Source organism: Schistocerca nitens, chromosome 2, assembly GCF_023898315.1.
Source record: "Schistocerca nitens isolate TAMUIC-IGC-003100 chromosome 2, iqSchNite1.1, whole genome shotgun sequence".
NCBI lineage: Eukaryota > Metazoa > Arthropoda > Insecta > Orthoptera > Acrididae > Schistocerca > Schistocerca nitens.
Window position 1 is genome coordinate 85,149,650 of NC_064615.1, and position 144,179 is coordinate 85,293,828.

Consider the following 144,179-nt stretch of genomic DNA (forward strand, 5'->3'; position numbering starts at 1 on the left):
TTTTCACAGCACAGGAATTCTATGACAGCACGTTGGTTCTGAGGAACGTAAAGTGTAGCAGCCATCTTGAATACATGCTGCGACGGCGCCACTCACGGGAACAGGTTGAACTAAGTCCGAAAACAAGCGGGAAGGATGTATCTACACACTGTAAAACTTTCACACATGCAGAATGAAAACTGTATTTTTACAAAAATAGTGTGCATTTCTTTTGGAGTGACCCTCGTACAAGCGACAGCTACCCACATTCACAATTTTAGCCTTCCTCTGAAACTTTCTATTTCTACATCTTTAGTTTACACGTTAATTGCTTTAGTTGTAAACTGCTTTTCCAGTATTAAACACTGTGGCTCGTGGAGGGTATCAGAATGTCTTATCATTATGAAATGACGTTCGATCAGACTGATAAAAAAAGAATTTGTAATGTGATGTAACCTGCAGGCGACGCAGATGAATGATGATCTGATCTTCGTCACACTTAGACGCATTCCCAGCTGCGTCGATGGACGACAGCGGCCCCTGACTCTCGGCGGGCAACACCACGGCGCCATCGCTTTCTACAGAGACCAGCTGGACGGCACAGTCCGGACCCCTTCCGTCGTTCCAGAGGAACAAGTCCTGCAGGGGAGCCAGCTGGCAGTCCCCATCCTGCCTCCGTGGTGCAGCTACCGTCAGACACAGCAGGGCCACTGCATTCACTGCTACGAGGAGAGCCTTCAGCGCTTCCCATCCTCGACAAAGCATCCGAATAGGCCTGTGTCTTCTTCCTGATAACACGCTTCTGCGTACCTGTAAGCTGAGAAATGAAGTAGCTTTAAAACTGACGTTTGGGAACCTCCTTGCACCATTCATCCCTAGTGGTAGTGGTAAGATCCTATGGAACCAAACTGCTAAGGTCATCGGTCCCTAGGATTACACACTACTCAATCTAACTTAAACTAACGTACGCTAAGGACAACACAGGACTCTAACCTCCGACGGGGGGAGCCGCGCGGACCGTGAAAAGGCGCCCTGGACCTCGCGGCTAACCCACGCGGCTTTATCCTTAGCAGTTGGGGCAGCACTTACATGCCTATATATAATCCTCCTGTCCACCCTCTCCAGAACACTGATACACCACTTTCCTTAATTCCATACATTCCTGATACCCCAATGATCCCGTTATCTCGAATGCAAACCATTTGTCTCCTCAGACAACCAACGTTTTGTCAACACGAACCAATTCAAAATACAAGTAATAATTACAGGACAAGCTAGACGCAGATTCCACCCCTGTAATATCTGCCTAACGACTTAAATCTTCCTAATATGCCGGCCTTGAGTGGCCGAGAGGTTCTAGGCGCTACAGCCTGGAACCGCGCGACTGCTACGGTCGCAGGTTCTAATCCTGCCTCGGGCATGGATGTGTGTGATGTCCTTACGTTAGTTAGGTTTAAGTAGCTCTAAAGTTCTAGGGGACTGATGACCTCAGAAGTTAAGTCCCATAGTGCTCAGAGCCATTAGAACTATCCTAATATGCAAAAATATTTCCAACTAAGAATCGACTGTAAGCTAATGCGCAAACCTCACTTTATAACCTTACAACAATGTACACAAGAAGCTAAACTACTAACTGGGCGAACATTGCGTCTGCACTCGCAACCATGTTCCGTACTGTAAATCATTGGCTTGATCTCTCCTATGCAATTGTCTCCTGGATTTGCGCTCCACCAAAATTCTGTCAATCACTCGAAACTTTCAAACACCATGCACTCTGCCACACTTTCCGGAGCTATTCACTCTCCCCATAGCAAAGCCTGTATTTATTAACTTCTTTTCTCTCCCACAAAGAACACATTCGGATCTTAAACACTGAAGGGTCTCTCCATGAGCCTCTTCATCATTTTGTTTAACATTTAACTTAATGTATCCACTTCTGGCACCGCAATCCTCGGAGCTAACTGTAAACTACATAGCCGGCCTGTGTGGCCGAGCGGTTCTAGGCGCTTCAGTCTGGAACCGCGCGACCGCTACGGTCGCAGGTTCGAATCCTGCCTCGGGAAGGGATGTGTGTGGTGTCCTTAGGTTAGTTAGGTTTAAGTCGTTCTAAGTTCTAGGGGACTGATGACCTCAGATGGTAAGTCCCATAGTGCTCAGAGCCATTTGAACCATTTTTGTAAACTACATAAAAAAAATGACTGAGCACCTCAGTGTATCTGTAATGACCACAAGGTATATTACCTTAATTTCACCTCACATTTTACGAAGATTTTTAGTAATTATCGGAGCCCCACACGCATATTCGAAACATCTATGTGCAGTATGTCAGTATATAAATCCTTTTCTCCTCTCACCTCATGAATGAAAAGCATGAATGAGAATGTACAAGGTAAATTTCAGTATCTATTTCTCAGGGGGCAAAAGTAGTCTGCTACTGTGACAGAATAGCCAACCCTATAAAGCACTACCAGGTAGCAAAGAGATTTCTGTTCGCCTTGGACGAGGCTCTTGTACAGGTTGGCACCACACAACAGGATGGGCACTTCCGAGGGAAGAAATTCAAATGACTCTGAGCACTATGGGACTTAACTTCTGAGGTCATCAGTCCCCTAGAGTTAGAACTACTTAAACCTAACTAACCTAAGGACATCTCACACATCCATACCCGAGGCAGGATCCGAACCTGCGGCCGTAGCAGCAGCGCGGTTCCGGACTGAAGCGCCTAGAACCGCTCGGTCACCGCGGCCGGCCTCCGAGGGAAGAGTTCGCTCGCAGTGTTCCGGGTGATGCAAGACGGGCGACACCGCCTAAGTGTGAGTGTGCCTATTCGTAGTAAATTCATTATCTTATTTTTGTAGATTTCAGCTTAAGTCAAAATTAACATCTTGCTCTCATCGCTCATTGCTCAGTGATCCGTATACGGAATTTTTCTGGTTAATTTCGGAAAGTTGTAACTACTTGCACTTGGCCACACATGCAAACCATTGTTCTGCTCTATCTCTGTTCACATATGTGGACTTCTGATGTATCTTCTCAGTTTGTCGGATTTAGTTTGTTGGTGATCTCACGAGTGTAGTATAATTGAATAGATTTCTGAAACGTCGCTAATTTCGATTTCAGTTCGCAGTCTAGTTTCCACATGTCTTTGTTGTCTCAGTACGTGTTAAGTACGGATCTGAGAGCCTTAATTTCGCAGATCGTGACTCACGGTAATGTATCCTGTCCAATTTGGTCAGCTATTCTTAATTTTACCACACAATTTATGCAGAATTTTGTTTGTGACGACAACGCGTTCGCGGATTGTGAGAAACGTTACACGTCACAGTTACTGATTCTCGAGGTAAAATTTACAAATTAGTTTCAGAATTTCTTCTATGATGGGACTATTAACAATTTATTGTTATAGATGAATTCTTGTTCACTTGCTTCGCGCACTCAAGTCAGTCTTTGGAAGCGGTAACGTCCGTCAAGTATCTGGGTGACTATTCGAAATGATCTCAAATGGAATGATCAGATTACACAAGTAACGAGTAAGGCGAACTCTAGATTGCGGTTTATTGGTAGAATCCTGAAGCGATGCAGTCCTTCAACAAAGGAAATAGCTTACAATACGTTAGTTCGTCCAGTCTTGGAGTATTGTTCGTCTGTATGGGATCCTTACCAGTTGGGTCTGATTCAAGAGATTGAGAAGCTCCAAAGAAGAGCGGATTCGTGACTGGTACATTTAGCCTCGCTTGATGACTAGCGGAGTATATATGTAGATGTAGAAGCCAAGGGAACGACCGTTTGCCAACCACGTTCATACTGGTGAAGTTGTTCTTTATTCTTATATTTGTCCTGAATCTCTATTATATGTGAACATGTGCGTGAATGTCGCCACTGAAAGATTCCTCTGATCCTTCCATCATTAATAATTTATGATAAATCGTGCTGGGGTTTCCAAGACGCAGTTGTAAATGTAATTTTGTAACTCAGCTAAGAGCGTTATGTAGAACAGCATCCATCATCCATTTATGAGTTGTTTAGTTTATTAGTTTGTTCAACTGTGTCCTCAATAAATGTGATGTTTTTACCGGAGCACGTGCTTACGTATTCCCTCGCAAACTTTCATTGTTACGTCCTACTGCTATCCCTTGTGCACCATATACACTCCTGGAAATGGAAAAAAGAACACATTGACACCGGTGTGTCAGACCCACCATACTTGCTCCGGACACTGCGAGAGGGCTGTACAAGCAATGATCACACGCACGGCACAGCGCACACACCAGGAACCGCGGTGTTGGCCGTCGAATGGCGCTAGCTGCGCAGCATTTGTGCACCGCCGCCGTCAGTGTCAGCCAGTTTGCCGTGGCATACGGAGCTCCATCGCAGTCTTTAACACTGGTAGCATGCCGCGACAGCGTGGACGTGAACCGTATGTGCAGTTGACGGACTTTGAGCGAGGGCGTATAGTGGGCATGCGGGAGGCCGGGTGGACGTACCGCCGAATTGCTCAACACGTGGGGCGTGAGGTCTCCACAGTACATCGATGTTGTCGCCAGTGGTCGGCGGAAGGTGCACGTGCCCGTCGACCTGGGACCGGACCGCAGCGACGCACGGATGCACGCCAAGACCGTAGGATCCTACGCAGTGCCGTCGGGGACCGCACCGCCACTTCCCAGCAAATTAGGGACACTGTTGCTCCTGGGGTATCGGCGAGGACCATTCGCAACCGTCTCCATGAAGCTGGGCTACGGTCCCGCACACCGTTAGGCCGTCTTCCGCTCACGCCCCAACATCGTGCAGCCCGCCTCCAGTGGTGTCGCGACAGGCGTGAATGGAGGGACGAATGGAGACGTGTCGTCTTCAGCCTTGGTGCCAATGATGGTCGGTCGTATGCGTGTTTGGCGCCGTGCAGGTGAGCGCCACAATCAGGACTGCATACGACCGAGGCACACAGGGCCAACACCCGGCATCATGGTGTGGGGAGCGATCTCCTACACTGGCCGTACACCACTGGTGATCGTCGAGGGGACACTGAATAGTGCACGGTACATCCAAACCGTCATCGAACCCATCGTTCTACCATTGCTAGACCGGCAAGGGAACTTGCTGTTCCAACAGGACAATGCACGTCCGCATGTATCCCGTGCCACCCAACGTGCTCTAGAAGGTGTAAGTCAACTACCCTGGCCAGCAAGATCTCCGGATCTGTCCCCCATTGAGCATGTTTGGGACTGGATGAAGCGTCGTCTCACGCGGTCTGCACGTCCAGCACGAACGCTGGTCCAACTGAGGCGCCAGGTGGAAATGGCATGGCAAGCCGTTCCACAGGACTACATCCAGCATCTCTACGATCGTCTCCATGGGAGAATAGCAGCCTGCATTGCTGCGAAAGGTGGAAATACACTGTACTAGTGCCGACATTGTGCATGCTCTGTTGCCTGTGTCTATGTGCCTGTGGTTCTGTCAGTGTGATCATGTGATGTATCTGACCCCAGGAATGTGTCAATAAAGTGTCCCCTTCCTGGGACAATGAATTCACGGTGTTCTTATTTCAATTTCCAGGAGTGTAAATATACCAAAGATATTTATTTTGTATTTATTTAGCTATCATAAATGTTCATATCTCGCAACACACTTCATTCAAACATCAAAGGTTTTCCTTTCATGAAAATCCAAGTAACGACTTCCCAATCCCCAACCATATCTTTCACAGACAGATACCCTTCAACAATTTCCATAAATTTAACACGAACCATGCTCGATTGTCTCGTTCCTGATTTCCAACAATGGTACTCTGCTCCACTTATGTCAGCACATTACGCAACTTCGGCCCTAAACACCCTCCGCAGCCTATCCCAACGAAACTTTAACTAACTTTAAGTATCTCCTCCTACCTGATCATGAAATCCATCAGTACATCTACTCATGCTTCCACAGTTTACGGAATACTTCTTTTGTTCTCCACATCCTACTATGCTTCTCTCGCCAAAAGCTTGATCACTGGTTTTATTCTTCATCATTTCCATCCAACCCACTCAGTATGTACCACTGGTCATTTATTCCTAATCATTAATGATGAAAAGTCTTACACTATCAGCATCACAAACAATCCCATAACATTAGCGTTAAACAGCAGATTATGTGGACACCTGGCTGAAAATTACTTACAAGTTCGTGGCTCCCTCCATCGGTAATGCTGGAATTCAGTATGGTGTTGGCCCATCGTTAGCCTTGATGACAGCTTCCACTCTCGAAGGGATATGTTCAAGCGGGCGCTGGAAGGTTTCTTGGGGAATGACAGTCCATTCTTCACGGAGTGCTGAACTGAGGAGAGGTATCGATGTCAGTCGGTGAGGCCTGGCACGAATTCGGCGTTCCAAAACATCCCAAAGGTGTTGTACAGGATTCAGGTCAGGACTCTGTGCAGGCCAGTCCATTAAAGGGATGCTATCGTCATGTAACAACTCCACCACTGGCCGTGCATTATGAACAGCTGCTCGATCGTGTTGAAAGATGCAGTCGTCAGCCCCGAATTGCTCTTCAACAGTAGGAAGCAAGGAGGTGCTTAAAACATTAATGTAGGCCTGTGCTGTGATAGTGCCACGCTACGGAAAACGCGACCACACCATAACATCAGCGCCTCCGAATTTTACCGTGGGCACTACACACGCTGGCAGATGATATTCACCGGGCATTTGCCATACCCACGTCCTGCCATCGGATCGCCACATTGTGTACCGTGATTCGTCACTGCACACAACGTTTTCCCACTGTTCAGTCGTCCAATGTTTGCGCTCCTTACACTAAGCAAGGCATCGTTTGACATTTACCGGCGTGATGAGTGGCTTATGAGCAGCCGCTCGACCATGAAATCCAAGTTTTCACCTCTCGCCTAACTTTCATAGGACTTGCAGTGTATCTTGATGCAGTTTGGAAGTCCTGTGTGGTGGTCTGGATAGATGTCTGCCTATTACACATTATGATTCTCTTCAACTGTCGGCGGTCTCTGTCGGTCAACAGAGGTCGGCCTGTACGCTTTTGTGCTGTACGTGTCCCTTCACGTTTCCATTTCACTATCACATCGGAAACAGTGGATCTAGGGATGTTTAGGAGTGTGGAAACCTCGTGTACAGACGTATGACACAAGTGACACCCAAACACCTGACCACGTTCGAAGTCCCTGAGTGCCGCGGAGCGCCCCATTCTGCTCTCTCATGATGTATAATAACTACTGAGATCGCTGATAGGGAGTACCTGGCAGTAGGTGGCAACACAATGCACATAATATGAAAAACGTATGTTTTTGGGGGTGTCTGGATACTTTTGATCACACAGTGTATTTAAATATGAAGAAAATAACCATTTTCGCCTTCAGACAACTCAAAGAACGTAACTGTATTTTAACCCTGCAAAGGGCTCCAACATATTTGTATCAGAACTCAATTAGTGTCATGACTGGGAGGAGAGTCGCTAAGTGTAAAACACATTGTAACACTTATATTCAAAATCGACTGTATTTCTTTCACGTAACTTCTATGTAATGAAGTATCTGTGTTTCAATGTTCTTTTACTCATCATATGTGCAAATAATTGTTCTTAATATCTGTAAAGTTATTTAACATGAATTGATCTGTGAAAGTTATTTTCGAAACTCTGTTCTTTTATAGTCATAAGATGTTACAGCGTGTGCATAAAATTGGTTCATGCATAGGGTACGTACAGGGTGACAATCATTGAACTATATGGAAAAACGTAAATTAGTTATAAAGTACGGAGTGCACACATTTTAATCAACATGTAAATGTCACTACAGATATTTGGATTTAGGTTATGACATGTTTGATATGCCTGCCATCATTGGTGATGATGTGGCGCAGACGAATAGCGAAATTCTGCATGACACGTTGAAGTGTCGGAACATCGATGCTGTTGTTGATCTCCTGAAAGGCTGTTTTCATCTCATCAGTGGTTTTGGGGTTATTGCTGTTCACCTTATCTTTAATATAGCCCCACAAAAATTAGTCACATGCGTTCAGATCCGGAAAATATGTTGGCCAATTGAGGCCCATGCCAGTGGCCTCTGGGTACCCCAAAGCCAGAATGCGGTCACCAAAGTGCTCCTCCAGGACATCAAACACTCTCCTGCTTCGATGGCGTCAAACTCCATCTTGCTTGAACCACATCTTGTCGAAATCGGGGTCACTTGGATAATGGTGATGAAATCATCTTCCAAAACCTTCACGCACCATTCGGTAGTCGTCTTGCCATCAAGGAATATCGCATCGATTATTCCGTGATTGGACATTGCACACCACACAGTCACCCGTTGAGGGTGAAGAGACTTCTCGATCGCGAAATTCGGATTCTCAGTCCCCTAAATGCACCAATTTTGCTTACTGACGAACCCATCAAAATGAAAGTGCGTTTCGTTGCTAAACAATGCACGCTTGCGCGTACTAATTCCTGTCATTTCCTGTGGCCAACAGTGCAGTTTGAACGAGCTAAAGCAAACCGTTCAGACGTTATGACGATTTCATTTCATGTATTTCAGTAACTGTCTCCCTGTATGTGTATACAGATATAAACTCTGTAGGTGCGGAGGTAAAATGTGGTTTGGTGCAAAGTACCGCAAGAAGTCTTTGTAGCACGGACTGTCGGTGGCTAACTTCTAAACGGTGAACATCTTGAGTGCTAAAGGAGGCAAGGACAGCGACAAGACTGAAGTAATTACGCTTCGGAAGTGGTGTATGTTGGCTGTTAGGTCAAGGCATTTATTGGTTTCCTTTGAATCATAAAATTCCGGCATCAAGAAGATAATTTACAGAGCTATTTTAGATCAAAAGCCATGATCGTGCTTGACGATTTCATACTAGTGCCACAGAAGATAGCCACAGCCACTACCCGCACTATAAAGTTCATTAAAAGTATTGCGAAAGAATAACTGCTAAGTTATTCTTACTCAGTTTTCATTCGACTCGAAAGCTTTTCACAGTACAGAAGTAATGGAATGGAGTTGTGATTATTTGAACATTTATAGGTCATTACAGTTTAATAGCCAACACAACTATTCTGTGCTTTGCACGTATGCAATAGTGCTTTTATTCTAATATTTCCATTTATATATGCATCTTTACTATGCCTGGTCAGAAGTATGTCTACTAAACTCAATTAACAGACAGTACAGTTTCTGCGCCCACACTTAATGTTGAGCCAGTAGTTCAATAATCCTTACGTTATTCTAAAGGCATTTGTGTCCTTGTAAACATAACGTGCTACAACGTACAAGACCTTCAGGGTTCACATGTTTCACTTGCGTTCTGCATAATACAAATAATTACAGTGGTCAGCCAGAACATTATGACCACATACCCAATAGCCGGTATGTCCAGCTTTGGCACGGATAACAGCGGCGACGCGTCATGGCATGGAAGCAATGAGGCTTTGGTAGATTGTTGGAGGGAGTTGGCACCAAATCTCCTACACAAGTCCTCTAATTCCCTTATTTCCGGGGAGAGGGACGATGAGCTCCGACGCCATGTTCAATCACATTCGAGGTATGTTCGATCGGGTTCAGTTCTGGCGAGCTGGGGGCCGGTACATCACACTCTTGGCCTTGTGAAATGGCGGATTATCTTGTTGAAAGATGACACTACTGTTGGGAAACAGGATCGTCACGAAGGGGTGTATGTGGTTTGCAACCAATGTACGATACTACTAGGGACAGATGACCGTAGCAGTCTGGTCTCTTCAATCCCACAAACCAACCACCTACGATACTCCCTGGCCGTCATGGTGCCTTGCACGAGCTCCACTAGGCCCATTGATGCCCACGTGAATGTTTCCCAGAGTGTAACGGAGCCACTGCCAGCTTGTCTCCGTTCTGTAGTACAGGTGTCAAGGAGCAGTTCACCTGGAAGACGTCGGATTCGCGCCCTTCCATCGGCATGATGAAGAAGGTATCGGTATTCATCAGACCGTACGACGCTCTACCACTGCGCCAACGTCCAACTTCGGTGGTCACTTGCGCATTTCAGTCGTAGCTTCCGATATCGTGGTGTTGACACTGGTACATCCATGGGTCGTCTACTGTAGAGGCCCATCGTTAGGAGCGTTCAGTGCAGTGTGTGTTCAGCCACACTAGTACTCTGTCCAGCATTAACGTCTGATGTTAGTTGGGCCACAGTTTGTCGCCCTCCTCTTTTAACAGTCGGTCCAGCCTACGAAGTCCGACATCTGTAATGAGGGGTGGCCACCCAACCCTACGAAGTCTGGGTGTTGTTTCACCTTGGTTTCGCCACGTGTTGAAGAAACTCGACACAGCACTTCTCGAACAACCGAAAAGTCGCGCAGTTTCCGAAATCCTCGTGCTGAGCCTCTGGGCCATCACAGCAAGCCCTCGGTCAAACTCAGATAGCTCGCGCGTCTTCCCCGTTGTACAAATGGACAGCATGCTCACTGATAGTTCATGCACCTGGCGGTGTCTGACTAGTAGTCGTTCCTCGCCAGGTAACGCTGCTGTCGCCTGAACTAGTTTATATCGATAGTAGGTCGGTGGTAATAATGTTCTGGTTGATCACTGTATATGTTTCACTTGAAAACATTTAGTAAACATACTGGTTAGCTAATAGTTTGATGAACATTGCACTGTCTCTCTCTCTCTCTGTCTCTCTCTTTAGATTAGATTAGATTCAGTTTTCGATCGGTAGACTCAAAAATGAGATGAATCTCGTGGGTGTATAAAATAAAAAAAGTAGAACACTTGAATATACTGCTCAGTTCTCTGATCATTTGTCAATGTATGTTAATACATTACAGTAAACTGGAACTGTTAATATTTACAGATTTAATACAGTGTCAGAATGAAAATTAACTATATACTTTCAATAAATTTATCATACACAAAATGGCTGATCTTGAACGTCGTGACCAAGTGCTGTCAAAACTGATCTCTTAACAGACATTTGTACTTAAGCTTGTCTAACAGTCCCTGTAGAGAGAGTTACCTACCAAAAAGTCTTTCAAACTCTGTTTAAACTGTGCTTTATATGAAACAAAATGTTTAATGATTGCCAGAAACTTATTGAAAATGTGTATTCCTAAAGATTGGATCCCTTTTTGGACCAAGGTATGTCAGTTTAGGTTGGGTTGATTTGGAGGAAGAGACCAAACAGCGAGGTCATCGGTCTAATCGGATTAAGGAAGGATGGGGGAGGAAGTCGGCCGTGCCATGTCAAAGGAACCATCCTGGCATTTTCCTGAAGCGATTTAGGGAAATTACGCAAAACCTAAATCAGGATGGCAGGACACGGGATTGAACCGTCGTCCTCCCGAATGCGAGTCCAGTGTGCTAACCACTGCGCCACCTCGCTCGGTGAGTTTAGGTCTTATGTAGATCGTTCTTATTCCTAGTACTGATACTACATAATGTGCTATTGGTTGGAAACAGAGACATATTATTTGAAACAAATTTAATTAAGGAATATATATACTGAGAAGCATTGCTGAGGATATCCAGGTCGTTGTACAGGTTTCTACAGATGTTCTTGAATTTACGCAACCAAAGAGTCTTATTACATCCTTTTGCACCCTAACAATTTTTGCTCAGTTTAACGCGTTACTCCAGAATATGATCCCATATGAAATAATAGAATGAAAGTAAGCAAAGCATGCAAGTTTTTTTATATCTCCTAGATCTGACATAATTCGCATTGCAAATTCAGACTTGTTTAGGTGCTGCAGCAAACCTGTCGTATGCCCTTCCCAACTGAATTTATTATTGATCTGTAATCCCAGAAATGTAACACTGTCAACCTCCTCTATCCGCATGTCTTTGTATGTTATACTAAAGCCGGAAGGAAATCCCTTACAGGATCTCAACTACATATAGTGGGTCTCTTCCATGTTTAATGGTAATGATTTAGTTTTCAACCATTTATTAACGTCAGTGAAAATTTGATCAACAGTCATTTCTAAACCTGTACCTGACTTCCTATTTGTTAAAATGTTTGTATGTTATGTAAACAAAACAAACTTAGCATTTGACAATGTAACAGATGAGGGGTCATCGATGTACAAAAGTAAAAGCAATGAACTCTAGATGGAACCTTCAGGAACACCACATGTAATTAATTCCCAATCAGATGAAGACTGACTGGTTACTCCACAGTTATTTCGCAATGACACCCTTGGTTTCCTGTTAGTTCGGTAAGATCCGAACCATTTTGCAGCACTGTTAGTGACGCCACAATATTCTAATTTACTTATCATTCATAAAGTCAAAGGTTTTTAACGGGTCACAGGAAATGCCAGTAGTCTCTAATTTGTTATCTAATGAATTAAGTACATTCTCACTGTACATGTAAATAGCGTTCTCTACATCGGAACCCTCAAGGAACCCAAACTGTGACATTGTCCAAGTTTCAAATATATTGAAAAAACTGGCTCAATTGCAATTGGCCGATAGTTTGACAGTATCTCTTCATCCCCCTTCTTATAAAGAAGCTTAAGTTCAGCGTATTTTAGCCAGTCTGGAATTGTTCTGCTGATAAGAGATTGATTACACAAATGACTTAAGATGGAACTCAACTCGCATGAGCACTCTTTGGTTAACTTCGTTGATATGTTATCATACCAGCTAGAATACTTAGATTTTCAGGATTTTACAATAGATGATATCTCTCCGTTAGACGTGAGTGTCATTTCCATTTTACTGGAGTTATTTTTAAAGACTTCAGATACCCCACTGCACTGTTCACCGAACTTAATAACCCCACCTTACAAGTAACATAAATAAAGTAGTTGTTTAAGAGGTTTGCAACACTACATGCACTTGTTACCAATGTCTCAGTTATTTTTAGAGCTCTCTGTTCCTCTTCCTCTTTTGGTCCCACCTGTCTCTCTCTTCCCTGTAACCCATACAGTTATTATTTTTTGTTGATGTAATTATCTTTTTCTCACAATAAAGCTGCTTCTATTTCTGGATTACTTGCTTCAGTATTTTGCAGTATTCCTTTTAATACATTACAGTGCTAACATCAGAGCCGTTCCTAGATAGTAGATACAGTCTCCTTTTTGTCTCACAGAATACCTTTATTCAGTGTGTAAACCATGATCTATTTTTAGATTTCTGTTTGATTTGAGTTACCTTCAGTGGAAAACATTTTTCAATTGAGCAAGTAAGTATTACCGTCTTGCAGTTGTAAAGAATTAGAGCCACCTCATTTCCAATTCAGCTGTGCTCCTCTATTAGTAAGTAGTAATTGTGTAATGAACATTATTTATCTAGCTTTGAAACAGACAAGTATGTTAGTGAGAGATAATTTGTATCCAAGACATCTTACACTTTATCTGCGTTGCTCTTGAATAGTTACTTCAGAAATACTTGCTAGATTGTGTTGTTGTTTCATATGCAATTTACAAAACAGATTCCAGTTTGAAGTTAAGTCGTATACAACAGTCAGTTTCCTCGATTGGCGGTATATTTACTGGGAATCACTGTGATTAACTAGGCTGGGGACCGTATTTTTTAAATGTAATTATAGTTTGACTTTACAACCACAATAATTTTGGTTTGATTCCCTTTAAATTAACTACTGCTTACTGTCAAAACGAAACTTAGTGCGATTCCCTTCCATTACACACTATCACAGTCCACCTAAGTTCCTATCATAGGAATAACATTGTTAGGGATTTACTCATGCGATAGTAACCGGTAGCGTTATAACCTCGATACACACTTCTGAACCAAAAGATTATGAGTACTACCCACTGTTATACGAGTATGCAGAGCTCCCTGGTGGCGTTGCGGGCATGCAATGGGCTCCAGCTCAGATGGTGGAAGAAATTTGGCTGGCAAGAGGAGTAGAAGTTGTGATGTGAAGTTCCAGATCACAAGACTTTGCAGCCATGAGCTGGATTACATTCCCGATTTCTTCACAGTGGCATAAAAAGTGAGGCCGTGTGACACTGTTAATGGTGATCTGTTTGTCAGATGGACATGTTATGAACAGTGATCGGTGCTAGTCGAGAGGAATAAGCTATGTAATGACACCAATTTTCAACGTCTCTCTTCTCTCCCCATTATAAAACAAATATTTTAACCACACTACACGCACGCCCATTACAGTCATCCACACTTAACAGATACATACCAAACAAGGTGACACAGTGGTTAGCATAATGGACTTGCATTCGGGACGATGAGGGTTTAGATCCACATCCAATTATCCAAACTTCGATTTTCCGTGATTTCCCTAAATGCCTCCAAATAAATTCCGGGATAGTACCTCTGAAAGGGCATGGCTGATATTCTTCCCCATCCTTGCAACATCTGGGGCTTGTGTTCCGCCTCTGACCTCAATGTTGATGGCTCTCATACATTGATAGGAGAGCTAATGTGCGTGAAGGAAGAAACCTTACTTCTATTAGGTATCTGAACAACCCCTTTGAGTGTCCACCCAAGTGTTGCACACAACTCGTTCTTTTCTTGCATTCTTGTATTGACTTTTACACTAGGCAAATTTGCTAAATCATAAGGTAGAAAATTGCAATAATCCTACTATATATCAGTAGTGGGGCAAAGCAGGCTTAAGCACACATTGCAGTTTGCTACATCAGGGGCAAGTATACATTCAGGGGCAAACCTATTGTTCTCGTTTGATTGACAGGCCCTTGACCTATTGTTCTTCCAAGCATATTATGACTCCTGGGGATATCTGTCCTTAACCTATGGCTCAGTTAAGTGGTTTTCCATGTCACCTCTATCCCTCCCCCCCTCTCCCTCCCCTCTCAGAAACTTGGCACAACTTATGATATCAAATTAATTGACTAATTAATGAAATTGATCGAAAAAGCAGGTATTCACGAGCTGCTTCAGGTCACTCGAATAGCCTCCCTCCCCTCCAACTGTATCAAATTGATGGGCTAATTAATTACTTAAATTGATGTCCTTCAGTTTTGCTTGCCCTTCCCTTCTGGAAATAACGATTGATCGATCGCAGTGTATGGAATATTGTTTAAACAACTTAGACGAAGTTTGAAATATTGTATATTTAAACAATTTATGGGGCACAAGATAGTGTACGGAATATAGTTTATTCAAAGAATGTGTCAAATTTTTTTTGGAATATTTAAAAAATTGCGGCACTTTCTTCATTCCCACTGCGTAAGGAAACACGTAATTACACTATCACACATCACTTAAACACATCGGAAAAACTTTCTCACGTCTTGCCATCCATGCAGGCTTTCTGGAGTCGGGGCACTTTGGAAGGACTTGGAAATGCCAGCGAGCTCACCACACCACTGACGGCTGTCAGTGGCTCCACAGCCCCATGAAGTACCACCCTAACCCCTGAACAAAGGTGTGAGATGACGGCATCCCTTTGATGTTGAAACACATGCTCTCTCTCTCTCTCTCTCTCTCTCTCTCTCTCTCTCTCTCTCAAATGGCCACACCCTGTCCATGCCACTGCTGGGGATGCATCCTCCATCAGTTACACTCCAACCAAAGCAAAAACAAAGCAGTGTTTACCTGATACACCCCCTGCTGTGGATATCTTGGAAATATTCCCTCACTCTATCAGTTTGACTGGCCAATTAATTACATCAATACACTTTGTGTGGGACAGTTTCTCCTAGCTTCCAATTGATGGCTACTAGGATTGGAGTATTTAGTGAGATAATGATGCTGCAACCACCTAGGTTAAAAACCCATTGGGTTTCGTTTCCTTTGCCTCCTGTCAGTGGATACTGACACTGTTAGGTCATTTAGCAGGAAGTCAATTACGTTTGAGGTAGCTGAAAATTTCAAATTTCAGCTCAGTTACATGCTATGTCCTTAAACAATCTGTGGAGAGGTTGGACTGATGGGTGTGCTCGCAATACGAATAGCAGAAACGAAGTCTCGAATTTGATGTCACGACCTGGCCTGTAAAGCACTATATAACCCTTAAGTTGGTTCTCCCCACTACATTTGGAAGGAGCAGGAAGGGCCTACTGCGTGATGGGATAGAGACAACAACAACTACCTGCGCAAGGCAGAGTCCGCTGTGGTGTATTGATTGACACTAAACGTGTCACACTTAAGCCACGATCCAGTCTGTAGCAACAGCTTTTGTGGATGGATGTCAGAGATCGCTGAAACACTCAAACATCCTATGTGCCCATGCCCTGATGTTCAAATATAGCTCACCAATCCCCTCATATGCCGCCAGCGCCAATGCTCAGAGGTCGGTGAAAACTAGTGCCATGGATGCAGCTGCATTTGTGGGTGTGCACATATGCCAGAGTGCACTATCCCTGGCCATGTAGGGCATCAGGTATGATTGGAGTGGTAAGGAATTTGGAAGCTATCAATATGTCCAGTGCAAACGCCCATCATTTTCAATTTCCTATCTTGCAACAGACACGTCCACTTCTATCCCCACTCGCCCAGCACACTGGTCACTTTGCTAGCCCCTACTACCACAGATAAGAGCAGACAGGCCCGCGCGTTCTTTTCACCTGACAATCCATCACAGGCTAGCTAATCCGTTACTTCCAGTTGTCGACTCCTTATGACCACAAACAGCTACAGCTTGGATGTATATAGTAGTTCTAACTAATTCCACCCCAATATAGCCCTCTCCCACCAGTTTAAGAACTCCACTTTACCCCACCAATTTGATACAGTGGGAGGAGTGGGAAGCTATTCAAATAACCTGAAGCAGCTCGTAAATATCTAAAGTGACACTATTTAGCTATTTCCCGCCAATTTTTTCACTCAATTTAATTAAGCAGCCAATTAATTTGATATCAAAATTGGTGACATGTTTCTGAGGGGGAAGGGGAGAGGGGTAGGGGTGATATGGAAAACCACTTAACCAGACAATAGGTTAAGGACAGATTAGCCCCAGGGGTCATAATCCTCTTAGCAGAACAATAGGTCAAGGACCTGTCATTCAAAAGGGAACAATATGTTTGCCCCTGAATGTATACTTGCCCCTCATGTAGACAATCACGATGTGTGCTTATGGCCATTCTGCCCCATTAATTGTAACTATCCATTCAATCGGTAGTATAAATCATTGAATTGAAGGGAACTATGCGCTCTGTTAAATAAAACTGCGAATAAAACATAAACCGTTTATTTGTTATAATAATCAATTACAAAGTATTTGCATCAGCATTCTACAAAACAAAAAGTTAATTGCTGATGACAAATAAGAAGATAGGCAAGTGGAGGGATGGCTACTGTACCATAGCTGGACGTTAAATCATTAATCCAATACAACGCAATGATTAATTCAAAAACTCTAGTGGTAGATATTAAGGCATGAATCGAGTTTAGCATAACTGTGGCGAAGATATGCTTCCTATACAACATCAAACCCAATCTAGTGAGCAGTACTGCTGTATACTCTCAACGATCTGCTGTGGCGATAAATCAGAGGACCATGGTCGTAGCGTAGAATGAGAATCTCGCTCGTCAGGATTTGGACACGTCCAAGTGCGACGACATCTCGATCCAGGGACCTGTCTCTATCCACCATCAAACCCTTTCTCTTCCGCCAGCTCCCGACGCTGCTGTTTACTCCAATCTTCCCGCAAACCCCAATCAGGAAAAATGTAACTTTTTTCCGCGAATAGCGTGTTAACGCCACATTAAACAAATCCCCGCCCCAAAATGTCGTCAGTTGCGGGACAATCATAGCACACCTACCTCACTAGTTTATTCTAGAAATTTCCATCTGCTGTCAGCCGACGATGGGCAAACCAGAAAGTAGTTTAACACTTCTGAATTTTCCAAGGCCAAACCACATTTTAAGACTTGTCCTTTTCCGCTATAAATAGTGGTGTCCCAGCAAGCTCTTGAATCTGTTTCCCTAGGCCATCTCAAGAGGCGCGTCGTGCCACAGGCCGCTAACCCAGACTTAGTGAAAAGGACCAGTAGGCTCTGTAAGCTTCCGTCGGTGGCCACGCGACACGCCCAAGCCAGCACAAAGCTCTAAGGCCCCAAGACACACCTGCCGCATCCAGAGCATTGAGCGAGCTGTGCATTTCTCACGTATTCACAGACTAGAACTATTAGCCCCTTTACCGACGACCACTGAAATTTTATAAAAGACGAGTACATTTCTCTAATAAATCAACGTAATGAGACTTTAACCAAGTATCCTGCCTATCGCCAGTCATGACAAGGGGCAGAAAATTTAGTATAAATGGAGGGAGGCAAGCCAGACGGGTTGTAACCTTCCAAGCGCAACAGCAGAGAAGTTCATTAGGGAAATGATACTCAAGTAGTACACAGCATGTATTCGAGGTAAACTAACACACAGCATCAAACCAGCAACTAGGATATTAACACTTGCCATTTAGCTTAGTGTAAGCACGTCGATTTGTTCTAACGGAGAGTAGCCTTTTGATAAGCAACTGTGTTTACCGAAAATAACGATAAGATAAAAAGTTTTCCTGCCTTCTGTTCGTGAAAGATTTAAAATCCAAGCCAGTGAGTTTAAGCTTAGTAAGAATTTTGCATCATCAACTCTCATAGCTTTGCAGACAGACAATAGCGTCAAGCATTTACTCAAACACTGGAATTTGAATCATCTACGTCTGAATCGACCTCTAATGTATAAACGAATGTAATCGACTTATAAGTGGACAGGGAGTATGTTCTGTTCCTGGATTATAACTTCAAGTCATTAGTGGAGTCTTCTCTCGTAGCACATGAGTCACCGCACCTGAGAGACTGCATCAAGGGCTTAAGTGACGAGAACATAATTGTACCCTATCTTTTTTGTGTTCACTTGATCAAGTGTTCCACCGTGTTTGTAAGTGGGTTTACTGCTGTTCAAACAGGGCTGGTTGCCAATATCAGCATTCGATGTTCTGCTTTAATTATTTTCGCTTAATTTGTTTAGAGTCTCTGTTTCAACTCTCTGAGAAGTTTCACACAGCGATGTCGATTTAGCAAGTACGTAGAATTGGCGTGAAGCTACCAGAATCCGATAACACGGAAATGAAATCTCTTCAGAAGACGCTACCTCAAGTTAGTTATCACATTATAAATGTAAATTAAAACACATCTATGTTGAAAATGACGAGGTACACTAAGTATGCATTAGAGGAAGAAAGATAGAAAAGAAATACAACGAACGACGAGAGATTCGTGGTAGGTGTGAGAGGGATGTTTCATACAAATTTGTTAAACCACATAAATAGAAAGCGTACAAACAATTTTAACTGTGACAACACCGGATAGCAGAGGAAGCTTGACAGATTTAATGTGGTAACTATAGTTTATGAAAAGGTATAATGCAGAAACTATTTTGGCTGAAAATGTACTGGCACATACGTAGTGGAGAAACAACATACTTTGTAAGTATGTTCTTGTAGAAATTAAGTACTGGTAGGAAGACAACTAAAAATGTCTCAGATGTTTCTAACATCACCTTTATAAAATGGTCGTTGAAAGCCCGTGGCCGCGATAATAGTGGCTCCGTTTGTCAATATTAAACAACGCTATGAACTGATGGTCTCAATAATTATTGATTTTCCTGTATGTAAGGGATTTCGGAAAAAAATATACATCTTAAGTGCGTTTTATTACGATACTAAATTACGGTTCAAATGGTTCAAATGGCTCTGAGCACTATGGGACTCAACTGCTGTGGTCATAAGTCCCCTAGAACTTAGAACTACTTAAACCTAACTAACCTAAGGACAGCACACAACACCCAGCCATCACGAGGCAGAGAGAAAATTTCTGACCCCGCCGGGAATCGAACCCGGGAACCCGGGCGTGGGAAACGAGAACGCTACCGCACGACCACTAAATTACGGCTCCCACCCTAAATACCATTTTCAGTCTAGGGATACTGAGGTTTTCTTATTCACAAACGAATTTTTCTTCTGAAACAGTAAATCAGACGCGTACCAATTTTACTTGAATTTGCAGCAGGGATTAAGATTTATCCTGGAAACTACCCGTCCATACACAGTCAGATCCATCCACACACCTTCCTCCCCATCTAGATACACACACACACACACACACACACACACACACACACACACACACACACACACACACACACACACACACACACACACAGACAGAAGGACCGTATTGTGTGTTACAATTCATTGATAGTGTTTTTCAGTGAGAAACAACGAACTCCAAATGGTAGTAGTTTACTGATCTGCTTGAGAAGAAAAGAATGAATTTGTTTAAAGGACCAAAATTATGTTCTAACATTTGACTTCCTGGTGTTATGGGTTGCCAACACTAGAGAAATGAAACCACTCGAGAATTGCCTGTGCATTCAGTATTGTTAATACAGAAACCTTGTACTATCTTCTGAAGCTTTTACGTAAAATTCTTGAAAAATATAGAATTTCAAGTGCTTCAGTTTTGCAGCCACGAAATCTGTAATTTTTCTATAAATATTGTATTTGGTAGGATAGGAAAATAACAGCCAATCAATTGTAATATTAAAAGATTATTAACCCTTTACCATGGTTTCGACAAATACAGATTTGTACATATATGTGGTGTCTGTTCTTTGTGGACAAGTCTGAAAGGTTCTTTCGGACATGTGCTAAAGAAATGACACTATTTTTATAGTGCAGCGAATCTGAATCAAAACACAAAGGAATTAATGCCATTAGCCGTCCGTTGGCATTGATTTAAATCAACGGGAAAAGTTGAAAATTTGTGCCAGTGGGCATTGATTTAAATCAAAGGGGAAAGCTGAAAATTTTTCGTGGCCGGGACCCAAACCCAGTTCTCCTGTTTACTGGCCACTGTGCCATCCGGACAGTGATCATCGGAACTGCACGGACTACTCTAGCGCGCCTCCCGTCAGACCCAATTCTCAACTAAACGACACACTACTCTTGTAGTGCCACTTGCCCATTATTCTCATAAGTCGCGCCATTTCGCCGATTCCCGTAACAGTTCGAACATGGTCTACATCCTCACTAAAGTGATCATTGGCCGTCCTCACCTTAACCATTATGCTACTGCAATTGAGGACTGGGTGGGAGAGGGTGATGGGTAATTATAACATATGACGTAACTGTGGTGTCACCGCCAGACAGCACACTTGCTAGGTGGTAGCCTTTTAAATCGGCCGCGGTCCGTTAGTATACGCCGGACCCGCGTGTCGCCACTGTCAGTGATAGCAGACCGAGCGCCACCACACGGCAGGTCTAGAGAGACGTCCTGGCACTCGCCCCAGTTGTACAGCCGACTTTGCAAGGAAAGGTTCACTGACAAATACGCTCTCATTTGCCGAGACGATAGTTAGCATAGCCTTCAGCTACATTTGCTACGACCTAGCAAGGCGCCGTATTCAATTGATATTGAGATTCTATTAATGTATCATCAAGAGCGATGTTCTACAAATGTGGATTAAAGTTAAGTATTCCAGAAGCTACGTACTTTTCTTTATAGCATTCATTACGTATCCCGTTTCAGACCTCACGCCAGCCTGCGTGAGTTTAAGCGCGTGCCTTTCGGCTTCCTCTCATTGTGTCTAGGCTGTCTTGTCTAGACACAACAGTAACGACTAGGGAAAGTAGCCGTGAATTATAAAGCATATAATGCACACTATGTAAACAAATTAAAATCGGATGGAAGTAGCATTCTGAGGAAAGAAAAACAAAGACATCGTAAACTATTAGAACAGTGAATGAAGTAATAATTTGTTCAACAGGTCCATTTGCCTTCTGAAGAAGACAAATTTATATTTCTCGAACCATGGTCAGGAGGTAATAAACTTTAATTCTGCAAATGGCTGAATGTTCTTTTTTTTCAATACTATCAAGTTTCTACGCGTACCGTTGCTGAAGCGCAGCCATTTTTAAAATTGTAAAATATTTTATGAAATCTGGTACTGAATATGGAAATAATTAATACTGTTCATGTTGTATATTAATGATATGGCAGGCAGTAGCAACCTTAAACTCCTAGCAGATGCGGCATAAATCCAAAATGAAACACTACCTGAAAAAATAACAACGTAGATTTCCTTGCTGATCGTGATAAGATTTCAAAGTGGTGCAAAGACTGGCAACTTATTCTAATTTTACAGAAACGTAAAGTTATACACTTCATACAACATGCAGAAAAGTAGTATCTTATAAATGCTGTACAATGTCACAATTGTAATCAGCTAATTTATGCCAATATTTGGGTGTGAAAATTGCAGAGATATGCAAGGGAAAGATGACATAGGCTCATTTGTAGGTACAGCAGGTGACAGATTGGTTTATTGGAAGGAAACAGGAAAAAAGCGGTCAGTCCGTTTTTTGTAAAATACTTGTGCATCCCGTTCTAGAGTAAGTCTGAAGTGTGTATGGGACCACACCAAACAGGCTTATCAAGGAATACTGAAGTATACAAAGATGAGCTGTGCGGCACGTCACAGGTTTGTTTACTTTACAAGAGACAGTCACAGAAATACTGCAAAGCCTGAATTGGCAGACGCTGGAAGATATACACCAAATACTCGTGAAAGCATGCTTTGATTTCCAAGCAACTGTTTTAATTTATCTACGACTATAATATAGCCCGCTGTTTACTACTTCCTTGGGGCCGAGAAGACAAGAGTAGATTAATTAGAGCATGCAGAGAAGTATCTTAACACACTTTCCGATCTCCATATGCGAATGACATAGGTAAAAATGCTAACATGTACGACAAAGGTAAGTACCCTCTGCCACGTAGTACTTTACAATGGTATGCAGAGTATACAGTGGATGCAGACGAAGAAATTCCTTTTCCGTCATCATACATGTTTCGTTTTATTGAGGTAAAACAAGATCACCGATGTCGTTTCCTCTTTCGTTCAGCAGACATATCCGAGAGGACATTTCATACGAATCCTCACTTTTGTCGCTGCTTTTCTTGCCTATGTTTATTTTCAAAAATTCACATTTATCGCTTCATGCACACATAAATTGCGTCACTTTCGCACTGCTGTTTCATTTCGTTGACGGCTGTCGCTACCACTAATAAAGTTTCAGACTGTGGTGACAGAAAAAACGTTTTGTGGTTGCACAGACAGCATCAGATTTAATGAAGTGGGTTATTAACCTGAAATTTGATGGCTAAAATAAATAAGTGAATGGGCCTACTAAACTCAAATTAAACTTAGCTTAGTATTGCGTGCATTGTATCGTTTATTTAGTTAGGCAACGGTATTCTATACCAGTGAAAGAAACCTTTAATTCTTGTTAAGATGCAAATTTAACTGAGACACCAATAATTTCATTTAAGATGTATAACTGTAATTGTTTCGGCGGATATTTATCACAACACTGTTGGTAGCGTAGATTTAACGTTCTCATTGTCTCGTACTTCATGGAATGTAAAGCCGTTGATGTATTTCTTAAATGAGGAAAACAAAACGTGAAGGTAATGAACTGGGAAAGACTAGAAATTATGTTTTACCCTTGCGCCAGGCGTGTGACTAATGGAAATAGGAAATTAGTAAAGTTAGCAACTGCATTAACATCGAAAACAGCAGGAAAATAACGAAAATAACTACAATTTTGCAATTTTCCTTTTACCTGTGTACAGTATAGCTCTCAACTGCTCAAATAACTCAAACCAACGTTTTCAAAAAGTTGCCAGACATTAGTGCCATTAAGAAGTATTTGATTACAAGTAACATACCTCTTAGTGAAACCGTGGTTTAAAATCTAAACGTAGTCAACGCACTCAGCTACACTTAGAAACGGCGGCGCCTGCTTAGACAGAATCATTGACCATAGATAGAAATAACTTCAACGAGACGTTGCGAGAAAGTCTGTGGAACAAAGGAGCGTGTCTGTAAATAATGACCTTCACACTGAATTAAAAGTCGCACAATTATTGAGTATAAGGTGTCCTCTAGGAGAGCAGTTTCTTTTTCTTTTTTGCCTGTCACATTTCAGAGAAGTTTGGGTCTGTCATCACGAGATCTAAATCACCACCCTCAGAAATCGATCTAGTGACTATGCAAGGTAAATTTCGTATACGGAGTTAGGCCTGTAGGTGGCAAATTGAAACCACACCCTATTACCACATCAGTATCAAGAATTATGTGAGTAAATTCTCCTTTTTCTTGAAGTGTTATGCTACTACATCCCTAGAGACAGACGGTCTATAAAATCAATCTGTTACTATGTTCGACACAAATTTGATGGTCGCGGAATCACATTCCACAGTATGATAACCCCCCTAGATTTTATGCACGGAGTGACGCTCGGTTTTCAGCCCACGGCTGTCTAGATGGGACCACAAAACACGTGAACAGTGACCATCTACAACGTCTGGTTATTACCGTAGCTGGCGAATTAACTCTTACATTGATGTGACAAAAATTATGAGTCCCCTGCAAACATACCGAGCCATGCTGCTTCTATAGCCGATCATAATTGCGAAAGTGTTACCGATGCAGGATGCTATGCACGAACCAACCTCTCGAACATGTCCCATAAATGTTCCATGGGATTGATGTTGGGCTATCTGGATGGACAAAGCATTTGTACAATTTATCCAGAACATTCTTCAAACTAATCTTTAACATTGGGGCCCGTTGAGATGACATTTATGTTTAGGAACATGTAGCCGATTAATGGCTGCAGTTGATTTCTAAGTAGCCGAACATAATCAGTTCCAGTCAATGATAGTTTCAGATGGACTGGAGGGCCCAGTCCATTCTGTGTAAACACAGCCCAAACCATTATGGAGCCACCACCAACTTGCACAGTGCATTATTGACAATTTGGGTACATGACTTCCTGGAGTCAGCGTCACACTCGAACCCTACGATCAGCTCTTACCAAGTGAAATCGGGACTCACCGGAGCAGGCTACGGTTTCCCCTACAGTCTAGGTTCCAGCCGAAATGACCACGAGCCCAGGAAAGATGTCGCAGGTGATTTCGTGATGTTCGCAAAGGCACTCGTGTCGGTCTCCTGTCGCCATATCCCATTACACCCAAATTTCGCCGCACTGTCCTAAAGGATACGTAGGCTGTACGCGTCACATTGATTTCTGCGTTATTTCACGCAGTGTTGCCTGTCTGTTAGCACTGGAAACTCTACGCAAACGCCGCTGCTGTCGATCGTTAAGTGAAGGCCATCGACCACTGCGTTGTCCGTGGTGAGAGGGAATGCCTGAAATCTGGTGTTCTTGGTACGCTCTTGACACTGCGGATGTCGGAATATTGAATTTCCTAACGATGTGGTCACGAGTCCAGAGGCACAGCAGGCGATGTCAAGCTGTTAGTGAAGGCACTCGTGTCGGTCGCCTGCTTCAATAGCCTATTAACCCCAAATTTCGCCGCACTGTCCTGACGGATACGTTCGCCGTACACGCCACATTAATTTCTGCATTATTTCACGCAGTGATGTTTGTTTGTTAGCACTGACAATTCCACGCGAACGTCGATGCTCTCAATGCGTTGTGCGGCTGAGAAGGTTTGCCTGAAATTTGGTATTCTCTTGACACTGTATAAAAAGCACTCCGTCTACAGGCCACGAGTGGCCTACCGGGACCATCCGACCGCCGTGTCATCCTCAGTGGAGGATGCGGATAGGAGGGCGTGGGGTCAGCACACCGCTCTCCCGGTCGTTATGATGGTATTCTTGACCGAAGCCGCTACTCTTCGGTCGAGTAGTTCCTCAGTTGGCATCACGAGGCTGATTGCACCCCGAAAAATGGCAACAGCGCATGGCGGCCTGGATGGTCACCCATCCAAGTGCCGGCCGCGCCCGACAGCGCTTAACATCGGTGATCTCACGGGAACCGGTGTAGCCATTGCAGCAAGGCCGTTGCCCTCTTGACGCTGTGGATCCCGGAATATTCAATTCCCTCAAGGTTTTCGAAATGGTATGTCTAGCTTCAGCTACAATTCCGAGTTCAAAGTGTGTTAATTTCCGTCGTGTGAACATAATTACGCCGGAAACCTTTACACAAGAATCATTTGAATACAGTAACCCAATGTTCTGCCCTTCCATACCTTGTGTACGCGATACTACAGCCATCTGCATAAGTAATTATCGCTACAGCATGACTTTCATCTCCTCAGTGTAAGTCTCTGATTCGTTTTCCAGTGGCCATCCCAGATGTCTGTTCAGTGGAAGTGACTGAAACGGATCTACTCAGGAAAGTGCGATTAAATAAGAATGTAAATTGATCAGCAAACACACCCAGGTGACGACAAAACGTCAGCATGACCAGGAAGGATTCAGGATTCACAATCATAGCAGTGGAAGTTCAAAAAAATAACAAAATAATTTATTTTTTTACATGTGAAAGTTCACCATTTTTTCACTTCTATTGGCTGCGTTTATTGCTATAGGTACACGTTTCTTCATAAGTAAGAGAGATTCTTCGATGAATTTTGCACAGCATACAAACCATACTTACAGGTGTATGAAACTCTAGAAATTATTTAATTTATGAAAAAATGAATGTGCTGTTACATTTTAAACTTCGTGTTCAGAGAAAACTCAAATTTTATAGTTAATTATCTCAATTTTTACCACAGTTTTTAATAGATTTGGAAAATTCTAGAGTTTCATACACCTGTAAGTATGGTTTGTATGCTGTGCAAAATTCATCGAAGAATCTCCTTTACTTATGAAGAAAAGTGTACCTATAGCAACAAATGCAGCCAATGGTAAGTGAAAAAAAGGGTGAAATTCAAATGTAAAAAAATAAATTATTTTCTTATATTTTAGAACTTCCTTGAATCCTTTCTGGTCATTCTGACAAATTTTTATGAATTTATTTTTAAAAGTATAGACAGTGGAAATTAAAAATTCCTGTGGTGTCTCACCTGCTCCAAGTCGTCCCGTTTGACGTCCTACCCCCCTTAAGCTTCGGTTACACGATAAATCAGTATAATCTAAAAGCCGTAAATTCAGCTAAATACCTAGGTATTACGATTACGAACAACTTAAATTGGAAAGAACACATAGAAAATGTTGTGGGGAAGGCTAACCAAAGGCTGCGTTTTATTGGCAGGACACTTAGAAAATGTAACAGATCTACTAAGGAGACTGCCTATACTACGCTTGTCCGTCCTCTTTTAGAATACTGCTACGCGGTGTGGGATTCTTACCAGATAGGACTGACGGAGTACATCGAAAAAGTTCAAAGAAAGGCAGCACGTTTTGTATTATCGCGAAATATGGGAGAGAGTGTCACAGAAATGATACAGGATTTGGGCTGGAAATCATTAAAAGAAAGGCGTTTTTCGTTGCGACGGAATCTTCTCACGAAATTCCAATCAGCAACTTTCTCCTCAGAATGCGAAAATATTTTGTTGACACCGACCTACATAGAGCGGAAGGATCACCACGATAATATAAGGGAAATCAGAGCTCGTACGGAAAGATATAGGTGTTCATTCTTTCCGCGCGCTATACGTGATTGGAATAACAGAGAATTGTGAAGGTGGTTCGATGAACCTTCTGCCAGGCACTTAAATGTGATTTGCAGAGTATCCATGTAGATGTAGAAGTAGATGTAGATGGAGACGACATGTACTCATGAGATAAAACGTTATGAGCAGTGTCCACCGCCCCGTAGAATAGCGCTTTGTGGCCTTGCGCGCACTTGACGCGGCAATGAAAGTTTGTGAACGGAGCAGAGACAAATGGAGAAAAATTTTAACGAAGATACAGACTGCAAATGCGGAAATACACTGAAATAAGCGTCTTTGACACAGGGCAGTTGTTATGGCTCGGCGTCTGGGAACGAGCATCTCGAAAACGGCGAAGGTGGATGGCTGTTCGGTGCTGCTGTTGAATCTATGGAAAGTGACTGAAGGACGATAAAACCGCTAGTAGGCGTCAGGATGGTGGACATCCATGCCTCATCACACAGGATGGAGGTCGGAAGCTGCCCCGCTCTGTAATGCAGGATATGATGATGATGTTTGGTTTGTGGGGCGCTCAACTACGAGGTTATCAGCGCCCGTACAAATTCCCAACCTTTGCTCAGTCCAATCTCTCCACTTTCATGAATGATGATGAAATGATGAGGACGACACAAACACCCAGTCATCCCGAGGCAGGTGAAAATCCCTGACCCCGCCGGGAATCGAACCCGGGACCCCGTGATCGGTAAGCGAGAACGCGACCGCGAGACCACGAGCTGCGAACTAATGCAGGATAGGCGGCTATCTGTGGCAGATCTTAGCTGATGACAGCGTAAAATGATTCTGCGGGCACTCGTGTTCAGCGCATGCTGTTGAACATAGGGCTCCGCAGCGGACGATGCCTACGTGTTCCCATGGAAACTCAACGACATGATCTATCGCGATTGTAGTTGGCAAGAGACAATCGATAACTGATCAATGTGAACGTGTTGGCTAGTCGGATGAATCACGTTCCTTGTTGTTGTTTAGGTCGATGAGGTCTTGTCGTTTCAGGATACGCCGTCATCCACGCGAACGAGTGTTCGGTAATTTCTAAGAGCATTTGGAAATTTGTGTCTCGGAAAGAACCATTCATTTATACGCAGAATATCGAGCGCTTGTGGAAATCTCTTAAACAGTCTATTAAAAGAGAAGGCCGACCGGGAGACATAGATGAACTGTACATGTTTCAGTACCTGTATTTGCGCATTTTGTGGTTGAGTGGCAAAAAGCATCCTTGCGAGACTCTCCCAATATGTCCTGACAGGTATAGCTAGAATGTACCACGGCTACAGTGAAAAAGTTTTTCAATAGAAATATTTAGAGAAACAAAACAATCCGATACCCTTCCATTACGCACTGTCAGGGTCAGATAAGTATGCTTTCACAGGAGTAACATTATCGGTGTTTTGGTAATTTAGTTGTAGCCGGTAGTGTTATGCCATGTGCAGATTTTGTCTCACTCTGTTCCGCGTGCAACTGCCTGATTGGCTTACTTCAATGCTAATTAACTCGGAAACGGCGCAACGCATCGAATTTTTTTCTTAAAAACTGTTCCACTCCCCAACCTATCGAGCAACACTTTTACTAGCTTTTCAGACTGTTTACGATCACCCTGCATATACACAATTTCTAACTGTAAAACTTGCTTTATTGTGTTAACCGTTTAACATAACATCATACCTCTTAATGAGTAGATATAACAACATTTAAATTTTCTAAATTAGTTCAATAATTATATAAAATACCGAAAATCAGATTTTTATTTGTACCGGAACTCGTTAGATGGGCAACTTGCAGCTCCGAACTGGTGAGAGTGCCCTGGGTTAGGCGTTTGGTCGGGAGGCTGCATTTGTGAGGGGTGACTGGAAAGTCCAATCATGGTAGATACTTTCCTTTCTGCCATAACTCCACGTCAGCCAATCTAAAGGTATGTTTAGATCGGCTATACTTTACGGAAATATTTGGCTGCAATGTGACTGCGATAGATGAAAATTTTGCTGTGTGGATGGGCAATATTGCTGATGTTGTAAGTAGTTGCCGACTTACTGCGAGGAGGTGCCGGGTTGCCCACCAAGGGTAGATAATATTACGCATTGCAGAACAATGTCTCCTCTGTTCTTGTCTGTAAATGCTTCTCTCTCTTCCTCATATTTGGTTCCTACGTCTCTCACCGACAGCGCTGTAGCAACGTGTTTGAGCGAAAACAATATAATTTGGCTTTTGTTCGGATTGCGCGTACATACAGTGTTTTGTTTCGTAGTTTCTTGCCATGAGTGGCGTGAGCTCATTAGTATAAAGTAGGTGATTTTGTTGTTTGTGAGCCGGCCGCTGTGGCCGAGCGGTTCTAGGCGCTTCAGTCTGGAACCGCGCGACTGCTACCGTCGCAGGTTCGATTCCTACCTGGGGCATGGATGTGTGTGATGTCATTAGGTTAGTTAGGTTTAAGTAGTTCTGAGTCTAGGGGATTGATGACCTCAGATGTTAAGTCCCATAGCGCTTAGAGCCATTTGTTGTTTGTGTATAGCAATGAAGAAATGGGCAAATGGGAAAACTACAATGTTTATAAATGATATCCATCTACGAACGCAACTATCGGACGTCGAAAGTAATTTTTACAAAGATCGCAGTGTGAAAAATGATAGCTGGTATTTTGGACTCTGTTGCCGATGAGTTCGGAATCACTGTTGACCATACTTTAAAAAAAAATCAAGGTCTTCGAACCTATGGCAGATGCGAAGTAAAAATGTTGCACAAGAAGTGTGGAAGTAAGATTTAATCTAGATATGTATGATTCAAAAGTATTTTATTTCAGATAGAGCTTAACTTATTGCATTTTGTTTTACATGTGGAAATTACTAAATATTTATTGTCTTTTTGAATAGAGTAATTTTGGGTATGCTGTTTTCAGGCTTAGTTGGAGACTAAAGCAGAGCTGATTTCGTATGATGAATGTATTGGGTCATTGGATACGCAGACAGAAGGAGCATCTTCGAGAAGAAACAACAGGAGAGATATCAACGATGCTCGTGTGGAAGAACAGCAGCAAGCAGTTAAGAAAGCAGTGGAAATCGTAGACAACATCGTTCAAAATCAAAGCAGCGTATTTTTAGCTTTCGGCGAAGACGTTTCCAATAAACTGCTTCGGTACAATGACTACATTAGAGCAGAATTGGAGTTTAAAATTAGTAATGACCTTTGTAAAGCGGATCCTGCAATGTACGCAGTGAAAGGGGTACTTCGTCTGGCTCTAGCGTGACTACGAAAGAATTAGTGTATTTTGAAATTTCTCATGTCAGTGATGTACAGGCATATTCAGAGATTACTAATGCTACCGTCGTAATTGTAGTGGACTGGCCAGACAGCCAATCCACTATGACCGGTAGCCGAAAGGCACGCGTTTAAGCTCACGCAGGCTGGCGTGTGAGGTCTGGAACAGGTCAGAGAAATAAGACTAGCAAAACAGGAGGTAACTGGTAGAATACTTAACGTTAATCCATAATTGGTGTACATCGCTCTTGTGTATACATAATCTCAATATAAACTGGTAATGGCGCCCTGCTAGGTCGTAGCAAATGACGTAGCTGAAGGCTGTGCTAACTATCGTCTCGGCAAATGAGAGCGTATTTGTCAGTGTAGCATCGCTAGCAAAGTAGGCTGTACAACTGGGGCGAGTGCTAGGACGTCTCTCTAGACCTGCCATGTGGTGGCGCTCGGTCTGCAATCACTGACAGTGGCGACACGCGGGTCCGACGTATACTAACGGACCGCGGCCGATTTAAAGGCTACCACCTAGCAAGTGTGGTGTCTGGCGGTGACACCACAGTAATTGCAGATGATCTGCAGCAATGATAAAAATTTTAGTTTTGTTGTAATCTTCAAGTGTATGCAGTGTGTTCGCGTGTACAGTGCTTTCTTGAAAACAAAAATACTGATACTATTATGTGGCCACACTGCAGCGTCATAGCCGGGCTTTACAAATTTTCCCCATGAGTTTTATTTACTTGGAAACAGACACTATAAGGTATGCAAACGGGAAGTATAAAACTTTAGGGAAATATTAACTGTGCCAGAGATACCAGAGCTGTAACCGTAAATGTAATCTCTAAATGGACAAAGATCATCGACATAAGTGGGTATACAAACTATGGACTAGGGTCCTCGACCTCACTTTTTGATCTCATTGTCTGCTTATTTTGTTCACTGAATTCTGGATTAAGCTAGCTTTGGTCTGATGTTAATGTAGCTGGGTGTTCACCTTTAATTCTTATCTGGAGACTCGGCTAAATGTTTAATTAGATTCGAGGAATAATTAAATGTAGATGTGTAAAAGTATAGTGTTCACAGACAACATGTTTTGTTTTTCGGCCATAATTATCGATTAATCTCCTTGAAGACCAAATGTCAGTGTGTTAGAAAGTTACTTTGAATATATTGTTAATCCAGTTTTTTTTTATTTCATTTAAAATACCACTGACTCTTTTTCATAGAAGATTAGTAATTGTTGAATGATTAAATACGGAAGCTTTTCTTTTGGACCGCATAATTTACATCATTTCATGAACAGCTATCCTTTGTCTTTAAATTCAGAAAGAAGACCTGCGCTAATTTTGACATTACGAAGGCCGACTATAAATTGATATTTTATTTTGTGAAACGAAACAGCATTAAGTTTCATGGTCAGTTTATAGATTACCAAAAGAACTGTCTTCCAAGCTACATGTGGACTGTAGCTATTTTAAAGTTGCTACTGGAATTGTTAATATTTCATGTAAAACATTAACAACAGAGTGAAAGTTTTCTTTAACATTGCCATCACTGCTAATTATTTCAAACCAGAATTTACAGAAAGTTCATATTTTCATTTTTCAGTTATTTTAAGTAACTGCAATTCATTTAAAGAGTGGCGGTGACATTAAACTGGTGATCTTAGACGAGGACAGACAATGAAGAGAAGGAATATAACTTTGTGTTTTATATCTAGTTTGTAAAATTTCAAGTTTTGTAATTGTATTACGTATTCGCTGTTTCATGTATCCAAATCTATTTGAGACAATAACATGTATAAAGCTTAAAAAGCAAAGGAAGAGAGAAACATCAGCATAAAGAACTCAAGAAATAACGGAATAACAGATCGCAAGTTCAAGGTAAGGAAAATTACGTTAACAGTTCAAAATCTTTGTGCTCCGAAACTAGCATTGCCAAAGAAGGTGTGTTTGATAGAAAAGCGTGAGAAGAGTTATTTAATAGAAGTCTTAATTGAAGGTGACGCGCCAAAAGATGATGAAGTTTTGCTAAAGCGAAAACATAATGTCGAGGCGTTTCTAGGTTCTTTTTTTTTGTTTATTTGGTTTTTTTTTGTTTAGAGGTTTAGTGAATCAGAAAATTATTTTCTGTTTAATAGAGTTTGTTGCAGGAAAAGTGAATATTTTAATTTTAATAATTTATTCGAAAAACCAATGGCGATGGGTAAGATTGGTAAAGTTCTGATAACTGTTGAAGAGGATGAATGCAAGATCGGGAATCAAATGTCGGAGATTGGCAGGTTCCTGATCAAGAAATCGAAGGAACAAGTTCCATTGTGAGTAATGTAGATTCACCGGCGGAAACCGTAGAAGACACTGAGTTACCATGTCCTGTATCAGATCCATTTGCTGAGCTATTCAAAGGACTAACCACAATGGTACAGAAAATCTTTATCCATCTTGCTAAGGAAGAAACGGTACAAATTAGTACGTGTATTCGAAATCAGCATTTTAAACACTTTGCTAATAAACAAAACGTACAAATAAGTACAAAAATTCAACAGCAAATAAACGAAAATTTCGAGCACTTTGCTAATGAACAAACTGTGCTAATGGATACACATATCGAGCAGAAAATGAGTGAAGATTTTAAGCTTTTGGCAGAAGAGCAATCCGCTCAACTTATTAGAGCGAATATTAATCTAGATACAGTCATGAATGAGATAGTTGCATATAAAGCTCTATCAGAATCAGTAAGGCAACTGAAATCTGATGTAAAAGAACTGATAGGTACCCAATCTCAGTTACAGAATGCTTTACAACGGTTATCTTCCCAAAGTAGCCACATTAATGATGAATTTTGTTACCTGGTTACAGAACAAAGATGAACAAGTTACCGAGTGTTGAACAGCAAAAAGCGATCGAATTAACACCGAATTTGTTAACTGGTTGCATAAAAGGTACCTAAGGTAATGAGAAATAAAAAAAAAAAAACGAATTATGCACAGTAATATAAAACTCAGTTACAGAGGTTCTAAGCAATCGTAAAGAAAGTAACTGTGAAGCCAAAACAGAATTAGCTCAAATTAAAACTACACTGATTTGTGAACTTCTGAGATGGAAAAAACGGTGTGGAAGCTAATGTAATTAAATTACAGTAAGAGCTGTCCACTGCGCACAATAATGCAGGCGAAATTCCAGCAGTTGTTGTCAGCAACAAAGATGAATACTTCGCTTCACTGAAACCCGAAATGCTGTATTGGTGAGTGAATCATGATCCAAATCCGAATACAAACTATTCGCAGTGTGTGAGGGGGCAGCGAATGCCTTATCAACAATATTCATGAAAGAAAGTCTCCTAACACATCATCAGTCTCAAGTGTATACACCCAGTAAGAAAGGTGGACCTCATCCAGTAATTTTAGTGAAGAGTTTTCGAGGGGTGCTAGATCATGGACAGACACTCAGAAGATACAATTTGCGATTTCACATATACAGGATAATGGGACCACCTGGGCATCGAAATAGTAGGTCGACGTGAAACTTATGAGCAATTTGAAAGAGCTTTCCTTGTCAAATATTATTCTCCATGCATTCAAGAGAGATTATGTAAAGAGGTTTGTTCCCAAGAAGCTTCAAATAATAAGCAGAGAACTTATGTAAATATTTGTAAAAGTACATAAAAAACAAATTATTGGGATAACTAAATATCAATGAAAGTCATAATCCGAAACCTCAACGTAAAACTGCCTCTGAACCTGAACGGATAGTTGTTGCATGCATCTGATACTGACCTAGAACAGTTCATGTCAGTAGTCATTCAGCTGACTTACTGTATGAGGACGTGAAGACCTGGATTCATGGCAGTGCTCACGATGACGGTGACGAGAATCAGCAGCAGTGTAATAATAATAATTACCATAGCCATAATCACAATGGTAGTGGTAGATCCTTACCCCAACAAAATCATAGAGAAAGCTGTACTAATGATGGGACTAACAGGCCACCGTTTGGCTAAAAGAGAAGGAACGATGATAGGTACAATCCTGGATACTGGAATAATAAAACTAACTTTAATAATAACAGTATGATGTCAGAGGCTTGGCAAGATAATGTCCAACGTAACTTTCACCAGAATCCTGTACCACAGAGCAGTGGTCCATAGAATACGAATCAAAATGAGAACCAAAATAATAACAGTCTTAATAACAGTAGTAAAAATCCGAACAGGACAACACAAAACCAAATGGTGAGAATTACTGAAGTTATAGAAAGTAATCAACTAGCTAACAGCAGTTCAGCAAACTAATTTTGGCCACATTGTGCCCCCAGATAGTGATCGGAAATAGTGTAGGGAGCAAAACTAGAGAACAGATCAATATGATCAGATATACGAGGTATGAATGAAGGCAAAGATATATGTTACGAGTTATTTTATGATGATAACTACCATGTGGAAGAAAATAGTACTGTAGTCTAACCTGAATTTGCAGCTGTAGTGGTGAGGTACCTACCATAGTGATTATAGACACAGGTGTGTCAGAATATATACTTTCCCTCAACCTATTTCAGCAAATATGTGAGAAGGGTACACTTCCAACACTATCATTTCAGAACTGCGGAATAACAGGTGCCATTGGCGCTAGATGGGAGAATGTCAGCTGGCAGACGCAGGTGGAAATTGTTAAAGAAAAAGATGATTTTAATGGAACGTTGAAAGGTGGCTACACTGAGCCACAGCGCCAGAGATCGCGCTAGAGAGTATTGTTCCGCCGCCTCCACTGGCAGTGATTATTGAGATGTCGTAGTAGTCAGTGCTTTGGGAGAACTCGTGGTAGTCAGTGCTGAGATGTCGTAGTGAGGAGTGTTTGTTGAGATGAGCTAGTAGGCAGTGCTTGCTGGGATGTGATACTGAAAAGTTCTTGTTGAGATGTGATAGTAGCGAGTCGGTGTGGAGAGATTGTAATGTCTAGAGTGCTTTTCATCAATATAAATTAATGTAACAAACTACTTTTCTTTTCTTTAATTCATCTTTCATATTTTTGAAACATGTCCCTATTCGTAAATCTAACCGTGTTTCCAGTGTTCCCATATCAGTTTTTAATTCAGATCCCAAAGTTCCCATCTCGGTTTTAATTGTTCCTATTTCTGTTTTTAATTCAGATCCTTGTGAGTCTAACCGTGTTGCCAAAGTTCCTATCTCTGTTTTAATTGTTCCTATTTGTGATCCCAAATTTAATATTGCACCCATCAACTGCTCCATAATAGCCGGTTCGAAATTCCTTTCGCCCATAACATTTCCCGCAACACCAGTTTCATTCGTTATAGCTGTAAAGCTATCTGTGTTCGATGCTATTCCAGAATTTTCTATCATTAATCTCGTATTCTGTGAATTTTCTGATTGAGAAAAATTTTGAAATGGTTCCGGACTGTCTTCCCGACTTATTAAATTGTTTTCAACTCCATTATTCATCATACTGTTGTCCTGTGTGGCGAGTTCGCCATGTCGACAATTTCGTCATTCTCACTATTCATCATTTTCGCCTTTTTCATTGATCGCGTAATCATTTACAAAACATACAAAACTCGTTACAGTACGAAAATTACACACAATGCCTCTTTATTTCCAACAATACCATTCACACGAAATGCTTCCCTCAACCACGATTAACGAACAATTGAAATCTTCCTAACTGCACAAAATTGTCAAACCCGTATACAAGATAACAAAATTAAATTCTGCAAAAAAAAAATACCATTAGAAGAGTGACAATTACCAAATCTACACATGCAAAATAGACTACAATTACTAAACTACAAAGTACTACAACAATACTACTGTCTACTATTTTTACAATCAGAAGAATTCCAAGGGACGATCCGAAGCAGCGGTCGCCACGTGCATGGGGGCTTCATTAAAATAAATGCAAATAATTTATATTTTGGGATTTAGTAGTTTGTCCGATTACGAAGTCTCGTAACGGTTGGCCCTGACTAGTATTATTACGCAATCTGACTGCATAGAACAACAACAAAGAATGAAATGGAAATTTTCATTAACACAATTAATTAATTAAGTCCCCAGCAACTATAAAACCTACGAAACCAAAGCACAAGTGTAACTGTTCTGTGTGTGGAAGTATGACTCAACGTACGCATCTGGCACGGTTCTTCTTCAACAACACAAGAAATTTTAAATATCATTTATACTGAATTAATTAAAGAAAATAGAAATACCATAATTACTCAAGAAAACCAGAATTACACTCTAATACAAGAACACAAGCCAGATGCTTTGTTGACTGAACCTGTAATGACGCATTATTCAGGACATTGAAATAATGAGAAAGAAAAGAAAAGTAGTTTGTTACCTTAATTTATATTGATGAAAAGCACTCTAGACATTACAATCTCTCCACACCGACTCGCTACTATCACATCTCAACAAGAACTTTTCAGTATCACATCTCAGCAAGCAATGCCTACTAGCTCATCTCAACAAACACTCCTCACTACGACATCTCAGCACTAACTACCACGAGTTCTCCCAAAGCACTGACTACTACGACATCTCAATAATCACTGCCAGTGGAGGCGGCGGAACAATACTCTCTAGCGCGATCTCTGGCGCTGTGGCTCAGTGTAGCCACCTTTCAACGTTCCTGGTGGTGGAGAATCTGTCGACCAGCTGTATATTGGGATTAGAATTTCTGCAAAAGGGGGACACAAAAATCAACCTCTCTGTAGGCAAATGCCGTGTTAAAGTGGGTGGTAAAAAACTGATTTTGGACGTGATTAAGACGAAAAATAAACATGACAAATTCTACCAGAGTGTAAAGATTAAGTTTGTGGGTATGAAAACACTGTTAATAGGTAATCTTTCAGTTACTCAAACTGATAACACTAAGGGCACCAATAAAGTTGATGATATGGAAGATCTCAGTGTAGCACTACAGAGCAAGTTCCTAGAATCCGGATATTTAACTGAATAACAAAGAAATAATCTCAGTAGTCTCTTGTACAAACACTTACAGGTATTCGCTGGAAAACCCAGTGGAATCAAAGGTTACGTATATCATATGCAAGTAAAACCACATGAAAAGTATTGATGTGCCACCTATTCAATTCCCTGGACCAAAAGAGAGGCAGTAAATAATGTGGAGTTATAGAAACATCAATTTCTCCCTGCAGCAGTCCTTTACTAACAGTAGCAAAATCAGGAGGTAGCATACGCTTGATGCTGGATGCAAGAGCTATAAACACAGTCATAGTACCTGTTACAACCCGGCTTGACAATCTGGATGAAAAAATAACGAAGTTTTATGGTGTACAGTATTTGTTAACAGTGGGTCAGAGGAGTTCGTATTGGCAGGTTCTGTTCTCAGAAGAGTCCAGAATATGCGCAGCCCTTATTTTTAAAGGTAAAAGCTATCAATTTCGTGTCTTACCATTTGGTCTAAATATGAGTGTGGGTGTATTTATTACCAGGTTAGACACAGCACTATGTCCCAGTCTACTTGATAAAGTTACAGTGTATGTAGACGATCTATTGCTAGCTACATCAACAGGGAAAGGACACTTTGAATTGCTAATAAGTTTTTTTTTTTTTTTACAAGTTCTAGACTACTGGTGTCACTGGAAACTTGCAGAAGTCGCAATTTTCCAAAGACAGAAGCAAGTTTTTATATTAGATTACCACACCTGATGGTATCAAACCAGACCTAACCAAATTAGTTGCATTAAACAATGTGCCACGCCCTTACACTAAAAAACAACCGAAAGCTTTCTTAGGACTTGCTTCTTTCTTTCTTTGTTTTGCACCCAATCAGTTACTTAATAGTGAACCAATGTTAAGCCCTCTACGAATAAATACTCCTTGATGTTGGACAAATGATTGCCAAACTCCATACGATAATACTAGGCATGTCCTAGTAAATGCACCCACATATGAGCAAACACTTCTGTTTGTCTATTGACTTCTCATTTTCCGGCTTAGGATCCTGCCTATTTCAAACAGAAACGAATGATAGTTACATTGACATTAGGGTAATAGGATTTACTAGCAGAAAACTCTCTGAACGTGAAAGATCGCATTCTGATACAGAATTTGAAGCCTCAGCAGTCATTTGGTCATTAAAGAAATTTAATTGTTGCGTTCTTGGCAAACATGTGAAGATTTTCCGTGATCATCAAGTTTTAACTTTCATAATAAGTTGCAAACTGTTACATCAACGTTTAGCACGCTTGTCATTAGTTTTACAAGAATATGACTTGCAAACAGTGCGTATCAGTGGTAAGGAAAACGTATTAGTTGGTGTGCTACATGTCCGCAGCTCGTGGTCATGCGGTAGCGTTCTCGCTTCCCGCGCCCGGGTTCCCGGGTTCGATTCCCGGCGGGGTCAGGGATTTTCTCTGCCTCGTGATGGCTGGGTGTTGTGTGCTGTCCTTAGGTTAGTTAGGTTTAAGTAGTTCTAAGTTCTAGGGGACTGATGACCATAGATGTTAAGTCCCATAGTGCTCAGAGCCATTTGAACCATTTTTTGATGTGCTATATCGCCTTCCGCTAGGTTTACATGAATACTCTGTTTTAGAAACACATAACACTAAACCTATATGTGACCAAGACCACCACTTCAGCTTCCATCGAGAGTAAGGAAACCTGGAGCTACACTTTCTGACAATACTGCAAATTTTACAAGTAATACATGGCAGTTGCTTTTGCAAGAGCGAAACATTAAACAGATATTGATATCCCGAGTTTAACCTGAGGGAAACCCTGTCGAACGCATATTTCGAGAATTTAACAAGTTTTTAAGAACATGCATACCAAATAAACAGACAAAACGGTAGAATACATTGAACCTTTCAAGGAAGTAGTAAATAATTTGCCTCACACCTCTACCTTTCTTACACCTGCTGAGTTAATGTTCAGAATGCCTAGAAAACAACAAGTGGATTAAACAGCTACCACATATGCCGAGAGGAAGTATCGTGAGAAGGGAAAATAAAACGAACTGTTACGTCGTTAGCACACCAAGCTCAGTTAAGAAAGAACAAATATGACAAAAATCTATGTAAAGTACAAAAGTACCAGATCGGTGGTAAGTTTTCTCGAAATCTCATTCAAAATCCTTCTTGTCACAGAAGAAAAACAAGAAGTGGCAACTATAATAGACTGGTCCTTGCAGAATTGTCAGTATACCTCATAATGGAAGTTATTTACAGGAATATCCAGAATCAAACAGAGTAAGACAACTGCATCCTCGTAAACATCTAATGAAATATGTACAGTGATCATGAAACTTTCATGACCTTCTATGTTGTATATAATGGTAGTACATATGTTGTGTTTACCTTGAATTTATATCAATAGTACTGTACCTTTAGTATAGTAGAGAAAGTTTTCACAGTTTAATGGTGTTTCCAGTGAAAGATAACGACAAGACAATAGGTTAAAGATAAACTAATATGTTTGTGAAAGACAAAACAAGTCATGCTAGATGAAGAACTCTTTTCAATGTAACTCCCTGTAGAACAGCAAGAAATCTGCTTCAGAGACAATATAAACAGTGTTATAGAACACAAAAAAAAAAAATGGCTCTGAGCACTATGGGACCCAACTGCTGTGGTCATAAGTCCCCTAGAACTTAGAACTACTTAAACCTAACTAACCTAAGAACAGCACACAACACCCAGCCATCACGAGGCAGAGAAAATCCCTGACCCCGCCGGAAATCGAACCCGGGAACCCGGGCGTGGGAAGCGAGAACGCTACCGCACGACCACGAGATGCGGGCTATAGAACACAACTATTGATAAATGTACACAGTAGTCTAAGTTTCAAGAATATTTAATAGTCAAAGTTTTGTAGACATTTTGCCTAGCTTTGGTATTATTTATGTTCGTATTTTTCTATGTATGTGTCCGTCAGTATTAAAGTGTGAGCTTTACACGAAAGTACGTTACTGAACCAGAATATGAACTAAAGAATTTAAATTCTTCATGAAATGAAGCTAAAAGTGTCAGTGTAGTAACTTTCTGCTGAAGGTGTCAGAATATGTACTTAAGTGCACAGAAAGTACAAGAAATTTTTTCAGTAATATTAAATGAAGGATGACTGCAAATACTTTAGTTCAAAGACAGGGGTCTCAGGCCATCAACTTTAATAATTTTGCCGTTAAATTGTGTGCATTAGCACTATCTGATGTCCTTGAACATTAGTTTTGTTCTGTAGCGAGTCAGCTTTCGCGATCTTCTTTCTGTTCGAGATACAAAGATTTGAAGAAAAATAACTTTTGAACAGTGGTTTCTTTCAGTTAATGATTCAACTGGGTGCCAAATATTCACTTCATACACATATGTAAAGCACAACCACACGGTATAAATAAATGAGGCCACAAATTGTCCACATCACGACTTATACAACTTACAAGGAAGAATTATTGTAAATAGTGTAAATGTGTATTAATGTCTTTACATTGTATGTAAATCAAGTTGTTCGATGAAATATTGAGGGTCCTGGCGTCGTCCTACAACTTATCTGGTGAGCTGTTGTTCCTTCAGTCCATCGCAATGACTCAGTAGCTTTTCAGACAAAAATTATTCTACGCTTTATAGTGTAAAAATTGTGTCTTTATGGGGAAAAAGAACAAGCCAAGTTTTGTAACTACTTATGAAGCGTTATGACGCTTGAAATGAACAATATCTACAAGCAGAGAAATACAACCAACAATATTTAATGAAATGTAAAAACTTTTGACAAAGAACTGAAGAATTTCTTTGTATCTAAAGTAACTAAAATATGTTACATAGATGCTAACCAAATCATAAAAAAATCGTGTTAATGTAATTTTACGATACTACATATTTTTGTAATGTTTCATATCGTCATGTTTACAGGTTTTGTAATATTTTGTGTCGATATGTCACTGTTAAAAGTATTTATGAATGTAAGAAAGAGGGTGGGGACTTTCCGTCCTGAGTAGATGGACGAACAATTTTTAATCGAGAAAAATTAGAACACAGGCCTTAGTCAAGAGGCAAGGCAAACACCAAAATTCAAAATGTAAATAACAAAATGCCTAAACAGTTATAAAGAGATGCCCTTAGTTAACTGAATGAATGATATGTAATATCAGTGTAATGATGAAAGACTCATGTAATCAAAAATTCAGGCTCATAAACATGAACAATGTCAGTGACTAGTAAAGTGAACAGTAGCTTAATGTTGACCTCAAATATAAGTGCATAGTGTGAGCTCAACATCCAAGGGGGCTTTTATGGCGTCACAGTCGAACTTTACAAATTTTTCCCCTGAATTATATTAATCTAAATATATGGAATCAGACACTGTAAAGTGCACATATGACAAGTACAAAGCTTTAGGGATATATTAACTCTATTAAAGATACCAGAGCTGTAACCATAAATGTAATCTCTAAATGGACAAAGAACATCGACATAAGTGATTATATAAACCATTAATTACGGCCCTTGATCTCATACCTTGATCTTATTGTATGCTTATTTTGCTGGCTCACTTTGTTTGCTCGTTCGATTCTGAATTGCGCTAGATTTGATTTAATGTTAATTTAGCTGGGTGTTCAGCTTTAATTCTTACCTGGAGAATAAATGTTTAATTAGACTCCTGGAATAGTTAAATGTATAGAACTCATATAAAAGTATAGTTATCGTAGACAACATTTTTTTTCCATAGTAACTATCGATTAGTCACTGTAATGACCTTGTGCCAGTTACTTTAAATATATTGTGAAATCGATTTTTATTTCATTTAAAATACCACTCTTTTTCTTTCCTTACAAGATAAGTAATTGTGGTGTAATTAAATATGGAAGCTTTTCTTTGGGTCCGTGCAACACTGGAGCGATATTTCATGTGTAGCTATTTTTTGTCTTTAAATTCCGATATAACCTGCATTCATTTTTCAGTTACGAAGTCCAAATATAAACTGAGATACTATTTTGCGAAAGGAAACAGCATTAAATTCACGGCCAATTTATAGATTACTAAAAGTGCTGTCTTCCAAGCTAACTCTGGGCCGTAGCTATTTTAAACTTGCAACTGAAAATATTTAATAATTCACGTAACAGTATTAACAATAGAATCAAAGTTCAAAAAATTAATGTTTTCATTTCTCAGTTCAGTTCTGTTGGACAAGAATGGATGCAATTAATTCTATTCTGTCTCGAGATGTACCTGAACCAGGAATTGATAGTCTAAATAAATGTTCAAAGGTAAGAACAAATTATATTACAAGTCAACATAAATATCATTAGACTCCTTGAGATCATACATTTTTCTGGTACATACATGTCTTACCATCCTACCAGAGGCTGAACACTTACTGCGCAGTTCATGGACTCTTGTCTGATTGCTTAGGCCCTTGTACTTTCTTCGCATTCCTCGCTACTTGTCGTTGTTTCGATAAGACGTTGGTATTATTTGACCTTCATAGCATCTTCATTCCCAGAAATCCCTGATGGTGAACGCAGCATCTGGCTTTGTGCATTACGACGCAAATCTGTGTGGATATGCACAATCCCAAGCTACTTTTGCTGTATTGTCCACTTTTAAGTCAACTGTTTTGTCGAAGATCTGAAAAACTGATACAATTAATCCGAAATTATTTTCAACAACTCTTCTTGCTCTCGAAATTCAATAGTTGCATACACGTTTTGGTTATGGGCACTTATTGTTGAAAACGGCTTCATAACGTTTTCCGTTTACGGGTAAGCATCGTCTGCTAAAAATACAAGAGGGACTGTCTTTACCCTGCCACGAAGAGGCATAGGTTCCTGTAAGTTTAGTGGCTGGTCCAGTACTGCTTCACCAAGCGCAGTGTGACTAAAAAGTTCGTCATACGAAATCCGTCCTTGGCTCCACTGTGTTCGTATATAAACTGGTAATTGACACTGACTACCCCAAAGAACAATATACTGAAGAACTGCTTGCATTTAAAATATTTACTACCGCAATTAGGTGGGCTCACAATAGCTGTGTGCTTCCCATCTGTGGCACCTACGCAGTTGGGAAAGTTCCATCTATCTTGAAAGTCTTGGGCAATTGTGTCCTTGGTCATCTTTAGCAAATGATGGTATGTTAGTAAAATGAATAAATATAATATATACAAAAGTGAGATTTATTCTAGATATGTATGATTCAAAAGTAAATTGTTTACTTCCTATTGCAATTTGCTTTATGTCTAGAAATTACTAAATATTTATTGTCTTTTTGAATAGAATAATTTTGGGTGCGCTGTTTTCAGGCTTAGTTGGAGTCCGAAGCTGAGCTGATTTCGTAGGATGAAGGTATTGTGCCATTGGATACGCAGACAGAAGCAGCATCTTCGAGAAGAAACAACAGGAGAAACATCATCGATTCTCATGTGGGAGAACAGCAGCAAGCAGTTCAGAAAGCAGTGGAAATCGTCGACAACACTGCTCAAAATCGAAGCAACGCATTTTCAGCTTACGATGAAAACGTTGCCAATAAACTGCTTCGGTACAATGACTACATTAGAGCAGAAGTGGAGTTTAAAATTAGTAATGTCCTTTGTGAAGCGAATCCTGCAATTCTACGCAGTGGAAGGGGTACTTCGTCTGGCTCTAGCGTGACTACAGAAGATACTCATGTCAACGATATACAGGCATATTCAGAGATTACTAATGCTACCATCGTAATTGCAGATGATTTGCAACAATGATAAACATTTCAGTTTTGTTGTAATCTTCACGTGTGTGCAGTGTTAAAATTTTGTTCTTGTTTCAAACTCACCGTGATGAAATCCTTCTGTCCTTCTACCAACGCATTGCGTACTTCAGGTATCAAGATGCCTATTGAAGGACAGTGCACTGTAAAGAGGCTGACCGCTAGTCGTGTTGCAACTGGTATGTAATCTCCTATGTTCGTATTGGTTTTAGCAATCTTCGACCAAGTGCTTGGACAAGATATTAGAAATCGTTTTTAGACATTCTAGTGATATTCTGGAACAGGTATGCATCCAGTATTAATTTACGTGCTAGATTTTCTGAATCTGAATTGTTCCGCCTACCAAAGGAAGGACGTATACTCAACGTCCGATTTCTCTTGTTCTTCTTTCTGATAACTTCAATGCTTGTGGGATTTAAAAGCAGGAGATCCGCACTCATCTATCACTAGTTCACGTGCGTCCATTTTGTGGCAACAGCGTGGGCCCGTGCAAACACTTCTGGCCCGGAAATGTGTTCAAATGTTTAAATATGTGTGAAATCTTATGGGACTTAACTGCTAAGGTCATCAGTCCCTAAGCTTACAACTACTTAACCGAAATTATCCTAAGGACAAACACAACACCCATGCCCGAGGGAGGACTCGAACCTCCGTCGGGACCAGCCGCACAGTCCATGATGCAGCGCCTTAGACCGCTCGGCTAATCACGCGCGGCCCGGAAATGTGTTGCCACAAACATTGTCTGGCAACAGTGGCCGCTACGTTGTCGTACATGTGGCTGCAATTCGTATGTCCGCAGTGTTGCCCAATGATATTTTCGGGATATATTGTCGGCAATATGTAAGTTTTATGACCTATCTAAACCTATCTTAACAGCGCTGATTCTATATAATCGACTGGCACATAACACACGTCTCCACTGCCTCGAATTATTTCTGTAGTGGAGACTGCACGTGACTGCCCCATACCAATTCTACACCATCTACAGAGCTCCAAAGCGACCAGTGTGTGAAGTTAAGAATTTGCTCGGCACGCTTATGTCTATCTGTGTAGCGGGACATTTTGGGAGCTCAGATTTACGATCATAATTAAGTATTCATAAGGGGGAGGAGCAGTTGGCTCCCCATGCACCTCACTGGGTACGTCTTTTGGGTACTCCGCTTTAAAAATTATATTAAGATTTGCCAGGGGGCTAAAAATTGAATATCTTGTTATATGTTGCCCTATCATATGTTGCTAACAAGGACTTCTTCCTAGAGGGAAACTGTTGTCTATGTTTGACTAAAAGTGATTGCAAATATGTTGCTTCTTGTGGCCATAGAGGTCAGCCCATGACGATATGGTTGGATTTTCCCCATCGCTTCACACGCGAAGGGGTCATGCAGTCCATTTTAGCCGACAAAGTTGCTGCTTAAAGTGAGAGAAGTGCCGTCTTCTAACCGAAGAAATACAGTGGCGTCTGACTATATGGTGACTGAGTCACGAAGAGAGGCAGTCAAATCATGTCAGTGTCAGGAACTGCTACTATTTAATACATCCAATTGAAGAAAGAAATGAGTGGAGGAAGTAAGGAAGATTGCGGTTTAAAGCATCGTCGATGGCGAGGTCATTGGAGATGGTGCACATCCTGCTACTGGGAAAAGATGGTGAAGGAAATTGGCCGCGTCTTTTTCCTAGGGACTGTCCCGGCATTTACCTTACGCGATTGAGGGAAAACGCGGAAAACCTTAACTTAGATGGCTGGGCGGGGATTTGAACCGTTGCACAGTGGTTGGTTGGTTGTTTTGGGAGAAGAGAGCAAACAGCTAGGTCATCGGTCTCATGGATTAGGGAAGGATGGGGAAGGAAGTCGGTCGTGTCCTTTCAAAGGAACCATCCCGGCATTTGCCTGGAGCGATTTAGGGAAATCACGGAAAACTTAAATCAGGATGGACGCGGAATTGAACCGTCGTCCTCCCGAATGCGAGTCCAGTGTTTTAACCACTGCGCCACCTCGCTCGGTTTGCACAGAGGGCTAACTCGTTTCAAAGCCTCAACAGATTAAAGTAATAAAAAGATGCGCTTTTCGTTCTGCGAAATCTTGTGTATATGGCACTGATGCATACTTGTCCAATGCTGCCAGGTGTCAGGATAAAATGATGTGGGTAACACTCCAGGAGGTACGTTATGACATTTTTAACTGGTGTACCACGTATATCAACATAAAACTAAACTAATACCGATATCATCCGTAATCGATGCCTACAAAATTTCCTTTGTGTCGCTCCACTTTTGTTAACTGGCTTTCCTACTACTTAACAGTATAGTTATCAAGTTCTAATAGATTTGCGTGCACACATTTGCGCGTTTGTAGTGGGCAGTTCTTTTTCTACCGTGTGGCAATAATGCACAATAATTAATAAATTAATTAACGGGCAATTAAACGGTTTCTTGGTTACTGTCTTGGAAATTAATCAATAAGCAGTCGATTGTGGATAATTTTGTGACGAACAGATTTCATTTTCAGCATTTACTTACCATTAAAAAACCTACCCACGTAGGCGAATAATTTGTGCGAAATATTTGGGCTGAGTCGTGGCTGTACAGTCAAAATTGTCTGAGGATCCAGGCAGTCCGTTTCAGCTGACTGCTGCTAATGAAAAGCAATGCCGAACGAAAGAAGGCTTGCAGGACGCAGGAACTCGGATCATCGACCGGCACAGCTGATTTGATGATCGCCATGCAAATGAGTCGGTGCCCTTGGTGCGTCCATTTTACTGAAAGCAGCTGTAACATATTCACCAGAGTTATCGGCCAAATATAAGGGGAAGGAGTATAAAATGAGCAGAAAAAAGTGCTAAACGAGATATCTGCCGACTTAGCTCTGTAATCTTATTATCTCGGGTAAAATGGCTAAGGCAACGCATATCGTGGTAGGAGGTGTAGCGAATAAGAACCGCAGTACGTTCGTGTATCCATCGTATGCCAAAAAATTATCAGTTGAAAAATGTTGTTATCCCCCCAAAATCGAGTAGCACGAAAACGGAGACTGCTGTGGAAGTGCAAGTACAGGAATTGCTGGACCATATTTCAGTGAGGTTGCTTGACATGGCGGAAAACAAGATTAACGCGATAGATTCCGACTTCACTGATAACTGTAGCCGGTTTTGTAAGTGGGGCTGTGACGGATCAACGGTCAGGTACTTAAATAAAAAATTGTCAACGAGCATAACAGTGATGTAGACGTATTTTCCTCTTCAGTCGTACGTATAAATCTTAAAGATACAGTGACGGACACTTTATCGTCACAAGGTTGTTATATACTCGTAAGGGGACATCCAAACAGTTTAATAATATTGACTCACTCGTGGATAAAGATATCAACTCCGTAAACCTTACTCTCAGAGTATCTTCGCTCCATGTCAGGATAAGGTTTATGTAGTAATTTATACATGTAGCTTTCAAGAGGGGCCACGACGAAATGGAGAAAACATGGCAGGCTCGATCTGTAGAGCAAAAACAATATGTCGTAGCTCGCAAAGTGAAAAGTCAAAGTGATTCCAAATGCAATTTCGGTTTCCTGATTGTCGTTCGCAAACAGGGAGCGGGAACAACAAATGACGATAATACTGCTAGGCGCTTTGTTGACGGTGTGCCCTTAACTGCACAAGTTTTGGGAATTGGTGGCTAAGCGCAAAGTAATCTTGTAGACAATGTCAAGCCTGGACGCCATTAATTTCGAGATATTTAAAACGTACTCCTTGAATGTTCCCAGACGGTACTGTAGATTTATACCCATGGTACACAATGTCAACAATAGTTCACATAGTTCTGATGCACAATCGAAGCCGCTCCGTTGATGACTGGTCGCCTGACTGAAGATGTGCAGAACACTCGGTATTAGGATATCCGGCATTCCTGGGAAGACTATACGCGCAAATATTCCCATGAGAAATCTGTGATGGCGTATTCCATAGGCTTCTGCCTTCTTCATTTTCAGTCATCTCGAGCTTCCAGAAAATGACCTTCAAAGAAAATAAACAGATTCCAACTGAGGTAAAAGATCTACTTTTCGAAATAATTCCAAATGTACAACCCGGCAGTGACCTTTCTGATAGCGATAATGACGGAAGCGACAAATTTCACAGTGATTTCGATTTAAAAACGTGAAATATCGAATTAGACATTTCAGTATGGAAATTCGGAATTCTAATTCGTTATCAGCGATATCAAAATACTTTATAGCCGAAGTATAGCACGAAACTGCTAAATTTACAATTTTTGATCCGTCATATTGAATTCGACCACTTCCGTAGTGTAGTGATCAACGCGACAGACCCTTATTCACGGGACGTGCGTTCGATTCCCAGTACTGGCAGGGATTTTTGCTTGGTTGGAGGACTGAGTCGGGGTGCATTCAGCCTCGTGATGTCAACTGAGGAGTTACCTGATTGAGAGGTAGCGGCTACAAGGTCGGAACGTCGACAGCTGTAGGGAATGCGGTGCGCTGACCCGGTGCCTCTCCAAACCGTATCCGAAGAGGGATTATGAGGACGACGCGGCGGTCGGTCGACTACCAAGCGGTCTCTAGAGCCTGATCTCAGGCTTTCCTTTCTTCTTTCCTTATTGGATCCGTAATTTTGAATTTTGTAATTTCGACATCCGATTGGTAATCAGCTACTTCAAAAATCTAAAAAGAACACAGTTTTGCACACTTCTGTATGCTTTTTCTATTATATCTCCGTCTTGAAGCGCCGGTCTACAGAATATTCAGTAGTGAGGAGAGCAGTTGACTGGTAGGATACAGAGAATCAGTAGTTCCTGTACAAAATAAAAATAATTATATAATACTCGTGCAACATATGCCATAATATTGATCGAGTGTTTAGCTGTGTGTAGTGGGTTATATCTTAGCGATCTCAGCGTCTTACAGAAATAATGAAAACTCTCACATGGGAGAAATTCGAAGTTAGTCTTGAGTCTCCACGAAAATGAACTTTTAGAATTTCAAGAAAGGTGTTTCACTGTAAACATGCTGCGGTCCCATAAGGACAAGTGTCATAGGCAACGTTCAGGCGGGATTAGGTTAATTGCAGCTAGTGCAGAGACGCTGAGCACTCACTTTCTTCAGACTCCTTCCATGAATGGACGCGAAGAAATGATTTCGAAGTGGAAGATGGAAATGACCCATCGTTACGTTCCCTAGATGCAATGGATAGAGATAAAAACAGCCGCAAAGTCATCTTAGATATTCACTTAATGCAAGATACTGAAGAAATATAGTGTATCTTAAACTGACGGTGGTTACACCATATTTTTATATGTGACTGGTGATGTACATAGTTAATTTTAGTAAGTTTAGGTGCCTCTGTCAACGGCCTTGCCGCAGTGGTGACACCGTTTCCTGTCATATCACCGAAGTTAAGCGCTGTCGGGCTGGGCTAGCACGTGGATGGGTGACCATCCGGTCTGCCGAGCGCTGTTGGCAAGCGGGATGCACTCAACCCTTGTGAGACCAGGTGAAGAGCTACTTGACTGGTCACGAAAACTGCCAACGGCCGGGAGAGTGGTGTGCTGACCACATGCCATTCTGAATTTGCATCCGGTTACGCTTCAGGGCTGAGGATGACACGGCGGCCGGTTGGACCGTTGGACCTTCAAGGTCTGTTCAGACGGTGTTTGTTTGTTGTGTGTGCATCTGTACCCTATCCTGACTTGTGTGACAAAATAAATTGCTTTGGTTGAAACGACAAGCTTCGTATAGAGAGAATCTATTGGCCTCTATCACTCAGCGCTCTAAAACAACCGGTGGGAACTGGTTTAAAGCGACATTACCGAAAATCTCTCGTGATGGAATGAGCACAGCTGAGTGGTCGACAAAGACGTATTAAACAATTACAAGCAAGGCTAGGCTTAACATGCTTTAGAGCGAGCTATTTGTATCGTGTGACGAAAGCGTTAATTATATTGTTAATCTTCCTTGCAGTGGATCGAGCGCCATGGATAAGCCACGCTGCAGCAAGCTGCACGCAGTTCCACCGTTCCTCGACAGAGGGCTGCAGTGACACCGCACTCTCTTGTCCGCAAAGCAGGATAATTCACAAAATGCGAATCCGTAAACCGAATTCACTTGAGAACTGGACGAATCGCGTTATTTTCTAGAATTATATTGATTGATTGTATCGCTGGATGATTGACTGTTGTATCTGATTTCAGCATAAATAATAAAGTGCGGACACGCATGTGGACTTTGTCTCCCAGCAACGAGCTGTTGGGTGCAGTTATCTTTGTAAGACGACTACTTTGTGTTAAATTGTTCCTTACAAGGGGACCTCCACATCGCACCCCCTTCAGATTTAGTTATAAGTTGGCACAGTGGATAGGCTTTGAAAAACTGAACACATATCAATCGAGAAAACAGGAAGAAGTTGGGTGGAACTACGAAAAAAATAAGCAAAATATACAAACTGAGTAGTCCATGTGCAACATAGCCAACATCAAGGAGAATGTGAGTTCAGGAGCGCAGTGGTCCCGTGGTTAGCGTGAGCAGCTGCGGAACGAGAGGTCCTTGGTGCAAGTCTTCCCTCGAGTGAAAAGTTTAATTTTTTTATTTTCAGACAATTATTATCTGTCCGTCCGTCCGTCCGATGCGAGGTAACTGCGCCGTAGTATGGGGACGCTACACCTAAACAAACATCGAAACACACGACGTCAGTCAACAACAGCGCACTGAAGAGAGAGTATTCCTGCTAACGAAGCTCCCTGGCTGGCAGTTGACTGTTCGCTACTTTGAACGAGAGTGCAAAATGGCTCTGAGCACTATGGGACTTAACTGCTGTGGTCATCAGTCCCCTAGAACTTAGAACTACTTAAACCTAACTAACCTAAGGACATCACACACATCCATGCCCGAGGCAGGATTCGAACTTGCGACCGTAGCGGTCCCGCGGTTCCAGACTGTATCGCCTAGAACCGCACGGCCACTCCGGCCGGCGAACGAGAGTGCATTAAATACGTGATATGTATTCCGTGGGTAATATGAATCCAGCAAATGTTTTCGGTTCCCATTGGAGAGGCACGTCCTTTCGTCTATTAATCGCACGGTTTTGCGGTGCGGTCGCAAAACACGGACACTAAACTTATTACAGTGAACAGAGACGTCAATGAACGAACGGACAGATCATAACTTTGCGAAAATAAAGAAAGTAAACTTCCGCAGCTGCTCACGCTAACCATGGGACCACGGCGCTACTAACCTCATACTATCCTTGATGTTGTCTATCTTGCCCATGGTCTACTCAGTTTGTATATTTTGCTTATTTTTTTCATAGTTCCACACAACTTCTTCCTGTTTTCTCGATTGATCTGTGTTCAGTTTTTCAAGGCCTATCCACTGTGCCAACTTATAACTAAATCTGATGGGAGTGCGATGGGGAGGTTCCCTTGTTAGGAGTGCTGTCTGAGTCAGTTAGTTCTTTGCTTTCCGAGAGAGACAACGTATGGTGCATGCACTTAGCAATATCACCAATACCTATCGTCAATCGCATTCAGCAATCGGTTAGACTGTCATTCCCCGTGCCCACCTGCCCGGCATTCCCACAAAGGCACGCAAACGGAGAAAATTGAGGTGTGTTCATTGTTTTAGAAGAACCACACATGTGCTCTGGTGGTATTACATAAATTTTTGTATTTAGATGAAGAATTCTTCCCAAAAACTCGGAAGATTGATTGAGTTTAAGAGCTAATCATATCTCTTCCACTCACTTTAGGACGTTCGACGTTACGGCGGGACTCTCACTTCGTCTGAACGATGAAGTGCAACTATTCAGCTTCATGCTGATTCGCTATCGAAATTAATTGAAAGTTACACTAGGAACATGAATAGACTACATTTTGTAGCAGATCCACTGTAGTGGACAAATAACTATTTCTCAAAAATATTTTCCAATAATATGTATTTTTTATTTTTGTCTACAACAATTTCCATTTTAACTCCACTTTTATAGACGCCAGACATGATTATAATACCGCATAAAATACCATCATCACCATCGTCATCTGTTTGTCATCTGTTGCCACACAAAAACCTCTTCCAGACTTTTTCTTGCTTCATGGTCTTCCTACTGCACAAGTCCTAATCCCCCTACTGCAAAGCAAGAACTTTATTGGTTTGTCTACTGTTCAGTCGTCTGCCTCGTTTTCATCTCCAACACACATCTCTTCATTGCTGTTGTGCAACCTTCATTGTTGGAATGGTCTTCTCTTTAAAAGTCTAACTTCTGGTAATACTGCTGTTAACCGGACAAATTGAACGCTTCAGTTTCAAAACTCTATTTTATGAACCAAAAACACTCCCAACCATTTTTACTCCTCTGAAAATTTGTTTTGTGCCATTTCCTTTTGCGTGTGCTCATAATACACTGGTTTAGTCTGATTATAATTGATTGTCGAGCTGTGTCAACTTCTTCAAAAGTATCTTTGGTATAGAGGAGAATACTGCAACGTCACTAGTGAAATTAAGGTGGTCCAGATATGTTACATAAACATGTTCAGCTTCTTCTTTTTCCCAGTTACTTGCTCTAGGACACCTAAGAATAGTTTTTGCGATATGTAATCTCCTTGCCTGAGCCCTCTCTGAAATCGGAATTCGCCTCTATCCTGAAGAAGTTTAATTTAGGCTGTAGTATTTACGTATATTTCAAAGTCATTACCGAAGGCTGAATCAGTGCCTTGTTCCTCAAGGACTGTTAGCGAAGATCTAATCGGAATTGAGAAAAAAATCACTAAATCTATGAATGCCATGAAAGGATTTCCACCTCTGTTAGAAATACGATTACTTGATAAAGATGGGAATAGTACATACGTACAATTAATTGGGCAGAGAACATATAATAATATATAATAAAAAAGAGAAAGTAATATGCAACAGAGGCATGAATCTTTAAATTTAGTGTTTGTCAATGTACTGAGCAATCAGTAAAGAGCAAAACTCCTGAAAAACAGGTACATAGTGTTTATTCTCGCTGTTTAAATTTATATGCTAAAAATTAAATGAAATAAAAGGTAAACTGCTTGGCTTTTGGGGATGATTTTGCAACACTTTCAGAAAAACTGACAGAGACAGTTACTCAGATAAACCTTCTGGAAAAAAAAAAATCAAACAGAACTGGTCTCAAAATTTCAGCTGAAAAAACAAAATTCATGACAAATATAAAAAACGCCCCAATGTCCGCATAAACACAAACAGGTAAAATAGAGCGAGTAAATAAATTTAAATACCTTGGAGAGACTATTCAACAGAATGGACTAGAAAAATCTGCAATAGATGTAAGAATTAACAAAATGGAAAGAGAATATGGTCTGATAAAAATATTTACAACAAGAAATGTATATCTAGAAAAACAAAACTAAAATGCTACACCGCAGTGGTACGACCAGAATGTTTATATACGATGGACTATAAGATGGCCAGACTAGAGGTACTAGAAAGAAGGATTATTAGAAAAGTAATGGGTGCAATAAAAACTGCAGATGGTTGGATAATAATAAGAAGTAATGAGGAGCTCTACAAAAATATAGAGAAAATATCTGAAGTAATGGCCAAACGAAGATTAACCTTTTTCGGACACCTCTACCGAATGGATAAAAATAGACTAACAAAACAATACTCCTATATTTCTGGAAGAAGAAATCGACAATAGCATGGATTACAAAAGTAAGGAAAGATCTAGACAGAAACAACGTCAAAGAATCAGAAATAGCAGAAAGAAACCGTTTCAAAAATAAAATACTAAATGTGGAAGACTTTCAAAACAGAAGAAATAAAAAATCTGGAACAGAATGGACAGAAGAAAGGAACTGACTTCATGGAGAGAAAATAAGGGAATACTGGAAAAATAGGAAACAACAACAAAAGAAGAAGAGGAACTCAAGTTGTTAACGTGATCCTAGTTGGTCAATACGATTGTAAAAAATAAATAAATAAAATAAAATTCCCAGAACGGAATCTTGCATCTAATGAGGCACTACAATAATGCTGAGCTTCTCTGATTCAGTGCTGTTTCTTTTTGAATATTTAGAATTCTAGCAGAACTGCACTTTTCAATGTAATGAGAGTTGCAGTATTTTTTGAGAAATGTTGAGAGATTCGCTGATATTATACCGTGCATTATGTGTTCGTAATAGGATTTAGAAACATCCTGGCAGATTAAAACTGTGTGCCGGACTGAGACTCGAACTCGGGACCTTTGCCTTTCGCGGGCAAGTGCTCTACCATCTGAGCTACCGAAACACGACTCACGCCCGGTACTCACAGCTTTACTTGTGCCAGTATCTCGTCTGCTACCTTCCAAACTTTACAGAAGCTCTCCTGCGAACCTTGCAGGAGAGCTTCTGTAAAGTTTGGAAGGTAGGAGACGAGATACTGGCAGAAATAAAGCTGTGAGTACCGGCATGAGTCGTGCTTCGGTAGCTCAGATGGTAGAGCACTTGCCCGCGAAAGGCAAATGTCCCGAGTTCGAGTCTTGGTCGGGCACACAGTTTTAATCTGCCAGGAAGTTTCATATCAGCGCACACTCCGCTGCAGAGTGAAAATCTCATTCAGGATTTAGAAATCTGAGCGGAGTTTCTAAACGATTGAGTGTCCTAGTACAGCCTTCATGTCGTTTTGTAGCATCTTTTGGTGACAGCATAATATTTGACAGCTGTTGCTGCAAACGGTACAGGAATGACTCACACGTAGGCAGATGCTGGTCCAGAGGTATGATGTACGTGTAGTTGTGTGCAGATACGAGAAGAAGCACATGATGTCATATTCAGTCCTTGCAGATATCGACTATTCATCCTCTCTCTCCAGAACACCGTTAATTCCAGGCAAGTCTGCCAACAATATTGACTTAAACAATAATAGTTAATTATCACTATCGACTGCATGTAACAGCAACATAAGACTATCGTTACGTCGACAAATATCCTTTAACTTTTAAACAAAGAGTAATTATAATTGCTAATATCTGCATCCTGCAAACATCTACTGTTAGATACCTTAAGGATTACTGCAGTGAGAGAAAGCAGGGCGTATGTAGGGTGTAAATGGTACGTATAACGTATCACAGTCATGACCAATAAACTGACACAGAACACTGTGGGTTATGAAGCTGGCAAACATCGTCAAACTGACAAAAGTTTTTCGGGCTTCCAGCCGTGTCAAGTGGTTTAAAATCCACGAGCTTTCGGCCGAGTACTCCTCGGCCATTGTCAAGTGGTGACTGTCTTCTGGTTGCTGCTGCCGTCCTTATACAGCCGCGCTGCCTTCCGTGACGTCACTGGTACCCCTTCCAGCACCATATATGGTAATGTCTGCGGTTGTGCGGCCGCCGCGCCCGCTTCAGCCTTCTGATGGCCGAGGTAAAATGTTCAATTCCTCAGAGACCAAACTGCTGAGGTCACCGGTCCCTAGACTTAAACACTATTTAAAGTAACTGATGCTAAGTGTGGTATCACCGCAAGGCTCCACACTTGCTAGGTTGTAGGCTTCAAATTTGCCGCGGTCCTTCAGTAGACATCGGATCCGCGAGTCGCCATTGTCGACGCTAGCAGACCGAGCGCCGCCACTCGGCTGGTCTTAAGAGACAAGCTAACGCACTGGCCAGTTCTACAGCCGACTTTGATAGGAATGGTTCACTTGTTATAGCTTCAGAGATCTCATTTGCAGAGACGCTAGTTAGCATAGCCTTCAGCTAAGTCAGTAGCTACGATCTATCCAGGCGCCACATACAGTTCATGCATTGACAATTGGTCTATATGTGTGAAGCAATCAGAATTGTAAAGAAGTATTCGCAGCTCATTCTATAACTGCACTTGTAAATATTATTGTACAAAGTCAAGATCGACGTTCACCGCTAATACTGAATTAAAGCTAAGTATTTAATTGTATTCCTGTCTACTAACTTTCTAATCACCTAAAATGTTCCAGATACATCCTGTCAAGTATAGTTCATTGATCCTCACGTCAGCCTACGTGATCAACGCGTGCAACTAATGGCTACACCTCGTGATCAGACTAAGAGTCAAATTGCGTGACTCAGCCGGATCACCCGTTCTGCATGAGGCCCATAGTTCCGCCTCATACGTAAGACTAACGTAAGAACAACACCCATGCCCGAGGGAGGACTCGAACCTCTGGCGGGAGGGACCGCGCAATCCGTGACAAGACGCCCTAGACAGCGCGGCCACTCCGCGCGGCAAAGATATGATCAAACATCCTTAGAAATAGCGTGGTACTTGCGCTTATTATCCGATGAAGGTATTATATTATCTGTCAACATGAAATGGACGTGGAAATTGTCAAAATTACGTGGAATGTTTATAACAGTATGTATGCTATGAGGAAGCAATTACTGAAAGGACACACAAATTTTAAAACTATTGCTGTCCTTATTTTTTTTTATATGGCACTCATAGGTAGGTATCGAAACAAGATCGATATGTGGCGAATTCAGCCAGCGGAAATGAGGAGCAACAGAACTAGTAATAAATGAAGTAAGAACAAGAAACCAGTTCAGCAGGGGAGAGTCCTGTACCTTGGTACAGCTTTCAGATGTCTTCAGCGAGCCTTGTAACAGAAATTTAATATACACAATCAGTCACATTATGTGACCACCGCCTATGTTCGACGTCAACGTACAATAATCACTCACGGACAGAAAGTGGCAGCACCAGCACTGGAGGGGACTTAAGCGTGTCCAGGGAACTGGAAAGCATTGCAGTCGTTGTCGTGATGTGGAAACGGAGCGATTTATGTGGCGTCCAAAAGGGCTCGATCATTAGCTTTCGGGTGGAAGCATTTCCGAAATGACTAAGTCTGTAGACTGTACGCGTGCCTCAGTGGGTAAAGTATACCGTGCTTGGCAAAATGTTGAGCAACTGGGCGCCCACATGGACCAAAGGGCAACTAACAATGTGTCCTCAATCACCGTTCAGCGAACGTTGCTACCTACGGCCCTCTGTAGCAGGTGCGTGGTTCGCGTACCAACGCTGACAGCTGTTCATCTGCGACGAAGGCTGGAGTGGTCACTCCAATATCGCATCTGGACTTCACTAAGCTGGCCTTTTCTGAAGAATCACGTTTTATTCTCCATCGCCGTGAAACGTTTGAAAGGGTCTGGGGAATGTTTTCGTGGAATTCCCTAGGTGATCTCGTCATTCTGGAAGGAACAAGATGCATCTATCCTTAGGGATCACGTCCACTCTTGCACGCAGTTTGTTTTTTCCTCGGCACGATGGCGTCTACCACCAAAACAGTGGCACATGTCACACACCTCGCAGAATGCACGAGTGATTCGAATAGCACAAGGGTAATTTGCTATACTCCCCTGGTCACCGAACTACACAGACGATCTGTGGGACAATATCGATCGAGCTGTTTGTGCCTTGGATCCTCTGCTGGCCACAGCACTGGAGCCGGTTTGGTTCCATATACCCGTCTGAAGCTTCCACAACCTTATTGACCATCTCCTTGCACATCTTGCAGTGGTCCACATTGCAAAAGATGATTATTCAGGCTTTTGACAGATGGCCGTATTTTCATATTCCATTTTTAAATGAACGCATTCATTCTTCAAGTGCTGCTGTCTTTTTTTGAAATTACAAAAACTACTCCGTGAAATTAAGGTTACTGCAGATGTGAAAAACATGTTCCAATGGGCAACATGCTCATGTATTTAGGAACAAGTATACGATTGGCGTTTGAAAGCGCTACAGGCCATAAAATCTTGTTAATACTGCATTTAATCGCTACATCTGCTACATTATTACTCTACTATAAACCAATAATCAGTAAGTGAAATGAAATTAAGCAGACATACAGGAAGTAACTGTACAAAATACGCAAAGAGACAAAGAGAAATGACACTCTTATGCGAAGACGATAATTACATATACATCTACATCTACATCCATACTCCGCAAGCCACCTGACGGTGTGTGGCGGAGGGTGCCTTCAGTACCTCTATCGGTTCTCCCTTCTATTGCAGTCTCGTATTGGTCGTGGAAAGAAAGATTGTCGGTATGCCTCTGTGTGGGCTCTAATCTCTTTGATTTTATCCTCATGATCTCTTCGCGAGATATACATAGGAGGGAGAAATATACTGCTTGACTCCTCGGTGAAGGTATGTTCTCGAAACTTCAACAAAAGCCTGTACCGAGCTGCTGAGCGTCTCTCTTGCAGATTCTTCCACTAGAGTTTATCTATTATCTCCGTAACGCTTTCGCGAGTACTAAATGATCCTGTAACGAAGCGCGCTGCTCTCCGTTGGATCGTCTCTAACTCTTCTATCAACACTGTCTGGTACGGATCCCACAATGGTGAGCAGTATTCAAGCAGTGGGAGAACAAGTGTACTGTAACCTACTTCCTTTATTTTTGGTCTGCATTTCCTTAGGATTCTTCCAACGAATCTCAGTCTGGCATCCAGCCTACCGACGATCAATTTTATACAATTTTAAATCACTCCTAATGCCTACTCCCAGATAATTTCTGGAATTAACTGTTCCCAGCTGCTGACCTGCTATATTGTAGCTAAATGATAAAGGATCTTTCTTTCTATGTATTTGCAGCACATTAGACTTGTCTACATTGAGATTCAATTGCCATTCCCTGCACCATGCGTCAATTAGTTGCTGATACTCCTGTGTTTCAGAACAATATTCCATTGTTACAACCTCTTGATATACTAAAGTGCGCGTCATTTACGACGGCGGCCGAGTTTAGGTTCGTTCTGCGCATCTGACGTCACAAAACACAGTAAGCCAATGAAAAGAGAAGGACGTTGCCACAGCTCGACTGCAGTGCAGAGCACGTACGAGTGTCTTCAGTTTTAGAAACGTTCAGTCATAAATAAGGTAATTGAACAAAAGCAATATCTTGATAGCAGACTTTCTTTTATAGAAAATTTGGAAAAAAGCATTATTTATACCAATTGCTTCATATTCTATTAATAAATTAAACCAGCAAGCAATAAGCCTCCTAATTCAGGCGATAGCAAGGAAAGGTGTTTGCATCATTCTCACGAACCGCTTTTTCGCAATAAAAAACAGCGGTAATTGTGTATTTCCTATTGTACTTCGATGAAACGTGAGTAATTCATAGTCATACCAACAGTGTTTGTCGGTATTTTGCGTGACTTTTTAGAGTCCTCCGGGAGTTGAGTTCTAACCTTATTCGCTGCTTAATATTTTCTTTATTTAAAAACAATATCGAAGTGTCTTACATCATGAATTTTATTCGTTTGAATGTAATTTTTTGAAATTTCTAGTGAACTGTCTCTTCATCATAATCATAATAAGTTTTCGGTTTTTCTAATTTTGTCCTCCAATATTTCTTTTCACAGAAATTGAAAACAATGAATAGGCACACGTACAATATTCATGTTATCTGTTTTGTTTGTATATCTTCTCTTCCGCAGTCGCTGTTTTACTATTCATATTGAGATATATTCTTTTGCGACAGTATTAAAAGTATTATTTAGAGCAGAATTTCGGCTCGTACGTTGCCGAGATACTTGATTGTCTGACGCAATTCTTTGCTCCGCTGCTTTGGCAACATCATATTCAATGATTTCGTCGACTGATCTATGCTTTGGCAAGTATTTGCTGTCCGTTGTGACAAATTGTTTGCCCACTGCGCCTCACTGACAATATATTTTAGGTTCTATGTTTTATTACGTCCACAATTCAGTTTTGTGTACTTCGCCAATTTTGTTTTAATCAGACGTTTTAGAAAAAAGCCAAATGACTCTGGTATAAATACAAGTTTTATTACAGCAGCTAAAGATGGAATATTTCCCAATTTATAAACACTGATTATGTTATGAAGGGCGTTCATTTTAACTGGGGACATTGAAATATCTTAAAACGACACACTGAGCCAAAAGAAATCCTAATGAAAATTAGTTCCTCTCGGAAGGGGACATCCAACTATAACAAATTTGACCACAAATTCGTCGGATTTGGTATCATTGGATGTCCCCCTCGGAGATAAACAAATTTTAGATATAAATTTGTTTGATCCGATGTGTAGATTTTCGGATATTTCAGTGTGTCCAATTAAAATGAACACTCCGTATAGTTGGAACCATGAACGACTGCGGTCGATTTAAGGCCCGTTCTACGCACCTGACGTCCCGCATCTGCTGACAACTAATGAGTGTTCAGCAGTTCTCTGAGCGGTCTGCTGTAAATGTCTTGGGCGATTGCGAGTGTTAAATGTGATTGTAGTTATTATTTGGTGAATTTTTATCGCATTTGTTGCAAGCTGTCATGGCTGATGATGGTGGTAAGTGACAAACTCTCCATAAACAGGCGACGGACGTAATTTACAGGATACATGCTTTTTTGAAGCGCGAAGCAGAAAACGGTGGACCTATGACAGACGTCGCCAGATCTCAGGAACGCACTGCAGAAGCGAGAGGCGTTAGCCTGAGAACCGTTCAGAGGACTGCCAATGAAGGAAAATTATCTACGGAGACCTGTGGAAGCCCACTTTCCAGATCGCCAGGGAAATATCGTGATGTGTTGGCAGAAGAGCCAACACCGTGTTGCTAGAGGCCGAAATGCACGCGTTTAAGCTCACGCAGACTGGCGTGAGGTCTGGAACAAGGTAAAGTAATTATAGTAGCCAAAAATAGTACATAGCTTCTGGAATACTTAACTTTAATCCATAACTGGAGAACATCGCTCTTGATGATACATAATTACAATCTCAATATAAACTGGTAATGGCGCCTTGCTAGGTCGTAGCAAATGACGTAGCTGAAGGCTATGCTAACTACCGTCTCGGCAAATGAGAGCGTATTTGTCATCTCTGGCAAAGTCTGCTGTACAACTGGAGCGAGTGCTAGGAAGTCTCTCTAGACCTGCCGTGTGGTGGCGCTCGGTCTGCAATCACTGACAGTGGCGACACACGGGTCCGACGTATACTAATGGACCGCGGCCGATTTAAAGGCTACCACCTAGCAAGTGTGGTGTCTGGCGGTGACACCACATATCGCACTCGTGAGAGGACTGTAACCAATTTAGATAATTTCGACAAAGATGTTCTACGACGAGAAGTGCTCAACATGTACAACATAGGCGAATTTCGTACTGTAAAGAAGTCACTGTGAAAATGCGTGAAACCATAAATTTTAAAGGTAGCATGACTTCAATGAATAGAATACTTAAAAACATTGGATTCATAATATGTAGATACAAATGACGGAAGAAAGTTTTTAATGGAACTGCTTCAAGGGCACAGTTTTTAAGACGTATTATTGAAGTAAGAAAATCCGGGAATAAGAACATTTTTTTCTTGGACGAAACATGGGTAAACCACAATCACACAAGGAAAGCGTGTTGGAAAATGGGTGATGGTTCGGGTGGGTTTAAGGTACCAGTTGGTAAAGGTGGACGAATAATTGTGTTCGCGCTGGTTCTGCTTCCGGATTCATTCCAGAAAGCAAATTAGTGTTCCGGACAAAAAAGAGCAATTCAGGGGATTATCATTCCGAAATGCACTCAGGGACATTTAAATCGTGGTTTAGGATACAGTTTCTCCCTTACTTGCCTGCAAAGTCGGTGATTGTAATGGACAAGGCTACAGGAGGAGGACATGTACAGGGAAATTCTAATTGACAATCTGCTTGAACCCATCGTCATCACTCTTAAGTCCTGATGATTCGGACTGCGACACTGTCTACAGCGACGCAGATGACAGTGGTTCAAATGGCTCTGAGCACTATGGGACTCAACATCTTAGGTCATAAGTCCCCTAGAACTTAGAACTACTTAAACCTAACTAATCTAAGGGCATCAAACACACCCATGCCCGAGGCAGGATTCGAACCTGCGACCGTAGCAGTCGCGCGGTTCCGGACTGCGCGCCTAGAATCGCGAGACCACCGCGGCCGGCTGCAGATGACAATCGCAGCGGCTGACAACAATGAAAGGTAAGGCACATTTGCAATAATACTCATGTTCTCTTTCTTGTTTTTGTTCCACAGCCGCAGTTTTACCAATGGTATTGAAATATATTCTTCTTCTGCAACTGTAATAAGCGTCTTATTTAGACCAGACGCGTTTTTCTCTTTTGAAGCATTTTCAGTTGACAGTATTTTGTCTCCTCCATTGCCACATCACCTTCTGTAGTTTTGTGCTGCGGTAACACAATATTCAACGTTTGTGTCGGCTGATCAGTGTTTTAGCAAATGTGCCACACACAAAAATTATATTTGACATAGCTCAGAGCACTTCACTGATACACAGTATACTCAAGTCCTAATGTTTTTGTAAGTCCACAATTTTGTTTAATGTATTTTGTCTACTTCCTTTTGATTGATTGAAGTGCTTTAAAATAAAGCCAAACGCGCCCAGTGTAAATAAAACTTTTATTACAGTCGCGAAAGACGGAATATTTCTCAATATTACATACGACACCTATCTGGTGCTTAAATTAAATGAGATATTGTTATACAGTAAATTTTATATGAAATTTAGGTATCTTGTCCACATTTCATTCTCAGCATTGTGGCAACTAAAATCGACAATACGGAAAGTATACGCTATGGACTTTTACCTCTGCAAACTCTTCAAAATTTCGTGCAGTGGTTTACTACATTTAATGCTGCACAATAACTGCGTTGAACATCGAAACAAAATTAAGTCATTTATTGGGGAAGGTATCAGTCAAGAAGATGTGTAAAGATAAAATTTTTGGGCCAAATAGTTTTTGTGAAATCGAATGATAAGTGTGTCAAAGTAGTCGGAACAACATGTGCACAGGCGAGCAGTGCAGTGATGACAAAATCGCACACAGCGCGGAATGCGGGGAGCACGTCTCTATAGTTTACTTCAAAAACTGCGCGCTCCCCCCTGAACGTAAGCTTGCGAACTATACTATACAATGGCGCTGCTTCTCTTGGCGCGTGCGTCGTTTGCAACTGGCAACGCAGCAATCTCCCGCGTCTGGGCGGGCATGCGCGAGCCGCCAAGATAAAAGAATTGAACTATACACCATCATCTGCAAAAAGCCTCAGTGAACTTCCGACGTTATCCACAAGGTTGTTTATACAGGGTGGTCCATTGATCGTGACCAGGCCAGATATCTCACGAAATAAGCGTCAAACAAAAAACTACAAAGAACGAAACTCGTCTAGCTTGAACGGGGAAACCAGATGACGCTATGGTTGGCCCGCTGGATGGCGCTGCCATAGGTCAAACGGCCCATTTTTTATTACGTGTTCATGTAGTACGTAAAGAAATATGAATGTTTTAGTTGGAACACTTTTTTCGCTTTGTGATAGATGGCGCTGTAATAGTCACAAACATATGGCTCACAATTTTACACGAACAGTTGGTAACAGGTAGGTTTTTTAAATTAAAATACAGAACGTAGGTACGTTTGAACATTTTATTTCGGTTGTTCCAATGTGATACATGCACCTTTGTGAACTTATCATTTCTGAGAACGCATACTGTTACAGCGTGATTACCTGTAAATACTACATTAATGCAATAAATGTTCAAAATGATGTCCGTCAACCTCAATGCATTTGGCAATACGTGTAACGACATTCCTCTCAACATCGAGTGGTTCGCCTTCCGTAATGTTCGCACATGCATTGACAATGCGCTGACGCATGTTGTCAGGCGTTGTCGGTGGATCACGATAGCAAATATCCTTCAACTTTCCCCACAGCAAGAAATCCGGGGACGCCAGATACGGTGAACGTGCGGACCATGGTATGGTGCTTCGACAACCAATCCATCTGTTATGAAATATGCTATTGAATACCGCTTCAACAGCACGCGAGCTATGTTCCTGACATCCATCATGTTGGAAGTACATCGCCATTCTGTCATGCAGTGAAACATCTTGTAGTAACATCGGTAGAACATTAAATAGGAAATCAGCATACATTGCACCATTTAGGTTACCATCGATAAAATGGGGGCCAATTATCTTTCCTCCCACAATGCCGTACCATACATTAACCTGCCATGGTCACTGATGTTCCACTTATGGCAGCCATCGTGGATTTTCCGTAGCCCAATAGTGCATATGATGCCGGTTTACGTTACCGCTGTTGGTGAATGACGCTTTGTCGCTAAATACAACGCGTGCAAAAAATCTGTAATCGTCCAGTAATTTATCTTGTGCCCAGTGGCAGAACTGTACACGACGTTCAAAGTCGTCGCCATGCAATTCCTGGTGCATAGAAACATGGTACGGGTGCAATCGATGTTGGTGTAGCATTCTCAACAACGACGTTTATGAGGTTCCCGATTCTCGCGCAGTTAGTCTGCTACTAATGTGCGGATTAGCCACGACAGCAGCTAAAACACCTACTTGCGCATCATCTTTTGTTGCAGGTCGTAGCTGACGTTTCACATGTGGATGAGCACTTCCTGTTTCCTTAAATACGTAACTATACGGCGAACGGTCCTGACACTTGGAATATGTCGTCCAGGATGCCCGTTGGGCATTTTGATCACAATAGCCTGTCTCATACATCTTGCTCACCAGATGGTAGAGTTTTGTCAGGACTGGCTCTCCCAAGGCCATCAGTAGTTCTAATGGAATGTTGTCTACTCCCGGGGCCTTGTTTCAACTCAGGTCTTTCAGTGCTCTGTCAAACTCTTCACGCAGTATTGTATCTCCCATTTCGACTTCATCTACATTCTCTGGAAATGGAAGAGACAAAACTCTACCATCTGGTGAGCAAGATGTATGAGACAGGCGAAATACCCTCAGACTTCAAGAAGAATGTAATAATTCCAATCCCAAAGAAAGCAGGTGTTGACAGATGTGAAAAATACCGAACAATCAATTTAACAAGCCACAGATGCAAAATACTAACGCGAATTCTTTACAGACGAATGGAAAAACTAGTAGAAGCCAACCTTGGGGAAGATCAGTTTGAATTCCGTAGAAATATTGGAACACGTGAGGCAATACTGACCTTAGGACTTATCTTAGAAGAAAGATTAAGGAAAGGCAAACCTACGTTTCTAGCATTTGTAGACTTAGAGAAAGCTTTTGACAATGTTGACTGGAATACTCTCTTTGAAATTCAAAGGTGGCAGGGCTAAAATACAGGGAGCGAAAGGCTATTTACAATTTGTACAGAAACCAGATGGCAGTTATAAGAGTCGAGGGACATGCAAGGGAAGCAGCGGTTGGGAAGGGAGTGAGACAGGGTTGCAGCCTCTCCCCGAGCCGGCCGAAGTGGCCGTGCGGTTAAAGGCGCTGCAGTCTGGAACCGCAAGACCGCTACGGTCGCAGGTTCGAATCCTGCCTCGGGCATGGATTTTGTGATGTCCTTAGGTTAGTTAGGTTTAACTAGTTCTAAGTTCTAGGGGACTAATGACCTCAGCAGTTGAGTCCCATAGTGCTCAGAACCATTTTGAACCTCTCCCCGATGTTATTCAATCTGTGTATTGAGCAAGCAGTAAAGGAAACAAAAGAAAAATTCGGAGTAGGTATTAAAATCCATGGAGAAGAAATAAAAACTTTGAGGTTCGCCGATGACATTGTATTTCTGTCAGACACACCAAAGGACTTGGAAGAGCAGTTGAATGGAATGGACAGAGTCTAGAAAGTAGAATATAAGATGAACATCAACAAATGCAAAAAGAGGATAATGGAAAGTAGTCGAATTAAGTCTGGTGATGCAGAGGGAATTAGATTAGGAAATGAGACACTTAAAGTAGTAAAGGAGTTTTGCTATTTGGGGAGCAAAATAACTGATGATGGTCGAAATAGAGAGGATATAAAATGTAGACTGGTAATGGCAAGAAAAGCGTTTCTGAAGAAGAGAAATTTGTTAACATCGAGTATAGATTTAAGTTTCAGGAAGTCGTTTCTGAAAGTATTTGTATGGAGTGTAGCCATGTATGGAAGTGAAAAATGGACGATAAATAGTTTAGACAAGAAGAGAATAGAAGCTTTCGAAATGTGGTGCTACAGAAGAATGCTGAAGATTAGATGGGCGGATCACATAACTAATGAGGAGGTATGGAATAGAATTGGGGAGAAGAGGAGTTTGTGGCACAACTTGACAAGAAGAAGTGACCGGTTGGTAGGACATGTTCTGAGGCATCAAGGGATCACAAATTTAGCATTGGAGGGCAGTGTGGAGGGTAAAAATCATAGAGGGAGACCTAGAGATGAATACACTAAGCAGATTCAGAAGGACGTAGGTTGCAGTAAGTACTGGGAGATGAAGAAGCTTGCATAGGATAGAGTAGCATTGACAGCTGCATCAAACCAGTCTCATGACTGAAGACCACAACAACAGCCATACATCAACACGATATCGACCATTTCCGCAATTGGTAAACGGTCCATTTTAACACGGGTAACGTATCACGAAGGAAATACCGTCAGTACTGGCGGAATGTTGTGTGATACCACGTACATATACGTTTGTGACTATTACAGCGCCATCTATCACAAAGCGAAAAAAGTGGTCCAACTAAAACATTCATATTTCTTTACGTACTACACGAATATGTAATAAAAATGGAGGCTCCTATTTAAAAAACCCCAGTTGATATCCGTTTGACTTATGGCAGCGCCATCTAACGGGTCAACCATAGCGCCATCTGGTTTCCCCCTTCAAACTCGTCGTTTCGTTCTTTGTAGTTTTTTCGTTTGATGCTTATTTCGTGAAATATTTGGCTCGGTCACTATCAATGGACCACCCTGTATATATTGTGAATAGCAACGGTTCTACGACACTCCCCTGCGGCACACCTGAAGTCACTCTTACTTCGGAAGACTTCTCTCCATTGAGAATGACATGCGGCGTTCTGTTATCTAGGAACTCTTCAATCCAATCACACAATTGATCTGATAGTCCATATGCTCTTACGTTGTTCATTAAACGACCTTGGGGAACTGTATCAAACGCCTTGTGGAAGTCAAGAAACACGGCATCTACTTGGGAACACGTGTCTATGGCCCCCTGAGTCTCGTGGACGAATAGCGAGAGTTGGGTTTCACACGATCGTCTTTTTCGAAACTCATGCTGACTCCTACAGAGTAGATTTCTAGTCTCCAGAAAAGTCATTATACTCGAACAAAATACGTGCTCCAAAATTCTACAACTGATTGACGTTAGAGATATAGGTCTATAGTTCTGCACATCTGTTCGACGTCCCTTCTTGATAACTGGGATGACCTGTGCCCTTTTCCAATCCTTTGGAACGCTACGCTCTTCTAGAGAATTGCATTGAAATCGCCGCGATTTATGACGGTCCCTAGGACATTACAAAATGTGGGACAAGGTGTCACGTCGTACCAAAAGACAAGTCCTGTAAACAAAACTGGAAGTTAGTTAAAGACGGAATTTTGGTTTGGCGGAAGAAGCCGCAAGAGACACACTTTCTGGGCTTCAAGAGCCAATTGGGGAGGTGTATAGAGATAAGTCACGTGCCTGGGATACAAAGAAGCGACTCGGCAGTCCTATAGAGTTAAGGGAGAAGTTATCTGACAGAATTAATGAAGCAAATGCCTTAGACAATAAACATGCATAGGCTGGCAGAATTAATGAGGCAAGGTCCTTAGGAAAGGACAGAGAACACGAGGTGCGTAAGAGAGAAAGAGAGAAGGGCTTGTGGTGGGAGCTACAATACTTCATGGGAAGCCAACGAAAGACTTATGATGAATTCGGTAGCTATGTAGGGATAGACTTCCTAACCCCTGCACACTGCCTCTGAAAGATAACTGAAGAATAACGAACCAATATAACCAATAGGCGATGCGAAGCCGTAGACGCTACGTCATGTTAGGGACCTGCGGAGTCTAAGCAGAAAGGTGAACCAAATGCTAGGGCTGGGGATCCAGCAGGCAGACAGATTCGGTAAAGTTTCTGTGGTAGAATTTGGAGCAGTGAAGTCAGTGGGCAGCAGAAGTTGCTATGGAATCGAATGAGATAGTTGTAAGGCACTACTGATCTTAGATTCAGACGAGGGTTTCAATTAGGTGACAGAACAGTGATAGGTAGTCACTGTCTGTGTACAAGGACTTGACTTAAGCATGAAGCCACCTCAACTAAGAGGTTTAGTTTGTACCATAGGCTGAGATTAAACAACCATAGCGCGGAATTTATGTCAGGCAACCGACTCTTCATCTCAGTTTGATCAACCGACTGAATTCCCCGTAGAACGAAACCCTGTCGCTAAATCCCTGGCAAAACTCACGCTGGGGACGCGATAATTGTTTTTAGAGGGTGTGGAATCAAGACGGACAGCAGTGCATGCTCTGCAACTTGCTCCCATGCTGGCCATTCCTCTACCAGAGTGATTGACAACTTCTAGATGGTCGTCGGTGCTTGAGGACGTTCTTCAGTACGTCCTTCCAATTAATCCAGTACGTGCTCGATGGAATTTAAGTTGGGGGTACGGGCAGACCAGTCCACATTCAGCTGAGCGCTGCAGTTCCGAGGCCGCGGCACAAATACCAGCCAGCGTCACAGAAGAAGCTGTGAACAACGCATTCTCAACGTCAGCACCAGAAAATGCCCAGGTTTCTCCTCTCCTGTTATAGTATACAGGAGATAAATCATGGGCAGAACTGAAAGCCGAAATCACCGAGGCCACCCAGCGCAAGAGTGGGTGGAAGGCGAGGGCAGCTTGCTGTCGTTGACCGCCATTCAAGCGACTCACGACGCAGCTAAGAGGCACCTGGCAGACTTCCTCGTCACCGAGTCACCCTCCACTGAGATGGCGCGAGACGGCGAAGGCTACCGTTCAGGACCTCCCCTGGATCGTGACATCCGTTGTGTCGTAGAAGAGCTGAAGAAACTTGCCCACTACAGAGTCGTTGACTTGCGCCAGGAATCAAGCAGAACCAGACCGTCCGGCTTCCCGTTTGTGGGCCCAACCAGAAATGAGAAGAATCAAGACATCCTCCATTTGCAGAGACTTGCAGAGATCGCCTCTGCCCCGCAGACACACCGGTCACGCCACAGAGGAACACAGAGGTCACCACCGAAATAGCAGTAAAGGCAACAGTACAATCGGAAATCGTCTTCCTTGCGATGAAGACACTCAGGGAGCTCGGCTACACCGTCCTCTATACAGGGGACATCCAATGCTTGACGCCCTCCACACTTACAGACTCATCATCAGACAGAGAGTGGTGTCAATACTCTACAACTTTAAGACAGGCAGGCCTGCTACCCAAGAAGACAAACTCTCGTCGTTGATCCAGTCAGACGCCCAGACATGTCCATCCCACCATTTTCTTCCATCCATCATCAGTCATTCATCATGTGACGTAACGCGCTCTTTCGCACATCGACGGCGGTTCTGCAACATAAGTTGTCTACCTACCTCGATACTGCTGCAGATCTGCAAACGTAACTCCTGGCTGCAGCTACTTTAAGAGATCTCAGAAAAACAGTGTTGAAGAAACTGAGATTTCATAACTATACATCGGAGGGTGCCATAAGTACAAAAAGCTGAAAATAGTCTTGTGAACTCTAAAGAATAAATCGGAAATGGGTTGCTATTCAAATTTCTAAGTTCAAAGGTCCTTTTAAACATGCATTTGGATTTTTTATTGCTATTAAGCAAGATCATCAGCCCACATGTGTGCAAATCATTAAAGTTCCTGTTCACATCCTCGTCACACTCAAACAGGCAGAACGTTTCCTGTCCAATTCCGAAATCATTTACGAGAGTAATACAGTCAATAAACTGCTATTTGCTTTTGCACTCGGCATTCAGTGGTTGTCTTTAAATAAAGTTTTTGCTCGCCATAAATACTCAGTAAAAAAAGTTACTTAGTACCGCCACGCTATTAGTTCAAAGTTTACACATGCGATTTTCTCCAGAACAAAATATCTGTCGACTCTTAAAATTTCACAAATAGTTAATGGTAAACACCAGCTACCTTTATCACTGTACCGAAACGCGGAAGTCACAATATCACTTCATTTTACACATAATGCGTTCGGACACTTTCAGCATGACCGGCTCCTTCGAAAGCTAGTCCACCACTCCTTCTTCTCTCTGCCTCTACAAGCACCTCTATCTCATGCTTTAGGTGGAAAACCGTCTCACTTCTTATTGGCTGTACAGAATTACGTCCAATCAGAACTGAATTTCAGGGCGCGGCTCGCGCCAAAATCTAGCAAGAACCAACCACTGCTCTCAGCTCATTGATGTCATTAAAATAAGCAACTCAAAACTCTCTCGTTAAACGAATAAAACGAAATAAACTTTAAGCTGTACTTTACGTCTGGAATTTAACTATACAGTCGCGAACGTTCTGGCTGTCTCTTACATATTCAAACATGCTTGGACATCCGTCATCCACTAGTAGGGGACCACTGGTGGATTCGTTCCCACGATACAAAGCTCGAACACTTGCAAGTTCCTCTAGAGAATTACAAACTGAAAATTTAATATTGGCGAATGTGCCACGTACACTCACACAAGTGCTCTCTTTCACACTCACCCTAACACAAAATATAAATATCTACTTGAAATTCTTAAAATTATTAATACAACAAAATTACGAAAGGTTTTATAAAATGAGAACTTTCCAAATTTGAATCTAAACACTGAAGGTGTTCTCATATCTTTTCAAATAGTCACAGTTGGTGATTAACATACATATATTGATTTAGTTTTTTAAGTGTCGGATAATTACGTCTTTTACTGACTTTTTTTTTGTAACTTCCAAATCATGACAGTTATTGACTTCAGATTTTGACAGAGTGTTCCTTTACACAATAGGAGGTTATGTACCTAATATGAAGATCCTCAGGCTATTTCTAGATCAGTTATTAATTTTTGTAGTTCCAGAGAATGTAACTACTCTGTAAGCGCCTCTCCGCTACTTTCACACGCTGCAGTCACGCCATATGGTCATCACGCACGTCTGCAGGACACAGCTGGCCCGTAGCAGATCTTATAAGATTCTGACTGCTTACACTGGAGCCCACATACTTTCGTACAAGAAAGCTTTAATAGACAAATTGGCGATCGCGCCCTAGCTGCGACGCCTCAATCAGACCGCTAGTTCGGTCTCAGCACCTCATGAATTCATTCTCGGTTTTGCTAACGAGCCAGGACAAAAAAAAAGTTCCAGGTGACAACATGCAGACCCAGCAGAACATTATTGGACTGCCTCAAAGGGAGGTCAGTCAATCATTAGCAGAAGCAGCAGCAGACCAGCTCATTCGCCCAGTATCCTCTAGTTGCAAGAACTATTCCACTTGCGCTGTTCTATGTGGTCGTGCCCTGTCGTCCATCAAAATGAAGTCAGAGCCAAATGCACCCTTGAAAAGACGCACATGAGGAAGACGTTGACCAGCACCCCTGAGTGTACCATGTTCAAAGATTTGTAGGTGGGTACCCTCGGTGCATTACAAGTTCGCAACTCTCGCGATTTGAGGGTCTGTCCAGAATCACTATTCAGACTGTATCTACTCTCATCCGAGAAGGGCACGCGACCCTGCTCCTCGTTGGTCCTGTGAAATGTCATTGCAACTGCACCTACAGTTTGACGTGGCTCCCTTCTTGTTTATGGCACAATGTAGCGGCCATCCAGTGCTGTAATTGACCATGGTCGGCCACCACCCTCCTTCGGGCAGCTGTGCCTGTGTGATAACGCGAAACAATGTTTGATCATTGCCAAACTCCTACAATCTTCACAGTCCGTTATTCTTCCAGTTCCCCATTGATCTTCCACTGTGAAGTCACCCATATGTTGTCTCTTGGCCATTTTTCTAATGAAGAACACCACAGCAGTGCACCGTAGGTGCTCACTGATTGACGCACCCTGTTCCCGTTCCTGTACGTGCCTCGTGCTGTGGGGCCAGTGCAATTTAGGGCTATAGTCACACTGACCTCGCACCATGTGACATTCGGCTTTCTGTGCAAGACTGGGGGGATTCGGGCAAAATGCTTCCACTCTTTCGTCCATTTACACCGAGTAGCAGATATGTTACGGTACTTTATCTATCTCGTCCTAGGGTTTTGTACAGCAGTTAAAATTTTAATGCCAAACTTCTACAATCGTGTTTGTAAGTGTCTGGTTGGCATCTGAGAAATTGGTAAAACTTATTTTGATATCGAAATACGTAAATCTTAGTGCAGGTCAACAGAACTGTGTTAAAATTAAATTCTGAACGGAAGCATGTGAAGCAGACGCTACGCGATGCGAAATCCAGCCTACCGAGTACATCAAGCAATTCTCCTGTGAAAGAGCAATCTGTTTTCAATGAAATTTACATATGCATTTGACTGCAAAACAAATGACTTAGATTAAAATGTTGGCCCCGAATACTGTTAATTTTTACCTTTGGCGTTGCAAACAATCACTGTGCCATAACAGTTACTGTAATTACAGAGCAAATGAACATATCAATTAACGCATTTGACTTTCTGATAAACTGCTTGAAAATTTACAAGATAGCACTTTGCAGAGGTCTTTTACTGATACGAAACTTCTGAAATGATATGATATTCAATCACTGTACCTCACAGTGGACATGAATTTTGATGCTAATTAAATTTCTTGGCCTATCTGTGTGCACAAACACTTGCCCGTTCCGCGACCTGTTATTACTAGCAATATCGATCTCATTGTCCAAAACCAAATTTCATTTGCCGTACTTGCGATGAGCAATGCAAGACCATTTCTTACCAATTTTCACAAAATGCTTTTGCAGCACACAACTCGCGATGTACAATGCCAGTCTAGAGACACATTCATAAACATAAAAATTAAAAATGAGCAACTGAACTTAACGACTGATAAATGAGAACAAAGACTCTAATTTGAACTATGCTTCATTAAACCAAGACAACAAAACGCATTTCATAAATCTCACACACCTAGACAAGTTAGCAAAATATTTCTTAATAATTTTCCCGTGTACAACTACTTTCCTCACTATAAAATTTCTACAGTAAGCTTTAACCATACACAATGTTCTAACAATAAGGAACTACAGAATTACAAATATAAAAAACTGGATTATCTTACGCCGCGAGGGATTAGCCGAGCGGTCTTAGGCGCTGCAGTCATGGACTGTGCGGCTGGTCCCGGCGGAGGTTCGAGTCCTCCCCGGGCATGGGTGTGTGTGTCCTTAGGATAATTTAGGTTAAGTAGTGTGTAGGCTTAGGGACTGATAATCTAAGCAGTTAAGTCCCATAAGATTTCACAACCATTTGAACATTTTTTTTTATTATCTTACGCGTTGGCTTCCGTAATTCCTCCATTAATACAGACTCACTTGCTCAATATGTTTCATCAAAACATTATTATTACAAAATCTTTTTTAAACGCTGCTGCTTCCACTACACGGCAGGCCAGCTTCCATCCTTATCAAACCAAGTATTACTCGCGCAAACAAAGCTGACTCTCGGCGCGGTGGCTGATGGGAGCGACTGTAAATGGGAAATGCCTTTACGGTCGCTCCCATCAGCCACCGCGCCGAGTGTCAACTTTGTTTGCGCGAGTAATATATCGCCATACTGTGTAACACACACTAGTTGACTGCTACTATCTTCAATAGACGTAACCTCTCTGACCAGCATCTGTGGTCTGAAGAACAGACTTGCAAAGAATATAGTTATATCGATACTACAGAGATTGAATACATTTATCAAATTCGCAACTTCATTCACAATTGTGGACAAAACTTATTGAAAACTGACACAGCAAATAGAAAAGTCCCCTTTCACAGTGAGGTATACACATGTATAGAATGCGAAATACGAGGGCGGTTCAGAAAGTAACCTCCAATTGGTCACAGTGCGGGTTGGGGGGGGAGTAGCGACGCCATCTGTGCGTTCACGCACTCAACAGGTCAGTCGGCATCAAGCCGTGGTCGAGTGAACGTCGTACCTGCGCTAGTTTAGTTTTTGTGGCAGTTTGAAATGTGTGCTGCAATAGAAAACCCCGCCAAATGTGAAGTGCGTGCTGTCATAAGGTTTTTTACAGCCAAAGGATATTCTGCAGCAGCTATTCATCGTGAGCTTTGTGCCGTGTACGGACCAAGAGTTATGAGTGAAGGAGTTGTCCGTGAATGGGTACGTTTATTTAAAAGTGGACGAGAAAACGTTCATGATGAAGAGAGGAGTGGTAGACCATCATTGGTGACTGATGAACTCGTTCAGACAGTTGATGCAAAAGTTCGTGAAAATCGACGTTTCTCAATGTCGGAGTTGTCTACTGGTTTTCCACAAATTTCTAAGACTCTCTTGTACGAGATAGTGACAGCAAGATTGGGTTACCGTAAGTTCTGTGCACGATGGGTGCCCAAAATTCTTACCGACCACCACAAAACTCAAAGAATGGCCTCTGCATTAGACTTTCTGTCACGTTATGAGGATGAAGGAGAACCTTTGTTAAACAGAATCGTGACCGGTGACGAAACCTGGATTAAGTACGTGAACCCTGAGACAAAAGAACAATCAAAGATGTGGGCACATTCAAATTCGCCTACCAAACCAAGAAAAGCCTCGCAAGATTTTTCTGCAAGAAAACTGATGGCAACGGTGTTTTGGGATGCCAAAGGGGTGTTGTTGGTTGAATTCATGGAACGTGGTACGACCATTAATCAAGACGTGTACTGTGAAACAACAAAAAAGTTACGACGGGCTATACAGAACAAACGCCGTGGTATGCTGACTTCCGGTATCGTTTTTTTGCACGATAACGCCCGTCCTCACTCTGCTCGCAGAACAACGGCCCTTCTTGAGTCCTTCAAGTGGGACGTTATCAACCATCCACCTTACAGCCCAGACCTGGCGCCAAGTGATTATCACCTCTTCATGCATTTGAAGAAATGGCTCGGGTCACAGCGGTTTGATGACGACGAAGAGCTCAAAGATGCAGTCACAGGCTGGCTCCAGGCACAAGCGGGTGATTTTTATGCAGAAGGAATTTCAAAGCTTGTGAAGAGATACGATAAGTGCCTCAATCGCTATGGAGACTATGTAGAAAAATAGTGCAAAGATGTAGTTGTATGTATATTAAAATATTTTTATTTAACTTGGTGTATTTTTTTAAATCAACCGGAGGTTACTTTCTGAACGGCCCTCGTATTTACAAATCCTGCACAAAACACAACCTCGTGTCTTTTTTTTTTGTTTTTTAAAAAAAAAACAGACAAAGTGCAGAAAATGTCGGTGACTGTTGCGCGTTTCTTAATGTAATTCTAAAACCAGTCACTTGACGGATGTACCGATCAAAAAACGTGTGTTTCTACGTACAATGCTTTTCCATATGACAAAAAATAAATGACTGCCACAACAAATGACTTATTTGTGCAAAGGGGTGCGTGTAAAAATTACCTATGCATTAGACAGGTTCGTGGCATCCAATATAAAACTGAATACACAAACGAAAAAAAGGTCGCAACAGCAAGAAGGAATAGTGCGATATATACTGCAGTGCAGTTGGTAGGAGTGTTTCTACTTCTCAAAGATGATGTCTGTTCAGATTCTGCGGCAGTCCCATACGAATGGCCAGCGCCACTATGAGCATGCAAATAAGGTTTGCTTGAAATACACGCTGTAACAGTCCTGTGCGTTAGTTACCTTTGAGGTTGGACTTGTTGAGTTGGTGTTAGTCGAGAATGCCTTTAAGGTGACAAAGATGTCATTATCAACAATTCACTGAATTTGAACGAGGTTCCGTAATATGTCTACGAGAAGCTGGAAGTTTCTTCTGCAGAAAGATGTGACAGGAATGTGGCCAGTGTATATGATTGCCGGCAGCGGTGGTTACGAGAATTTACGGTCGCAAGAAGACCGAACTCTGAACGGCTATGTGGCACCACCGAGAGGGAAGACCAGCAAATGTGTGTGAATTTCTAAGGGACCAAACTACTGACGTCATCGGTCCCTAGACTTACACACTACGTAAACTAACTTACACTAACTTATGCTAAGAACAACACACACACACACACACCCATGCCCGAGAGAGGACTCGAACCTCCGGCGGGAGGGGCCGCGCAGTCAGTGACATGGCGCCTCTAGCCACGCGGCCACTCTGCGCGGCGGAAGACCATCGTTTGTGACTTTGACTCAGGGTGCGATTTGTGCTTTTACCAGTGGGGGGAATGTCTTAGGGGGTTAGTGGAATTATATATGTTACTAGCTTGGACCGTGGCGTTACGCATGGCTAAACAGCTATTTATAAATACACTCCTGGAAATTGAAATAAGAACACCGTGAATTCATTGTCCCAGGAAGGGGAAACTTTATTGACACATTCCTGGGGTCAGATACATCACATGATCACACTGACAGAACCACAGGCACATAGACACAGGCAACAGAGCATGCACAATGTCGGCACTAGTACAGTGTATATCCACCTTTCGCAGCAATGCAGGCTGCTATTCTCCCATGGAGACGATCGTAGAGATGCTGGATGTAGTCCTGTGGAACGGCTTGCCATGCCATTTCCACCTGGCGTCTCAGTTGGACCAGCGTTCGTGCTGGACGTGCAGACCGCGTGAGACGACGCTTCATCCAGTCCCAAACATGCTCAATGGGGGACAGATCCGGAGATCTTGCTGGCCAGGGTAGTTGACTTACACCTTCTAGAGCACGTTGGGTGGCACGGGATACATGCGGACGTGCATTGTCCTGTTGGAACAGCAAGTTCCCTTGCCGGTCTAGGAATGGTAGAACGATGGGTTCGATGACGGTTTGGATGTACCGTGCACTATTCAGTGTCCCCTCGACGATCACCAGTGGTGTACGGCCAGTGTAGGAGATCGCTCCCCACACCATGATGCCGGGGACCCTGTGTGCCTCGGTCGTATGCAGTCCTGATTGTGGCGCTCACCTGCACGGCGCCAAACACACATACGACCATCATTGGCACCAAGGCAGAAGCGACTCTCATCGCTGAAGACGACACGTCTCCATTCGTCCCTCCATTCACGCCTGTCGCGACGCCACTGGAGGCGGGCTGCACGATGTTGGGGCGTGAGCGGAAGACGGCCTAACGGTGTGCGGGACCGTAGCCGAGCTTCATGGAGACGGTTGCGAATGGTCCTCGCCGATACCCCAGGAGCAACAGTGTCCCTAATTTGCTGGGAAGTGGCGGTGCGGTCCCCTACGGCACTGCGTAGGATCCTACGGTCTTGGCGTGCATCCGTGCGTCGCTGCGGTCCGGTCCCAGGTCGACGGGCACGTGCACCTTCCGCCGACCACTGGCGACAACATCGATGTACTGTGGAGACCTCACGCCCCACGTGTTGAGCAATTCGGCGGTACGTCCACCCGGCCTCCCGCATGCCCACTATACGCCCTCGCTCAAAGTCCGTCAACTGCACATACGGTTCACTTCCACGCTGTCGCGGCATGCTACCAGTGTTAAAGACTGCGATGGAGCTCCGTATGCCACGGCAAACTGGCTGACACTGACGGCGGCGGTGCACAAATGCTGCGCAGCTAGCGCCATTCGACGGCCAACACCGCGGTTCCTGGTGTGTCCGCTGTGCCGTGCGTGTGATCATTGCTTGTACAGCCCTCTCGCAGTGTCCGGAGCAAGTATGGTGGGTCTGACACACCGGTGTCAATGTGTTCTTTTTTCCATTTCCAGGAGTGTAGATGTTAATGCCGAAACTCACTATTGACGTGTATGCACTATCAGAAAAGCCATCCCTTGTTATATCTTTAGAAGTACATTATAGGTAAAGCTTATTTACAAAATCATCTACATACGGGTACAGATATACGAGGGGAATTCAAAAAGTAGAGGCACATTTGTGAAAAGTTGTACTTATTCTGATGATAGAAAACTGAAACATATTAATAATGTTAATAGTATTGTTAAAAACTTTCATTGTTCGGCTCCACAAATTTAAATTATATGTAAAGTTTTACTCCAGTGCGTGGGAAATAACATCCCAGGTTGGGATGCATAAACTAAAACCAGAGGAGGGGATGGTCTGATGCAGAGGGGGGGAAATCCCCCCCCCCCCATCCCCCCCCCCCCTCCTGCAAATCGCACACTGCTTTGGCTCTGGTGCATCATGCCGCAGCTGCAGTAGCTATCTGAGCAGCAGTTGGCAGCACAATGACAAAGCAAACTGTTACCAACCGTTTACTTCAAGGACAGCTCCGTAGCGTGCATTCCAGTGATCCCAAATCACCGCCGTTTGCGACTTCAGTGGTGTCAAGCGGGAGCTTATTGGAGGATAGGGTGGATATCTACATCTACATCTACGTGATTACTCAGCTATTCACAATAAAGTTCCTGGCAAAGGGTTCAATGAACCATCTTCAATCTGTCTCTCTACCGTTCCACTCTCGAACGGCATGCCGGAAAAAAGAGCACTTAATTTTTTCCGTGCGAGGCCTGATTTCTCTTATTTTATCGTGATGATCATTTATCCCTATGAAGGTGGGTGCCAACAGGATGATTTCGCAATCGGAGGAGAAAACTAGTGATTGAAATTTCATGAGAGGATCCCGTCGCAACGAAAAACGCTTTTTTCTTAGTGAATGCTACTCCAATTCACGCATCATGTCTGTGACACTATCTCCCCTGTTTCGCGATAATACAAAACGAGCTGCCCTTCTTTGTACTTTATCGATTTCATCCGTCGGTCCGACCTGATGCGGATCCCACGCCGCACAGCAGTACTCCAGAACAGGGCGGACAAGCGTGGTGTAAGCAGTGTTGCGTATTCTGATGAAAGCTTGTTCTGACTCTGTGCCAGTGACGGCCGTGTGTTGCTTGGAAGAAGGCCAGCTAAGGACCTGCAAACAACCTGTCTGCACGCTAGACGCGCCGGACATACACCTCGAGTTATGGTCAGGGGTGCGATTTCTTATGACACAAGCAGTCTCGTGTTTATCCCGCCCACCCTGACTGTAAATTTTTATGTAAGTCTGGCGATTCAACCTGTTGTGCTGCCATTCGTGAACAGCGTTCCATGTGGTGTTTTCCAACAGGATAATGCTCGCCCACATTCTGCTGTTGTAAACCAATATGCTCTAGAGAGTGTCGACATACTGTCTTGGCCTGCTCGATCCCCAGATCTGTCTCCAATCGAGCACACATGGGACATCATCGGACGGCAACTCCAGCGTCATCCACAAACTCAATAACCGCCCCTGTATTGACCGACCAAGTGCAAAAGGCCTTGAACCCCATTCCACAAACGGACATCCGACACCTGTGCAAAACAATGCATGCACGTTTGCATGCTTGCATTCATCGTTATGGCTATCACATCGGTTATTAATGTACCAGCATTTCACGTTTCCAATGGCATACCTCGCTCTTACGTTAACCTGTGATCTCGCAATGTTTATTACTTAAATATGTTACCAAGACAATCGTATTCCCGATATTTCATTTCTCTACATTAATCATTTTTTGGTGTTGCGATTTTTTTCCGTCATCTACATCTACATCTACATTTATACTCCGCAAGCCACCCAACGGTGTGTGGCGGGGGGCACTTTACGTGCAACTGTCATTACCTCCCTTTCCTGTTCCAGTCGCGTATGGTTCGCGGGAAGAACGACTGCCGGAAAGCCTCCGGGCGCGCTCGAATCTCTCTAATTTTACATTCGTGGTTTCCTCGGGATGTATAAGTAGGGGCAAGCAATATATTCGATACCTCATCCAGAAACGCACCCTCTCGAAACCTGGACAGCAAGCTACACCGCGATGCAGAGCGCCTCTCTTGCAGAGTCTGCCACTTGAGTTTGATAACCAACTCTGTAACGCTATCACACTTAACAAATGACCCTGTGACGAAACGCGCCGCTCTTCTTTGGATCTTCTCTACCTCCTCCGTCAATCCCATCTGGTACGGATCCCACACTGATGAACAATACTCAAGTATAGGTCGAACGAGTGTTTTGTAAGCCACCTCCTTTGTTGATGGACTACGTTTTCTAAGGACTCTCCCAATGAATCTCAACCTGGTACCCGCCTTACCAAAAATTAATTTTATATGATCATTTCACTTCAAATCGTTCCGCACGCATACTCCCAGATATTTTACAGAAGTAACTGCTACCAGTGTTTGTTCCGCTATCATATAATCATACAATAAAGGAACCTTCTTTCTATGTATTCGCAATACATTACATTTGTCTATGTTAAGGGTCAGTTGCCACTCCCTGCACCAAGTGCCTATCCGCTGCAGATCTTCCTGCATTTAGCTGCAATTTTCTAATGCTGCAACTTCTCTGTATACTACAGCATCATCTGCGAAAAGCCGCATGGAACTTCCGACACTATCTACTAGGTCATTTATATATATTGTGAAAACCAATGATCCCACAACACTTCCCTGTGGCTCGCCAGAGGTTACTTTAACGTCTGTAGACGTCTCTCCATTGAGAACAACATGCTGTGTTCTGTTTGCTAAAAACTCTTCAATCCAGCCACACAGCTGGTCTGATATTCCGTAGACTCTTACTTTGTTTATCAGGCGACAGTGCGGAACTGTATCGAGCGCCTTCCGGAAGTCAAGGAAAATGGCATCTACCTGGGAGCCTGTACCTAATATTTTCTGGATCTCATGAACAAATAAAGCGAGTTGGGTCTCACACGATCGGTGTTTCGGGAATCCATGTTGATTCCTACAGAGTAGATTCTGGGTATCCAGAAACGACATAATACACGAGCAAAAAAGATGTTCTAAAATTCTACAACAGATCGACGTCAGAGATACCGGTCTATAGTTTTTCGCATCTGCTCGACGACCCTTCTTCAAGACTGGGACTACCTGTGCTCTTTTCCAATCAACTGGAACCTTCCGTTCCTCTAGAGACTTGCGGTACACGGCTGTTAGAAGGGGGCAAGCTCTTTCGCGTCAGTGTATGAAGTGGAACTGGCCAAAGACGTAAGCCTCGAAATTGGAACTGATGATGGTCATCGCATTCCAACTAATGATTCCGATTAGCTCTCGGTGAAACTAGATGCAATACGCAGATTTCCTTCTTAGTTCTGCCATAATTCGCTTCTACCGAGTCGCTGTTCCCAACAGGGTATGCCGTTTAACGCAGGATAGAAGCTACTGTGGTTTAAGAATCGTGATGAAGATAATTCTTCGAGTAACGCGAAACGAAATGAAACGTTTATGAAACTCATTTGTCTGAAAAAATCCTACACCACTCTCATTTGCGAATGCCGTTGATACTGGTATTTATCTTTACCGCACAAGCACGCAAAGGCCGATGTGAAATTTTTGAAGGGGCGTTATAAAATTTAGACGTTAGCGGGAATAGCTCCTAGCAGCTGTGGCGATGGGGCTTTGCGTGGAAATAAGGCGGATCAGGCAAATCCCAGGCGATAACTCGGGATTAAGGACTGCCGGCAGGGGTGGGCATAGCTAGCGCCCCGCGACGCAGCCGCCTGCCCTTATCGCTATTGTTTGGCCGATAACGCTGTAAATCAACTACGGGGATATTTTAGCCCCTCTTAAAGCACCGCTGCAATAGCGGTCGAGGCACTTTTTCCTCGCCAGACAACTTTACTCTTTCTTAAGCGTGAAGTGACCACGTGGATAATCTATGGCACTGCGGAGAAACTTCTTCAAAGGGAAGATGAACGCTTATTCAGAAGACCTTAAAGGCACAGCAACGGTTACATTGGGGTGATACAGCGTTGCGGTCACAGAAAGGTGAAGCGGATTTGAACAAATGTCAGTAGTCATTACAATGGTATAAGGCATGTGCGTTTGGCGTTTAAGGTGATCTATAGTGCTGGCGCGTGCGGATACCGTTATCTGCGAAAATTAACAGACCGAGATCTGTTTTCTATTGCTCAAATGCCTATGCGTACAATTATGTGCGCTTTCACACAGCGAATAATAACGCCAAGGTCACCGCCGGATTCTCAATCCAGAATAAACAAAGCTAGGTAGCAATGTTTTTTATTACGATTGTCACACTCCAGATACAATACGTATTGATTAAGAGTTTTCGGAACACTATTCCTGGAAAAACAATGCTCTATTAATACTGTAACTTATTCAATAAACACAGTCGTGATAGCATTTAATTTGGTTACAATATTTTTATTTTTAGATGACCTGTTTCGATTTCTAAGAGATCATCCTGAGATCATACATTCTCGTTCTCCACGCCTGCACAGACGGACCTGCTCCACGCCAGCGGCTCCTACTGTCATCAAGGACTGTAGGATCTGAGGACGACCTCGTAGAAGATTGAACGGTCCATCACTTCTGGTTGTCGGGCTGTACGGCGGGCGGTAGTCAGATTGGTATGCCATTGCTGGCCGGGGAGTCTCTGGGCACGTCTTTTCTAGTGATCGGGGCTCATTTCGAAGCGGGAGTCATCACTGAAGACAGTTTTACCCCAGTCAATGTGATCCCAGGCCCAAGGCACCTCTGGATACACCATGGGCAGTGGTGGGTGCTAACCTGACTGTCGGCAGCCAGACTTTCCGACAACCATTGGTCTGAGGTGCCCTTTCATTTCATAGCAGGAATCCTTTCGTTGTCATCGGCGGTAACCTTGCAGCATAGCAATACGTCGACGATGTTCTACGCCGCGTTTTATTTCTCTTCATGTAAAGCCATCCTGGGCTTACATTTCAGCAAGATAATGCACTATGTACTTGGCAAACCCTGCCACTATCAGTGATTGCAGACCGAGCGCCGCCACACGGCAGGTCTAGAGAGACTTCCTAGCACTCGCCCCAGTTGTACAGCCGACTTTGCTAGCGATGGTTCACTGACAAATTACGCTCTCATTTGCCGAGACGATAGTTTACCATAGCCTTCAGCTACGTCATTTGCTACGACCTAGCAAGGCGCCGTTACCAGTTACTATTGATGCTGTAAAACATGTACCGTCAAGAGCGATGTTCACCAATTATGGATTAAAGTTAAGTATTCCAGAAGATACGTACGTTTTTTGCTAGTCTCAATTCCTTGTCCTGTTCCAGACCTCACGCCAGCCTTCGTGAGCTTAAACGCGTACCTTTCGGCTTCCTCCTAGTGGGTTGGCTGTCTTGCCAATCCACAACAGCAACCTTCGGAGGTGTTGGTATGGACTAAAACAAGGAAGAAAACCTAGTAAACATGGGCTTTAAAGTACATACCTTAAGAGCTATGAACACTGGTTCATCTTCAGTATTGAGAAGCGCATCTCTCCTAATGCAATCTCTTCGGGTTGTTTGTTTTTGGAGGAAGTTGTATGAACCAAAATAAAAAGAAGTCCAGTAAAAATGGGATCTAAAATGCATACCTTAAGATCTATGGCACCTTTTCAGAAGAAGAATGGTTTGGTTCAAATGGCTCTGAGCACTATGGGACTTAACTTCTGACGTAATCAGTCCCCTAGAACTTAGAACTACTTAAATCTAACTAACCTAAGGACATCACACACATCCTTGCCCGAGGCAGGATTCGAACCTGCGACCGGGGAGGTCGCGCGGTTCCAGACTGTAACGCCTAGAACCGCTCGGCCACTCCGGCCGGCTCAGAAGAAGAGATGTGTTTCATAGGTCTTAAGGTACGTGTTCTAGAGCACACGTTTACTAAACATTTTTGTCTTGTTTTGGTCTATACTACCACCTTTGAAAGTTGCCTACCCTATAATCTTATCAACAACACTACCTGTACGTGTCAGAGACATAAGAAAGGTTTCCACTTACAACATTGACACCATTGTTTCCGGACCACGGTCCTCACCTCACACTGATACTCTCACCTTCTCCATCATCCTTGAAACTTTGTAACATTATCACAGAATCACCCCATATGCTCCGTTCCATTTCACGATTCACCATGTAATGATGCTCCTGGAAGAAAGACAGGTCCTGAAAATGATTTCTTACGCAGGATTTTCACAAATATGCGATTGGCTTGAAGAAATTTTCACAAATAGTACGACGTACTGGATGGTGAATGTTCAACAGAAACAAATGTAACATCGTGTGTGAACCAAGAGAGCGTAATAGGATCGCTGATGTTCTCATTATAAGCAAACGACGCAGTAACAGACAGGATGAGAAACACTATCAGATTGTTTGATGACAATGCCGTTTCTTGCAGCAAAATATACTCAACGGACGATTCTATTCAACTGCAGAATGATTTTCAGTTTGTTGTAACGAATAGCAGCTCTCTTTAGATGTAAGTAAATAGAAGACAGTGACCATAACAAAGGGAACGTGGCCGCGCGGTTTGAGGAGCTATGTCACGGATTGTGCGGCCCCTCCCGCCGGAGGTTCGAGTGCTCCATCGGCGTTTGTGTCGTTATTAGCGTAAGTTAGTTTAAGTAGTGTGTAACGCTGGACTTTGAACGTGCGATATGGCGTTGCATTCTGGGCTGCTCTTTAAATACTACGTTTAAACTTCCTATGCGAAATAGTGCATTTTGTAGAAAACCTTATGTGTTACAGGAAAGTTCAAGTAGATGATCAACTGTCGACATGTTTCACGTCAGTCGCAAGGGTACCACAGGGAGCAATACATCTCCACTACTCTACACGATATACAAAGCTCACATTGCCAAGCCTCGATGGTGCAATGAAGGAACTGTCTGATAGTGCTTACTGGTATCAAATTCGCATAGCCGGCCAGAGTGGCCGTGCGGTTCTAGGCGCTGCAGTCTGGAGACGAGCGACCGCTACGGTCGCAGGTTCGAATCCTGCCTCGGGCATAGATGTGTGTGATGCCTTAGGTTAGTTAGGTTTAATTAGTTCTAAGTTCTAGGCGACTGATGACCTCAGAAGTTAAGTCGCGTAGTGCTCAGAGCCATTTGAACATTCGCATATGCGGCAGCATTAATGAGCAGGTCAACGACTGCATAAACAGTCTAGACTGTTGCTTAAGCAAACAGGGTATAAGACCTAACCCCCCAAAAAGCCAGTTTATATTGTTTAAATACCGACATCTCTGTAATGACAGAAACCACACAAGTCAATTATTATCCGCAAAGTAGGTATAAAATTTTATTGTAATCAAATAGGAAACTTACAAGAAGATAATTTTTCGACATAGTCTCCTTGCGTTTCAACGCGCTTGGTCACGTTGTACAAGCTTCCTGATGTCCTCATAAAAGAAGATTCTCTGTTGAGCTGCTTCGTCCGAGGTAAATCGACGGCCCCTTAATGACTGTTTGAGTGGAACAAACATGTGATAACCAGAAGGGGAAAGATCGGGACTATATGGAGTATGATCCAGAACTTCAAATCTGAGTTTCTGGAGCGTTTCAGCAGTGTGGGCAGCAGCATGCGGACGGGCATTGTCGTGCAACAACACAATTCCTTTTGACAGCAATCCTAGGCGTTGGCTTTGAATTGCAGGCTTCAGCCTGGCAGTAAGCATCTCACAGTAACGTACACTGTTTATTGTTGTGCCCCTTTCGCCATAATGTTCCAGTACTGGACCTTGTGCGCCCCAAAAACCTGTAAGCATCAATTTTCTTGCGGACGGCTGGGTCTCGAACTTTTTCTTGCCCGGCGAATTTGGATGTTTCCATTCCATACTCTGCCGTTTACTCTCCAGCTCGTAATGATGGATCCATGTTTCGTCGCCAGTAATGATTCTGTCTAAGAAGTTGTCCCCTTAGTTACCATAGCGATCCAAATGTTTTTTGCAGATGTCGAAGCGCTTTTGTTTATGTAACTGTGTGAGTTGTTTTTGGACCCATATTGCACAAACTTTGTGAAAGCCAAGTCTGTTGTGGGTGATTTCGTAGGCAGAACCGTGACTAATTTGCAGACGATGTGTTACTTCGTCAATATTTAATCGGCTGTCTAAGAGAATCAGTTCATGTGAACGCTCACTGCTTTCTTCATTTGTGGCGGTAAACGGTCATCCGGCTCCTTCATCGTGCGTAGCACTTGTGCGACCATTTCGGAATTTTTCAGTCCATTCGTAGCCACTCCGTTGTGGCAAAACACTGTTCCCGTACTTTACCGAAAGTCTTCGATGAATTTCGGTCCCTGATACGTCTTCCGACCACAAAAAACGTATCACTGAACATTGCTCTTCTTTGGTGCTAATAGACAGCGGAGCAGCCATGACTAACAGCACGACAGTGATAACGAAACTAACCTAGCAGCTTGAAAATTGCGAAGATATAACAACAAATAAACAAAGCTTGCGTCATCAACGTAAAACGACAGTACTACCAACATAAACAAAAATATAACTAATTTCCGGATAATAATTGACTTACCCTCGTAAATATTCGTCTCTGGGCACAAGGAATCACCCCACAAGCACGCTTAAAAAATACTTTGAAATTCACTTAGACGAAGTGTTAAACTGACTAAAAAATAGACAAACAGAGAATAGAATAAAGGCAATGCGACTAGTGAAATACAGAATAAGTTATATAAACCCACTAATGTACAAAATATTCGTTGGTCCAGTACTTGAATATGGAATACAGGAATAGCTAATGGCACCTAATCATTAAGGAGATCATGTCTACTCACTGGCGGATGTAACGAATACCTGGAGCCTAGCACATGACATTAGTACTGTCTAGTAACACGAAATTCTCAGTACAAATAAAGTATGGGATATACTCAAAGAGCGATGTGCTAGATGTGTGTTCAATAGTTTAAAGTTTAAAATACCTTGGATACACCAAATCCCTCCTTCTGTAAAAAAAAAAAAAAAAAAAAAAAAAAAAAAAAACCTTCAGATACGTCATTCTCAAATCTACATCAGATATGTTCCACCACTCACGTGGAAGTAATAAAGATATCCTTAAAGGATCAGCTACACCAACTGGGACAAAGGATGATCTATCATAGAAGGAAAAAACTAACATCAATACATTAGCTAACGTAGAAAAGATGAGAGCCCACGACAACAGGTGTTATTAACATATCAGTCAGAGCAGCAGTACAAAAATACCTTGACATAAGATAAAGAATCCGAGCTGAAGTTTCTCCTCAGCCATAAGGGAAATGCCGGATTTAAGTAACAATTATATGAACATCTACTTCCTATACACCAGCATGACATGTTATGTCCAAACCAAAGAAAAACCCAGATTAAAAGTAAAAATTGCCACAACAGTATAAACAAAAACTGGTTGAGATTTATTCGCAGTTGCGGATACGAACAACCGTATAGAAAGGTCTCCACGCTACCGCAGCTCCCCATCTCTTCTATAGATGGAGTGAAAGCCTTTTTCAATTTTTTTTAATAACGCTGAACAATCGAGCAAGGTATCAATTTCACTATGTACGCAAACAAACAAATATCTTATTAACAAACTAAATAAATTTCCTGAATGAGTCCGCTATCATTGCGAATGTATTGTGATTAAAACCGTCTAGATCGCTTAATATACTGTCTTTATTTATAACGTCAGTTAGGCGTCTACCATCATCAGGTCAAAACTTAAATGTTGTAAAACAAGGTTCAGAGTCAATATGAATAAAAATATTGCTGTCACTGACTCTGATCTTTTTTTACAAGATCCCAGTTTTGCTCTGATGATGACAGAAGCGGAATTGATGTAAAGAAAGACAATATATTAAGTGATCTAGATGGTTTTATTCACAAAACAATCATGTTCACTCGCAATAAGTTTAATTATGTTCTGTCACGTCGTGTCCCAGAATTAAATAAGTCCCAAGAACCGGTTCTGATCAAAGTTTTCAGGAGGTTCCTCTAGGTTGTAAGGTAAGTGCCGGAATTGGAAGGCCCCTCCCAAATACCCCCTATTGGATTTCCTACACCCTAGTACCAACTTGCATGCTATTTGTGGTATTTGGCTGCAAAATCAGTGAATCTACAGTGGATTGTTAGTTGAACAACCTGCTCTATTTAGACAAAGAAAACTGTAAAAGAAGCTGTGTGTCCATAAATAGATGCATACATGCTTTCTCTAAAATGTGAAATACGCTAGTGAGAAACGTAAGTGAACTTTTTCTTTGTAAAATAACGCTGGATGGAGTGCGTGTCTATTGGTTTTATTATATTCTTCATCACACATTCTTTTTCTGTCGTTGACTCGTTAGAGATCGTCTCTCATTCCTTACTTGATCAACCCAACCGAGTTTCAACAGTCTCGTGTAGCATCACATGTCAAATGCTTGTAATCGTTTCATTTCTGTCTTCTTCACTGTCCATGTATCGCAACCGAACGGAGCTTTTCATGGTTCTTTTCCCTCTTTCAAGCTTTATATTTTTGGTCATTAGTTGCTGTTTATTTTTATTGACATCCCTTTCACCTTGTACAGTGCATGCTACTATGGCTTACTTGAACCTGTCTTGTTCATCTATTCTATTTTCGAGATTCGTCCGCCTCTAAGAGTCTCTTGCTCCAGTTTCACAATCAGTCCTGCAGCATGACGACCTGCGTCAAACACTTTTTCCTGGGATTTCTTTTTATTCAGTTACTAGTTACGATCATCAGCTATCACACGTTGCATTTCATCAAGCACCCGAAAGTTCCATTTTGCTTTCAGAAATTAGTACTGCGTTACCAGCAAACCATGCCATGTTGAATTTCTGTCCATCACAAACAACTAGCATATCGAAACAGCCCTTTAATTTTAACATTGCACCTTCAGCAAATAAAATATTAAATACCTCTGATGACAATTCTGCCTTAATAAACCTTTCCAGCTTTTGCTGCCTTGTAACGTTCTGTCACTACTGAATACTCCAGTGCAGTGCAGTGGATTACCTTCTTATCCTAGTGCTTGATATACCAATACACTAAAAATTTATTCCAATCTACAAATGTGATGTATGTTTCCTTACCTTCTTCTTCTACCTATCTACCGCGCGGGATTAGCCGAGCGGTCTCAGGCGCTGCAGTCACGGAATGTGCGGCTGGTCCCGGCGGAGGTTCGAGTCCTCCCTCGGGCATGGGTGTGTGTGTTTGTCCTTAGGATAATTTAGGTTAAGTAGTGTGTAAGCTTAGGGACTGATGACCTTAGCAGTTAAGTCCCATAAGATTTCACACACATTTGAACATTTTTCTACCTATCTTCTTCTTCTTGTATCTACCTATCTATCTAACTACGCCTATATGTATGTTCAGACTAGTGTCAGGAACTGCTGTAGAGTTCATGGTACCGTTTTCACTAATAGAATGATTCATGAGGAAGGTTTGGGCGCAAAACTGTTGTGTCCGAATGTTCGACTGTTTGAACACGCTTGCCCAAAACTAGACGAATTTTCAGGGGGTTTTCGCAGATCGCTTGAGGATACCTTGGAGTACCGTACAGGCTTTAGCTCAACCAAATCAGATGAAAAAAAAATATATTGTGACCTGAAGTGTAACTAAAACCTCCTTGTCAGTCTGTTTGTCTGTTTGAATACGCTAATCTCAAAAGCTACTAGGTTTTCGCAGGTAACTTAAGTATTCATCAGAATTGGATCACGGAAAAAAAATCGTGATTTAAGGTTTCATATAAAACGGTCGTATCTGCCTGTTTGAACAAGCACATCTCTTTCATAGGGTTTTCACAGGTAACTTGAGCATAGCTTGGGGCACCTTTTTATGCATAGCAATATTACAAAAGCAACAGTGACTCTGTCAGTTATTTTTATGCTGAAACGACTTCGACGAAAGTTGTTATGGAGAGAGCTTGAACCCTAAGGAAGAACATAGGCTGCATTAGAAAGTGTGTAGTACAGGATACTTATTTATTGGAAGAATATTATGCTAGCATTTGGAGCCTAATCGTTATGACACCACAGTTGATGCTTAGTAGAGTGAGCCTCATCCTAGAGGACATTGTGGTAGCTGGAGTCTGTTTCTTGCTGCATTTTTGTATTGAGTTTTCATACAACTGGAGAAATACAAGTTAAGCTAATCTTCCATTTGTTGTGTTAACTTGTTTGCTAATCGCTCTGCTCCTGTCCAGCTTTCCTACAACGAAGGGAGATCTTTGGTGTGACGTCATAAGCGAGCGACTGCGTGTGAGATCGCTCTCCAAGTTTTTATATATTTTTAGGTTTCAGATACATATTTTAACGGTCTTTGTGATAATATTTACTATATAAGTGATTTATTAGTGGTTTCTTCATTCACCTCCGCCTTTCTTGTGTTGTGACCTGATATTTGTGAGTGTTTCGTATCGAGCAAAGTAACCTCTTACCTGTGTTTACATTCCGCGCTGACCAGTTGCAGCTGCAGCGGCGCATCGAAAGCTAAGTACTAATTAATTGTTTGTGTATAGTGGTTTATTTAGGAACTTAAGTAGTCTTCAACCGGAGTTTTTTGTGTTTTCTGGTGAAATATTTCCAGAAGAACCTTTTGGGAACTATTATCAGCTTCGTTACTGTGTCATTAGACGTTTGATTCTCTTTCTGTATTAGTCTTTTGTTTTATTCACATTTGTTGTTTACTAATACTGTTAATAATAGTAGTTACTTCCCTTGTAGAGTAAGTTTGTGTTTATTGTAGTCAGTTTTTTAACATCTTCTTATTGTAGTAGCGGAACTTAGAAAAAGTAAACTTTTACCATGAGTGAGAAGTGTGGGCTTTGTCGTAGGTTCGTGAGTAGTGGATTGCGGTGTGAGACTTGTTCGAAGTATTTTCACTGGGGGGAATGCAGTGGGGAAGCCAGTGGGCATTCTGGTGAGATCCTGTCCTGGAACTGCAGGTTATGTAGCAAGAGTAAGTTGATAGAAGAGCAGGAGCGTAAGATCTGTGTCCTTCAGGTGCACAGGAGGAGCTAGATAGGATGAGGAGGGAGAAGGGGGTTGGGGAATGGGAGCTGGCTGTTGGCAAGAGATGAGCTAGGAGAAGAAGATTTTCAGATAGTTTTACTAGTGGTGTTTACAATAGATATGACCAACTGTCAGAGTCTAGTAGAGAAGAGTCTCTAGTAGCTGTAGATGTAGGAAGTATGCAGAAGACCTCAGTAGTTACGGTGGCTAGAACAGTTGCAAAGTCGAAGAGGAAGAAGAAGGTTCTGCTGTACGGTAGTTCTAATGGCAGAGGTGTAGGCCAGCAGTTGCAGGAAGTGCTGGGGAGTGAGTACCAGGTCACCAGCATTGTGAAGCCTAATGCAGGATTGGCTCAGGTGACTGTTAACGTAGGGGGGCTATGTAGGGATTTCACTAAAGAGAAGAGGATCAGGTAGTGATTGTGGGTGGGGCTGGTAATAGTATTGATAGGGATGGGGAGTATGACATAGATGGTGACCTGGAAAAGATAGCCACTCAGACTGGCAACACGAATGTGCATTTTGTGGAACTGTTTCAGCGTCACGATCGGCCTCATCTTAATACAGCCGTCAGGCGTAATAACATGAGACTTGGGGGTGCGCTGATGACAGAAAGCATGGGTTACATTTCAGTGGTGTCGGTGGAGTCTATCAGCAGGACGGGTTTCACTAGACATGGCCTGCACCTCAACAGGTATGGGAAGGGGAGGTGACAGCTTACAGGTGACAGCATAGGTGGGGTTGGTGGGATCACTCATGGGAAAATTCCTGCAGTAATGGGTGCTAGAGCTGCACCTTTTTTAGATTTAAGTCAGCTGATAGGTATTCCTGCTTAAGGGAAGTCTCTCTAACAAAGGAACCACTTTTGACAAAGCTTAGGTATCCGAGTAATGAGGGAATTAGTATATTTCATCAAAATATACAAGGTATTAGAGATAAAGTTAGTGAACTGCTTATAGATGTTGACTCTGAAATTATTGGTATATCTGAACACTTCTTAAATAAGGAGATAATTCAGAGGCTTCCATTACCAGGATACAGGTTGGCTGGCAGCTTTTCGAGGAGCTCTTTGCGGTGTGGGGGAGTAGCCATGTATGTGAAAAACGGCATCCCATTTGAGTCAATTGATGTTTCAAAGTATTGCACTGAAAAGGTGTTTGAATGTTGTGCAGGTGTGGTTAAATTTAACGGAGCTAAACTTCTAACTGTTGTTATTTATAGATCCCCAGACTCCGATTTCACAATATTTTTGCTAAAGCTAGAGGAGGTTCTTGGTTCACTTTATAGGAAATACAAAAAGTTAGTTATATGTGGTACTTCAATATTAATTGTATAAGTGATTGTGCAAGGAAGAGGATGCTGGTAGACCTCCTTAATTCATATAATCTTATGCAAACCGTATTCTTTCTAACGAGAGTGCAAGGGAACAGTAGAACAACCATAGACAACATTTTTGTTCATTCCTCATTACTAGAAGGGCATTCTGTTAGCAAAAAGGTGAATGGCCTTTCAGATCATGATGCACAAATTTTAACTCTAAAAGGTTTTTGTGCTGCAACACGTGTTAAATATAGTCATCAGCTGTTTAGGAAAGCTGATCCAGTTGCTGTAGAGACCTTTGTAAACCTTATCAAGGAACAAGAGTGGCAAGATGTTTATAGCGCTGATACAGTAGACGATAAATATAATGCTTTTCTCAAGACTTTTCTCGTGCTCTTTGAAAGTTGCTTTCCGTTAGAACGTTCAAAACAGGGTACTAGCACAAACAGGCAGCCTGGGTGGCTGACTAGAGGGATAAGAATATCTTGTAGAACAAAGTGTCAATTATATCAAAACGTTAGAAACAGTCAAAATCTAAATGCAGCAGCCCATTACAAACAGTATTGTAAGGTGCTTAAAAAAGTTATTAGGAAGGCAAAAAGTATGTGGTATGCAGATAGAATAGCTAAGTCTCAGGATAAAATTAAAACCATATGGTCAGTCGTAAAGGAAGTGGCTGGTCTGCAGAGACAGGTCGAGGATATACAATCAGTGCGTAGTGGGAATGTCCGTGTTGCTGATAAGTCGCATATATGCACAGTATTTAATAATCACTTTCTGAATATAGCAGGTGAACTAAATAGAAACCTAGTCCCAACAGGGAATCATATAGCGCTCTTAGAAAAAAGTGTTCCGAGACTGTTACCTGAAATGCTCCTCCATGATACTGACAAAAGGGAGATTGAGTTAATAATTAAATCACTAAAGACCAAGAACTCTCATGGATATGACGGGGTATCTAGCAGAATACTGAAGTCTTGTTCTATGTATGTTAGCCCAGTACTTAGCAATATCCGTAACTTTTCCCTTAGGAGTGGTCGGTTTCCTGACCGATTAAAGTACTCGGTAGTGAAGCCACTTTATAAAAAGGGAGACAGCGATAATATTGACAATTATAGACCTATTTCTATGCCATCGGTGTTTGCTAAACTTATCGAGAAAGTTGTATATACAAGGTTAGTGGAGCATTTAAATTCACATAATTTGCTGTCAAATGTTCAGTTTGGTTTTAGAAATGGTTTAACAACTGAAAATGATATATTCTCTTTTCTCTGTGAGGTTTTGGACGGATTAAATAAAAGGTTGCGAACGCTAGGTGTTTTCTTTGATTTAACGAAGCCTTTTGACTGTGTTGACCACAAAATATTACTGCAGAAGTTGGACAATTATGGAGTAAGGGGAGTAGCTTACAATTGGTTCGCCTCTTACTTGAAGAACAGAAAGCAGAAGGTAATTCTCCGCAATATTGAGAGTGGTAGTGATTTCAGTCCCAATGGGGCACTGTTAAGTGGGGCGTTCCCCAAGGGTTGCTGCTGTGGTGTCACCGCTAGACACCACACTTGCTAGGTGGTAACTTAAATCGGCCGCGGTCCTGTAGTACATGTCGGACCCGCGTGTCGCCACTGTGTACTCGCAATCCTAGCGCCACCACATGGCAGGGCACAAGACACGGACTTCACCTCGCCCCAGTTGTACGGACGACATAGCTTGCGACAAGACGTATCACGTCTTCCTCTCATTTGCCGAGAGACAGATTAAATAGCCTTAAGCTAGTCCATCGCTACTACCTAGCAAGGCGCCATGTGTATCATTGCTAATTGCTTACTACTATGCAAGAGATGTATTTCAACAAGAACAAGACTACATTAAAGTTAAGTATATTAAAATCTCTCTTCTTTTCTTTATAGTTTTCATCCAGTCTCCTGTTTCAGAATTTACGCCCGTCTGCGTTAGTTTCGCGTGCACCTAGCCACTCATTGTGTCGAGACCTTAGGGAATCGACACAACAATATTTTGGCGCCGAGGAGTGGTGCCGCGCCCACGTTGCAGTCTTTGTGTTATATTTGCTCTAATTTGTTTGTGTCATGGCTTCGCCGCATTCTCCAGAGGTACTGTCCGAATTTTTTCGCTTGCAGAATCAGCAGACGCAGGCGTTATTGGAAGCCCTTGGACAGCTCGTCCAGGGTCAACGTGCGCTGCAAACCGATGCGGCACCCGCCGCTTCATCGCTACCGCAGCCACACAACGCTGTCGCACCGCCATTTAGGCCCTTTGACGCCACAACCGAAAGCTGGACTGAGTGGGCCGATCAGTTCAACTTCCACCTCACTGCTTATGGAATTCAAGGTAAAGAGCGGCAGCCGTTTTTGCTTTCTTGTGTCGGTGTGTCTACCTACCGTGTGATAGTGAAATTGTTTCCCCGACGCGACGTAGCAACTCTGTCCTACGAAGAAATTTTGTCTGCTTTGGATGCCTATTTCAAAGAAACAGTTAATGTTGTTGCAAAACGGTATACGTTTTTTCGTACAAAACGTACGGCCGGTCAGACTAATAGGGAGTGGGTAGCAACTTTGCAAGGACTTACTAGAGACTGCGCGTTTGCCTGTGAATGTGGCCTCCCATATTCAGATACTATGGTGCGTGATGCAATTGCACAGAACGTTTCTGATGTTCGCATAAGGGAACAGATTTTGAAACTAGTTAATCCCTCCCTGCAACAAGTGATAGACATATTGGACAGGCAAGACACACTTGACTTTGCTCAGGAATCATTTGAACCTTCGCCAGCAGTGTGTCACGTTAATCGGCCCGCCGGGCCCGCTGCACGGGACGCTAAGCAGCCCTCGCGCCCGACTTCGCAGCGGCCGCCTCGCTTGCAACCACGTGCGCCGCGTCAGCAAGAAAATGCAGTGAAATCTTGCCCGCGGTGTGCCACTAGACATTCGCGTGAAAATTGCCCGTCACGCCAAGCTATTTGCTTTTACTGTCAAAAGAAAGGACATGTACAAAGTGTTTGCCAGAAAAAGCTTAGATCAGACACTCGCAATAATTCCAGGCCTTTTGCTTCGCGCCGGAATCGAACCCAGGACACTCAGGCTCGTGGACCTTCACCCTTGGACATTCATGTGGTTCATTCCCACCCGTCCAGTGACACTTTAGCTAACAGTGACTGTGTTCGTCCCACCCAAAGTGTGCGTCGGCGTCGCCGGAAATCCCGTAAAGTTGCAAGTGCTTCTGGACCTGTATCAGTTCAAATTGCACGAGACAGTCGCTCTTGTCGTCAACAAGACAATAAACTTTTTGTGGACTTAGACTTTGCAGGAAAAGTGATACCATTCCAGCTCGATACCGGAGCTGCAGTTTCCTTGCTCAATCACGACACGTACAAACAACTGGGCGCCCCGCCATTGCGTGCCGCAAATGTTACGTTAACTAGTTACTCAGGACAGCCCATACCTGTGTTAGGACAGTGCAGCCTTATTGCAACATACAAGGGACAGACAAAACTTGTGTCATTTTATGTTCTTCGTTCCTCTAGTGCCGTGAACTTGTTTGGTTTAGATTTGTTTCAATTGTTTAATTTGTCTATAGTGAATCAGGTCCTATCAGTGAATCAGACGGTGCCTTCCGCCAGTGTTTCTAGTCTTTGTGAAGAATTTGCAGACATTTTTGCACCGGGCCTTGGTTGCGCTAAGAACTATGAAGCGCATTTGGAACTGAAAGACAACGCGCAACCGAAATTTTTCAGAGCGCGCAATGTTCCCCACGCATTGCGTGATGAGGTCGCACGAACATTAGCCGAATTAGAATCTCAAGGTGTCATTGAACGAGTGCAGGCTTCTCTCTGGGCCTCACCCTTAGTAATTTTGCCAAAACCTTCCGGAAAACTGAGACTTTGCGTGGACTTCAAGGCAACTGTGAATCCCCAACTAGTGACTGCTACTTTTCCTTTGCCCCGCCCGGAAGATCTTTTTGACAAACTGTGCCCGGGCAAATATTTTTCAAAATTGGACCTAGCAGATGCGTACTTGCAGATACCTGTGGACGAAGACTCCCAGCGCGTCTTAGTGGTAAACACGCATCTTGGCTTGTATCGCTTCAAAAGACTGCCATTCGGGTGTGCATCCGCCCCTGCTTTATTTCAGCAATATTTACAAAATATTTGTGCGTCGGTCCCTACTGCTGCGAACTATCTGGACGATATTGTGATCTCAGGAAAGACAGAAGCCGAACATTTGCAGAATCTCCGAACATTATTTCAGGTATTGCGTCAGAATGGTCTTCGCTTGAGGAAGGACAAATGTGTGTTTTTTGCTCGTGACTTACCGTACCTGGGGCATGTCATAAATGCCCAAGGAATACATCCGAGTCCAGAGCACCTTCGTGCCATTCAGGACTTGCCGTCACCGCAGAACTTAAAACAGCTACAGAGTGTGCTGGGTAAGGTAAATTATTATTCAAAGTTTGTGCGCAATGCTTCTTCCATTTCAGCTCCGCTTCATCGCTTACGCCGTAAAGGTGTTCCGTTCGTCTGGACGACGGAATGCGAACGCGCCTTTCGCCAGTTGAAATCGGCGTTACTTTCCAATACTTGCCTTACGCCATTCGATCCCCGAAAACCCCTTTTGTTGATGGTAGATGCATCGGGTTTCGGGATCGGTGCGGTGCTTGCGCACAAAGATGGTTCGCATGATCGCCCTATTGCCTTTGCGTCAAAATTGCTCTCATCTGCGCAAAGACATTATTCACAAATAGAGAAAGAAGCTTTAGCTCTCGTGTTTGGTGTTACCAAGTTCCATGACTTCTTGTATGGTCGTCACTTTACAATCATCACGGACCACAAGCCTTTGACATCACTTTTTCATCCGAACAAGACTGTACCTCCACGTACAGCGCAGAAATTCATTCGCTGGTCACTTTTTCTCTCGCAGTACCGCTACGATATCTTGTATCGGTCCACTGCTAAGCACGGAAACGCTGATGCGTTGTCCCGTTTGCCTGTTGCTGAGGATAAAGCATTCGATTCTTCCGAACTTGCTTGCATGTTCATTGATTCGGAAGCCGATGACGTGGTCGCATCGTTTCCGATTGATTTTCGTCGTGTAGCTACAACCACAGCTGCTGACCCTGTCCTTGCTCCCGTTTTGCGTTTTGTTGCTACGCAATGGCCCTTGTCAAAGTCACGGATCGAGGATCCTTTGGTTCGCCGTTTTTTTGCTCACAAGGAGAGACTTTTTGTACGACGTGGTGTTTTGTTGTTGCGTTCCGATAATGATCAATCCCGAGTCGTGGTCCCACGTTCGTTACAGTCCTCTGTCTTACGGCTTCTTCACCAAGGACATTGGGGTATAGTGCGAACGAAACAACTTGCTCGACAGCACTGTACTTGGTTCGGAATCGATGCTGCGATTACGAATATGTGCTCCTCTTGCGTGGCGTGTGCCGAACAACAATCCGCACCGCCGCGGAAATTCTTTGCATGGCCGAAAGCCACTTCCCCTTGGCAACGCTTGCACATCGATTTTGCTGGTCCATTCTGGAATGCTCGATGGTTGGTTGTGGTCGAGGCTTTCAGTAATTTTCCTTTTGTTGTCCGGATGTCTTCCACGACGTCTTCTGCCACCATCCAAGCCTTGTCTGCTATCTTTTGCATTGAAGGTCTTCCGCAGACTATTGTTTCCGACAATGGCCCACAATTCATGTCCGCAGAATTTCAGTCGTTCTGCAAGGCCAATGGTATTCAACATCTGACATCCGCGCCGTTGTCGCCTCAGTCAAACGGTGCCGCTGAACGATTGGTCCGGACTTTCCAGTCACAGATGTTGAAGTTGAAAGAGTCGCATTCTCGGGAGGACGCTTTGTTGCTCTTTTTGTCTTCCTATCGCTCTCAGCCCCGCGATGGTCGCTCGCCGGCTGAATTGCTCCATGGTCGTCCTCCTCGAACTCTGATGTCTTTGCTGCATCCGCCACATCCGGTTCCTGTGCAGCGGCAGACTCCTGCTTTTGCTCCTGGCGACGTTGTCTATTATCGCAACTATCGCGGTTCACAGCGTTGGCTCGCAGGGCGCATTCTTCGCTGCCTCGGCCGCGCGATGTATTTGGTTTTGGGGGCCTCTGGTGAGGTGCGTCGGCATCTCAATCAGCTGCGCCTCTGTCGTCGCCTGGGTTCTGCCGCTCCCCGTCTGCTTTCAGCGACGGAGCCGTCGGGTCAGCGCCCTGGGGACCCATCTACTGGCTCGCCTCATCCCCAGGTGTTACCGACGATGCCTTCCATTTTGCCTCATGGCGTCGCGCCGCCGCAGCCGCCGCCGGCGCCGCCAGCAGCGGACGCTTCGCTGCAGCCGCCTCGCGCCTCCCTGGGTCACGCGCCGCCGCTTGCTTCCCGTGACCAGCCGTCCTCCGCCATGGACCTCTTGCCCGCTCCGGACCAGATGTCGTCTTCGCCCGTCGGGTGCTCCGACCACATGGAGGTCGACCCCGCGGCTCCTCTTATATCATTACGTGCACAAACACCTCATGTTGACGTGCACCCTGGACTAGGTTTGCAGGCGTTTCCTAGCTCCCCTCGGACCGAATGGCCGGGTGCGGGTGGCACGGCCTCGCCTGTTGTTAGGCTCCCCACCTCATCGCATACGTCAACATGGGGTCCTCCCCACGGCGGGCGGAAGCCTTATCTCACGACCGTTCGCCGATTTGCGGGGGAGGAATGTGGTGTCACCGCTAGACACCACACTTGCTAGGTGGTAACTTAAATCGGCCGCGGTCCTGTAGTACATGTCGGACCCGCGTGTCGCCACTGTGTACTCGCAATCCTAGCGCCACCACATGGCAGGGCACAAGACACGGACTTCACCTCGCCCCAGTTGTACGGACGACATAGCTTGCGACAAGACGTATCACGTCTTCCTCTCATTTGCCGAGAGACAGATTAAATAGCCTTAAGCTAGTCCATCGCTACTACCTAGCAAGGCGCCATGTGTATCATTGCTAATTGCTTACTACTATGCAAGAGATGTATTTCAACAAGAACAAGACTACATTAAAGTTAAGTATATTAAAATCTCTCTTCTTTTCTTTATAGTTTTCATCCAGTCTCCTGTTTCAGAATTTACGCCCGTCTGCGTTAGTTTCGCGTGCACCTAGCCACTCATTGTGTCGAGACCTTAGGGAATCGACACAACAGCTGCTGGGGCCACTGCTGTTTCTTATTTATGTAAATGATATGCCTTCTAGTATTACAGGTGATTCAAAAATATTTCTGTTTGCTGATGACACCAGCTTGATGGTGAAGGATCTTGTATGTAATATTGAAACAGTATCAAATAACGTAGTTCATGAAATAAGTTCGTGGCTTGTGGAAAATAATTTGATGCTAAATCACAGTAAGACTCAGTTTTTACAGTTTCTAACTCACAATTCAACAAGAACCGATATTTTGATCAGACAGAATGGGCATATTGTAAGCGAGACGGAACAGTTCAAGTTCCTAGGCGTTCGGATAGATAGCAAGCTGTTGTGGAAAGCCCATGTTCAGAAACCAAAAGCTGCTTTATTTACCATTAGAACAGTATCTGAAATAAGTGACACTTCAACACGAAAAGTAATCTACTTCGTATATTTTCATACGCTTATGTCGTATGATATTATTTTTTGGAGTAATTCTTCTGATTCAAAAAGGGTATTTTTGGCTCAAAAACGGGCTGTTCGAGCTATATGTGGTGTAAGTTTGAGAACCTCTTGTCGACCCCTATTCAATAGTCTGGGAATTCTGACATTGCTCTCACAGTATATATTTTCTTTAATGTCGCTTGTTGTTAGTAATATTAGCCTATTCCCAAGAGTTAGCAGCTTTCACTCAGTTAATACTAGGCAGAAATCCAATCTGCATGTGGCGTGCACTTCCTTGACTCTTGTGTAGAAAGGAGTGCAGTATTCTGCTGCATTAATTTTCAATAAGCTACCACAAGAACTCAAAAATCTTAGCAGTAGCCCAAACTCTTTTAAGTCTAAACTGAAGAGTTTCCTCATGGCTCACTCCTTCTATTCTGTCGAGGAGCTCGTGGAAGAGCTAAAAAATTAAGCAAATTCCAGTGTTACATTCTTGATTTTCTTTATTTAAATTTACTAATCGTCACCTGAATATGTTTTTTTTTTATATTTCATTTTATCTGTTTCCAATATCGTGCTATAATTTCATGTATTGACTCGTTCCATGATCATGGAGACTTCTCCTTAATTTGGTCCCTCGGAAGAATAAATAAATAAAATAAAATAAATAAAGGTTGACGCACCACTCTGAAGTCATACACGGCAGTAATGAATACAATACTCCTACAATCTGCAAGATGTTTAATCCGTACTTTCGCACTATTCGTTACATAATATACACGCTATAGACTGTACGAGAGCAGCTTCAATAGTATGGTGCAAACATGCACGCTGCTGTGTATCTCCTTCTGATGCACTGCTCAGCAGCAAAGCTGTATGTGGCGACGTGTTGTGTGATGGGGCACCATGGGATGTGGGGAGAGAGTGGTGCACATCACGAGCTACACATTCATTATAACAAAACTACAGTTACGCGAGTGCAGCCATAGTAACAGTTTACAAATAAATAAACAAACTGACTGAACTATGATAAGTTGGCATCATGTAATTGGGATAGTGGCGTCTCGTTTTCTCCTTGTGTTTACTGGCGCCACTACGTTTGCTAGTGTTGTCCGTCTGCAAGTGGCAGCAGCAGAGTTATCGATATCTAATATCGTGGTACTATCTTTGGAAGGACGCGAAGTGTTTTCTGGGGCGAGTGTGTCGGCAGTTCGGTTGGTCCGGCAGTGTGGGGACTTACCGGGACTGCTGGCAGCACGCAGGCATTGCCGGATCGAACGGCTGTAGTTGGGAGGGCCACAACCTAGTTGTCCACTGGACCCAGGACGTTTGAGTTGACTGAACATTAAACCAGTAGTGAAACCTCCACTATTTGAGATCACGCCGTTTGTTTGTGCGTTGTTGCTCGCAGGGTCGCTGTGACATAGAGCAATGAGTGGAGTGCTTGGAGTTGGCGAAATTAACTAGACGTCCTCCACTTTGTAAGGGGTCCGTATGCCCTTACTATAAGTTTGCACTCGGCACAGGTCGAAAGGGCAAACAATCGATAGTGTCGGGTTGCATGAGCGAGTGTAGAGTTGAGTCAGTTTCCGGGTTGCGGGCCGAGCGGGTGGAGGCCTGTTGATGTTAGAATAATACGGGAAAGTGAAAAAGTATAATTACGAGAGTGATCAGTGATATTTCTGTGCCGATATTTGTGGTTTCGCGTCTACCGCGCCGGCATCATTTGGATTGCAGTGTTGGATTGCAGTGATTGTATTTAGCGTGTGACGATTGAGAATAACGAAGAAGCCTGTGCTGAGATTAGCCGTAATTAAACATGTATGACGAAGGCAGTGGCTGTCTCCTTTTCTTGTGTTCTTGAGACGAATATAGGATCTTGATTAATGAAGCTGTGTTGGCGTTCTTCTTGTCACCAGACATTTCATTATTACAGCATTTGAGAAGGACAAAATGGAATGTAACAACTCCGTAGCAGTCAAATCCGATTGCCAGCTCCATTAGGTACACGGTCACATCAATTAATTATTATTTGGGCTGCTATCAGATCCCGATCGAGCGGGATACATTAAAAATAGGGAGTGTTACAACTTCTTATTATTAATCATTGAATTCCTTGTGTTTGTTCATGAAGTTCAACCAGCGGTATTTTTCTGCCTAGTAGCCGCTAACACCCCAATTACCTGCCCTGGAAGTTAGCGTACTTTCGCGGCAGTGTACTTTTCCTCGCCTTGCCACTGCTGTCCGGTGAGGTGTGTAGTTCGACAGCCTCCTTGATTGTGGTTCGGATATTTTGTTCTTTTGGACCACCTTGATCGTAGTGGTTCCTTCTGCTTCTGGATGTTCTAAACACTGGCTTCTGAAGACGCAGTGCAGTCCGTCGGTTCCGCCTTGCCTGGGTTATTCCATTGTTCTGTTGGTTACCAGACGTTAGGTAGATTTTGCAAGAGTCTTGGTCTGCGTTAAACTGTCACTAGTTTGCGTTGCCATCCATGAAGTGAATACAACTCTTGGCTACCTATCTCATCGTTTACCAAGTTGAGCAACTTTCCCAGGCCAATCCTTGGAGCACTGTCTGAGGCCCACTTCTCTCTTGGTTTGGTCACATTGTGGTGATTGTGTTTTTTTTAAATATTTTAATGTCTCTTGGAGAAGTTTAACTGTTCTTAAGAATTATTATCTAGGTTTTCAGCCATTAAATTGTTTTTCAGTGATTACTATTGGGGCCATCAGCTGGCAAATAATTTCAATTGATGGTCAATAAGGCTTTTGGTTGTGAACGAAATTTGTCTAAAGAAATTTTTTAATTAGATATTGTCTCTTAATAGTGAAATTTTGAATATTATGGTTTTTTTAAAAATATTTTAGTATCTCTTAGAGAAGTTTAACTGTTCTTAAGAATTTTCTATCTAGGCCTTCAGCCGCCATATAATTTGAGTTTCTGGTCAATAAGGACTTCAGCCGTGAGTGCAACTTCTTTAAGAATTTTTTTATTAGCCATTGGGTCTTAATAGTCACATTTGATAGTTGTTCCTTATTGTCAACCTCATTTGCAATTGATTACAAATAAAGTGTATGTAACTTGAAAAAAAAAAAAGACTGAGCAACCAACGGTAACTGAGTAAGGCCCCGTGTACACAAAATCCTGCCTTCCCTAAGTCCCATGTTTCATCCCTCGCCGCTACGAAAAAGATCTCATTGTTATCCCGTGGTGAATGGCAAACACCATCGAATCATCTAATAGGTTTAAGATGGCCGAGCTGCAGTGCCAGGCCGTCATGGATTACTGCCGCCAGGAACTCGTAGCGATCTACCGTCGAATTCCTATTCGATCTGCAACGCAGAATGTATCTAGTACTAAACCGACAAGAAGAGATTTTGTTTTTTAGTATAGAGTTAGTACTGGGCCGCGCGGGATTAGCCGGGCGGTCTCAGGTGCTGCAGTCATGGACTGTGCGGCTGGTCCCGGCGGAGGTTCGAGTCCTCCCTCGGGCATGGGTAAGTGTGTTTGTACTTAGGATAATTTAGGTTAAGTAGTGTGTAAGCTTAAGGACTGATGACCTTAGCAGTTAAGTCCCATAAGATTTCACACAAATTTGAAAGTTTTTGAAGTTAGTGTTGAAGAGGCGTGAAGGGAAATATGAGAAAAGGTCACACAGAAAATACAGCTCGCGCCGAAATGATGTTGAAGTCTGGTGCTCAGAATGTTGCTCTCCGAATTTTAATCATAACTCTATGCAGTGGCCCATAAACAACATTGACACTACGCCAGACAGGTCGTCTGACCACAAATACCTAACGCTACATGAATGAAGCTGGGACGGATTGCTAATCTTTCATAAATCTGCGCTACATCACTACTCGCAGTGCTAAAATTGCTCCTCGGGTGTCCTGGCTTTTCATAAAATCCAACTACTCTTCTCCTATTCCACTTTCAAATTTTTATTCCACTTTAAGTGATCTTAGAAACATAAGACGTGGTGTAAAAATAAATATAAATCTAGAAATGCAACATATTCATTATGCAAAACGACATAAATGCAGATTATGAGACTTAATTTACCATAAAGATAAGCAAGACGTTCACAATATCAAAACTGAGTTTTATAAAAAATCCAAAGAATTAATTATTTATGGAAGGTGCTCCTACAAACAGCAAAATATACTGCAAGTATGATTAGAGTAGAAGAAAAGAAAATTTCAAATGTAACGACGTAGCTATTTAAGACAAGGCGAGATTTTCAAGTTAATGATTTGAGGAACATGCCAAAATATGCTGAATCGAAGAAAACTATTCGGAAATATCTTCCAGAGTTTGTGGGAAGACTCAGCGAAAACATGATAACAGAAACTACTGAATGCAATAATGTGTGAGACAAACTGAAGAGAAACTTAAGATAAAAAGATGTGGTTTCTTTTCATCGTGAAGTTCTCAATCGATTCAGCTACTAACAACAGAGAGGAAATTATATAACTACTCGGAGATTTTTTTACATGTTTTTGAAGTTCAAGAGATGGATCAAAAACACTGATAGTTCACAATGAAAATATTGGCTTCTAGGTATAATACTAGATGACCATTCGATGCATGAAGAAATGAGATGCGTCTGGAAGTGACGATGTTTCAATAGAAATCATTAAAGCTGGAGCAAAAATACAGCAAAAGAAACTTACAAAATTGTTTACAGTAATCTGTATTAGTTGTCTTTGAAAAATAGTGTATAATTCACCTCACGTCAGTACACTGAAAAATATATGAGTCAATACTACAGATTTCATTAGACTGAATCAAGACAGCGAGAAGTTCAAAACTGAAAGAGGAATCAGATAACGAGTTTCTCTATTACGAAAACTATCTCGACAATCTTAGGGAAGTTAACAGATCCTTAAACTGCGAAAAATAACAATGGCTATGTTTTCATTTATCCTTTCGTTTTGCGAATGTACTGTTCACCTGTAAGCAATGTACATATCGCAAAGGAAATAATACAAGCTACCACTGAAATGAGATAATCAGTTTTTTTATTTAGAGCAGCTGTAAATAACTATATATACAAGAAAAGATCCCAGTAAAAGAATAATAATGGTGTAAAATGTCTTTCGTAAACTAAGTAGGGTTGTCAAAACAAAGATTCCGATGTGTCTGAAACGAGAAGTTTACAGTAAGTGTGTGTAAGCTATTTTGACATATAAAGATGCATGGCCGATGGGAAATAAACTTAAATTGAAACCTTTGGAAAGTGATGGTTGTCGAGCGGGCAGTGGAGAGTTGCATGTTGGCGAAGTTCTAGGGAAGGCAGGAAACCAAACAAATGGATAAAGGAGCAGGCTGGAACGGAAGACTGTAATGAAAATGAAATGCAGGTGCATGGATCATCTAACCAGGCGAATGGATGGTAGATAGGCGAAAGAAGTTATTTGTTAGAGTCACAGAGACGAGAAAAGGCCGAGACGACGTTCTATGCAAGGTGAGAGATGACAACTGAAAACATGATGGTCGCAGATAACTCAAGATCATATTGCATGAAAAAGTTTAGAGGGGGCTGTTACGCAGCAATAGATGTGAAATGACTGATGGGGAAGTTCATTTACACGACTCATGTGAACGATATTAATTTCAGTCATTCATGCTACCGGTTTTGCCAAAGGTGTTAATAGTTATTGTGTAATCACTTGGTACGATAGGATTAGCAGCACATAGGCTGCAGAGTGAAAGTAACTGAGGTTGTGGACCGCATCTCTTTCTTATCAGAGTATATAATTTATTCAGAGTAGTGCAACAAAAACAATTTGTCACAAGTGATAACGTTCACAATCAGTATAGAACATCAAAAGAAATCCATAAACCAACCTAGAAAAGCAAACTTCTATTCAGATACACAGAACAGCAAAAAGGCTGCCGAAGTAACACAGAATGACAAGCAAGGAAACAATTAAAATCCAAAGTAAAAGACAAGAGCCAGAGATACGTGTACAGTAAGAATAAAACTAAAAACAACACTTGCCCATGCCAAAGAATTACAACTAAGTAACCAAATAAAATTGTATAGTAAAAGATAAATCCTCATGGTAGGACAACAGAAATTTAATTACGCTAGGCTCAAGTGACGAAATGCACCGACTACTTTGCCGTGCTGACAAGCCTCACAAAATGACACAATGAAATGAGCATCAGAATTAACAACTTGATAATCACTATTAATTTTGTCCCAAAATAATTTCATCTTCTAGGTGCAAATGAATTATTAAAGTACATATGCAACATTGACTTCACCCATACTGTTGCAAAAGCTGCATCAAAGTCACAGCCAGGCATATCCAATCACAGCCAAAATCAGTTAAAGGCAGTATAAGAACAGCGTCAACTTTTCGCAGACACGCTACCAATATACACTACGTATCATAGGTGCCCGTAATCTTTCCTATATTGCGGGCAGACTTAACAACACAATTTACTGGAGTTTCTAAAGTGCAGCATGCAAGCATGCAAGAGACGCAAGAAGCCCATGATGCCGCCCCAGGCCATACTCTTCAGGAATACTTTCATTTCATTTATTGCGTATTTAAAGACCGGCTGCCCGATATTAAAAAAAAAAAAAAAAAAAAAAAAAAAAAAAAAAAAAAAAAAAACTTGGTGTAGTACGTTGTTACAAACTACAAACAAAATTTGTTTTGAGTGACAAAGAAAGAGCAACGACAATGAGTTGAAGAAAATTAAATTAATTTTAGGAAAGAGAGTATTAAAATAATAAATGTTGGAAATTTGGAAGAACCAGATAGAAAGATAGGAAAGGGACGATCTGCAGATTTTCTTTTATTGTTAAAGTGAAATATATAAATTGAGGTTTGTAGTGTTGTTAGTCGAGGTGGGAGTGCTTTGGCATAAATATCTAGCCCGTCATATTATTTGCTGTTCCTTTTTACAAGACGATGATTTCACATCTGGCATTTCGTGGGGATCGAAAATTTTTCCTAATTTTATGAACAATTTTGAGCTTGATGTCCTGCAACATATGTTAATGATGTAATCTCAGTCACTTGAAATTGGCATAAAAGGCCGATCCTGGGTCTTAATTAAATCATCAACAATACAGTCAAATGGCGTTGTGTTCATTAAAAAAGGGTTCGTTGTTTACATTAGTCATTTTTCTATACATTTTTTAGTTCAAATGGTTCAAATGGCTCTGAGCACTATGGGACTTAACATCTGAGGTCATCAGTCCCCTAGAACTTAGAACTACTTAAACCTAACTTAACTAAGGACATTACACACATCCATGCCCGAGACAGGATTCGAACCTGCGACCGTAGCGGTCGCGCGGTTCTAAACTGAAGCGTCTAGAACCGCTCGGCCACTACGGCCGGCCATTTTTTAGTTACATTTAAAGTGCAATTTAGGTACATGGGTCAATCACGTGCTATGTCTACTTTTCTTACAATTATTTTATTCATCTATTTTAGGTTTTATACTCCTTATGGTATGAGACTGATGTTGTTGAGTTTGTCTAATTTTCTGTGTCTGCATCTACATCAGTCTCTGTGTCTGAGTTTGTGACCTCCCAAAGATCCTGTTGTGTTTTTCTATGTGTATGGATTTTCCAGTCTGTAGACGTCATACAGTGTTCTTGCATCATTATTAGCGATGTTGCTTAGAGCATCTCGTAACTTTTTGTGACGTAATTATATTCTGTTATAGGTCTTACTTGTGGAAGGGTGTTGCAGTGTAATACTAGATGTTCAGGAGACCCTCTAGCTAAGACCCCCGCGGTTCACATGTGCTGGCTACAGGCCGTAGCTGACCAAAAAGTGAACCATGCCACGGCTTGGATCTGCATACTTCAGTTTCAGTCGTTCCCGGAAACTGGGGAAGTAGTGTAAGTAGGCTGTTTATGTTTTCTTATTGGCAACGTTACGTAGCGCACTGTATGAAAATCACTGGCTGTGCTGTGTGCAGTCTGTGGCTAGTTTGCATTGTTGTCTGCCATTGTAGTGTTGGGCAGCTGGATGTGAACAGCGCGTAGCGTTGGCAGTTGGAGGTGAGCCGCCAGCAGTGGTGGATGTGGGGAGAGAAATGGCGGAGTTTGGAAATTTGTAAGACTGGATGTCATGAACTGCTATGTATATTATGATTTTTCAACACTATTAAGGTAAATACATTGTTTGTTCTCTATCAAAATCTTTCATTTGCTAACTATGCCTATCAGTAGTTAGTGCCTTCCGTAGTTTGAATCTTTTATTTAGCTGGCAGTAGTGGCGCTCGCTGTATTGCAGTAGTTCGAGTAACGAAGATTTTTGTGAGTTAAGTGATTTGTGAAAGGTATAGGTTAATGTTAGTCAGGGCCAATCTTTTGTAGGGATTTTTGAAAGTCAGATTGCGTTGCGCTAAAAATATTGTGTGTCAGTTTAAGCACAGTCATGTATAATTGTTCAAAGAGGACATTTCATATGTCGACCCTTAGCCGAGGATACCTCACTGGAATCTTCTGATTTTTTCTTGTAGTTTGTGTAATTAGTGTAGATTTTGTTTATTGCTAGCGCGTAATTGTAGAGAGAATCTCCTTTGTAGTTGCAGTCTTTCATTGTTGTACAGTAAAACAGGTGTGGCACGCATGTAAATTTGCACCAAGTATTTCGCAGCTGCGCTTGCAATTAACTAGATATTATTTTCAGTGCTATGTTAATGTGTTCTCTTATTTTTGCTCTTCAAATTGTGTTTTTCTGTGTTGTCGTGTGAAATATTGTGACAATAATGGCGTGTGAAAAACGTAATACTAGGCTCCAAAGTAAACTGAGAAATGACAGTGAAGACGAAAGCAGTGTGTTAGCACCACCATGTAATGAATTAACTAATATTCAAAGTAGTAATTTGGTAACTGTGCATAGGGAAATGGAGCGGGCGTCAAATAGTGGTGTAGACAGTGAAACAGGTAGTGAACAGGGAAGCATTATCGATCGATCGGTCGGCAACAGCTCGCCTCAGGAATCGTGAATGACAGAACACAATATTGCAAATACTGTAGACTCAGGTTTTGGGTTCTCACCGTTTTCTCAAATGAGTCAAGACACATTTTCCACTTGTCAAAATGTGAATGTCGCCGGTGCAAATTCACTGCCGAAAAGCACTGAGGAACATGTTTCAGACACCAGTGCATTGTTATTACAATTAATGGAACAAATGGGACAAAAGCTTAAAAAATTAGACACAATGGAACAAAATCAGAGACAAACACAGCAAAAGCTTCAAAAGTTAGACGCAATGGAACAAAATCTTCAAAAGTTAGACACAATGGAACAAACCAGAGACAAACACAGCAACAGACACAATGGAACAAAATCTTCGGAAGTTAGACACCACACTTGAACAAACACGTGAAGATTTAACTACTGAGTTACATAACTTTGAATCGAATTGTCAAAAAGTCTGTAATGACGTAGAAATACAAATTTGTGAGCATTTCCAACCTATTTTTTCGCGTCATGAAAATGCATTACAGAATCATGAAGCAGCCATAAAAGAAGTGCAAACTGTTGTTCATGAAAATCACGACACCTTGCAAGCTAAAATTGACTCAGTTGCATCTACCGATTCGGTTACGCAACTTGCAAAAACTCAGGAAAACTTAAAGGACACAGTAGATACGATTTCAACACAAATGGACACTCTGAAGCTTGGTTCAGAAAAACACACAGAGGAAATAATTTCACTAACGGATAAAGTAGCCGAACTTTCAGATCACTTCACTAACTTATCTACAAAGGTAGATGATGATCTGAATGACACAAGACCTGTAGCTTTCACGGACACTGAAGAGTATGAACAAATTAGAAAATTCAAACAAAATCAAAATCAAATCAATACACAGTACAAAAGAGAAATCCGGGAAGTACAAAATCGGTTGGCACAAGTAATACAAGAATTACATATTTCAGAGGACACTCGCGCTCCAATACGGGAAGAGGGACATAGAAATATGGAGCAACCACAAAATAATAACACAGGACACTTCGGAAATTATGAAACAAATTGGCAAGGCGCATTGAATTTTGAGATGGAACCGCCGAAACGAAGTAACAATGAGCGATGCGCGACTTGCCGACACGATGATTTTGACTATAAGCTATTCATTACTACATGTAAATTCAAAACATTTAAGAATTCTGGCAACGACATTCATCCACGAGCATGGCTTCATCAATTCTCTCATTGTTTTCCTCCCAACTGGTCATTGGAGCACAGGTTAGAATTTATGTGTGGCTACTTGGAGAATGAACCAGCTGTAAGAATGTGATCGGTCATTCACGATTGTCACAGTGAAGGCGGAATTTTATCATGCCTTCCTCTCAGCGTATTGGTCTCAAGCTACACAAGACCGAGTAAAACATAGCATCATAATGATGAAACGTTTCGAACAATCTGAATTCTCCAGTCTTGTGAAATATTTTGAAGACATGTTGCACAAGAATCAGTATCTGTCAAACCCATACAGCTCCTCAGAACTCATCTGCATTTGCTTAATCAAATTACCTGAACATTTACGGCATATTATTTTGGCAGGACGTTGCAAAGACGACACTGAAGCTTTTCAGGGACTCTTACAAGAATTAGAAATTGACACTGACAATCGCTGAACGCGAAAACAGGAACACAACAATTACAGGTCACATCCGTCGCAATTCCGCGATGAAAGGAATAATAACTGGACATGACAAGGCTATTCCCCCAACACAAATCGTGACCAAAGCAGACACCACCCGTATGTCAACCGTTGGCAGAGTAGTAATAGTTACAGAGAAAGATCGCATTTCCGTAGTAATGAATATGACTGAGATTACCATAGAAACAGACAATATGGGACCAAAAACAATTATTATCAAGGGAAACAGAATAACTTCAGACGCAACAGTTCAGCGTGCAGTTACAATTCCGGGAGAAATTCTCCACCACATGACCGACAAACAAGAAACTATGTAAACTACCGACAAAACGACAGACCTGAATTCCATCAGAACTGGCGGGATTCAAACAGAGCATGGCACTCTCGACAAGGTGAATTTGTGGAAGTTAGGTCTCCTAATCCCAATAACGACGCACGCCAACAAAGAAACAGACAATGACTCGCACCGCAGGCAGCTGCGTTTGCCGGCTGGCTCAGAGAAAAATAACATAGACGCTAACGTTGAGAAAAATTCCAGTATTCTTTACCGACGTATACCGCATGATAACTGCGTTCAAGTTGAAACTCTGAGTACTATGAAGGGTAAAGGATTGCACCACATTTCACATGTAAAACCGTTTATTGAGAGATAATCTGCTTTTTAACTTAGTCTTTGCCATAAAATTTTTCACTTCACGCTACTAGTACAATTTGTCACACTGAGAAACTGTTAAATTTGCAACAATGTTTTGAAGTTAACTATCCAGTTTAGAACCTAGGGAACATTTTTAAACAGAAATTACGAATGCATTGTTATAGTGAACAGACAACACAGTGTTGTTATTTGTACATTCTTGCTTGTTAGTTGCACGATTACGTAACGACTATAAGGCTTACATACTTAGAACATATACTGGTATTGCTAATGAGATTTTAATGCAACATTTTGGTTTACTTGAAAATACATTCTGGATTTAAAGTACTTTCTGCGAGATACCAGATGACACAGTGGTTATTTTATGTGACAGCTACACGATTTTATCACGACGCTACTAATGAGTGACAATTTACAATGTTGCTTTTGTGGTGTTTGTGTTTTATATCTGCACAGTTTTTCTGAATTCTTCTGGAAAGGAAAACATGTTTTAGTAGTAACTTTTGTGGTATAGCTACAATGAGACAGCCTTTTCCGTAGCACAACAATGTTACAGCACAGTACTTTCTTCATCACGGCAATAAGCGTAATAAGTAAGATATCTATACGCAAAGCATTTCACTTTTGTTTATCATGAGGTAAGTACATTGACTTCTGCAGAACTTAACTTTCAGAGGATGATAACTACGACACTTCCACAGAGATTATCTTACAACAAGATGCACAGTTTAGCGCTACAGTACACATATTTGAGTGATTAATTTTGTACTTAAAACATTCATTTTTAAAGATTTTTGAATTACAATGATACAAAGGTTTCCCGTGATACAGTTCATTCCATTGCTGTAATCTGTAACACCTGAGGGTACAATTACATTAATCCTCAGGGGGGTACACACTTATTTTCTGTACCATGTGTGTGGCAAGCACAAGGAGCCCTAGCTAATATGGTATTTGCTTATACAACTTTACACATCGGTACCGTATTTCTCCAACACAGAATTACACAGCTATCTGATTATTTAACAGAGAAACAAATTTTCTTTTATGTCAGTCACACATGTTTACGCAATTACACAGTTGGATAATTTCACACTTATGAAATTGTATTTTGTCTGTACTTTGTGAACTGTTCATATTTTTTCGGAACCATTGTGATAATATGAGAGCTTAGAATGATGTATTTGGTAAGGGATCATGATTTTTGAAGTATGTTTGAGGTAGATGACTTTATTGAAGGTCTTGAAATTATTGAAAGAAGCTGCGACGATTCTGAGATGTGATTGATCTGTTATGATGTTATTATTGCGAAGACGATGTGTATTATGCTGTTGAGGTACGTTTATGATCAATAAGCTGAGAATCGTACTATAAAGAGTTATGAAATGTGTGTACATGCGTGAATGTATCACAATGCCGCCAAAAATTTTTTGGACTCTGTTATATTGATAGGATTTTGTTTCTACACATTTGTAACGCAAATTCCCGACCTGTGAAATTTTTATATAAGACTGTCACTGCTGTCGTAAATATTTCGGTAAGAAAGTTAAGTGACCACCTTCACGTAATGCATCGTGGGCACCTAGCTGTGCGACAATCGCCTGGAAAAAAGCCATTAGTGTGTGTCTTTCAGAGGCACAGGTGGAGAAAAAAAAGAGGCCATTATCCTCGCTATTGACATTTCTTTGTAGAAAGCATCGCAAATACGACACGCTCGAACTTGAAAACATACGATTATACTGTGGAGCTCTTAATTTAGGATATTTACTAAAATGCCTAATGAAATGATGAGAAACATTTTACGTCTATTGTCTTTCTAGTTGAGAGATTGCTCATTTTGTTTAATATCTGGTTTCCAGCTGTGTTGCACCATTGGTTTTATAAAATAAAATAAAATGCATTTGCTAATGTGAACACTTTCTGTCAACAGATCTATTAAATAATTACTTTATGATCCACATTCTTCGAAAAAGGAGCTCTTGGAATGGAAAGAACAATAAGAAGGGACTAATAACAGTAACTGCATATATAATTTTCTTTTCAAGTACTTGGTAATTTTTTTGTAGAATTAGTTTTTGTGGTGGACCACTTTAATGACATAGATATTAAGATGTGAACAGACATTTCCCTTATCTGCGTTGTTGTCTTTAGTGTACTATTTTTTCTGCTTGAGCTTTGTCATGTTTAGGTATAAGTTATTGCATTTGCTGCTGCTGCTTACCAGGCATAGTGTTACTGAATTTGACTTTGTATTACTCCGTTAAGTCAGTTTTACTACTGATTTATTTTTATTGTTTGCTGCTCATTGCCTTATATTAGTTGTAATATTGCAATTGCTCTGCTAATTTATTTTACTGCTGCTAGCTTTGCCAGTTTGCATTTTTTTTGTCATTGCTGTTTGTGTTAACTGTTTTGTGCTGCTGCATTTCCTCGTCCCTTAGTTTAGCATCTGAGCTCAGTAGATTTAAGTTAGCTTAAGAGGGGTAGACTATATAAGAGAATGAGTTGCGATGAATTGGAATAAATGCATTGAAAAGTTTTACGAAAAAAGTACAGAAACCAAGTATAGATAGCACTTTTTGAAATAATGAAGAATGAAGAGAGATCTCCAAGAAGTAAAGAAAGTTTTGTTCACAAGATACCGCAGTAAAACAAACCCTGTCCTTTCCCTTTCTGATAATTCCGCTATGTGTTTGTGTACCCTTGTATATTTGTGCTTTTCCTGTCTTTATGTGTTTAGCTAATAAGAGTTATATTGTAGAATTTTTCTGATAATATGTTATTTTCTTTGTAAAGATGCTTAGACATTATTTATTCTGTTTTGTTTTAATGCTCATGTGTGAAGTTGATGTTTCAAAAGTTATTCTGATCTTTTATGTATTTACTTATGTCATAATTCCTGTAACGCTGATGTATATGTATATTTCTATTCATTTGTAAAGCCTGTGTTACTACAAATGTTATCTGTATTGTTATGTTCTTTAATGATGTATTTTGTACCTTTGTTATTGTATTCTTATGTTATAAAATTGTAATTGACACCAGTTCATCAAATTAAGTAACTTGTAAGTTACATTTCACTGCACACGTTTCTGTTGGTCATAGTATATGGACAACATGTGAGAAGTAGGGACTGTTAGTGTTTGCACTTGTGTTGATAATTGAGCAAGGAACTGGATAACAGCATTGCTGGTTCTAAGGACATTCCAAAAAGTTTTGTGAGTACACAAGTGGTGGTTTATGGACTTGCTATATTATCCGCAAGACTCTTCAATGGTGATTGTACACCTGCACAGTCACAACAGATGGCTGCTGGCCATCTCTACAAGGACTACAGTGGGTCTGCATCTTTGATGATCCACCAATACCATTATTTCTACAAGGACTACAGTGGGTCTACACCTTTGCTGACTCACCAGCACCATTATTTCTACAAGGACTACAGTGGGTCTGCACCTCTGGTGGCCCAACAATACCGTAATCTCTACCAGGACTACAGTGGGTCTACTCTGTGATGACCTACCTACCAGTATTCTTCAAAACTTCGACTGACTCTGCGGTGGGTTTGCTCTGTTGTGGCCCATTACCTGTCTGCATGTCAAGAGTCAGCACTGTCTTTCCGTTGGAAGGACAACATTACTTCTTCAAGACTGCATGGAAATCCTCTACTTCCGTGTGCATTCTCTTTTACTGCTCAGACTTTGAAAAAAACACTGCAATTTTACTGTGATGAATGATCAGGACTGTCTTTATGGACTGTGAGAAAATTTTAGCTTTTGACCAACATTGTATCAATAAGTGTGTGCATTTGATTTCTTTGATATTGTAATTATGAAAAATTTTTTCAAATCTGTATTGGCCACTGCCCAAAACAATTTGTAAACTTTTTTGTGGGGAGCATGGGGGCTATGTAAGTAGGCTGTTTATGTTTTCTTATTGGCAATGCTACGTAGCGCATTGTATGAAAATCACTGGCTGTGCTGTGTGCAGTCTGTGGATAGTTTGCATTGTTTTCTGCCATTGTAGTGTTGGGCAGCTGGATGTGAACAGCGCGTAGCGTTGGCAGTTGGAGGTGAGCCGCCAGCAGTGGTGGATGTGGGGAGAGAAATGGCGGAGTTTGGAAATTTGTAAGACTGGATGTCATGAACTGCTATGTATATTATGATTTTTCAACACTATTAAGGTAAATACATTGTTTGTTCTCTATTAAAATCTTTCATTTGCTAACTATGCCTATCAGTAGTTAGTGCCTTCCGTAGTTTGAACCTTTTATTTAGCTGGCAGTAGTGGCGCTCGCTGTATTGCAGTAGTTCGAGTAACGAAGATTTTTGTGAGGTAAGTGATTTGTGAAAGGTATAGGTTAATGTTAGTCAGGGCCATTCTTTTGTAGGGATTTTTGAAAGTCAGATTGCGTTGCGCTAAAAATATTGTGTGTCAGTTTAAGCACAGTCATGTATAATTGTTCAAAGGGGACGTTTCAGTAGGAACAGCAATGGACAGATTTCCAGAGGCGAAGACAACACCAGACATGCCATACTTCTAGCCTTCAGGACTGCACACCCCTTTTGCCATCTTCCAACCACCAGTTCTCTCTAACTCAACACACTTTTTAAACTCCAAGATGACAGCGGCTGCTCAGTCCGCCACGAATACAGGGCCCTGTCACGTGTTACCGGCAGCCAACCGCCACTCGTCTCACAACGCTCACATCCCGAGACTGTGCCGTTCTGTGTCTGCTCAACATACTGCCAGACACCAAGGCAACACCGGATGTGTGCTCCTTGCTTACGGGGCCACTCACTTGTGTTGCCAGCTTGTCAACCTCAACTCGTCTCCCAAAGCGGAGCATCTGAAACCAGGCGATGCCACAGCTCGCTGACAGCTCCAGGAGCCTCCAGGCGTCCGTCACTGCTCCTGAAATGTTGTTGGCCGACTATAGCCTACGGCCCTAACGCTGTCTTCGGTTTGTGGCCTTCCCACAGACTCCATTGCTCTGCCCCGCCCGTCGACTGGTGGTGGTGCAGTGGTCGGTTGCTTTGCTGCCTCGCGTACTCTCTACCTTTGCGCCAATTGCCAATTGTACAAGGGCTAACTGTGCTGTGTGCCGCTAAATCATGCTGAATCACGGCCCACAATGCACCCGTTTCCGCTAAGGATGCGACTAGTCTTTCCACACATGGTGCGTTGTAGCTATGGCATATAAATACAGAGGTGCAATCAAACAATATTAGTAGTCCTATTACTGGTTTAATATTTGTATTACGTTTTCCTGAAATACTTATTGCCTTAGAGGAATACAGTGACCATTTTGATATTACTAATAAAACAGCTTTTGTTTCTCGATTTATAAGCTGCAGTCATAAAATAAACATAGTTGAAAATCTTGATATCTATCATTATGTTACTAAAGGATGACATTAGGATGCATTTAAAAAACTTGAATTGTTTACTAATTAAAAAATCGTTTGTTAAATAAAAAAAGTTTCTCTAACAAAGTATTTTTTAAAGTAATTTTGTTTTGTTTCGATTAGAGGTTGATTTTTCGTGACGGAACTGATTTAAAGGACCGGTCCACTAAAGTGAATTGAAGAACCGTGGAATGGTCGTTCACAGTGCACCACTGTCTGTCTCGCTTCCCCTGAGATTAGTTTTTTTGGGGGTAGTTCGTACCTTGTTCCAGTTCACCGTTCCCCTTTCCTCCATTCGTCTTGTTTGGTCAGTCAGTCATTCCTCGTTGTAGTTCCACCGTGCCTCTTTCAGCTCTCACTGCGATCGCCAGTCATCACTGATACTCATTTATGAGAATATAAATTCTTATGTGGATCAATGTCAAAGATACAGTATCTACAGCAATAGATAGATTCATACCACGTAAGTTCATAAGAGATGGTACTGATCCACCATGGTACACAAAACACGTCAGAACACTGTCGCAGAAGCAACCAAAAAAAGCATGCCAAATTCAGAAGAACGCAAAATCCCCAAGACTGGCTAAGTTTCACGGAAGCTCGAAATTTAGTGCGGGCGTCAATGCGAGATGCTTTTAATAACTTCCACAATGAAATAGTGTCTCAAAATATGGTAGAAAACCCAAAGAGATTCTGGTCGTATGTGAAGTACACCAGTGGCAAAAAACAGTTACTGTCACTGCGCGATAGCAATGGAAATGTTACCGAAGATGGTGCCACTAAAGCGCAGTTACTAAATACAGTTATCTGTAATTCCTTCACAAAAGAAGGCGAAGTAAATATTCCAGAATTCGAAACCAGAACAGCTGTTAGCATGAGTGACATAAAAGTAGATATCTTAAGTGTTGCGAAATCACTTAAGAAAAGCAAGTCTTCTGTACAGATGGTATACCAGTCAGGTTCCTCTCAGAGTATGCAGAAACAATAGCGCCTTTCTTAGCAGTCATACACCACCGCTCACTTTACGAAAGGTCTGTTCCTAAAGACTGGAAAGTAGCACAGGTCACACCAATACTCAAGAAAGGAAATAGAAGTAACCTATTGAATTACAGATCCATATCATTGCCCTCAATTTGCGGTAGGGTTTTGGAGCATATACTGTACTCGAACATTATGAATCACCTTGAAGAAAATGACTTAGTGATACATAACCAACACGAATTCAGAAAACATCATTCTTGTGCAACACACGTAGCTCTTTATTCCCATGACGTAATGAGTGCTGTCGAAAAGGGATCTCAGATCGATTCCATGTTATTAGATTTCCAGAAGGCTTTTGATACCGTCCCTCACAAGCGACTATTAATAAAATTGCGTGCATATGGAGTATCGTCTCAGTTGTATGACTGGATTCGTGATTTCCACTCAGAGATGTCACAGTTCGTAATGATAGACGGTAATTCATCGAGTAGAACAGAAGTGATATCTGGCGTTCTGCAAGGTAGTATCATAGGAACTCTGCTGTTCCTGATTTATAATTGATCTAGGTGATAATCTGAGCAGCCCCCTTAGATTGTTTGCATATGACGCTGCAATTTACTGTCTAGTAAAATCATCAGACGATCAATTCCAATTACAAAATGATCTAGAGAGAATTTCTGTATGGTGCGAAAAGTGGCAATTACCACTAAACAAAGAAAAGTGCGAGGTCATCCACACGGGTACTAAAATAAATCCGATAAATTTTGGGTATACGATAAATCGCACAAATCTAAGGGCTGTCAGTTCGACTAAATACCTAGGAATTACAATTACGAGCAACTTAAATTGGAAAGACCACATAGATAATATTGTGGAGAAGGCGAAACGAAGACTGCGCTTTGTTGGCAGAATACTTAGAAGATGCGACAAACCCACTAAAGAGACAGCCTACAATACACTTGTCCGTCCTCTGCTGAAATATTGCTGCGCGGTGTGGGATCCTTATCAGGTAGGATTGACGGAGGACATGGAAAAAGTGCAAAGAAGGGCAGCTCGTTTCGTGTTATCGGGCAATAGGGGTGAGAGTGTCAGTGATATGATACGCGAGTTAGGACGGCAGTCACTGAAACAAAGGTGGTTTTCTTTGCGGCGAGATCTATTTACGAAACTTCAATCGCCAACTTTCTCTTTCGAATGGGTAAATATTTTGTTGACACCCACCTACGTAGGGAGAAATGACCATCATAATAAAATAAGAGAAATCAGAGCTCGAACGGAAAGATTTAGGTGTTCCTTTTTCCCACGCGCCATTCGAGAGTGGAATGGTAGAGAAGTAGTATGAAAATGGTTCGATGAACCCTCTGCCAGGTACTTAAGTGTGAATTGCAGAGTAACCATGTAGATGTAGGTGTAGATGTAGGTGTAGATGTAGATGTAGTGTTGACAATAGTGTGATTAGGACATGTTTTTCAATATGTTCGTCAAACAGGCTTTTCCCAATTTCGTGTTATTAATTAGAAAAGGAATTTTTATGTGAATACTTCCGTGAATTGAATAAGTTTCTGAATTCAGTAATTACGAAATATATTTCAGATTTCAGATTTTTATGTTTTTTATTTGCGTTAGATTTGACACAAAATAGTTAGTGTTTCATTGTATCTGTCTTTTCCACGTTGTTAACACTCAGAAATTTGGTTACATATAATACGTTATTTGCGTGTTTCATGATTTATGTTTTCTGAGTAACTGTCTTTGTGCATATTTGGTGGCAAGCATGCATTAATGTCAGTTTTCGATAATTGTTAAAATCTTTTTTAACTGTTAATACACTTGAATATAGCAGCTACGAAGTATCATCCAACGTTATTTACTAAAATATCCTATGAACAGATTCACTGGCAAGATCTCTATCTACTGTAAATTATGAACTTGGACTGCAATTCTTTAATGAATCTGTCGGTACCATGTCTGTACTGTTACAAGTTCGATAGTTACTCTTCCAGCACTAAGGTTTCATTCACTGCATTCAACCGTTGTCACTAAATTTCAAACTGCTCTCGAAATGTCGCTGCTTTTTTCCTTTTTTTGGGGTGGGGGATAAAGGCGCGCGTGGTTCCCGTCAGCTCATTCTAGTTTAATATTATCTTGATTTAACAGTTCTTTCACCATGGCCGAATATTTTGGTCTTACGTTTATGCTTTATATATTACCAGCTTTATTCTGTAATTTAGTTACGATAGCCCTCAATTCCAACAATCAGAGCCCAGATGTGTTTTTATTGTGTGTACCTGTCACGGCTTGTTCAGTTTACTTCCACAAGTTTCTATGTAATAAATTCAATTGGCGTAATTGTGTGTAGAAGTTAGTTTGATTTTTAATTTAGGTTCCTACTATTTTATTGTTCTTTATCCTTTTGGACAGATAATCTGATGATAAGACGTCAAAATCGGTTATGAAGACCTTAGGCTGTAAAATAATAAAACGATTCCTTTCCTGTAATATTTTTCTTTCTTAAATCTATAGCTGTAAACAAAAATTAAATCTATAAATGTAAATCCTTCCAATAAGGAAATGATGTCCATATAGCCATATTACATTAGGTATCTACTTCTTCTCTAGCACTGCCGAGTTGCTAGCAGTGTACAGGTAGCCATACCATTGGTGTGCCATGCACCGCGGAGCTGCCTCGCATTAAGCTGTGTCGCTTACAGGTGTCTGGAGAATATTCCCGGAGGCGGCTCAGGTGCCGGGAGCTGCTAGGGGACCAGTGTTGTCTCTTAAGCTGCTTAACGCAGACGGCAGGTCGACATTCACACGACAGGGCTTGTAAGCCGCTCCTGACGTGTGCTCGCGGAGCGCGTCAACGAGTGCATCAATGAAACGTCGCGTGTGGTTCATTGTCTTCAGGAGTACCAATTTGTTTTGGAACAAGTTCGAAGAAATTACATGAAGCTCAATTTGATACGGTGGTTCATACGTTTCTGGGAATTACCAAAATGCTACATTATATTACTCAACTCACGCAATAACTTTCGACTCTAATTTGCATAAAAGAATGCTCATTCTTTCCGTTGTAAATGCTTTCTAAGGCGAACATATTGTAACGGAGATGTAGTGTATGGGTTACATTATAGTGGAAATTCGTCTTCCCTAACGAACTACATTTTGCAGTAGAGACCTTCATATCGCGTAGGATACACTGATGCCACCTTGTGGCGAACCTACGTACTACTTAACATGCCAAGACTACAGATACTGAAATTTGTTATCTATAAGTAAAGACAAAACAGCATGTATTGTACATATTTCATTTTATGCATACCACACTGCATTGGTATAAAACTGTACCAACTGGTTCACAAAAAATACAGAATTATTTATTTAACAAGTGAAATGCAGGATATAAGGTATGAAGACAGATCGGGTGCAACACAATGGGAATAGTCGACATAATTTTAAATAGTGAAAATGGTAGCATAATCAACTGGTGAATCCCCCATCTCCGCTCCATCCAATCCAAAGCCCACAACCGCCTCAGACTCCTCAAACTCCTCTCTGGCCGGACATGGGGGTTGCGCCCCTCTACCATCCTCCACACCTACAAATTCTTAATCCATCCCATCCTCTGTTATGCCAGTCCTGCCTGGATATCTGCCCCCCCCCCAAATTCTATAAGTCCCTCCAGATCCTTGAGTGTCATGCACTCCGCCTCGCCTTCCGTATACGTCTCCCGTCCCCCACGCGGATCCTCTATGATCTCATTCCTTTCCCCCATCTGCTCCTATTCCTCGAACATATCCGCACCCGCTACACCTCCCACCGCCTTGATCCCCCTCACCCCCTGGTTGCTCCTCTCCTCTCCCATCCCTGCCCCCTGCCACATCTTCACTGTTGTGTCCCCACTACCCTCCATCTCTACACCCTTCATCTTCTTTCCCAAGGTGGCTTCCATCAACTCCCCCTCCCAGATGATGCCCTCTCTCCCTCCATTCATCCCTCCTATCAACTCTGATCCTCACTCCGCCTCCTTTCCTCTGTCCTTTTCCCGGGCTCCCTCTGCCCCCCTTCCATTCTCTTTTTTCCCCACCTCCCCTCTCTCTGCCCCCTTCTCTCCCCCGAGTCCTTTTGCATTTCCCTCCTCTGCCACTTCTCATTCCCTCTCGCGTCTGCCCTGCCCCTCTCCCCCTTTATGAGTCCTCTCTCTCCTTGGTTCCCCCCCCTTTTCGTTTTTTCCTTCCTCCCGCCTTGTTCTTCCCCCTCCTCCAGGTCCCCCCACCTAATCTGCCTTTGTCTCGGGAGTGTCATCTTTGTGCCGTCATTTTCGTGCAATGTTTTACAGTGAGTGTTCCGTGTTGTGTTTTTTGGGGAGTGTTGCGAACGGCCATCATACTGTCGCTGGGTGTGCTTTTTATCTCTTGCGAACAGAAACAAGACTGTCGCCATGTTTTTTAATTGTGTGTGTACTATGTTACTTGTCTGATTCCTGTGTCTTTTATTAACATTGCCAACCCCTTTTGCTTTCTGTTTTAACTTTCCGCATTTTTCCACCATTTTACACTTTAAGTCACCGTTCTATTGCCTGTTTTACTTATTTCTTTTCTTCTTCCGTTTTTTTTAAAAAAAGTCTGTAGACTGTAGAGCAGCATACTAAGCTGCTGACAGCCCGCCCCCTTCGGGGGGAATTGAAAATCAATAAAGAAAAAAAAACCAACTGGTGAACTAATCTTTTAATCTTACACTGAATGGACTTCAGTATGTTATTAAATAGTGATTAATTCCATGTATGGCATCTTAGGTGAAAAGACAGGGTTTAAATTAACTTGGAACTCTAAAACAATAAAGCTGTACTCATCCTCTAATTTCAGCCAAACGTGCAAAAACTTGGACAATAAAACTGAATAAACATCATTCTCTGGAATTAAATATATTTTTCTCAAACCCAGTAATAATGTTACCCAATTATAAGTATCCATGCTCCCAGAAATGTACTCAGTTACTCAAAATACAGTGACGCGCCAAACCCACTCAACTCTTTTAATATTGTAAACAAACCAACCGCAAACACGTGCACATGACTTGTCAGTTTCAAATACCACGCGGAAAGTGGTTCTCAACCAATCACAACAAAACATATTTATGAGAGTTTCTCGCGCACGCCGTACGGTAGCAGATGGCAAATCTGCTCGCTTCAAAAAAATATTTATTTGTGAGAAATAGGAATCTGCAAAAGGAGGTTGATGGCTGAATGAATGGGAGTAAAATTTGTGTTCTGCCTTACGGCAGATCTTGTCATGGGGGAAGCCTCGTCAGAGAGGTCCACCGCATGAGCGTCTAGGGAAGTGTTTCCATTGGAGGTTTTGTAGTGTTGGCAGAAGAGCCAACACCGCGTTGCTAGAGGAGGCCGAAATGCACGCGTTTAATTACACGCAGACTGGCGTGAGATCTGGAACAGGACAATGTCTTGAGAATTGCAAATAAAGTACGTAGGTGATGTAATACTTAACTTTAATCCATATTTGGGGTACAGCGCTCTTGACGGTACATGTTTTATAATTTCAATATTAATTGAATACGGCGCCTTGGTAGGTCATAGCAAATGACATAGCTGAAGGCTATGCTAACTATCGTCTCAGCAAATGAGAGCGTGATTGTCAGTGAACCAATCCTATGAACGTCGGCTGTACAACTGGGGCGAGTGCTAGTAAGTCTCTCTAGACCTGCCGTGTGGTGGCGCTCGGTCTGCAATCACTGACAGTGGTGACACGCGGGTCCGACGCATACTAATGGACCGCGGCCGATTTAAAGGCTACCACCTAGCAAGTGTGGTGTCTGGCGGTGACACCACATTCCTCCCCCGCAAATCGGCGTACAGTGGTGTTATAAGGCTTCCGCCCGCCGTGGGGAGCCTAACAACAGGCGAGGCTGTGCCACCCGCACCCGGCCATTCGGTCCGAGGGGAGCTAGGAAACGCCTGAAAGCCTAGTCCAGGGTGCACGCCAACATGCGGTGTATGCTCCCTTAGAGATACAGGAGGGGCCGAAGGGTCGACCTCCATCGCGTCGGGGTACCCGACGGATGAAGACGACATCTGGTCCAGAGCGGGCAAGAGTTCCAAGTCGGAGGACAGCTGGTCACGGGAAGCGATCGGCGGCGCGTGACCCAGGGAGGCGCCCAGCGGTTGTAGCGACGCGTCCACTGCGGGCGTCGCCGGCGGGAGAACAGGCGGCGGCGGCGGCGCGTCGCCATGGGGCAAAATGGAAGGTATCGTCGGTAACACCTGGGAAGGAGGCGAGCCAGTAGATGGGTCCCCAGGGCGCTGACCTGACGGCACTGTCGCTGAAAGCAGACGGGGAGCGGCAGAACCCGTGCGACGACAGAGGCGCAGCTGATTGAGATGCCGACGCACCTCACCAGAGGCCCCCAAAACCAGATACATAGCGCGGTCGAGGCAGCGAAGAATGCGCCCTGCGAGCCAACGCCGTGAACCTCGATAGTTGCGATAGTATACAACGTCGCCTGGAGCAAAAACAGGTGGCTGCCACTGCACAGGAACCTGATGCGGCGGATGCAGCAAAGACATCAAGGTTCGATGAGGACGACCGTGGAGCAACTCAGCCGGCGAGCGACCATCTCGGGGCTGACAGCGATATGAAGACAAGAAGAGCAATAACGCGTCCTCCCGAGAATGAGACTCTTTCAACTTCAACATCTGTGACTTGAAAGTCCGGACCAATCGTTCAGCGGCACCGTTTGAGTGAGGCGAAAACGGCCCGGATGTCAGATGTTGAATACCATTGGCCTTTTGAAATTCTGCGGACATGAATTGTGGGCCATTGTCGGAAACAATAGTCTGCGGAAGACCTTCAATGCAAAAGATAGCGGATAACGCTTGGATGGTGGCAGACGACGTCGTGGAAGACATCCGTACAACAAAAGGAAAATTACTGAAGGAATCGACCACAACCAACCATCGAGCATTCCAGAATGGACCAGCAAAATCGATGTGCAAGCGTTGCCAAGGGGAAGTGGCTTTCGGCCATGCAAAGAATTTCCGCGGTGGTGCGGACTGTTGTTCGGCACACGCCATACAAGAAGAGCACATATTCGTAATCGCAGCATCGATTCCGAACCAAGTACAGTGCTGACGAGCAAGTTGTTTCGTTCACACTATACCCCAATGACCTTGGTGGAGAAGCCGTAAGACAGAGGACTGTAACGAACGTGGGACCACGACCCTGGACTGATCATTATCAGAACGCAACAGCAAAACACCACATCGAACAAAAAGTCTCTCTTTGTGAGCAAAAAATCGGCGAACCAACGGATCCTCGATCCGTGACTTTGACAACGGCCATTGCGTAGCAACAAAACGCAAAACGGTAGCAAGGACAGGGTCAGCAGCTGTGGCTGTAGCTACACGACGAAAATCAATCGGAAACGATTCGACCACGTCATCGGTTTCCGCATCAATGAACATGCAAGCAAGTTCGGAAGAATCGAAGGCTCTATCCTCAGCAACAGGCAAACGGGACAACGCATCGGCGTTTCCGTGCTTAGCAGTGGACCGATACAAGATATCGTAGCGGTACTGCGAGAGGAAAATAGACCAGCGAAGGAATTTCTGCGCTGTACGTGGAGGTACAGGCTTCTTTGGATGAAAAAGCTACGTCAAGGGTTTGTGGTCTGTGATGATGGTAAAGTGACGACCATACAAGAAATCATGAAACTTTGTAACACCAAATACGAGAGCCAAAGCTTCTTTCTCTATCTGTGAATAATTTCTTTGCACAGACGAGAGCAATTTGGATGCAAAGGCAATAAGGCGATCATGCGAGCCATCTTTGTGCGCAAGCACAGCACCGATCCCGAAATCCGAGGCATCTATCATCAACAAAAGGGGTTTCTGGGGATCGAATGGAGTAAGGCAAGTATTTGAAAGCAACGCCGATTTCAACTGGCGAAAGGCGCGTTCGCATTCCGTCGCCCAGACAAACGGAACACCTTTACGGCGTAAGCGATGAAGCGGAGCTGAAATGGAAGAGGCGTTGCGCACATAGTTCTTATAGTAATTCATTTTTCCCAGCACACTCTGTAGCTGCTTCAAATTCTGCGGCGAAGGCAAGTCTTGTATGGCACGGAGGTGTTCTGGACTGGGATGTATGCCTTGGGCATTGATTACATGTCCCAGATAGGGTAAGTCACGAGCAAAAAACACACGTTTGTCCTTCCACAAGCGAAGACCATTTTGTCGCAAGACCTGAAATAATGTTCTGAGATTGGCTAAATGTTCTTCTTCTGTCTTTCCAGAGATCACAATATCGTCCAGATAGTTTGCTGCAGTAGGGACCGAGGCACAAACAGTTTGCAGATATTGCTGAAACAATGCAGGGGCGGATGCACACCTGAATGGCAGTCTTTTGAATCGGTACAAACCAAGATGCGTGTTAACCACCAAGACGCGCTGGGATTCGTCGTCCACTGGTATTTGCAAGTACGCATCTGCTAGGTCCAACTTCGAAAAATATTTACCCGGGCACAGTTTGTCAAAAAGATCTTCCGGGTGGGGTAAAGGAAAAGTTGCAATCACTAGTTGTGGATTCACTGTAGCGTTGAAGTCCACACAAAGTCTCAATTTTCCGGAAGGTTTTGGCAAAATTACTAAGGGTGAAGCCCAGAGAGAAGCCTGCACACGTGCAATCACACCTTGTGATTCCAAATCGTGTAATGTTCTTGCGACCTCATCACACAATGCGTGGGGAACATTGCGCGCTCTGAAAAATTTCGGTTGCGCGTGTACTTCCAGTTCCAAATGTGCTTTATAGTTCTTAGCGCAACCAAGGCCCGGTGCAAAAATGTCCGCAAATTCATCACATAGACGAGAAACACTGGCTGAAGGCACAGTCTGGTTCACTGATAGGACCTGATTGACTATAGACAAGTTAAACAACTTAAACAAATCTAAACCAAACAAGTTCACTGCAGAAGAAGAACGAAGGACGTAAAATGACACAAGTTTTGTTTGTCCCTTGTATGTTGCAAGAAGGCTGCACTGTCCTAACACAGGGATAGCTTGTCCTGAATAACTAGTTAACTTAACATTTGCGGCACGCAACGGAGGTGTGCCCAGTTGTTTGTACGTGTTGTAGGGAAGCAGCCTACTCACGCTGCAGCAAATTCACATCAGTTTCCATTGTGTGTTAGTCAGTCTGCTAGCTCTGACGTCATAGATGTTGCGCAATACCTTAAAAATCAAGCAAATGACATAAAACTTTCCTAGTATGTCTGGAATAATGATAAACTAATGTGTGTTAAATATCAGCTTGATAACTTCAGCCGTTTCCTTTATTTGGACGTTTTTCTATAAAAATAATTGGCGGCACAGAAAAGAGCTAGAGACTGCAAAATTTGTATTTAGATTCAGCTTTCATAATGATTTAATAAAAATAGTACTTTGGATTTCACAAATTAAGATGTTAGTGTAAATTCATGATTTTGTGGTTTTCATCTCAAAACTAGAGGAAGCAAGATAGATTAAGTGAGCTTATAAATCATACTAGGATGTTTAGATTTTAATAGGTTGGAGGTCCGCTATGATGATGAAGCTGTAAAAAGTTTCTTTCAAATATCTATTAAATTATAGCAATAGCGGATCTCAGAAGGGACAGTTCAGAGCCCATCTGCTGCGTGCAATGCAATTAAATTAATTCTCTCGCCTAAGTTATTAAAGTTAGCCACGTCAAAAATTTATTATCAATACTTCCCTGCGTGCTGAATGCACAGTTAAATTAGGAGCTTCATCGGCCTTCAGCAAGAGAAGCTAAAATTTATTATGCAACTTGAAGTGGTGCGTTACTAGCACAGCGGCTAGTCGAGACAGCCGATTTGATCGAGCGTTTTCTCAGCGGTCCGCACCCCGGCTTTATATATAAGAGCACTGTGCGAGGAAGAAAAGGCCCCAGTTCTCTCCAGACGCTGAATGACACGCCATCTGTGTCGGGAATCGCGCCGCGCTAGTATCAGTGCTACTAACAGCCTCGGGTGCCGTATTCTGTTACTCGAGATGCGCGTAACCAGTAAAGCGTTTCAAGTAAAGTGTTAATTCGGAAATGATTTTCATTATCTAGCCTCAGTGTGCGTATTGTCGTATTTTCACGTGCCGTCGCGGGACAGACATTCTACTACTAATATAGCGTGGCGTTTGATGAGATATTTCATCAAATTATGGCGAGCATTCATTTCAACAATTATTTCGGACATTTATAGTTGCATTGGCGCAATAGACTCTGAACTGTTCTGTTAGTTAGGTTGGAGGGATATTTGTGTGTATATTTGTGATTTTGAGAATATACTCAACTATTTTGGAAAGTTGTCTTTGATTAGAAATCCCGAACAACTTCCTGACTCTACAGAGCTACAAGCTGCAGCTATAATTGTAATCTCAAGGAAGTGGGCACTAGGAACTCTATTTACAGGCTTCAGGTTTTGTCAAATCGCTTTCTGGGGGTCTACAAAGTAAATAGAGAGCCAGTGTTGAGAACGGCGAAAGACAGCATAACAACATTCTAAAGCTAGAAACTGACAGCAAGCAAACATTAATGCAGCAGTAATATATTTAACAACCAACATCAAAATATTTCTACTCCTCCGCCGCCCCACATATGGTGCATCGGCCGGGAAATACTGAAGTGAAAGTGATTTTTAACTATTCGGATTCGCGAGTGAAATGCGACACGCAGCTGAGTAATAGAACAGTGAAAGTGTTACGTGTGCATGTGGACGACGCAATTGGATTAATAACGCATCTGGATTGACGGAGCTGGCACTGAGTCTAGCGGTGCTGCCGGCATCGCGAGTAGCCAGTTTCGCCGCACCGCAGTCGTCAGCCGCAGCAGCCGGAGCCGAGCCTGTAGTTACGGGCCACGCCAACACACAACAGCCGTCGGAGTGCCGTCTGCAGTTCAACGTGCCGCGTCGCCTCAGTAATACTGGTACGCCGTGCAGACAACGTCGTGCAGAAGGAACTAAGTTAAGTGAAAAGCTGTTAAAATTTTTACTAACCTGCACTAAAAGACTGTCGGCGATGGAACCGCCAAAAGAAACTGAGTTTAAACTTAAATTAGAACCTATGTCTGTTGAGGGAACTGTAAATTCAGACAACGTTTCAAGTGTTAACATGCATGAGAGTAATAATGTTAAGGTGAAGCATGAAGTATTGTCTCCTGACAGTAGTGTGGGAAGAGGCAATGATTCTGTGATAGAGACCCCTGTAGTAAAGCCGAAAATTGAAATTGTAAATTTAATTGAGGATAGTTTCTTGGATGAATTAAAAATGAAACAGTCATCAGAGATAGTAGAATTTAAACAGAAGAAGTTAGACATGTCTGATCAATCAGATGTTTCATTTAGTTTTGATGATTCTGGTATTGGAGCTAGTTTTTCGTCACCTGAGTGTGATAAAAAGCCAGCTATTGAGCAACCCAAAGATACTGGGGCTGTTGATTTAAATGTTATATTACAAGCAATAGCAGCCAGTAATGCAAAAATGTCAGCCAGTAATGCTAGAATGACTGCTGAATTAAAGTCTGAAATAAGTGAACAGGTCAAAAGCAGTAATGCTGAGTTAAAATCTGATATAATTGAGGTAAATAACAGAATTGTGGCCAGCCAAACTAATTTTAATAAACGTTTGGAGGTAATGGACGATACCTTCAAGGCTGGTTGCAATAAATTGAAAGAGGATCTAGATAGTTTGAATAATAAAATAGATTGCAACCATGAGGATATTAAGAAAAAGGTTGCTCAACAGTTTTCTGAAATGTATAGAACAGTTAAATCCGAAGTTGCTGAAGTACGCAAAGACTTCCAAATGGAAGATGCGAAGCTGGAGCACAAGTTTACAGAAAAGATCGAGGCAGAATCTGAACTGTGCTCAGATAGATTCAAAGATGTTAATATAAAAGTAAACATATGTCAAGCTGACATAGATGCAATCAAAACTGATACTACTCATATTGTACAAAGAGTAGATAATGTTGAGATGAAAGTAGAAAATATTAATACTAACATGGCTAACCTTGAGAGTAAAGTAGCTTCAGTAGCTTCTGGTAATGGTAGTGTACAACAAGTTGTAGCTGCAAACGCCGCTTTCATCGGGTGTCGGCAGTTCTTGCGGTTCGATCCAGATAAAAATATCCACCCGCTAGATTTCTGGAACGATTTTGAAGATGTGATTCCATCAACTTGGTCTGAACGAGAGAAAATCTCATTTATTAGAAGTCATTTAGCAGGTGATGCCATGCGTTGGTCAGCTGATGTAATGTTAAAGTGTAAAACATTAGCGGAATTTAAAACTGCTTTCATTAATGAGTATTGGTCTAGCAATAAGCAAAATGAAGTGTTGAGAGAATTTTGGAGTGGAAAACGCTTCAATGCAGGAAAAGAATCTATTAAAGAATTTGCTAGGTCATGGATTTCACGTTTGTCTCATTTGGACGAAAAGCTAAGACCGGAAATGATTATACTAGGTCTTGAAGCCAAACTGCCATGGTATTGGCAAACTAGGATTATATCTGCCCCTAGAGACAATCTGGATCGTTTCATTGAGTATCTGGAACGTGTAGAACGTGTTGCTGCCAATGAGGAGCAAGCACGTAATAACAGAAATGGCAATAACAGTAATAGTAATGTTAGGAACGAGCAAAATGGCAATGTAAACATCAGAACAGTAGGTGTTCGCCATCCTAAGAGAGGTAGGAATTGGGGAAATAATTATCAGAATCAACAATGGCGTCCAAGGGATAATAATTTTGTTCCAGACAGAATTATGCATGTAAACAACAGTACGGAAAGTAATGCTATGCCAGTTAACTATAATGAAACTAAAGGAAACAATAGTAGGCCGAGGCAGGAAAACTAGTTCCCGTCTATGAGGACACTGGCGCTCACCAGGCGGTTACTTTTCCTAAGCCAGTAGTTAAGGGAATTGGTAAGACAGATCAGAATACTCAAACTGAACATGTGGATGAAGAGTCGGTAGCACCTGAGGATACAACAGAAATATTAGATCACTCACAGTATTTGATAGATACCGTGTTAGAGACGCTTTCTAAGTGGGAAGAGCAAGAGAAGGCGCAGCAGTGTAACGATAGGGAGGAGCTACAAAACACTGAATTGACAGGTGAAGAAGCAGAAGAAATTCATGCTTATATTTACGATGAAGATGATGTGCTCTTATCTAAAGTGCCTGTGCAGGATGTTGATAATGTACTAATAGATTTAGGACAGGAGATAAGTGAGAATGTAGAGGGTAGGCTGTTGAGGGTCGATGAACCCAGTAGCTGTGACCAGTTGTCGCTTGAGAAGGAAACCGACGATAATGGTGAAAGTGGTTTAGCTGTAACTAGTGTTATGCCCGGTCTGGAGACGCAGAATCGCTCAGACTACCGTAATTTGGGTTTTGTTCAGCAAACTAAATGTAATGAAGTCGTGCGGTGTTTCGATTTAAAATTAATGGACCGACTGGAAAAGGCAGCTGAAAATGTAATTCAGGAAAACCCTACACACTGTGACCTAAATGTAGTGAAGACAGATGTTGATCACTTTAGTTGGAGACGAATCCAAAAGGAACTATTAGATGAATTTGAAAAACCACCTGTAAAACCTAAAATAAGCCACCCTATAATAATAGTGAATATGTTGGGTATCAATGTACGTTGTCTCTTAGACAGTGGTAGTGAGGTGAGTGCGATATCACAGTCCTTCTTTGATGCATTACCTGGTAAAGACAAGCTTACAGTAATGAGGGTATCAGGACTAAGAATAATTGGTGCTACTGGCAAGGTGTCAAAAATGGTAAAGCAAGAAGCTTTGCTGCCCTTTAACATTAATGGTAACTTAATTGATCATCCATGTTTAATTGTAAACAATCTCAGTATTGAGGTTTTAATTGGCATAGATTTCTTGTCAAAATATCAGAGTGTTGTTGACTTTGAAAGAAGCCAGTTAAAAATGGTCTTGCCAATAACCGGAGTAATTATAGTACCTTTTAGTGATAAACATGAAGTAACTAATGATGAAACTTGGGAGCTGCCTATACGAGTTCTGAAAAATAGGAGGTATTGGGACGAGGATGTTAATCTTAGTAACAGTAAGCTGAACACAGAAGAAGAAGAAGAAGCAATTGTTTTAGACAAAATAGAAGCTGAATTGCAGGAAATCGATGAAATTTTAGCCAATCAGAAGGAAGAACTGAGACAGGTTCTAAAAAGGTATCATAAAGTATTTTCAGATCGACGTAGCATGTTCATAGGCAGCCAATGAAGGCTGTAGGGAGGAGGTTGTTCTGTAACCTCTACACAGTGTGGCAGCTGTGCAGTCCCAGCTGTGTGAGATCTTCTTTCCTTTTCAGGTCTCACTCACTCTTCATCTTTCCTATCCACAAAAAAAAAAAAAAAAGAAAAAAAAATTTCAACTTCTTCTTTCCAACAAATTAAATTTTCCGGTATAAATATTAAGCCAGCATTCAACTAATGAAGGCTGTAGGGAGGAGGTTGTTCTTTAACCTCTACACAGTGTGGCAGCTGTGCAGTCCCAGCTGTGTGAGATCGTCCTTCCCGTTTCAGGTCTCACTCACTCTTCATCTTTTCTATCCACAAAATTTTCGATGTCTTCTTTCCACATTAAATTCTTCCGATATGACTATCAAGCCATGAATTATGTAACTATTCTATCTACCGATTAGCAAAACAAAATACCTGATATGACAAACCTAATAGTGACAAACAATAGAGAAGTATGACGTAAATAAGATAAAATGTGTTTGAGTAAAAATTATGTATAGAACCCTGGTAAAATAATAAGTACAAAGTGTTGTTTTATTGGAAATGGTCCCACAATAATATTTTAAAAAGATATATGAATTCGTGTACGACTAGGATCTGAAGTGGTAGTGAAATCTAGTGTATGCATTAGAGCCAACTAAGAAATAGTAAAAGAGATTGCTTAGTGTTAGGAAAAATATGCAGACAAGTGGTAAGAATAAACTCACCTGGTGTAGCAAGGAAAGGCAGTGTAATAGAATTGAGCAGTGTTTGTGGTTGAGACGTGAAGGACACGTCCCTGAAGTATTTATAAGGTTGGAGCTGGCCATTATTTTGGGTGTAGTGTGTGAAAGGATACACCTACACGTATTGAGGTTATGAGTTGGAGGCGTGAATGCGACCATAGGTACCCTTATGTTAGATGAGACAGAGCAGCTCGTCGTGTCCTATAGGTTTCAGGAAATTAGCATTACGCTCGTCCATAATTATTTGATGCATTTTAGTGGTAGGTCTGAGAGAGACTACCTGTGGTTTCAGCGTCCGATCGAGTGGAAATGGATTGCCACGTGAGCAAACTGATCAGCTGCAATACACTAAAGATAAGAAATAAATGTGCTATCCTATGCTTTAAATATTAATAGAGTGAGTATTAAATAAGTAAATATACTAAGCAAAGTAAAATGAATAACAGAATGGCAGACGTAAAACATTATTGTAGCTCAGCATAAATACACTTCAAAGTAAGTAAGTACCTAATTGCAGATGTGGAACTGACAACAGCAGAGGACCAATAAGTGGATTTAGTAGTCAACTAAACGTAGTGTGTTTTGAACACTCACAACTATACTATTACCAAAGGTTACTCACATGTATAAAGAAGCTGAGGAACAACTACTAATCAAATATACTCATACTATCTCTAAGAATGAAGTAAAAAAAAAAATGAGTCAGTTAAGTGAATAAAAGACAAATGTATCAGAAATGTACTGAGCATTGGTTCAGTGTTCCGGCCCTGAAATAATAAATTCAGACTAAATATGATTTATGATTGTATGTCTTGAGCATAAATTTTATCTAGTACATGACTAAAGGCGTTTTGAGCCATTTGTTTACCAATTTATGACAATTAAGTAACCTCGAGAGTATTATTGAAAAAGATTCTGTTAACTTTGTTCCAGCAACATATTGAAGGCTAAGATGTATATATCCCCATTTCATTGTGACCCACCCTTAGATGTTAAGTGAACAGAGTCTGAGGCACTCTTTTTGTTTGTTCTACAGGACAAACCAGATAATGGCAGCCTGGTAGCTGCGTGAAAGCGTGGAGTGACTTGGACACAACTCACAGTGACCCCTCCCCTTTCCCCTTGTAATTTAGAGAGATCGAGAAGGACGCACACCATAGCAACTTCCCCTCCTCTACCCTTGTGAATGGAAGTGTAGGACGCCAGCCAAAGCGGCTACAACCACGTGTGTAAAAATTTAGTTGTGAACTTTTCTTTCAGGTTTATAAAAGACTGATAAGGAATAATCATCTGTTTATGTATCATGTTATCTTCCTTGAATTTGTGTGTGTAAAAATGTATTTGATGTATTTAATGTAACTAAGATTTTCACAGTTTTTCAATTTCTATGTGTTTGTTAGTCTAAGGCAATATGTATGCCAAAAATATTTCATTGACTTTGCTTAAAATTTGAGTAATGACATTTCTAAAGAGGCAGTGAAAATGCCCGCAATTTAAATGATTAATGTAGGAAATCAGTTTCTTTTAATATTTATATATGTTTATAATTCAATTTTGATTTTTCATAGGGAGTTTAAATTGTACTCTTGCTTCCCTTTTTGTAATTAAATTTTTTTTCTTCATTCATTAACATTCATAAACAAAAAAAAAATTAAGTAGAGGGTGATGTAGGGAAGCAGCCTACTCACGCTGCAGCAAATTCACATCAGTTTCCATTGTGTGTTAGTCAGTCTGCTAGCTCTGACGTCATAGATGTTGCGCAATACCTTAAAAATCAAGCAAATGACATAAAACTTTCCTAGTATGTCTGGAATAATGATAAACTAATGTGTGTTAAATATCAGCTTGATAACTTCAGCCGTTTCCTTTATTTGGACGTTTTTCTATAAAAATAATTGGCGGCACAGAAAAGAGCTAGAGACTGCAAAATTTGTATTTAGATTCAGCTTTCATAATGATTTAATAAAAATAGTACTTTGGATTTCACAAATTAAGATGTTAGTGTAAATTCATGATTTTGTGGTTTTCATCTCAAAACTAGAGGAAGCAAGATAGATTAAGTGAGCTTATAAATCATACTAGGATGTTTAGATTTTAATAGGTTGGAGGTCCGCTATGATGATGAAGCTGTAAAAAGTTTCTTTCAAATATCTATTAAATTATAGCAATAGCGGATCTCAGAAGGGACAGTTCAGAGCCCATCTGCTGCGTGCAGTGCAATTAAATTAATTCTCTCGCCTAAGTTATTAAAGTTAGCCACGTCAAAAATTTATTATCAATACTTCCCTGCGTGCTGAATGCACAGTTAAATTAGGAGCTTCATCGGCCTTCAGCAAGAGAAGCTAAAATTTATTATGCAATTTGAAGTGGTGCGTTACTAGCACAGCGGCTAGTCGAGACAGCCGATTTGATCGAGCGTTTTCTCAGCGGTCCGCACCCCGGCTTTATATATAAGAGCACTGTGCGAGGAAGAAAAGGCCCCAGTTCTCTCCAGACGCTGAATGACACGCCATCTGTGTCGGGAATCGCGCCGCGCTAATATCAGTGCTACTAACAGCCTCGGGTGCTGTATTCTGTTACTCGAGATGCGCGTAACCAGTAAAGCGTTTCAAGTAAAGTGTTAATTCGGAAATGATTTTCATTATCTAGCCTCAGTGTGCGTATTGTCGTATTTTCACGTGCCGTCGCGGGACAGACATTCTACTACTAATATAGCGTGGCGTTTGATGAGATATTTCATCAAATTATGGCGAGCATTCATTTCAACAATTATTTCGGACATTTATAGTTGCATTGGCGCAATAGACTCTGAACTGTTCTGTTAGTTAGGTTGGAGGGATATTTGTGTGTATATTTGTGATTTTGAGAATATACTCAACTATTTTGGAAAGTCGTCTTTGATTAGAAATCCCGAACAACTTCCTGACTCTACAGAGCTACAAGCTGCAGCTATAATTGTAATCTCAAGGAAGTGGGCACTAGGAACTCTATTTACAGGCTTCAGGTTTTGTCAAATCGCTTTCTGGGGGTCTACAAAGTAAATAGAGAGCCAGTGTTGAGAACGGCGAAAGACAGCATAACAACATTCTAAAGCTAGAAACTGACAGCAAGCAAACATTAATGCAGCAGTAATATATTTAACAACCAACATCAAAATATTTCTACTCCTCCGCCGCCCCACAGTGTCTTTATTGATCAGTGAAACTGCAGCTCCGGTATCGAGCTGGAATGGGATCACGTTGCCATTAATGACCAGTTCTACTAAAAGTTTATTGTCCTGCTGACGACAAGAGCGACTGTCTCGTGCAACGTGAACTGACACTGGTACAGGAGCACTTGCGACTTGATGCGAATTCCGGCGATGTCGACGCACACTATTTGTGGGACGAACACAGTCACTGTTAGAAAGAGCGGCACTGGGCGGAGTGGAATGAACTACATGAATGTCCATGGGCGAAGGTTCACGAGCCCGAGTATTCTTGGTTCGATTCCGGCGCAAAGCAAAGGGCCTGGAATGGTTGGTAGCATCCGATCTAAGCTTTTTCTGACAAACACTTTGAACATGTCCTTTTTTATTACAGAAAAAGCAAATAGCTTGGCGTGATGGGCAATTCTCACGCGAATGTCTAGTAGCACACCGCGGGCATGACTTTAGCATTGCATTTGCTTGCTGGCGCGGCAAACGTAGTGCGGAGAGCTGGGCGGCAGCTGCGCGGACGAGCGCGAGGGCTGTTTACTGTTCCGTGCAGCTCGCCCGGCGGGCCGGTTAATGTGACACACGGCTGGCGAAGTTTCAAACGATTCCTGAGCAAAGTCAAGTGTGTCTTGCCTATCCAATATGTCCATCACTTGTTGAAGGGAGGGATTGACTAGTTTCAACATCTGTTCCCTTATACGAACATCAGAAACGTTCTGTGCAATTGCATCACGCACCATAGTATCCGAATAAGGGAGGCCACATTCACACTCAAAAGCACAATCCCTAGTAAGGCCTTGCAAAGTTACAACCCACTCCCGATTAGTTTGACCGGTCGTACGTTTTGTACGAAAGAACGTATACCGTTTGGCAACTACATTGACTGATTCTTTGAAATATGCATCTATTGCAGACAAAATTTCGTCGTAGGACAGAGTTGCTATGTCGCGTCGGGGAAACAATTTCACTATCACATGGTACGTGTGCACCCCGACGGATGCTAACAAAAAAGGCTGCCGCTCCTTACCTTGAATTCTGTAGGCGGCGAGATGGAATCCAAATTGGCGTGACCACTCCGTCCAGCTTTCCAGTGCCGCATCAAAAGGACGAAAAGGTGGTGCAACTGCATGTTGTGGCTGCGGTAGCGGTGAAGCGGCGGCGGCCGCATCGTTTTGCATTGCACGTTGACCCTGGACGAGCTGTCCAAGGGCATCCAATAACGCCTGCGTCTGCTGATTCTGCAAGCGATAAAATTCGGACAGTATGTCTGGAGATTGTGGCGAAGCCATGACAAGTAAATTAGGGCAATACGAACGCTAAATCCTCGTTGCCAATGTAGTGTTGGTAGAAGAGCCAACACCGTGTTGCTAGAGGAGGCCGAAATGCACGCGTTTAATTACACACAGACTGGCGTGAGGTCTGGAACAGGACAATGTCTTGAGAATTGCAAATAAAGTACGTAGATGATGTAATACTTAACTTTAATCCATATTTGGTGTACAGCGCTCTTGACGGTACATGTTTTATAATTTCAATATTAATTGAATACGGCCCCTTGGTAGGTCGTAGCAAATGACGTAGCTGAAGGCTACGCTAACTATCGTCTCGGCAAATGAGAGCGTGATTGTCAGTGAACCATTCCTATGAACGTCGGCTGTACAACTGGGGCGAGTGCTAGTAAGTCTCTCTAGACCTGCCGTGTGGTAGCGCTCGGTCTGCAATCACTGACAGTGGCGACACGCGGGTCCGACGTATACTAATGGACCGCAGCCGACGTAAAGGCTACCATCTAGCAAGTGTGGTGTCTGGCGGTGACACCACAGGTTTCCCATTGCTTTCCACTGATGATAATGAGGGCAACACAACACCCAGTCCCTGAGCGGAGAAAATCTCCAACCCAGCCGGGAATCGAACCCGGGCCACTTGGCTTGACAGACCGCCGCGCTGTCCACTCAGCTATCGAAGCGGCCAGTGGGAGTATGTGCGACTATTATTTTAGCAAATACTAGGAAAGTTATAGGGACAGATAAGGAGCAAACACTGGATTTAAGTGTTGGTGATGTTGCAGTGACCTGGATTCCAGTAATGGTACTGCCCTGAATTTTTCCTGGGCAGCTTGACTGGAATTGGGTGCAGTCAGCCTCGTAATGCCAGTTGAGAAGCTATTTGAGTGAGCAGTAACGGTTCCCCTCACGAAAACTGACAAGGGCTGAAGAGAGGTATGCTGATCCCACGCCCTTCCATGTCGCATCCAGTGTTGCCACTGGCAGACAGTGACATGAAGAGATCGCCCATCAGCGCCTGTGGACGGAGCTTATGTTGCTGTTGCAATGATAACGTTGTCGTAGATAGGCAAATTACAACTGGGGCAACATTTCATTTTAATAGAAAACAAGTACTACATAAATTTTGAAACTGAGAGCCTGACTTTTTTTGCAGCAGGCTTTTTTAAATTCTCTCATTTTGCTGTAACACAGCACGTTGCTGGAGAGCACGGACATCATGACGGACAGTGCTGGTATTTATGGATCTACATTGAAGATAATATCTCGACGTCTGTTGTATATTTCTTGCACTTAATGATAAGACTCCTATATCGTCGCCGCTGTCATCGTGAGCTTCGTGCTGTAGGAATACAGTTCCAGAATGTGCACAATTTGAAACATAATACCCTAATGTACTTATAAACTACTAACTGTTACCCATGGCTGTGTTGACATACCGGAGTTTTGTTATGATGAGTGATGAGTGATGATGAGTAAGTAAGCTACTCTACACGCAGTAACGTCAGCTGTCCTTATGTCTCTGCCCATACATCTACATCTACATCTACATTGTTACTCTGCAATTCACATGTAAGTGCCTGGCAGAGGGTTCATCGAATCATTTTCATACTACTTCTCTAGCATTCCATTCTCGAATGGCGAGCGGGAAAAAGGAACACCTAAATCTTTCCGTTCGAGCTCTGATTTCTCTTATTTTATTATGATGATCATTTCTCTCTACGTAGGTGGGTGTCAACAAAATATTTTCGCATACGGAAGAGAAAGTTGGTGATTGAAATTTTGTAAATAGACCTCGCTGCAAAGAAAACCGCGTTTGTTTCAGTGACTGCCACCCCAACTCTCGTATCATATCAGTGACATTCTCACCACTATTGCGCGATAACACGAAACAGGCTACCCTTCTTTGCACTCTCTCGATGTCCTCCGTCAATCTTATCTGGTAAGGATTCCACAGCGCGCAGCAATATTCCAGCAGAGGACGGACATATGTAATGTAGGCTGTCTCTTTAGTGGGTTTGTCGCAACTTCTAAGTGTTCTGCCAACAAAGCGCAGTCTTTGTTTCGCCTTCCCCACAATATTATCTATGTGATCTTCTCAAATGTTCAAATGTGTATGAAATCTTATGGAACTTAACTGCTAAGGTCATCAGTCCCTAAACTTACACACTACTTAACCTAAATTATCCTAAGGAGAAACACACCCCATTCCCGAGGGAGTACTCGAACCTCCGCCGGAACCAGCCGCACAGTCCATGACTGCAGCGCCTTAGACCGCTCGGCTAATCCCACGCGGCTATGTGGTATTTTCAATTAAAGTTGCTCGTAATTGTAATTCCTAGGTATTTAGTCGAATTGACAGCCCTTAGATTTGTGCGATTTATCGTATACCCAAAATTGATCGGATTTCTATTAGTACCTGTGGATGACCCGCACTTTTCTTTGTTTAGTGCCAATTGCCACTTCTCGCACCATACAGAAATTCTCTCTAGATCATTTTGTAATGGGAATTGATCGTCTGATGATTTTACTAGACGGTAAATTACAGCGTCATCTGCAAACAACCTGCTGGCCAGGGTGGCCGAGCGGTTCTAGGCGCTACAGTCTGGAACCGCGTGACAGCTACGGTCACAGGTTCGAAACCTGCCTCGGGCATGGATGTGTGTTTTGTCCTTAGGTTAGTTAGGTTTACGTAGTTCTAAGTTCTAGCGGACTGATGACCTTAGAAGTTAAGTCCCATAGTGCTCAGAGCCATTTTTGCAAACAATCTAAGGGGGCTGTTCAGATTATCACCTAGATCAGGGGCGGGCAAACGTTGCACGCCGCTCATGAGCGCACAGCGCTGCACGTGTGCTGCTCGCGTGCAGGCGTCGACCGGGCTGTGGCGACAGCCGGCAGGTTGCGGCAGTGTAGTGCCAGGCTAAGCTGCGGACGTTGATGCGAAGTGAGCACCATGTAGTGAACGTTGTATTTCAAGAAACGGAGAAGTGGGGATTTGCTATCTTTCAAAAAGTAATGGGAGAATCATTTTTTCTTTGTGCAAAAACGTGAAAATTCGAAATGTTTAATATGTGGCAGTATTCTCGCTGGTCAACGGAAGTTTAGTATTGTGGGTCATTATAATAAATTTCACAAGGACGAGTACAATTTACTGTCGGATTCTGAGCGGATGGGGAATTTACTGAGCTTAAGATGACCGATCTGACGATACCAGATGAATCTGTCGTAGTTGGCCGGCCGGAGTGGCCGAGCGGTTCTAGGCACTACAGTCTGGAACCGCGCGACCGCTATGGTCGCAGGTTCGAATCCTGCCTCGGGCGTGGATGTGTGTGATGTCCTTAGGTTAGTTAGGTTTAAGTAGTTCTAAGTTCTAGGGGACTGATGACCACAGCAGTTAAGTCCCATAGTGCTCAGAGCCATTTGAATTTGTCGTAGTTGCTGTTGTCACGAGAGATCTGCGACTTTCTCTCATCATGTCTCTCATCTAACTGATCTAACATTTTATGGAGCATTGTTTTCAAGTTTTCAGGACGACAACAATAATAGCCCAGTGGTATGTGCAAGTTATAAGACTGTGCTTAATATAGCGAGAGCTGGAAAACCATTTGCTGAATTAATAAGTCTCGGTTAAGAGCAAACATCAGTGATGAAAATTTACGTAACTGTTTGTGTTTGTCTGTATGTAGAAATTTTGTTCCAGATGTTAAACGTATTGTAAACTCCACCTGTGATAATTAAATAAAACGTATCGTAGGTAATAGGTACTCTTTCAAACCATGATTTCTTTCAAGCACTCCTACTAACCTTATTGATTCACTCAATAAAGCAATCTAGGAAACAAAACGCATTACAGAGGAAGGAGCGGACAGAAGGTATGGTGGGGATGGGAGATAAGCGGGTGGTCAGCTTGCCCCTGTGTGCACGCGGAACACCTGTTAACTGCACGCGTGCAAGTGCACCGCACATGTGCAGGATTCCTGCCCGCCCCTGACCTAGATCATTTATGTAAATCAGGAATCTCCCCCTCCCCCCCCCCCCTCCTTACTGCTCCACTGCACGAATACGTGACACATGATACGTCGCTGCCAAACAGTGCTTGCATAGGTGAGCCGGACTCAACATGTCGTTGGAAGTTCCCACTAGAAATATTGAGCCATGCAGCCTATATAGCCGCCTATAACTGCGAAAGTGTTGCTGATGCAGGATTTTGTTGCACAAACTGATCCCTCGATTACGTCCCGTAAATGTTCGGTGGGAGTCAAGTCGGGTAATCTGGGTAGCCAACTAATTCACTCGAATGGTCCATAATGTTCTTCAAATCAATCACGAACAACTGTGGCCGGTCTTCAAGTAGCTGAACAAACCCATTTCCAGCCAATGTTCGGTTCGATTTGACCCACACCATTATGGAGCCACCACCAGCCTGCACAGTGCCTTATTGACACCCTGGAGCCATGGCTTAGTGGGGTCTGAGCACGCTCGAACACTACCACCAGCTCTTACCAACGCATATTTGGGCTTACATAACCAGGCCATCGTTTTCAAGTCGTCTAGGGTCCAAACGATATGGTTGTGAGCCCCGTAGAGGCGCTGCAACCGGTGTCGTGCTGTTAGCAAATGCACTCGCGCCGCTCGTCTGCACCCTGTAAATAATTAAATTAAAAAAATATATATACACTCCTGGAAATGGAAAAAAGAACACATTGACACCGGTGTGTCAGACCCACCATACTTGCTCCAGACACTGCGAGAGGGCTGTACAAGCAATGATCACACGCACGGCACAGCGGACACACCAGGAACCGCGGTGTTGGCCGTCGAATGGCGCTAGCTGCGCAGCATTTGTGCACCGCCGCCGTCAGTGTCAGCCAGTTTGCCGTGGCATACGGAGGTCCATCGCAGTCTTTAACACTGGTAGCATGCCGCGACAGCGTGGACGTGAACCGTATGTGCAGTTGACGGACTTTGAGCGAGGGCGTATAGTGGGCATGCGGGAGGCCGGGTGGACGTACCGCCGAATTGCTCAACACGTGGGGCGTGAGGTCTCCACAGTACATCGATGTTGTCGCCAGTGGTCGGCGGAAGGTGCACGTGCCCGTCGACCTGGGACCGGACCGCAGCGACGCACGGATGCACGCCAAGACCGTAGGATCCTACGCAGTGCCGTAGGGGACCGCACCGCCACTTCCCAGCAAATTAGGGACACTGTTGCTCCTGGGGTATCGGCGAGGACCATTCGCAACCGTCTCCATGAAGCTGGGCTACGGTCCCGCACACCGTTAGCCCGTCTTCCGCTCACGCCCCAACATCGTGCAGCCCGCCTCCAGTGGTGTCGCGACAGGCGTGAATGGAGGGACGAATGGAGACGTGTCGTCTTCAGCGATGAGAGTCGCTTCTGCCTTGGTGCCAATGATGGTCGTATGCGTGTTTGGCGCCGTGCAGGTGAGCGCCACAATCAGGACTGCATACGACCGAGGCACACAGGGCCAACACCCGGCATCATGGTGTGGGGAGCGATCTCCTACACTGGCCGTACACCACTGGTGATCGTCGAGGGGACACTGAATAGTGCACGGTACATCCAAAGCGTCATCGAACCCACCGTTCTACCATTCCTAGACCGGCAAGGGACCTTGCTGTTCCAACAGGACAATGCACGTCCGCATGTATCCCGTGCCACCCAACGTGCTCTAGAAGGTGTAAGTCAACTACCCTGTCCCCCATTGAGCATGTTTGGGACTGGATGAAGCGTCGTCTCACGCGGTCTGCACGTCCAGCACGAACGCTGGTCTAACTGAGGCGCCAGGTGGAAATGGCATGGCAAGCCGTTCCACAGGACTACATCCAGCACCTCTACGATCGTCTCCATGGGAGAATAGCAGCCTGCATTGCTGCGAAAGGTGGATATACACTGTACTAGTGCCGACATTGTGCATGCTCTGTTGCCTGTATCTATGTGCCTGTGGTTCTGTCAGTGTGATCATGTGATGTATCTGACCCCAGGAATGTGTCAATAAAGTTTCCCCTTCCTGGGACAATGAATTCACGGTGTTCTTATTTCAATTTCCAGGAGTGTATTTGTATGTAAATATGATTATTTATATTATTTTGGTTTTTTTGAATTGAATTGAGATGGATGGAAATATTTAAAAATCAGTGAATATATTTAAACCATGATAAGGTGGTATCGGACATATACTTTGAGAATTTCGTCGCCGTAAGAAGGAAGTTCGTGGGCAACGTTATTTCTGAGCTAAAATGAGATAAATAGTGAAAATAATACGTATAATGTTGAAATTTTAGGATCATGGATTAAACAAATAATGAAATCACAATAGCGTTAATCATAACTATAATTACTTAAGTGCACTATGCTACTTACATTGGGAATACAATATTAATCACTAGTGATACGTTGATTATCCACACGTCGGTATCTCGTTCGTGCACAGTGGAAATTTCGTTATATAATTACTAGTATGCGCGAGTATGCGCCCTGCAGTATAAAATTAAAAAGTTTAAATTAGAGCGGCCAGTCTAACGCGCGAGGCTCTCCCTCAACTCCATTCCAGAACAGATAACAGAAGAAGTAATTAACAGAAGACTAGGCATCCTTTCTGTGTCTCACCAGCAATCACATGCGACCGCGCACAAGATAACTTGCCTTGGCTTTCATGCTTTATTAAACAGGGTTCTCTGATTTAAAAAAAAAATAGATTTACATGCTACGGCTAAAAAGCTGCCTTTAAAACCCATACCACATTTCGCCGCACTATCCAGAGGATATGCTCGACCTACATCGCGCATTGATTCCTGCAGTTATGTCATGCACTGTTGCTTGTCTGTTAGCACTGACAGCTCTACGCAAACGCCACTGCTCTCGGTCGTTAAGTGAAGGCCGACGACCACTGCATTGTCAGTGGTGACAGGTAATGCCTGGAACTGAGTGTTCTCGGCACATCCTTGACACTGTGTATCATGGAATACTGAATTCCCTCACTAATTACAGC